General features: G+C 43.8%; 3 protein-coding genes across 3 annotated transcripts; all 3 read right to left on the reverse strand.

The window, feature by feature from the left end:
* Positions 1–44,108: 44,108 nt before the first annotated feature.
* LOC121570437 (C-C chemokine receptor type 3) lies at positions 44,109–45,589 on the reverse strand. Its single transcript, XM_045221607.1, has 2 exons — positions 45,525–45,589; positions 44,109–45,435 (listed from the first exon to the last, which is right to left on the reverse strand). The coding sequence occupies exon 2, from the start codon at positions 45,410–45,412 to the stop codon at positions 44,348–44,350; it is 1,065 nt and encodes a 354-aa protein (XP_045077542.1). The 5' UTR covers positions 45,413–45,435; positions 45,525–45,589; the 3' UTR covers positions 44,109–44,347.
* A 7,436-nt stretch (positions 45,590–53,025) lies between these two features.
* LOC121570436 (C-C chemokine receptor type 3-like) lies at positions 53,026–54,729 on the reverse strand. The gene is made up of 2 exons (XM_045221608.1): positions 54,665–54,729; positions 53,026–54,575 (listed from the first exon to the last, which is right to left on the reverse strand). Exon 2 carries the CDS (start codon positions 54,550–54,552, stop codon positions 53,488–53,490), a length of 1,065 nt encoding a protein of 354 aa, XP_045077543.1. The 5' UTR covers positions 54,553–54,575; positions 54,665–54,729; the 3' UTR covers positions 53,026–53,487.
* Positions 54,730–65,667: 10,938 nt separating this feature from the next.
* LOC121570435 (collagen alpha-1(XXI) chain-like) lies at positions 65,668–116,444 on the reverse strand. Its single transcript, XM_045221018.1, has 28 exons — positions 116,363–116,444; positions 115,837–115,973; positions 113,690–114,113; positions 112,867–113,032; positions 107,019–107,244; positions 104,351–104,527; positions 103,756–103,767; positions 103,579–103,701; positions 102,711–102,764; positions 102,243–102,296; positions 102,086–102,139; positions 101,633–101,686; positions 101,470–101,523; positions 100,486–100,539; positions 79,760–79,813; positions 73,888–73,932; positions 73,484–73,537; positions 71,487–71,540; positions 71,022–71,075; positions 70,434–70,505; positions 69,892–69,927; positions 68,838–68,882; positions 68,356–68,388; positions 67,780–67,926; positions 67,612–67,666; positions 66,950–67,144; positions 66,478–66,555; positions 65,668–66,148 (listed from the first exon to the last, which is right to left on the reverse strand). The coding sequence occupies exons 1-28, from the start codon at positions 116,442–116,444 to the stop codon at positions 65,958–65,960; spliced, it is 2,784 nt and encodes a 927-aa protein (XP_045076953.1). The 3' UTR covers positions 65,668–65,957.
* Between the last annotated feature and the right edge of the window lie 9,725 nt (positions 116,445–126,169).

Here is a 126,169-nt window from a genome sequence, read left to right on the forward strand (position 1 = left end):
TCACGAATAAACGCACAACCAAAACAACAAACGAACGTGACGTCCAAGGTAGACAAATAACATACCTCACACGGAAAAGATCCCACAACTGACTGGTGCCAAAAGGCTGCCTAAGTATGGTCCCCAATCAGAGACAACGAGCTACAGCTGCCTCTGATTGGGAACCAAACCGGCCAACATAGATCTACACATAATAGATATTCACCATAGAAATAAACACAACACAGAAACTACACACCCTGGCTCAACATTTAAGAGTCCCCAGAGCCAGGGCGTGACATTTGTATTGCTTATGCTTAAAAGTATGTGCAGTGGCACTGGAGGATAAATTATTATGCATGCTGCCCTCAGCTCTCTGCCTACCAGCTATCAATATTCACTCAACTCTGTCGCTGCTAAACTTCAGCCTAGGCCATTTCACCCAGTGATAACAGCTTTTCAGACATTGCACCTTCTATTTCCTATTACGGTAAAATAAATACAGAACATTTCGATAAAACATGGTCTTCAGTTCATTCAAGTAAAATGAATATGAATGTTTTTCCATATCATGTTAGCAAAACTGTCTTGGTCATCTTCAACACGAGTCAAGCATTTTAACATGATATATTTTCCCTGTTTTAGCATAACTGGCTCGGTAAACCGCAGTATGTCTACAGTAGCAAGCATCTTAATTTATGTCCTAGCCATACGGTCAAAAACAATTGCACATACAGTTGAAGTCGGAAGTTTACATACACTTAGGTTGGAGCCTTTAAAACTATTTTTTCAACCACTCCACTAATTTCTTGTTAACAAACTATCGTTTTGGCAAGTCGGTTAGGACATCTACTTTGTGCATGACACAAGTAATTTTTCCAACAATTGTTTACAGACAGATTATTTCACTTATAATTCACTGTATCACAATTCCAGTGGGTCAGAAGTTTACATACACTAAGTTGGCTGTGCCTTTAAACAGCTTGGAAAATTCCATAAAATTATGTCATGGCTTTAGAAGCTTCTGATAGGCTAATTGACATCATTTGAGTCAATTGGAGGTGTACCTGTGGATGTATTTCAAGGCCTACCTTCAAACTCAGTGCCTCTTTGCTTGACATCATGGGAAATCAAAAGAAATCAGCCAAGACCTCAGAAAAGAAATTGTAGACCTCCACAAGTCTGGTTCATCCTTGGGAGCAATTTCCAAATGCCTGACGGTACCACGTTCATCTGTACAAACAATAGTACGCAAGTATAAACACCATGGGACTACGCAGCTGTCATATTGCTCAGGAAGGAGACGCGTTCTGTCTCCTAGAGATTAACGTACTTTGGTGCGAAAAGTGCAAATCAATCCCAGAACAACAGCGAAGGACGTTAAGATGCTGGAAGAAACAGGTACAAAAGTATCTATATCCACAGTAAAACGAGTCCTATATCGACATAACCTGAAAGGCCGCTCAGCAAGGAAGAAGCCACAGCTCCAAAACCGCCATAAATAAAGACAGACTATGGTTTGCAACTGCACATTGGGACAAATATTGTACTTTTTGGAGAAATGTCCTCTAGTCTGATGAAACAAAAATAGAACTGTTTGGCCCTAATGACCATCGTTATGTTTGGAGGAAAAAGGTGGATGCTTGCAAGCCGAAGAACACCTTTGCTGCAGGAGGGACTGGTGCACTTCACTAAATAGATGGCATAATGAGGAAGGAAAATTATGTGGATATATTGAAGCAGCATCTCAAGACATCAGTCAGGAGGTTAAAGCTTGGTCGCAAATGGGTCTTCCAAATGGACAATGACCCCAAGCATACTTTAAAAGTTGTGGCAAAATGGCTTAAGGACAACAAAGTCAAGTTATGGAAAATGTATGCACTCACTAACTGTAAGTCGCTCTGGATAAGAGCGTCTGCTAATTGACTAAAATGTAAAATGTAAAAATGTATTGGGGTGGCCATCACAAAGCCCTGACCTCAATCCTATAGAAAATGTGTGGGCAGAACTGAATAAGCGTGTGCGAGCAAGGAGGCCTACAAACCTGATTCAGTTACACCAGCTTTGTCAGGAGGAATGGGCCAAAATTCACCAAACTTATTGTGGGATTAAATGTCAGGAATTGTGATAAACTGAGTTTAAATGTACTTGGCTAAGGTGTATGTAAACTTCTGACTTCAACTGTAGCTACTCATCCATGTACTGTCAATGAATGCTGTATTTTCTGTGTGAGTTCCCATAGTATGATTCAGTTGTCAGGCCTTTTAGAGGCCTTCTCTAGTTCTTCCCCAGTTCAGGATGAGCAGTCTGCTGGTCAGGGAGCTCCCTTTATCCCTCCACAGAAAGGCCTGACATCCCTCCACAGAAAAGCCTGACCCGTCATTATTCAGCTTGCCTGATAGCTTACTACAAAGACATCCTCTCTCTGATGCTACAGAGGTTCACTGCACTTTCTCTGCAGCCAGAACCAAAAATACCCTCCTACGTTTTAATAGCAAGAGGTCCCTTCCTAACCCCCCCCTATGATGAAAGCATTTTGGGACATTTCATCTCGCAGTGCCAAAGGCAAGATAAGGCCAGGATTGGTGCCTCTCTAGCGCGAGAAGGGTGTTTTTATTTTTCTCCAGCCAGCACCAATCTGATGAACCCTCGTCGACACTATAGATCTGTCTGCTTGTTTTTCCGTTCTTTGAGTTGCTCTGTGCATACTCAATTTGAAGGCGCAGAGTTCTTACTTCTTCTGAAAATATCAAGTATAGGATAAAAGGATAAAAGTGATATTGTGCAGTAAATAAAGGATTCATGTGACAGTGATTAAAGGGCACAACAGGTCCCACGCGACATACTATCATCAGTGCTTTATTGATTAATGCCTGTCACTGACCTCACAGTCAAGACATGCCTATGCATGTGTCTTCATCACATTGGCACATATGGAACTGTTACACATTTTTTAATCCTCTGCATTTTGATGATGTAAACACTGATTGTGAGAATTAAAGTCTCGCAAAGTCTCTGTTTACACGTGAATCTGTCCACGAGAGATTATTACAAGCATGACTTACAGGAGTATAATGCTATGTTACAGCACAGAAAGTGCTAATAATTAACTTGTGGTGTTTTGCTCTCTGCTTCTCAGAACACAGACAATGACAGTCTATAACTGATCTATTATCAATAATCACCTATCCTTCCCTATCTCTTATTCTCATTCTTTGAATCCTAGATAAATGGTATGGTAGTTCTGGTCTTTCTTGGAAACCTCCTTCTTGCTCGGGTCCCGGGAAACCTCTTGCTTGTTGTCTGTGGAACGCTGGCAGGGTGGATAACCTTTACAGCTCTGTCATGAATGCCAAAGAGAGAGCCATAAAGGTCAGACAGTATGCCAGATACACTAACCTGCCTGTCTTTTGAATAGACACCAGTACTCCCCCTACACCTTCTGCCTAAGTTCATCCAAGCAGGTCCGGGTAGGATTTGCCGCCTTTAGGCACAGAACAGATCTAGGATCAGCTTACAGGCTCCAAATACAAAGGGGGCGTACAGGGGCAACTTCATCCTCCTCTAGGGGCAACTTCATTCTCCTCCATTCAAGCGCCCAATAATAGGATTCCATTATGACGAAGCTATTACGAGGTCCTCTGAGGAGCAATGCTTTGCTCTTCACCAGTAGCCCATGATAATAAGAGACTGTTAGAGCTGACCATGTACAGTACAATTTTGTAGACACCCGCTACAGTACAGTAGATATCTTAGGCCAGTTGTTTTCAAACCTCTCCTCAGGACCCACAGACGTTTCACAATTGTTGTTGTAGTCCTGAGCTAATTAACCTGATTCACCTAGTCAAGAGCTTGATAATTAGTTGACAAGTTGAATCAGGTGTGCTAGCTCTAAATAGATCAAATACATGGAACGTCTGGGAGTCCCCAAGGAGAGGTTTGAAAACCACTGTCTTAGGCCACACACAAGTACGAGGATTACCATACATATTACTATTACAGTGTGTTACTAGGGATTACTTACTTACAGTAGATGTGGTCCCCTTAGAGCCGTAACTTCACAAAGAGGTATCAAATATTCAACTAAAATGTTTAGCTAGCCCGTCACTTTTATTTAGGGATGTTCACCAGACACGTTTATGTCAAAGGCATAGAATTATGATGATAATGATTGCACAATTCATAGGAAGATCCTTGAAAATATACGTTAGATCCGGGGGGATATTGAACATAGGACATCAAAGGGGTGCTACATTGAAGGTGAATGCGCTCGCCGCATTAAATAATACAGCAATAAAGATCAAACTTTAATGGAATTTCAGTTATCGGAGAATAATTTGTGATTTAAGGCACTTGGTGAGGAGCGAAAACAGGGTAATTTCACTATCAGTTAATGCCCAAAATGCAGGAGAAATGTCCAGATAGGTCTAGATTGTCAAGTGGAAGGGCAAAGTATTATAAGACATTCAAACTCTTTTAATGTCCTCCTCTCTGAGATAAATTAAGCTCATCAAAGCGGAAGTTTTATAGATGCATAACTTTTTACCCTCTAAAATTGAAAGTATTTGATCCTATACATGAAAGACAGAAGAAAGAGTGGGGGGTTGTCTGGTCTCCATACTTATCGGTTACGAGGGAATTCATCAACCTTATGAAGTCATGAAATCCATCCTCTTAACATCCAGAAGACTTCTGCTAATGAGTGACCGTGCATCTAATGCTAAACCCAAATAGATGTGAAACATACTGACTTGTAGAAGGAACAGGAAAACTTGACCATTAATGTAGACTTAATGTAGTAGATCTTAGGGCTATCTTAGACCTGACCAGACATACAGTGCCTTGCAAAAGTATTCATCCCCCTTGGGTTTTTCCTATTTTGTTGCATTACAACCTGTAATTTAAATGGATTTTTATTTGGATTTCATGTAATGGACATACACAAAATAGTCAAAAAAATTACTTGTTTCAAAAAATTATAAAATATCAATAACGGAAAACGGTGCGTGCATATGTAAATAAGATCTGGTGCAACCAATTACCTTCAGAAGTCACATAATTAGTAAAATAAAGTCTACCTGTGTGCAATCAAAGCGTCACATGATCTCAGTAAATATACACCTGTTCTGAAAGGCCCCAGAGTCTGCAACACCACTAAGCAAGGGGCACCACAAAGCAAGCGGCACCATGAAGACCAAGGAGCTCTCCAAACAGGTCAGGGACAAAGTTGTGGAGAAGTACAGATCAGGGTTGGGTTATAAAAAAATATCAGAAACTTTGAACATCCCACGGAGCACCATTAAATCCATTATAAAAAAAATTGAAAGAATATGGCACCACAACAAACCTGCCAAGAGAGGGCCACCCACCAAAACTCACGGACCAGGCAAGGAGGCCATTAATCAGAGAGGCAACAAAGAGGCCAAAGATAACCCTGAAGGAGCTGCAAAGCTCCACAGCGGAGATTGGAGTATCTGTCCATAGGACCACTTTAAGCCGTACACTCCACAGAGCTGGGCTTTATGGAAGAGAGGCCAGAAAAAAGCCATTGCTTAAAGAAAAAAATAGGCAAACACGTTTGGTGTTCGCCAAAAGTGATGTGGGAGAGTCCCCAAACATGTGGAAGAAGGTACTCTGGTCAGATTGAGCTTTTTGGCCATCAAGGAAAATGCTATGTCTGGCGCAAACTCAACACCTCGCATCACCCCAAGAACACCATCCCCACAGTGAAGCATGGTGGTGGCAGCATCATGCTGTGGGGATGTTTTTCATCGGCAGGGACTGGGAAACTGGTCAGAATAGAAGGAATGATGGATGGTGCTAAATACAGGGATATTCTTGAGGGAAACCTGTTTCAGTCTTCCAGAGATTTGAGACTGGGACGGACCCAATGACCCTAAGCATACTGCTAAAGCAACACTTGATTGGTTTAAGTGGAAACATTTAAATGTCTTGGAATGGCCTAGTCAATGGCCTAGTCAAAGCCCAGACCTCAATCCAATTGAGAATCTGTGGTATGACTTAAAGATTGCTGTACACCAGCGGAACCCATCCAACTTGAAGGAGCTGGAGCAGTTTTGCCTTGAAGAATGGGCAAAAATCCCAGTGGCTAGATGTGCCAAGCTTATAGAGACATACCCCAAGAGATTTGCAGCTGTAATTGCTGCAAAAGGTGGCTCTACAAAGTATTTACTTTGGGGGGTGAATAGTTATGCACGCTGAAGTTTTCTGTTTTTTTGTCTTATTTCTTGTTTGTTTCACAATAAAAAATATTTTGCATTTTTCAAAGTGGTAGGCATGTTGTGTAAATCAAATGATACAAACCCCCAAAAAATCAATTTTAATTCCAGGTTGTAAGGCAACAAAATAGAAAAAATGCCAAGGGGGGTGAATACTTTCGCAAGCCACTGTAGCTGCTGGCCCTAAGATTACATTCTAATAAGATATCAAATGTCAATAGCAAAAGTTTAAAAATAAATACATAAAAACATGCATAAATGCCCCAAAAAACTCAGTTGAAATCATGAATTAATCCCCTTGATTGAGCCGAGTCTACCTTTGCCTCAATAAAATGTACAGATACAGGCAAATTCAATATTGGCAATTACAAACTGCTGAAATGATTGACCCACACTTTTGAAATGTCCTCACTGTATTATATCTTGTCAAAGCCTTGAGCATTTATAAATGAATCACAGTGGCTCTCCATGGCTTCCATGTAAGAACAAAATACAAGTATTTTATGGCATTTGTATGAACTACTTGAAGGCTGCTTTTGTCCAATTGTGACATTGCATACACATGACTACAATAGCATCACAGATATAGGCTTTGGTAAAGTCTGCATTTTGAAGTCCTTTGACCAGAATTCAAGGTACAGTTCCACCACACTTATCCTTACATCAATAGTTCCAAAAGTGTTAGTGTATTTTTGTGTCTTTTAAACTATTTTATGTAGCATCCATTGTGAGATATGTTCAACTCAACCAACCCTGTACTCTTTCATTCCAGATTACGTCTATTAATCAGGGTCTGAGTTCAGACCATTTGATCAAATGTATTCCTCTGAGCCTCAAATGGCTCCAGAGCTATAACAATTCAAGCTGAAGTCAAGTTGAGGGAGGGAGCGCTGACAGGTAAGCTGTATATGTAGTTGTTTTAAGATCATATCTGCAGCGAGGCATGGAATGATGGTGCGGTTATCAGGGGATAAGCAGCATACATTTCTTCCATGTTACAGTGGGATTTATGCTCTTGCAACATTCCAAATATGATGATATGTGCCAGAATACATCATGCTGCAATTGATTAATATCTCTGGGCCATGCCTTTTTTGTGATTCACACCTTGTTTCTTATTACATTTCTCTCTCTAGTTTAGCCTGGGCATTTACAATTCATTCATGAGGAGGGTTAGATAATGTGTGCACAAGGAAAAACGCATCCATTTTCCTGTGTTTACTCTGAGCGGTAAAAGGACATATTGAGACTCCTGCTGAGCAAACGCCAGAGCAGAGCATAAATTATGGAAGTGAGGAAGAGAAGAATCCAGGAAATACGCTAAGACTGTCACCTTAAAAGGCCTGCACGGGACGACGTGTGGCGCATACTGATGCAGGGCCCGGTGCTCACTCTGGCAGGAATGATCCATTCCATGCTGCTGGGGCTCACAGGGGCAGAACGAGCGACTGATGAGGTTACCTACTGAGGCAATTATGCTATGGAAATCGGGCTACAGCATTAAGTAGTAAAATATGATCAGGTCTGTTGAAATATGCCACGGCGGTAAGCCCAAGGTCTGTGTTTTGGAGTAATGGGCGAGCAAGAGAAGCGGCTTATTCCCCGGTGAGAGAGAAAAGATAAATGTTTGACCATACAGCGCGGTAGTTCATCCCCCTCCGGCAGCACGTGTTATTAGTCAATGTTATCTACGGCAATGTCTATTCATGTTATTTGTAACCTGTGTTCGCTTTTTCTGCAGGGGTTGCAGCCCTCATCAAAATGTGACCACCAACATACAGTGTATGATTTAATCTTCCCACCTGGTTAGCCTTCTTCCCCTTTTCTCTGTGATTCCCCTCACCACAATGGACGCCTGAAGAAATACCGAAACTGATGCTTTATCAACAGAGGAACATGTGTCCTCAAGTGTCATGTGCACCGACTGGACTATTATATACACACCCATTCAAAAGTTTGGGGTCACTTAGAAATGTCCTTGTTTTCGAAAGAAATTCAATTTTTTATCCATTAAAATAACATCACATTTATCAGAAATACAGTGTAGACATTGTTAATGTTGTAAATGGCTATTGTAGCTGGAAACTGCAGATTTTTTATGGAATATCTATATAGGCGTACAGAGGCCCATTATCAGCAACCATCAGTCCTGTGTTCCAATGGCACGTTGTGTTTGCTAATCCAAGTTTATCATTTTAAAAGGCTAATTGATCATTATAAAACCCTTTTGCAATTATGTTAGCACAGCTGAAAACTGTTGTGCTGATTAAAGAAGCAATAAAACTGGCCTTCTTGAGACTAGTTGAGTATCTGGAGCATCAACAGGTCAATGCTGACCTTCTAGGCAGAGTTGCAAAAAAAGACATATCTCATACTGGCCAATAAAAAGAAAAGATTAAGATGGGCAGTCTGAGATATGGCTTTTTCTTTGCAACTCTGCCTAGAAGGTCAGCATCCCAGAGTCGCCTCTTCACTGTTGACGTTGAGACTGGTGTTTTGCGGGTACTATTTAATGAAACTGCCAGTTGAGGACCTGTGAGGCGCCTGTTTCTCAAACTAGACACTCTAAAGTATTTGTCCTCTTGCTCAGTTGTGCACCGGGGCCTCCCACTCCTTTTTCTATTCTGGTTAGAGCCAGTTTGCGCTGTTCTGTGAAGGGAGTAGTACACAGCGTTGTACGAGATCTTCAGTTTCTTGGCAATTTCTCGCATGGAATATCCTTCATTTCTCAGAACAAGAATAGACTGACGAGTTTCAGAAGAAAGTTATTTGTTTCTGGCCATTTTGAGCCTGTAATCGAACCCACAATTGCTGATGCTCCAGATACTCAAATAGTCTCAAGAAGGCCAGTTTTATTGCTTCATTATGGTTGGTGATAATGGGCCTCTGTACGCCTATGTAGATATTTCATAAAGAATCTGCAGTTTCCAGCTACAATAGCCATTTACAACAATAACAATGTCTACACTGTATTTCTGATCAATTTGATGTTATTTTAATGGATAGAAAAATTGCATTTCTTTCGAAAACAAGGACATTTCTAAGTGACCCCAAACTTTTGAACGGTAGTGTATGTATTCAATGATTTAAAGCTAATCAATGGGTTCTACCATTGACTGACAGCGCATGCTGGCGCTAGTCATAGCAGAGCTTATGAAGTTTGGGTCTCCCTTCACTTCTATGTAGCAGCCTGGACTTGGAAACGCATTGATGCACTGCTTCATCAGGGGCAGCGTATAAATGCTAATGACACTCCCCTCCTGGTGCGCAACTAAAACAGAATCTAATATTCTCTCTATACTCCCTATCATGGCTGTCGGAAGTCTTTTTTCTAATGTTTGCTTTGCCTAACACCTTCCCAAATGCAGAGTATATATCCACTGATGATGGATCACTAATAATTACAGCTTCATGCCACAGTTCAGACCTGATCCCGATGTTTCATCATGTCTATCGCTGTGGGATAAAAGCCCAGTGGAGCCGACACACAAGGCCTACTGAAAGACATGAATTTCATCTCTTTTTTCCCCTGACGCAAAGGGAAAAATGGCACCATCAAGCCTTATGTGCATTGTTTAAATGAGTTGTACTACCTTATCTGAGTAAGCACTCACATGACTAGAATTGAAGAGGGCATATGAAAAGGATTGCTATATATGACACCCAAATGTGGCCTTTTATTTACTATCAAATTGTACAAGGGTCTCTTGTAGCATAGATGGGACACGTATAACTGTATTTATGAGAAGGGTCGAAAAATTGAACTCCAGATCTTCAGATATGCTTCTTGACAACTCCAGGTCTCTCACTGCTGGGATTAATTAAACCTTTTGCCTGGCATCAGGGATAGCATCGCCAATTTTAATGAACTCATATACACAGTGTGTTCTAGCATAAGGACTGCCTCAGACACAGAGGTGTCAGAGAATATTTCTCCCATCAGCATTATCTGAAGTATACTACAGCCTTCAAATGGATGTGGATGCCACACAAACCCAGCCTCTAACTTAGCAAATACCCCATATTTTATCATGTTCCAACATTAATTATGTATTGATCATGGTTAATTGGGCGCTTCGAGCTACGCTCCAGTTCATTACACAGAGGCAAAGGGTCAGTTTCAATGTAATTAAAGTTGTATCAGAGCTAAGAGAACAGAGGCCATGACAAGCTTTCTCTGTCTGTTCTTTCAATGCTGCTCCATATGCACAAGGGTGGGTATTTTCAGTACATTTTTATCATATTCATAACCCCATCATCCCCATGTTTGTATTGTACCTCAAGATGATAATCAGGCTCAAGCCAATGTATCTGGTCTGCTTCATTTACTCACAAGACATCCACACTGTTTTCAGTACACCTCTTTCACCTTTTCTGAACCCAATACTCCTGTACTGGTGTGTAGATGTGGCATACAGGAAGTAGCACCATGCACTCTTAGTATTTGTTGAGTGGTTTCCCTAAGACATTCTCCAGCTCCTCCTATGCATCACTGGCTCTAATGGTGTTTCCCGCAGAGTAGGAGCCCCTTTCGCCAACATTCACTTAAGCCCAAAGGTTTACTTTGACATTTTGGGCTCTACCTTGCACATTAGGGAAATGGCGCCACGGCAGGACTGAGTAAATACATTACCATCGCAGCAGTGGCCCACTGCAGCAGCTTTTACCTTGCACTATCCATGGTCCTTTGTGAATCCATCTTTTCTAAAGTGCCACAAAAGTTAAAGGCATTTTTTCTGTGAAAAACAAGGCCAGGTCTGACAGCAAAAAGCTTTTGAGGGGGAAATTATAAAAGCCAGGTTTTGTCATTTGAATCCTTACAAAAACTTTTGTTATTAGGTTTTTAACAACAGCCCAGAACCTGAAAGAACAGGACGGGTTTCGGCCAATGATATATTTAAACCCTGGATTGCTGATACTATGTATTGGCCAATGAGAGGCTTTGAAGCCACCGGTCGGAGATATTGGCACAAAATTACAGTTATTTAAGTATTTCTTGTTGTAGTGGGGACAATACCATTAGTACTTTCAAAAAACTATACTTTAAACATAAAAATAAAAAATGAAAAAATATATTAAAACATTTCATATATTTGTTCATTTTTTTTTTTTTTTACCTCACATATACTTCAAAATTATTAATTAAGGTGCCTGTAATAGAATAAACGTGACAAAAACAAATGTAGACATTAATAAATGCATTTTCTATAGCTTCCAAAATAAAACATGTTTTACAATGGTGGGGGTTAGCCAATGCCTACGTGTCCCTCAAGTGGCTTTACTCAGAGAGATATAGAAAAATAAATGCCTACATGTCTCTGTTGTGTCTGAAAGAACGGGACGGGTTTCAACCCACATTCATCTTCAACTCCACCTCTCTAGGTTAACCAAGGGCGAAGTGTCCTTCAAGTGGTTTTACTCAGAGAGATTGAAAAAATAAATACCTACATACCTGTGTTGTCTTTGTATTTTTCCAGTGATGTGTTGTCTTTGTATTTTTCCAGTGACATTTTGAAGTTTTCGCCAAACCACTGACAAGTATGCGTTTGTCCGTTCTTGTATCTATTTATCTCAGAGCAGCTTTAATCTCAAACGATTATAGCTGTGGTCCTGGAGGCTTCTAGCTCAAGGGTTTCGAAAGGTTACACCCTTTAATCCACTTTTTGGGTATTGGATTCGCCTTTTCCGTCTTTTGGGGAATGTGCAGCTTGTATCTTCAATTATAGCTGAACAGATAAGCACTTTGCTCTGCCAATAGATCAGTAACTCAATGTGCCCTGTTCCTTTCCCTCCCAGGCTGATGTCAATAACTCCAAATGAGAGCCAAGATCTGAAAGCTTATTCAACATGTATTTGTGTTGTTTCCCTAAATAATAGTATTTGGACTGCCTTCACCACCACCATCACCAACACTTTTACTAATAATGCAAGTAATGAGTAATCACCAGTGGTTTAATGTATGCCTCTAAACTCAATGATATACAGTATTTGCAGTAGACTCTATAATAAATAATATTAAACTGAGTAATTTATATAACCCACCTCTTTGAGGTGAGGCCAGACTTGTATCGTATGTAATATTCATTAAGCCAGGTACTGTACAGTATGTCAGTTACTGAGAATATACCACTTTACCATAAAAACCTGGTTATGTGAGGAAGGAACTGACATCAAAAGATCACACTGAAGAAGTACTCTATGTTCTACTCAGACATTGAGAGAATGATCATAATTTTGAGGTTGATAACCCTATAAACCCTCTGGACAGATAATATTTGAGCAGTTGCAGGTCGCCTTTAGCGTAAGATAATGTTGCGGCACAATCTGGGTAGCGTGACAAAGTTTTTAAAGTGGAACTAATACTGTAATTGCATTATGAATTACGGAACATGAATCTGAGGTTTGCTATGCACTTAACTCATTTTAATGCTCCTGAATCATTGCTTACACTGCTCATTGCCTTCTTACCTCTAGGATATCATTGTTAAATTGATTTCAGGCTAGATGTTCATTGCTTGACTCTGGCTCCTTTCAAAATGTTCTCTCCAAATCGTGTGCAGGAAGTACAATGTAGTAGAAAACAACTTTGTGAATTTGGGTGTCGAGCTTAATGAGGCCAATTGAAAACATTGTGTGATCTAGAGTTGCTTGCTGATTCCACCCTCCGATGATGCATTGGGAGCATTCTCATTGTGTTATGCGAGATAACGATTTGAGCAGTGAGGGAGTTGTGTTGGCATCATTAGCAATGTAGTGATTTATCCTTGAGTTCTTGACAATGTTCAAAACGATCATAGATCATTGGAAATCCAAGCAACACAACCCCATGCCTTGCTCTCTTACTCTAACTTTGAAAATAGCATTTCTCTAATCATAGTCTCAATCATTCCTGGAATGACAAAAGTTGTATACAATGCTGAAACTGAACAAACAACCCCAGGCTTTCTTGATTCAGTTTTTCTATCCCTCTGCTGTGCCCTGCAGTATTGAATACATCATGGCCTGCGATTTGGAAATGCTTCCCCTCAAATCCGGTAATGATATTGGGCAGACTGGCCGGTACCTATGGCCCTCAGGCAGAGATTTTGAACCCTGGTTGGTGAAGGGTTTTGTTCCACGCTTACCATCTGTCTTTTGGGGTTTTTCAGAGAAATTCTGTTTGAATCATTGTGGAGTGGTGACTGCGCTGTGTGTTGAGTCACTAATGCATGCCAAGGTTACTGCTTGGCTGTCCACGACTAAACCATTGTTAATCAAGGTTAACAGTTGTTAAGGGTTATTGATGCAATTATTCACGTAGTGGCAATGCCCAGGCCAAATCGGTACGATTTCCTGCTGTTCGGTGGTCTTTAATGATATACACTCACCAACCCCAGTCCTTAGCTTAACAAACCAAGTTTGGGCTGCTGAAATTACATATTAGGCCTTTAAGGGTCTAGACCAGTGGTTCCCAAACTGTTATTTTTTAAATTATTTTTTTAAGGAACTCAGTCCGACTTTCAACTTACTCTTGAAAGTTGTTTTAGTAGAATGCACAAGGTGCAATTTCGAAATTGGGTAGTGCATCATCAGTTTTCCTCTTGTCATGTTATTCATTGTGTACCTTAGAGATATTTATAACTTGTCAGAAATGTCCAGATCAACTAGCCCATGTCAGCTAACGTTTTTTAGCTAGGTTTTTTTTGAGTCACTCAAATATCACATGAAAACACATTACACATGGCAAAAAGTATAGAATTGCAAGAACATGCAACATTGCAAGAACTGCAACATTTTCTCTCCACCAACAAGAGGGGTGTGAACAGTTTGTGTCATGAACAGTGCTTAGACGTGGCGCACGTGAATGCAAGCAGGGGGGGCGCTGGATGTTCCCCAATGCTGGAAGAGGGGCCTGAGTGAAATAGTTTGGGGACCACTGGCCTAGACGGAACTCAGCTAAAGGGTAGACAACAGTCGTCCATTCATGACTTCAAAAAGCACTAACGCACAATTTAAACAACAATGTTCTTGAACAATGTTCACAAAGGGCCTATTCAAGAGCACTTTAAGATGCTGGAAAAACAAATGCTGTCATTTCAGGAGGACTTGAGAGCATTTGATGCTCTCTGGACCCATTTCCCCGTATGCCACTCACACTGGATGGAATGAGCAAACAACAATGACTGTAGAGCTGCCGCTATAGATAAGCATCCGGAAACGCAGCAGGGAAGCAAAGCACGGCCCAGTTACCCCGAAAGACAAGACAAAGAGGAGTGTCACACGTGTGATACATTACCTAGGGATAGAAACAGTACCTGAAGGAGATCAATCTCAACTTTAATTCAAAGCTGTGTACTTCATCATGGTGACAGAGAGAGCGGCCAGGCAGAATTTCAGCTAAAGGGGACGGCGATAGGTGATCGCTAAGCCAAGCAAAAGTAAAAAGATGATCGATTGGGTGATTCTAGCAATGGTTCTTAGCCTTTGTTAGCACACTAATGGTGACCTTGATTTGTAGTATTGGGTAATGTGGGGATAAGATGTCTTATACATGAAATACAAGGGAACTGCCGAAAATTGTTGGTTTCATTTCATTTCATTACTGTTTTGTTTTGTTTTCCCTTCTGTGCTTAAGTCTCTGCCCCAGTCTCTGCCTAGTCACTTTACCCTGTCTTCATATACATATCCACCTCAAATACCTCGTACCTCCGCACATCGATCTGGTACTGGTACTCCCTGTATGTAGCTCCATTCTTGTGTATTTTATTTTATTTCTCTTGTGTTACTATTTTTAAACTCTGCATCGTTGGGAAGGGCTCGTAAGCAAGCATTTCACTGTAAAGTCTACACCAGTTGTAACTGGCTCATGTGACAAATACTATTATATATTTTTATTTGATTTCAGTTTGCATTTAAATTAACTGAGATTCAGCAGTAACCTTTTGGAAAGTGGAACTTGCCGCAAAGTATCATTTACATTTTTCATCGACGGGATGTATGTTGCCGAAGAGACAGGGCTTACTAGGCTCTATTAGATTTTCTGCTCGGTACACTTGCGAGCGTGAGGAGATAGACTGATCTCGGCTTACTTGGTTACGGCAGTTTCACAAAGCAAAGAGTCTTCCACAACACTCGCTTCAGCTCAGGTCGCCGATGGAAAAGTCAAGATCGTGCATCACGATGTCAATTTCCCCCAGTGCTGCACTCCCTCTATGAATTTGGTGTAATAACTTAGATTTATGGGTGGGGCCATTAACAATATCCTCAGTTACTGCAAGAAGCAAATTAATAAATCAATGTCAGGATGCTTGCCCAGCTCCTAAACCAGCTCACTCACACACACACACACACACACACACACACACACACACACACACACACACACACACACAGTGTGTGTGTCTGTATGTCTGTGTTTGTGGGTTTGCCTGTGTCATGAACGCTGAGTGCAAACTGCTTCAATGTGCTCACACTTGATTTATTCATTCAATTACCCTTCATTTTCATTGGAATGATCACAGCGGTGCAATGCAAGTGCTCATAAAAACTGAATTGCAAAAAGCTAAATGTAATTCAGTTCAGATAAGCATAAAAGTTTTTACTGTACCTTCTTTACTGAGTAAGAAATGGGGTTCACAGTCACAGTCAATGCATCCTTCACGTGTGGGTTTTCATCAACCTCTAGCAATAAGCCTTTAAAGTACTTCCTGTTTCGGTACTGAGTTATGGTGGTTAATTTTTGCTGTTATGACTCTATCAAAGCAGGCAAAGTTCGAAGCAAGTCTGAACACATGGTTACAGTAGCAAAAAAAGTTTTGCAATATGTACAAATGTACAATGGATGACAATATCTACGTGTGAAACCAGCCGTCAATTTGTAAAAAGGACATATCATCTCGCCACCTTCTACTCCGAAGTAATTATACCGCAAATCAATCACATCAGTGGCCATGCAAAACAAACACAAAGCACCTACCATTTCACGAATGCATATATATACATGGCCCATCAAACATGTCTGTCACAGCCTCACAGATAGGCAGAGAGAGGGCTGTATAGGAGAAGCGTGAGTGATGTCTCTGTACTTGCTGAGAACGAATATGTCACAGCCAAGATAAATGCACTCCCTCCTGTTAGAGAGGGATGGGCTAGCATCATAATGTGTGACTTATGAGGAATTACTACGCGGCTACATCTAGCACCCTTATGGACACTGCGATACATCCATTTCCTTGAATCATACTACTAATCAGGGCGTGAAAACAGAGGCAACTGATGTCTTCGGTCATAAAAGTAACAAGGGGGCAGTGTAATTGGTAGTGCATCATAAAGCTTTGGGCTCTACATGTCTTCCTGTGACAGATTCTGCACCTCTCCTCTGAGTCCCTCACCATCCTCCCTTTCTCTGGGAGTTGGACTGGCTACAGAGTGTGTGTGTGTGTGGGGGGGGTCTGGGAGGGAGGTATGGTGCCAGCAGGAGGGTGCAGTATAGCGCATTGCAGCGTGACTGATCTATCCATCAGAAAGGTGCTGTCTGGCAGAGGAAAGGGGTAGTAGGGAAATGTGCTCCCCACAGCCCCACGGTGCACTGCTGAACTGCTCTTAACTGACCTTGAGAAGTTAGCACTTTAAACACTCCACCTGATTTATATGTATTTCTGTTGGATTGGCTTCTATTTTTGTACACAGATGTAATGCTTGTCTAAGGTATCTACCAAAGCAGTTGACAGGACTATTGCCACGTTCAAGATAACTGGGAACTTGGAAATCTCAGACATCTGACTTCAGTGCGTTCAAGACATCAGGTAACTCTGAAAAAACAAGCTCATCCAACTCTGAATTCCAAGTCGGAAACTCCGGCATCATCCATCTGACCTGAAGATCACTGACGGTACGAATTTACCTTGTCTTTTTTTCTCAGAGTTTCCAGTTGTCTTGAAAGCACCATATAGCCTCTACAATGAAGAGTTGCCATAGTGGTGAGGTAATTCATGACAGGTAGCGGATGAGACAATGAAAGACAGGTAGACTAGAACACAGCCAGCTGCATCTGCTGCACACACAACAACGTTCCTAAGGTGCAAGAGAATGATGAGGCTTATACTGTATACAAACTGTAGAAAGAAGTCTCTGCACACTTAAAACAGATCAAACTTTTAATACAGTATTTAATGTGTCATGTTCTTGGTCAGAAATGACCTTCCTAATAGCGAAAGTGCTAAATATCAGCAAAGACTTTTCATCAGCAGATATGTTTTTCTACGGTTTACCAATGGTTATTAGCATGAACTTACAGTATGCTGGAGTGATGAATGGTCAGGAAAAAGCCACACATTAAATCACAGAGCTCATTTTAAAAAGTGCTGGTGATTGACCTTTGACCTCCATGAATCCAACTGCACAACAGTTGTCACGTCATTAAAGCAATGACACTGTCGGAATTTAATTAACAAATGTGCAATGAGACAAAACACCAACCTAACCCACAAAAGCTAATGGCGAACAATAAGAAATCCAGTACGACATCAGGGTAAATTTTACCCAGACATACTGCTAAATCAATATGTCATTAAACATCCGGGGAGAAAAGGGAGTAGTTTCACAGTTTATATTTCACTGTAGCAGTTTGCATAGATTTTTTACTCAACATGTTTAGCCATTCAGTTATTGACGTAGTGAGAATGACAGAGGGACGCTGCCTGGAGCTGTAGAGACTAATTGCAGAATTTGAAATACATTTCCAGAATGTTAATTGGACACAATGGCTTTCAATTTCTGTGAGTGCAAGAACGCTGAATTGTATTGGTATTTTAAGAAACCTTTGACGATTTATGTTTTCTAAGAGACAAACTGTTTTGTTATTTCACAATAAGTTACAAAATGTTCCCACAAGTGCTACACCAAACATATGGGGAGTCTCCCACATGCCTTTTGGCGAACACCAAACGTGTTTGCTCATTTTTTTCTTTAAGCAATGGCTTTTTTCTGGCCACTTTTCCGTAAAGCCCAGCTCTGTGGAGTGTATGGCTTAAAGTTGTCCTATGGACAGATACTCCAATCTCCGCTGAGCTTTTTGGCCATCAAGGAAAACACCTATGTCTGGCGCAAACCCAACACCTCTCATCACCCCAAGAACACCATCCCCACAGTGAAACATGGTGGTGGCAGCATCATGCTGTGGGTATGTTTTTCATCAGCAAGGACTGGGAAACTGGTCAGAATTGAAGGAATGATGGATGGCGCTAAATACAGGGAAATTCTTGAGGGAAACCTGTTTCAGTCTTCCAGAGATTTGAGACTGGGACGGAGGTTCACCTTCCAGCAGGACAATCACCCTAAGCATACTGCTAAAGCAACACTCGAGTGGTTTAAGGGGAAACATTTAAATGTCTTGGAATGGCCTAGTCAAAGCCCAGACCTCAATCCAATTGAGAATCTGTGGTATGACTTAAATATTAATATACACCAGCGGAACCCATGCAACTTGAAGGAGCTGGAGCAGTTTTGCCTTGAAGAATGGGCAAAAATCCCAGTGGCTAGATGTGCCAAGCTTATAGAAACATACCCCAAGAGACTTGCAGCTGTAATTGCTGCAAAAGGTGGCTCTACAAAGTATTGACTTTGGGGGGGTGAATAGTTATGCACGCTCAAGTTTTATTGAACTTTCTTGTTTGTTTCACAATAAAACATATCTTCAAAGTGGTAGGCATGTTGTGTAAATCAAATGATACAAACCCCCCAAAAATCAATTTTAATTCCAGGTTGTAAGGCAACAAAATAGGAAAAATGCCAAGAGGGGTGAATACTTTCGCAAACCACTGTATCACGTTATATAATAGTCCAGATCCTGGACCAGCCCCCAACTATGTTATAGTGTTTGGATTTGGTAGAATAAGGAATTGATGTAAGGCTGTGAGGTGTTACAGGTGATGTAGTGAGCTAGTTGTCAACACACCATTGTTGTATCTAATGGTGGGTGTTATACTTTGCTAGTCTTAGGGAGCGTTATATGGGCATCTTAATCATGAGGCCATGACAACAACAAAAATACAGGAAGTTATGCAACAGATCAACTAATATGGTGTTTCGTTCGTGCCTTTGGTTAAACAAACAAAAGGAAATGTTTCTAATTTATATATATTTTCTTTTCTCATCTGTGCAGAGATTTTATTTTGGGGCCGACACATTTTCATACATAACTATACGCTCACAGTCCCCCTGCTGTGTCCTATCCATACACAACACTATTATATTGATCCATCATTTAGTGTCTCCCACTGACTGCAGTCGAATCTGTCAAGCCCTGACTTCCTCAAATGCAATCAAGCCCGAGTTGCCACTTCTTGTTAAGACCGATGTTTAATGACACAATTATTTCATAAGGGGGTTATATAGACATGGGCGGTAATGACTCGTGTTTAATGACATTTACTGATGAATTCCGGGTGCGTATCACTCGGCGGCTCACACATCGTGTGCTGCACCACATGAGGCATCTGTTGTGGAAGCTTAATTCCCATCAACTCGTGCCATTTTGTACAGAGGTGGGTGATGGTTTCCCCCCCATCACTAGTTGATTGATTAAAAGGGGAATGGAAACACTAGGCTTTAGAACACCAGCTAACTGTAACTGTACATCGGCATTGTTGCATCAATCGGTAGGAGAGTTTTGGAATTCCTGAATTTACTGAGACCATGACCTCTGCGTACATATATGAGTATGCTTTGCTGGTATCAAACCATATATGAAAACATTATACGTATTTTGAAAGTTGAGAAATAGCCCTTTCCAATGGTATGACATGCAATAGCACCACATCAATCAAATCAGTCAAGAAATAACACCTGTGAAAATAAATGTCTTATACATTTTTGTCCCAAACAACTGCCATTAACACAACTTCCTAGTGAAGAAAGAGAAACACTTAGAGCATATTGAGTCTTCCTTATTTGTAAGGAAAGATCATCTGAAATCAGTATAGTAATACCTTTTACTGTGAATGATTTAAAGACATTTTAGTTACCGGTGGTATTTTTCTAGAATTTATGGAATGTTCTGTGATCAGACACTTTCTTATCTGATAGTATATTAAACATATATATGCACCAAAACATATTACAAATGGCATTTAGTCTTACATTTGATAAGGAAAGACATAAACAAGTAATATAATATTAATAAAACGAGAACTTTATTGAAAGGACAAGGATAAGAGAATATGTTGTCTCATTCAAACCTGAAAACAAAGTGCAAGTTACATTATTCTATCATAATCATAACATTATATACAACATATACAACATTCATACATAGTACCTATGTATTCACACCCCTTTACTTTTTTTAAATTGTGTTGTGTTACAGTCTGAATTTGAAATGGATTAAATTTAGATTTTGTGTCACTGGCCTGCACACAATACCCCATAATGTCAAAGTGGATTTCTTTATTGTATTTCATTTTTTACAAATTAATTAAAATTGAAAAGATGAAATGTCTGGAGTCAATAAGTATTGAACACCTTTGTTATGGCAAGCCTAAATAAGTTCAGGAGTAAAAATGTGCTTAACAAGTCACATAATAAGATGCATGTGCAACAATAGTGTTTAACATGATTTTTGAATGACTACCTCATCTCTGCACCCCACATATACAATTATATTTAAGGTCCCTCAGTCGAGCAGTGAAATTCAAACACAGATTCAACCACAAAGACCAGGGAGGTTTTCCAATGCCTCGCAAAGTAGGGCACCTATTGGTAGATGGGTAAAAATAAAAAAGCAGACATTGAATATCCCTTTTAGCATGGTGAAGTTATTAATTACACTTTGGATGGTGTATCAATACATCCAGTCACTACAAAGATACAGGCGTCCTTCCTAACTCAGTTGCTTCCTAACAGTTAAAACAGTTACAGAGTTTAATGGCTGTGATAGGAGAAAACCTAGGATGGACCAACAACATTGTAGTTACTCCACAATACTAACCTACGCTTTATCTGGACATGGTTCGTCAACATCTTCAACAGCCGAAGCTAAGTAGTAACATTAACATGATGTCTTCTAATTGCAGTCGCTGTACTCATAATATACAGGAGAACGATCGCCTTACGGCGAGAATAGCTGTGCTACAAGCCCAGCTTCAGACGCAATCGTTAGGCAAGGGTAATTTCAGTGTAGGAAAGGAAGAAACAGCGTCTGTGCCACCAGTAAGTACAGATAGTAACGTTAGTATAAATCCCCCCGCACAGTCCCCGCAGCCGGACAACTTTCTCATGGCTTCTGGAGGGAAATACTGTTGGAATGCTCAACCGGTGTCGCTCATTCAGCCGACAGAAACTTTCAACCGGTTTTCCCCATTATGTAGCGAGTCGGAGTCTGAGTCTGAGTCTTCTCTTGTCTCTACTCCTCCCGTTACGGGGTCTGAGACGCCGAAGGCTCCCACCATTAGCTCTGACAAATTGAAAACCCTAGTCATTGGCGACTCCATTACCCGCAGTATTAGACTTAAAACGAATCACCCAGCGATCATACACTGTTTACCAGGGGGCAGGGCTACCGACGTTAAGGCTAATCTAAAGATGGTGCTGGCTAAAGCTAAAACTGGCGAGTGTAGAGAGTATAGAGATATTGTTATCCACGTCGGCACCAACGATGTTAGGATGAAACAGTCAGAGGTCACCAAGTGCAACATAGCTTCAGCGTGTAAATCAGCTAGAAAGATGTGTCGGCATCGAGTAATTGTCTCTGGCCCCCTCCCAGAGTGACGAGCTCTACAGCAGAGTCTCAGCACTCAATCGCTGGTTGAAAACTGTTTTCTGCCCCTCCCAAAAGATAGAATTTGTAGATAATTGGCCCTCTTTCTGGGACTCACCCACAAACAGGACCAAGCCTGACCTGCTGAGGAGTGACGGACTCCATCCTAGCTGGAGGGGTGCTCTCATCTTATCTACCAACATAGATAGGGCTCTAACTCCTCTAGCCCCACAGTGAAATAGGGTGCAGGCCAGGCAGCAGGCTGTTAGCCAACCTGCCAGCTTAGTGGAGTCTGCCAATAGCACAGTCAGTGTAGTCAGCTCAGCCATACCCATTGAGACTGTGTCTGTGCCTCGACCTAGGTTGGGCAAAACTAAACATGGCGGTGTTCGCCTTAGCAATCTTATTAGGATAAAGACCTCCTCCATTCCTGCCATTATTGAAAGAGATCGTGATACCTCACATCTCAAAATAGGGTTACTTAATGTTAGATCCCTCACTTCAAAGGCAGTCATAGTCAATTAACTAATCACTGATCATAATCTTGAGGTGATTGGCCTGACTGAAACATGGCTTAAGCCTGATGAATTTGCTGTGTTAAATGAGGCCTCACCTCCTGGTTACACTAGTGACCATATTCCCCGTGCATCCCGCAAAGGCGGAGGTGTTGCTAACATTTACGATAGCAAATTTCAATTTACAAAAAAAAAATGGCGTTTTCGTCTTTTGAGCTTCTAGTCATGAAATCTATGCAGCCTACTCAATCACTTTTTATAGCTACTGTTTACAGGCCTCCTGGGCCATATACAGCGTTCCTCTCTGAGTTTCCTGAATTCCTATCAGACCTTGTAGTCATAGCAGATCATATTCTAATTTTTGGTGATTTTAATATTCACATGGAGAAGTCCACAGACCCACTCCAAAAGTCTTTCGGAGCCATCATCGACTCAGTGGGTTTTGTCCAACATGTCTCTGGACCTACTCACTGCCACAGTCATACTCTGGACCTAGTTTTGTCCCATGGAATAAATGTTGTAGATCTTAATGTTTTTCCACAAAATCCTGGACTATCGGACCACCATTTTATTACGTTTGCAATCGCAACAAATAATCTGCTCAGACCCCAACCAAGGAGCATCAAAAGTCGTGCTATAAATTCTCAGACAACACAAAAATTCCTTGATGCCCTTCCAGACTCCTTCTGCCTACCCAAGGACGTCAGAGGACAAAAATCAGTTAACCACTTAACTGAGGAACTCAATTTAACCTTGCGCAATACCCTAGATGCAGTTGCACCCCTAAAAACGAAAAACATTTGTCATAAGAAACTAGCTCCCTGGTATACAGAAAATACCCGAGCTTTGAAGCAAGCTTCCAGGAAATTGGAACGAAATGGCGCCACACCAAACTGGAAGTCTTCCGACTAGCTTGGAAAGACAGTACCGTGCAGTACCGAAGAGCCCTCACTGCTGCTCGATCATCCTACTTTTCCAACTTAATCGAGGGAAAATAAGAACAATCCAAAATTTCTTTTTGATACTGTTGCAAAGCTAACTAAAAGCAGCATTCCCCAAGAGAGGATGGCTTTCACTTCAGCAGTAATAAATTCATGAACTTCTTTGAGGAAAAGATCATGACCATTAGAAAGCAAATTACGGACTCCTCTTTGAATCTGCGTATTCCTCCAGGGCTTAGCTGTCCTGGATCTGCACAGCTCTGCGAGGGCCTGGGATCGGGAGAGACACTTAAGTGTTTTAGTACTATATCTCTTGACACAATGATGAAAATAATCATGGCCTCTAAACCTTCAAGCTGCATACTGGATCCTATTCCTACTAAACTGCTGAAGGAGCTGCTTCCTGTGCTTGGCCCTCCTATGTTGAACATAATAAACAGCTCTCTATCCACCGGATGTGTACCAAACTCACTAAAAGTGGCAGTGATAAAGCCTCTCTTGAAAAAGCCAAACCTTGACCCGGAAAATATAAAAAACTATCGGCCTATATCGAATCTTCCATTCCTCTCAAAAATTTTAGAAAAAGCTGTTGCGCAGCAACTCACTGCCTTTCTGAAGACAAACAATGTATACGAAATGCTTCAGTCTGGTTTTAGACCCCATCATAGCACTGAGACTGCACTTGTGAAGGTGGTAAATGACCTTTTAATGGCGTCAGACCGAGGCTCTGCATCTGTCCTCGTGCTACTAGACCTTAGTGCTGCCTTTGACACCATCGATCACCACATTCTTTTGGAGAGACTGGAAACCCAAATTGGTCTACACGGACAAGTTCTGGCCTGGTTTAGATCTTACCTGTCGGAAAGATATCAGTTTGTCTCTGTGAATGGTCTGTCCTCCGACAAATCAACTGTACATTTCGGTGTTCCTCAAGGTTCCGTTTTAGGACCACTATTGTTTTCACTATATATTTTACCTCTTGGGGATGTTATTCGAAAACATAATGTTAACTTTCACTGCTATGCGGATGACACACAGCTGTACATTTCAATGAAACATGGTGAAGCCCCAAAATTGCCCTCGCTAGAAGCCTGTGTTTCAGACATAAGGAAGTGGATGGCTGAAAACTTTTCTACTTTTAAACTCGGACAAAACAGAGATGCTTGTTCTAGGTCCCAAGAAACAAAGAGATCTTCTGTTAAATCTGACAATTCATCTTGATGGTTGTAAAGTCGTCTCAAATAAAACTGGAAGGACCTCGGTGTTACTCTTGACCCTGATCTCTCTTTTGTGAACATATCAAGACTGTTTCAAGGACAGCTTTTTTCCATCTACGTAACATTGCAAAAATCAGAAATTTTCTGTCCAAAAATGATGCAGAAAAATTAATCCATGCATTTGTTACTTCTAGGTTAGACTACTGCAATGCTCTACTTTCCGGCTACCGGATAAAGCACTAAATAAACTTCAGTTAGTGCTAAATACGGCTGCTAGAATCCTGACTAGAACCAAGAAATTTGATCATATTACTCCAGTGCTAGCTTCCCTACACTGGCTTCCTGTTAAGGCAAGGGCTGATTTCAAGGTTTTACTGTTAACCTATAAAGCGTTAGATGGGCTTGCTCCTACCTATCTTTCCGAGTTGGTCCTGCCGTACATACCAATACGTACGCTACGGTCACAAGACGCAGGCCTCCTAATTGTCCCTAGAATTTCTAAGCAAACAGCGGGAGGCAGGGCTTTCTCCTATAGATCTCCATTTTTATGGAACAGTCTGCCTACCCATGTGAGAGACGCAGACTCGGTCTCAACCTTTAAGTCTTTACTGAAGACTTATCTCTTCAGTAGATCATATGATTGAGTGTAGTCTGGCCCAGGAGTGTGAAGGTGAACGGAAAGGCTCTGGAGCAACGAACAGCCCTTGCTGTCTCTGCCGGGCCGGTTCCCCTCTCTCCACTGGGGTTCTCTGCCTCTAACCCTGTTACAGGGGCTGAGTCACTGGCTTGCTGGTGCTCTTTCATGCCGTCCCTAGGAGGTGCGTCACTTGAGTGGGTTGAGTTACTGACGTGATCTTCCTGTCTGGGTTGGCGCCCCCCCCTTGGTTTGTGCTGTGGTGGAGACCTCTGTGGGCTATACTCGGCCTTGTCTCAGGATTGTAAGTTGGTGGTTGAGGATATCCCTCTAGTGGTGCGGGGGCTGTGCTTTGGCAGAGTGGGTGGGGTTATATCCTTCCTGTTTGGCCCTGTCCGGGGTTTCTTCGGATGGGGCCACAGTGTCTCCGGACCGCTCCTGTCTCAGCCTCCAGTATTTATGCTGCAGTAGTTTATGTGTCGGGGGGCTGGGGTTAGTTGGTTATACCTGAGTACTTCTCCTGTCTTATCCAGTGTCCTGTGTGAATTTAAGTATGCTCTCTCTAATTCTCTCGTTCTCTCTTCTCTCTGAGAACCTGAGCCCCTAGGACCATACGTCAGGACTACCGGGCATGCTGACACCTTGCTGTCCCCAGTCCGCCTGGCCTTGCTGCTATTCCAGTTTCAACTGTTCTGCCTGCGGTTATGGAACCCCTACCTGTCCCAGACCTGCTGTTTTCAACTCTTAATGATCGGCTATGAAAAGCCAACTGAGATTTATTCCTGATTATTATTTGACCATGCTTGTCACTTATGAACATTTTTGAACATCTTGGTATGGTTCTGTTATAATCTCCACCCGGCACAGCCAGAAGAGGACTGGCCACCCCTCATAGCCTGGTTCCTCTCTAGGTTTCTTCCTAGGTTTTGGCCTTTCTAGGGAGTTTTTCCTAGCCACCGTGCTTCTACACCTGCATTACTAGCTGTTTGGGGTTTTAGGCTGGGTTTCTGTACAGCACTTCGAGATATTAGCTGATGTACGAAGGGCTATATAAAATAAAATTGATTGATTGATTGATTGATTAAATGACAGAGTGAAAAGAAGGAAGACTGTACAGATTAACACATTTTCCAAAACATTAATTCTGTTTACTGTCACGGTTCAGACAGACGCAAGAGGACCACAATTGCGTCACACCACGAAAGTTTATTAAAACTTAAGGGAAAAGGAAGTAGGGAGTGAGTGAAGGCTCCAGGGGTTATCCCGTCCAATGTGCTGGGTCTGTGCCCCCCAGTGGCGCGTCGTCGATGACGCCGGTGGTTGGTGGTCCAGAAGTCCGGGGGTCGAAGAGTAGTCAGAGTGTAATGGCGAGAGCAGGTCTGGTTTTCCTGGGGCAGAAGGGTATCCAAGAATCAGGCAGGTCGGGGTCACAAAACAAGGGTGAGCCGTGAGCGCGAGCACACAGGTTCGGGTGTGAGCTTTGCAGAGCCGATCTGACAAAGGAGAGCTGAAAGACGGGACTTTAAATACTGGGAGAGGTTAGTGGGTAATGCAGCGCAGCTGGCAGAGTAATTGGCCAGCGGAACGTGGAGCTCGTTAGGCTGAGTAGAGAGAGAGAGATGAGCAGAGTGGAAGATAGTGGAAACACATTAAGGTGGTAACCCGGTGGAGTGAGAGGGCTCATGACAGAACCCCCCAAGGCGCCCCAGAAGTCCCAAGAGCAACACCACGCCGGGCGGGGGAGGGGCCGGAGGAGGGCTAGAACTCCTCCCAAGCGGTCCCGAGCGAACGCCCTCATCCTCGGAGGAAGCCGGAGGGCCGTGGTCGGGAGATGGGACGGTCCCGAGACAGGATCAGGCACAGGACAGGCAGCCGGCGGGCAGGACGGTTAGGGATCCCTCTGGGGCGGCCCCTACGGATTGCAGGTTGATCTGGATGCCGTTGGTGGAAGGCGGTGATGAGAGTCCTATCCACAATCCGACTAGCTGGCACCCAGGTCCTTTCCTCAGGTCCATAGCCCTCCCAGTCAATGAGGTACTGGAGACCCCTACCCCTCCGTCTGGACCGAAGCAGGCGGCGGACGGTGTAAACCAGACCACCATCGACGAGCCGTGGAGGAGGAGGACAAGGCGCAGCAGGGACCAGCGGACTCTCATGAATGGGCTTAATCTTAGACACATGGAAAGTGGGGTGCACCCTCATGGAATTAGGCAGTTGGAGCCGGACAGCAGTTGGGCTAATCACTCTTATGATAGGGAATGGGCCAATGAACCGAGGTGCCAACTTCTGCGACTCCACCCTGAGTGGCAGGTTCCTTGATGACAACCACACCCTTTGACCAACATGGTAGGTGGGAGCAGGGATTCTCCGACGGTTGGCCGGTAGTGTAGCTGGCAACGGATCTGAGAAGTGTGGCTCGGGCCTGTGACCAGGTGCGGCGACATCGACGGGCAAACGCAAGTGCAGATGGGCAAGTAACCTCCCCTTCCTGACTGGCAAATAGAGGAGGCTGGTATCCATAAACACATTGGAAAGGGGACATACCGATGGCAGAGCAGGTCGAGAATTGTGTGCGTACTCACCCATGTCAATTGCTGCGACCAGGAGTGAGGGTTGCGTGAAGTCATGCATCGCAGTGCCTTCTCGAGCTCTGATTTGCCCGCTCTGACTGCCCATTGGATTGGGGATGGAATCCGGAAGTCAGACTGACTGTGGCTCCCAGCAGGTGACAGAACTCCTTCCAAAAAGCGGAGGAGAATTGTGGACCACGGTCAGAAACTACATCCTTTGGCAGTCCGTGGATCCGGAAGACGTGTTCCAGGACCACCTGGGCGGTCTCCTTGGCGGTTGGGAGCTTGGGGAGGGAATGAAGTGTGCCATCTTGCTGAATCGGGTCAACTATGGTGAGAATAACGGTCTTGCCCCTTGAAGGGGCAGCCCCGTGACAAAGTCAAGGGCGATGTGAGACCAGGGACGTCTGGGCACAGGCAGGGGCTGCAGCAATCCGGCTGGGGGCTGGCGGACGACTTGTGTTGGTTGCAGATGGGGCAGGCTTGGACGAATTCCCGTACATCCTTTCTCAGAGCGGGCCACCAGAACCTCTGGCGAGCAGGTTGTAAGTGCGGGTGGAGCCCGGGTGACAAGCTAGGCGGGAGTCATGTCCCCACTGAGCGACCTGGGACCTTGAGGTTTTCGGGGACAAAGGCGGTCAGCTGGGGCAAGTGCTGGGACCGGGCTGGTTACGGAGAGCTTCCAGCACCTGTTCCTCAACAGCCCAGGTCAGAGCTGCTACGATGCAGGGACTTGGCAGAATCGACACAGGATCCTTGGAGGGGTTGTCATCCTTCTGGAATTGACGGGAGAGGGAAGCGTCTGGCTTGGTGTTCGTGATCCAGGCCGGTATGACAGAGTGAAATTGAACCTGGTGAAGAACAGGGCCCAGCGGGACTGCCTGGGTTCAACCGTTTGGCCGTGCGGATGTACTCCAAGTTCTTATGATCGGTCCAACGAGAAATGAATGGTGGACCCTCTCCAGCCAGTGACGCCACTCCTCCAAGGCAAGCTTCACAGCCAGCAGCTCTCGGTTCCCTATGTCGTAATTGCACTCAGAGGGGGACAACCGACGTGAGAAAAAAGGCACAGGGATGGGGCTTCCTATCCTCCGCAGCCCACTGAGAAATCACAGCACCAACTCCCACATCCAGGCGTCCACCTCCACAATGATGCCGGTCCCGTCAGGCATCTGGAGGATGGGAGCGGAGGTGAACTCTTACTTGAGGGTACTGAAGGCCTTGTCGGCTGCTGGGGTCCAGGTGAAGGGTTGCTTGGTGCTGGTTAGAGCAGTGAGAGGGGCAGATCGGTACTGTAGTTCCCGGATAAACTTTCTATAGAAGTTAGCAAACCCCAGAAACTGTTGCAGCTTCTTTCTGTTCTCCGGAACTGGCCATGGCGTGACTGCTGATACTTTGGCAGGATCCATTTGGATACTTCCCTCTGCCACTATGTACCCCAGGAAGGCCACTGTCTTGACGTGAAACTCACATTTCTCTGCCTTGGCGTAGGGAATTCTCAGAAGACGATGAAGGACTTGCTGGACATGGCGGGTGTGTTCAGACAGGTTTCTGGAGTAGATTAAGATGTCATCCAGGTAAAACGAAGACAAACTTGTTTAACATGTCCTGCAGTACATCATTCACTAGAGCCTGGAACACAGCAGGAGCATTGGTGAGGCCAAAGGCATAACCAGATACTCGTAGTGGCCTGTTGGTGTATTGAATGCGGTCTTCCATTCATCTCCCTCCCGGATCCGCACTAGGTGGTAGCGTTTCTGAGATCCAACTTGGTAAAAACAGTGGCTCCCTGGAGCAACTCTAAAGCAGAGGTGAGCAGAGGGAGAGGGTCGGTTTTCACTGTGATGTCGTTGAGTCCCCTGTAGTCGATGCAGGGCGAAGAGATCCGTCCTCTTCCCCCACAAAGAAGAAGCCAGCACCAGCCGGAGATGAAGATGAACGGATCAATCCTGTGGACAGAGAGTCATTGATGTAGTCCTCCATGGACCTTCTTTCAGGAGCAGACAACGAATAAAAAGACGTGCCCCTTGGAGGGGCTGTTCCAGGGAGGAGGTCGATGGCACAGTCGATACGGTCGGTGAGGGGGCAGAGATGTGGCTCTTGCTTTGTTAAACACTTCTCTGAGACCATGGTAGCATTCTGGGACATGGGAGAGGTCAGGGCGGAGTTAGTAGGTACTGGCCGAGGGGGTAGTGCGGCAGCAAGCAGGCAGGTTCGGTGGCAGTCCTCTCCCCACTCCCTGATCACCCGGTCACCAGTCGAGCTGAGGGGTTGTGCCGGCGGAGCCATGGGTAACCCAGGATGAGGGGTTGGCCTGGAGAGGGAGCAGGTGAAACTGGATAGTCTCTTGATGGTTTCGGACAGACCCATCAAGACCGGGGCCGTGACATGAGTGACCGATCCGAGTAAGTGTCCGTCCAGTGCCCGGGCAGGAATAGGAGGTGTCAAACGGTGGTTCTCCAGTCCCAGTTGGCGTGCCAGCTTGATGTCCATTATGTTGGCTTCGGCACCAGAATCCACCAGAGCAGCCAGGGTGTGAGTAGAGTCAGAGAGGCGGAGGTGAACTTGCAGCAAGGGTTTGCGGTCGGAGGACTGGATGGTCTTGAGCTCAACCGGACTCCCCCTATGCCCGGTGAGCTTCGGCTTTAAAGGGCATTACCAACGATGTCCATCACCTCCACAATAGAGGCAGAGGTTTGAGGTGAGCGGCGCTGGCCTCTGCAGGAGTGAGAGAGGCTCGCCCAATCTCCATAGGCTCAGACTGATCAAGCTGACTTGGGTGAGTGGCAGTAGCTGACAGAGCCCAGTCGGATCTCTCCGAATGCCGGTAGTTGGTGGACCTTGGCGCCCCCTCTCACGACGCGGGTCTGTATCCTTCTGTGATCCGACAGTCAGTGCGATGGCTTCATCAAGAGTGGAAGGCAGTTCATGGGAGACCAACTCCGTCCTTGATATAGTCAGCCAAGCTATGGAAGAACGCGTCCACCAACGATGGTGTGTTCCAAGAACTTCGTCTTGCCAGGGTTGGAAGTCGATGGAATGGTCTGCGACTGTCGTCTGCCTTGTCGAATACTGAACAGTTCACGAGACGCCTCTGCGGTTGGTGAATCCAGGTCAAACACCTTCAGCATCTCCCTCAGCAAACAGGTCGAAGGTTGCACATGCGGGGGTTTGACGTTCGAACTCTGCTGTTCCCCAGAGTCGAGCTCGGCCCGTCAGGTGGTGATGGCATACCCGACCCTAGCCCCCTCCGTGGCGAAGGTCCTTGGCTGCAAGGAGAACTGAAGTCGGCAGCTAGTCAGGAATGGCCGGACCTGGGTAGAATCGCCGTTGAACCGCTCGGGGTTTCCAATCTTGGGTTCCCGGGGCAGCGGCTGAAATGACCGGGGCAGGTAACTCGGGAGGCAGGGCTGGTGGGCAGACTGGCTGGGGTAAGGTTGGTGAGGAGTTGGATGATCCTGGCGGTTGTTGTTGCTGCTGCTGGGACTGCTGCTGGTGCTGCTGGAACTGCTGATGCTGTTGGTGGCCGACCTGAAGCAGAGAGGTGATGTCGCGCTCTGCGACCTAGCTCTCTCTCAGTGTGTTCCAGGCGTAGCATGGCGGTGGGTTGCTCAGGGTTCTTCGGTTTCCATGTCGGGGGAAGTGTGCGCTGAGGCCATGATGGTCAGATCGTACTGTCACGGTTCAGACAGACGACAAGACACAATGGTCGTCACACCAGAAAGTTTATTAAAACTTAAGGGAAAAGGAAGTAGGGGAGTGAGTGAAGGCTCCAGGGGTTATCCCGTCCAATGTGCTGGGTCTGTGCCCCCAGTGGCAGCGATCGTCCGATGACGCGGTGGTTGGTGGTCCAGAAGTCCGGGGTCGAAGAGTAGTCAGGAGTCGTAATGGCAGAGAGCAGGTCTGGTTTTCCTGGGGCAGAAGGGTATCCAAGAATCAGGCAGGTCGGGGTCACAAAACAAGGGTGAGCCAGAAGCGCGAGCACACAGGTTCGGGTGTGAGCTTTGCAGGCTGATCTGACAAAGGAGAGCTGAAAGACGGGACTTTAAATACTGGGAGGGGTTAGTGGGTAATGCAGCGCAGCTGGCAGAGTAATTAGAGCCGAGCAGAGCAGGAACAGGTGGAGCTCGTTAGGCTGAGTAGAGAGAGAGAGATGAGCAGAGTGGAAGATAGTGAAACACATTAAGGTGTTAACCCGGTGGAGTGAGAGGGCTCATGACAGTTTACAATAAGGCACTAAAGTAAAACTGCAAAAAAATTCACTTCATGTCCTGAATACAAAGCGTTATGTTTGGGGCAAATCCAACACAACACATCCCTGAGTACCACTGTTCATATTTTCAAGCATGATGGTGGCTGCATCATGTTATGTGTATGCTTGTCATCGGCAAGGACACAGTCAAAATCCTAAAAGAAAATCTGGTTCAGTCTGCTTTACAACAGACACTGGGAGACAAATTCACCTTTCAGCAGGACAATAACCTAAAACACAAGGCTAAATATACACTGGAGTTGCTTACCAAGATGACATTGAATGTTCCTGAGTGGCCTATTTACAGTTTTGACCTAAATCGGCTTGGAAATCTATGGCAAGACTTGAAAATGGCTGTCTAGCAATGTTCAACAACCAACTTGAAAGAGCTTGAGTAAATGTTTTAAGAATAATGGACCAAAATTGTACAATCCAGTTGTGTAAAGCTCTTAGAGACTTACCCAGAAAGACTCACAGCTGTAATCGTTGCCAAAGGTGATTCTAACATGTATTAACTCAGGGGGTTGAATACTTGTGTAATCAAGATATATTAGTGTTTTATTTGTCATAAATATTTTACAAATGTTAGAGTATTTTGTTTAGCTTGTCGGACCCCTTTTGCCTTCAGAACAGCCTGAATTCTTTGGGGTTGGATTCTACAAGTCGGAAACATTCCACGGGGATGTTGGTCCATGCTGACGTGATGGCATCACGCAGTTGCTGCAGATTGGATGGCGGTACACCACCGCCACCAGCCTGTACCATTGACACCAGGCAGAATGGGTCCATGATGCAACAGGAACTGGGATTCGTCAGACCAGGCAATGTTTTTCCACTCCTCAATTATCCAGTGTTGCTGATCACGTCCCCAATGAAGCCGCTTCTTCTTGTTTTTAATGTGGAACCCGGTGTGGTCGTCTGCTGCAATAGCCCATCCGTGACAAGGATCGACAAGTTGTGCGTTCCGAGATGCCGTTCTGCACACTACTGTTGTACTGCGCCGTTATTTGTCTGTTTGTGGCCCGCCTGTTAGCTTGCATGATTATTGCTATTCTCCTTTGACCTCTCTCATCAATGAGCTGTTTTCGCCCACATGACTGCCACTAAATGGATGTTTTTTATTTGTCGCACCATTCTTGGTAAACCCTAGACACTGTCGTGCGTGAAAAGCCCAGGAGGGCGGCCGTTTCTGAGATACTGGAACCGGCACGCCTGGCACCAACGATCATACCATGCTCAAAGTCACTTAGGTCACTTGTTTTTCCCATTCTAACGTTCACTCGAAAGAGTAACCGAATGCCTCAATGCCTGTCAGCCTGCTTTATAATGTATGTAGGAGCAATCCATTAATAAACTGGCCGGTGAGTGTATATGTATGTGTCCTGTGAGGTTGAGGGTGTGATTGTCCCTCAGCCCTGTTTGCAGCCTCAGCAGCATGTCCAGTCTCTCCAGCATCCGCCTACCCTTGTCACCATGGGGGCCGCTATTGACTGCCTGGTGCACAGGTGACATGTCTATAATGTCGTCCTCTTCACAAAGGTCTGAGAGCTGACAGTCCACCAGTGTCCTACAGGCAGACAGAAAGAGAGAGAGAGAGAGAGAGAGAGAGAGAGAGAGAGAGAGAGAGAGAGAGAGAGAGAGAAAAATAAAACAAAACATAGACCTAATTTATAAATAGGCCTAATAGTACACAAGAACAATACATCATTGACAGTTACCTTCCAGTCAAAAAGCTGAGGGGCAGCAGCATCACGTGGTGACTCCAACTTCCTCCATTTCAATCTCATCTTCTTTGTCCTCGTCTTTCCCAAGTAGGGATGACCCTTCAGCACAGAATAAAAGGGAATAATGAATGGAAGGGAATTGTATATGTTATCAATTGGCTTGCAAGGTGAAAAAGTTAAATTTTATCATCCAAAGGTTTTCACTCGTAACATCTGAGAAAACATGTAACATAATGTAATATCCGATAGTCCATATCTGAAATAATATGATAATGTTTGCCTGGAAGTTGCAAAGTCATGAATCAGCTCGTTGGTTTAGGCAACACCCTATTGTGCAAGAGTCATTCAAAAGGAAATGAAGAGAGGAGCTGAGAAAATGTGGGTTCTCGCTCTGGCCGTCTAGTAAATTGCTGAGGACAGAGTTTTATAGTAAGTGGGGCCAGGCACTAATACTACCCTATGTACAGTGGGGGAAAAAAGTATTTAGTCAGCCACCAATTGTGCAAGTTTTCCCACTTAAAAAGATGAGAGAGGCCTGTAATTTTCATCATAGGTACACGTCAATTATGACGGACAAAATTAGAAAAAAAATATCAGAAAATCACATTGTAGGATTTGTAATGAATTTATTTGCAAATTATGGTGGAAAATAAGTATTTGGTCAATAACAAAAGTTTCTCAATACTTTGTTATATACCCTTTGTTGGCAATGACACAGGTCAAACGTTTTCTGTAAGTCTTCACAAGGTTTTCACACACTGTTGCTGGTATATCTCTTTTTTTTTTTTTTTTTTTTTTTTTTTTTTAGATCTCCTCTAGAGCAGTGATGTTTTGGGGCTGTCGCTGGGCAACACGGACTTTCAACTCCCTCCAAAGATTTTCTATGGGGTTGAGATCTGGAGACTGGCTAGGCCACTCCAGGACCTTGAAATGCTTCTTACCACTCCTTCGTTGCCCGGGCGGTGTGTTTGGGATCATTGTCATGCTGAAAGACCCAGCCACGTTTCATCTTCAATGCCCTTGCTGATGGAAGGAGGTTTTTACTCAAAATCTCACGATACATGGCCCCATTCATTCTTTCCTTTACACGGATCAGTCATCCTGGTCCCTTTGCAGAAAAACAGCCCCAAAGCATGATGTTTCCACCCCATGCTTCACAGTAGGTATGGTGTTCTTTGGATGCAACTCAGCATTCTTTGTCCTCCAAACACGACGAGTTGAGTTTTTACCAAAAAGTTCTATTTTGGTTTCATCTGACCATATGACATTCTCCCAATCACCTCTTCTGGATCATCCAAATGCACTCTAGCAAACTTCAGACGGGCCTGGACATGTACTGGCTTAAGCAGGGGGACACGTCTGGCAGTGCAGGATTTGAGTCCCTGGCGGCGTAGTGTGTTACTGATGGTAGGCTTTGTTACTTTGGTCCCAGTTCCCTGCAGGTCATTCACTAGGTCCCCCCGTGTGGTTCTGGGATTTTTGCTAACCGTTCTTGTGATCATTTTGACCCCACAGGGTGAGATCTTGCGTGGAGCCCCAGATCGAGGGAGATTATCAGTGGTCTTGTATGTCTTCCATTTCCTAATAATTGCTCCCACAGTTGATTTCTTCAAACCAAGCTGCTTACCTATTGCAGATTCAGTCTTCCCAGCCTGGTGCAGGTCTACAATTTTGTTTCTGGTGTCCTTTGACAGCTCTTTGGTCTTGGCCATTGTGGAGTTTGGAGTGTGACTGTTTGAGGTTGTGGACAGGTGTGTTTTATACTGATAACAAGTTCAAACAGGTTCCATTAATACAGGTAATGAGTGGAGGACAGAGGAGCCTCATAAAGAAGAAGTTACAGGTCTGTGAGAGCCAGAAATCTTGCTTGTTTGTAGGTGACCAAATACTTATTTTCCTCCATAATTTGCAAATAAATTCATTAAAAATCCTACTAGATTTTTTATTCTCAATTTGTCTGTCATAGTTGACGTGTACCTATGATGAAAATTACAGGCCTCTCTCATCTTTTTAAGTGGGAGAACTTGCACAATTGGTGGCTGACTAAATACTTTTTTTCCCCACTGTATGGCACACAGGCGGCTGGTGGCACCTTAATTGGGAAGGACAGGCTCATAGTAATGGCTGGAACGGAATTACATTTACTCCATTCCAGCCATTATTATGAGCCGTCTTCCGCTCGCAGCCTCCTGTGGTACGGCACTATGCTCAGTGAGCTTTGACTGTGGTAGGGCCGGGGGTGGTGGAGGGTGGCTGCAAACAACGTCTTTGCACTATCAGCCCAGACTGTCACCAGAGCAAAAGCCAAAATTAGAGCAAGTGCCATCTGTATTCCAGCAAAGTCTAAATGAACAAGGGAATATTTACTGTGGGACACTCAACATGTCACATCTCAGGCCCAGATTCAGTCAGAAAAGCATTCTGCGCTGGAGAGAAATTGGCCTATATAACCCCTGGGCTGCAAAATGCATCTATTCATCAATGTCTTGTTTCACACAGTAAACACTGGCTATGCACATAACTTCAATTTGCTTTACTATGTCTTTTTTCCACAGTGCAGGTTTCACGCAGTGAATTAATTCTTTGCATAGTCTACAATGAATACGAGCTAAATGATCTGTCTAACAATTCAGTTCTATGATCAGCAAATCCACAACGAAAGGCCAAACAAAATGATCATTAACTTCAATTCACTTGTCAGTCTCAGAATATCTTCTCATCCCCTTTAGCAGAGGTGATTCGGGACAAAGTCAGAACAGCTGGCAAGACATTTCCAAGAACCTTTTTGAAAAAAAGATGTTCCACTCCCTTAGGCCCCAGTCAGCAGCACATTCAACAATAAAACAGCCAGATAATTACTATGCCTGAGGAGCCGGCGCGTCTCCTACCTCCCAGTGGTACCTAGCATTGGCTGCCTGCAGTCTTCATTTGGTTAGGGAGGGAAGAGGCTGCTTGACAAACTAAAGGAATAGCAGTCAACATGGTAGTAATCAAACAGGTGAGGTAATGCACTTTCCAAAGCTTCAAAACTCTTAGAGCATCTTCATGTAAAGCATGAACATACAGAATAATGTGAAGCCCCATGTGTCTGTGTATTGTGTAGAGTGCACAGAGGGGGCTGGTTGGGAGTGTATGTCTTGTTCTCTGTGCCTTTGTATTATAGCAGGCACCATCAATATGATGCCATGCACAGAGATATGCTGCGAATGGTAATACCATTATACTATACTCTGGAGGGATAGAGGACCTCTGTATTTGTATGCTGGGTGAATGGGGTCCTGAGACCAGATCAAAGGGAGAGGCTGTAATGACAGCAGTAGACATTTGATGCCCAATACAAAGAGGATGAAGGTAAAGATGTAGACATCATGGTTTCATGAGGATGTGGAGAAAGAGAGAGAGAGAAGGAGGGAGACTGTCTGTCTGTCTGTCTGTCTGTCTGTCTGTCTGTGTAAATTCACTTGAATGTGGATGTGTACATACAGTGCATTCAGAAAGTATTCAGACCCCTTGACTTTTTCCACATTTTGTTACGTTACAGCCTTACTCTAAAATTGATTGAATAGTTTTTTTCCTTCATCAATCTACACAATCTATGGTCCTCTGTAGCTCAATTGGTAGAGCATGGCGCTTGTAACGCCAGGGTAGTGGGTTCGATCCCCGGGACCACCCATACGTAAAAATGTATGCACACATGACTGTAAGTCGCTTTGGAAAAAAGTGTCTGCTAAATGGCATATTATTATTATTATTATTATTACACACAATACCCCATAACGACAAAGCTTATGCAAATGTATTAAAAATAAAGAACTTTAATATCACATTTACACAAGTATTCAGACCCTTTACTCAGTACTTTGTTGATGCACCTTTGGCAGCGATTACAGCCTCGAGTCTTCTTGGGTATGATGCTACAAGCTTCGCACACCTGTATTTGGGGAGGTTCTCCCATTCTTCTCTGCAGATCCTCTCAAGCTCTGTCAGGTTGGAGGGGAGCGTCTCTGCACAGTTATTTCCAGGTCTCTCCAGAGATGTTCTATCGGGTTAAAGTCTGGGCTCTGGCTGGGCCACTCAAGGATATTCAGAGACTTGTCCCAAAGCCACTCCTTTGTTGTCTTGGCTGTGTGCTTAGAGTCGCTGTCCTGTTGGAAGGTGAACCTTCTCCCCAGTCTGAGGTCCTGAGCGCAGTGGAGTAGGTTTTCATCAAGGATCTCTCTGTACTTTGCTCCGTACATCTTTCCCTCGATTCCGGCTAGTCTCCCATTCCCTGCTGCTGAAAAACATCCCCACAGCATGATGCTGCCACCACCATGCTTCACCGTAGGGATGGTGCCAGGTTTCCTCCAGACATGACGCTTGGTATTCAGGCCAAAGAGTTCAATCTTGGTTTCATCAGACCAGAGAATCTTGTTTAGGTGCCTTTTGGCAAACTCCAAGCAGGCTGTCATGTGCCTTTTACTGAGGAGTGGCTTCCATCGTGTTCTTGATCACCTCCCTGACCAAGGCCTTTCTCCAGGCCTTGACCAGGTGTGTGCCTTTCCAAATAATTTCCAATCAATTGAATTACCATAGGTGGACTCCAATCAAGTTGCAGAACATCTCAAGGATGATAAATGGAAACAGGATGCACCTGAGCTCAATATCGAGTTTCATAGCAAAGGGTCTGAATAGTTATGTAAATAAGGTTTGTCAGTTTTTAACTTTAAACAAATTTGCAAACATTTCTAAAAATCTGTTTTCACTTTGTCATTAAGGGGTATTGCGTGTAGATAGATGGGGGGGGTTATTTAATCAATTTTAGAATACGGCTGTAATGTAACAAAATGTGGAAAAAGTCAAGGGATCTGAATACTTCCAAATGCACTGTACATACTACATACAGTGGAAAATATTTCCGAATAGGAAAGAACAAAGACAAGTATTCCAGACTGTGCAAACCCCCCACACACCGTAAACACAAGGAAATATAAACACTCATTAATATGCAGCAATGCAGCACATCTTATGAAAAAAACATTTGCTTTGATTTTGCTGTCTGCCATATTACTGGAGCAGAAAAGTAAACCATGGCACCAGTCGACGTGGTTGTCGTAGTAGAAAAGCTTATTATGCCCAAGGGAAAATGGGTTTGCATGGTTTTCCTTTGGAGTTTTGGGCTTGTTCTGGTGCAGTCTGATGCATCATCCAGTGATGGTGTAGTTTGAATTTGGTCGGGGGACTAAACAGTGGCAAAGCAAAGTCACCATACTATACTGCTCCGTCAGTGAGAGGTAGTAGTTAGAAAATTGCTTTAACACCCCTTAGGTGCATGCTTATTTCTCAGTCGCCTTGCTTAAAAAGCCAAGCCCAATCTAAAGCCTCAGACCCCAAACAGCTTAGAGGAGAGACACAAAATCTGCAGCCAACCTTCATATACACTGTCTAAAAGATTGGTATTACAGACCCCCAGGGTATCATATGTCAGGGCATTGTACACGGACCCCTAACCCCATAATTAAGTCACATTCCCCACAAGTGTAGCAAACGAGAGAGACGCTTGACAGTTCTATTAAAAAGTCAGGATGAAATACCACATGAACGTGAATCGAGATCTTCTGCGTTTTCACCGGTGAGAAAAGTTATGACCTTGTAGGAAAATGTTATATTCATGGGCAAGAGGAATGGGTTTTAATCAAACTCGATGGATGGGCCTTGTGTTTGCATCTGTTGTTGCTTACACCTCCACTTGTTTACTTATATTCTGTGGGAAGTGTGGTTGAACGGTAGTTCTGTTCCGAAATGTATATTAACAACAATGCAGAGTGATGGACGCTGAGGTCAGAGTGTAAATATCCCTATTGCCATCCTTCTCTAACAGACAACAGACACTGTAACTGTAAGCAATGAACAAAGCAATGCATAGATTTAGCAACGAGATGGCAATATGAATGGTGGAGGCTGCTATCATGTTGCATTAGCAGACCAAAGCTAAAGCAGACTACAATGGCTAGATAGCATAGCACTCGCGGCAAACAAAACACAAGACATAAAGCTCATAGAAGCAAGTAGGCTGGCAGGCAGCAGCAATTGAAGAACATGGCATAAGTTCTAATTGTCATCATTAAAAGGCCCTTTCATGTTAAAACTTCACCACTAGATGTCCTCTTCCTCCCAGACTGAAGACTGCATACAGACTGCAGCAATGTAGACCTGAGATATTACTAAGCCATGTCATGCACACACCTCATGCACATACGCATGAGTTGTCTTTCCACTGAAGAACCACAACAGACAGCATTTTCTCCTCACTGAAAATGCTCTCTGTTATTATATAGAATATGATCTCTGTTATTATATAGAATATGATCTCTGTTATTATATAGAATATGATCTCTGCCTATATGAACTACGCCTGCCAGAAGTAATGTCTTAAAAAAAGGTTCTCTCCCGGGTGGCGCAGTGGTCTAAGGCACTGCGTCGCAGTGCTAGCTGTGCCACTAGAGATCCTGGTTCGAATCCAGGCTCTGTCGTAGCCGACCGCGACCGGGAGACGCATGGGGCGGCGCACAATTGGCCCAGCGTCGTCCAGGGTAAGGGAGGGAATGGTTGGCAGGGATGTAGCTCAGTTGGTAGAGCATGGCGTTTGCAACGCCAGGGTTGTGGGTTCGATTCCCATGGGGGGCCAGTATTTTTAAAAAATGATGTATGCACTCACTAACTGTAAGTCGCTCTGGATAAGAGCGTCTGCTAAATGACTAAAATGTAAATGTAAAACGTTGACCAAATAAATGGTATCTACAGTAAACTTGTGTATGGGAGTATCCTCATGAGGAACTAAAGTATATGGCCTTTATTCACAGCACAATAAGGAAAGAAAGCATTATTTTTTTATTCACCTTTATTTAACCATAATGGTGTGTTGCTTTAACCATGTGTGTGAGGTGTATACTTTTGCTTCAAAGTAGATTTTTTTAAGACTACCATGAAACAATCTGTGACCCTGATTTTGCCCGCTGCAATAAAAGGTTGGTTCTACTTCCTTTTATCTGTATTTCTGGTTAAATTGATGCAATAATCTAAGCCTTAAAAAAAGAAAACAACTGCACCATATCAGATATAATTTGAAATGTATTCCATTTTGAGTTTGCATCCCAATATTGCACTTTATGTACATCACATGATGAAATATTTAAAAAAAAGTTTCACAGAACTAATGTTTATGAATTATGAAATTATAACACATGCAGTATTAATAACATTCCACCCATGAGGACACTAAAGGGCGATTTGGTCAGTTGACTGCAGGAAAGGACTACCTAAAAATTTAGAATGTGCAGGAATGCTTTCTTAACTTGTACAATTCTCATGACAAATGATTAGTCTATATTCTGCTCTGACTTGTCTCCACCCACTGGTTGAATCAACGTTGTTTCCACGTCATTTCAATGAAATTATGTTGAACCAACGTGGAATATACAGTACCAGTCAAAAGTTTGGACACACCTACTCATTCAAGGGTTTTTCTTAATTTCTAAAATTTTTTACATTGTAGAATAATAGTAAAGACATCAAAACTATGAAATAACACATATGGAATCATGTAGTAACCAAAAAAAGTGTTAAACAAATCAAAATATATTTTATATCTGAGATTCTTCAAATAGCCACCCTTTGCCTTGATGACAGCTTTGCACACTCTTGGCATTCTCTCAACCAGCTTCACCTGGAATGATTTTCCAACAGTCTTGAAGGAGTTCCCACATATGCTGAGCACTTGTTGGCTGCTTTTTTCTTCACTCTGCCGTCCGACTCATTACATTTACATTACATTTTAGTCATTTAGCAGACGCTCTTATCCAGAGCGACTTACAGTTAGTGAATACATTTTTTTTTTTGCCATGCTCTATCAACTGAGCTACATCCCTGCCGGCCATTCCCTCCCCTACCCTGGACGACGCTGGGCCAATTGTGCGCCGCCCATGAGTCTCCCGGTCGCGGCCGGCTGCGACAGAGCCTGGATTCGAACCAGGATCTCTAGTAGCACAGTTAGCACTGCGATGCAGTTAGCACTGCGATGCAGTGCCTTAGACCACTGCGCCACTCAGGAGCTCATCCCAAACCATCTCAATTGCGTTGAGGTCGGGGGATTGTGGCGGCCAGGTCATCTGATGCAGCCCTCCATCACTCTCTTTCTTGGTAAAATAGCCCTTACACAGCCTGGAGGTGTGTTGTGTCATTGTCCTGTTGAAAAACAAATGATAGTCCCAATATGCCCAAACCAGATGGGATGGCGTCTCACAAACACACGGTGGTTTGAACCAAAAATCTCCAATTTGGACTCCAGACCAAAGGACAAATTTCCACCGGTCTAATGTCCATTTCTTGTGTTTCTTGTCCCAAGCAGGTCTCTTCTTATTATTGGTGTCCTTTAGTAGTGGTTTCTTTGCAGTAATTCGCCCATGAAGGCCTGATTCACAGTCCCCTCTGAACAGTTGATGTTGAGATGTGTCTGTTACTTGAACTCTGTGAAGCATTTATTTGGGCTGCAATTTCTGAGGCTGGTAACTCTAATGAACTTATCCTCTGCAGCAGAGGTAACTCTGGGTCTTCCTTTCCTGTGGCGACTTATTTGAGCTGTTCTTGCCATAATATGGACTTGGTCTTTTACCAAGTAGGGCAATCTTCGATATACCCCCTCCTAAGAAGGAAAGAAATTTCACAAATTAACTTTTAAGAAGGCACACCTGTTAATTGAAATTAATTCCAGGTGACTACCTCATGAAGCTGGTTGAGAAAATGCCAAGAGTGTGCAAAGCTGTCATCAAGGCAAAGGGTGGCTATTTGAAGAATCTCAAATATATAATACATTTTGATTTGTTCAACACTTTTTTGGTTACTACATGATTCCATGTGTTATTTCATAGTTTTGTTGTCTTCACTATTATTCTACAATGTAGAAATAAAGAAAAACCCTTGAATGTGTAGGTGTGTCCAAACTTTTGACTGGTAGTGTATGTTGAGTTGACTTATGTGCCTAGTGGACAGCTATCTCAAATCAAATACAATTTTATTTGTCACATGCACCAATTACAACTGGTGTAGACTTTACTGTGAAATGCTTGCAACAATGCACAGTTTACAAATAATAATTATTCTCTAGCTTCCTATTTGCTCAACTTCCTCCCTGGTTGTAGAGGGATTTGGTTCTGTAGTTTGAGTGTTCTTTATATGGTGGATTGAAGACTCTCTATAGATAGGTTTCCATCCAAACGGTGACGGATCATGTGAATATTCTAAAGTGTGTATAAAAACAAGATGTGCATTTTTCCACCAGAGATATGTTTCCATCAATATGACTTGTTGCGGTTAGAAGGCGGTGCGTGATGATGTAGTGCACATAAAAATAACCTTTATATTTCCATGTACCAATAAAACATTTTTTTTACATGGGTTTCCATCTCATTTTCAACTGTACTGATGGTTGTCAGAATTATTTTGGCGAATGTGTCCACTCTGGTCTTGGCACAGATACAGTGCGGGTGTAGCCTACATGAGATTAATATGGACAAAAAAGCAAGATTATTTTTATTTGTCAAACGGCAGCCAAGCATTGATCATCATGTCACCAGAATAAGACCCCCAGAAAAAGTTTCCGCTGCCATTTCTCGCATAATTGATTTAGCAGAAAACAAAAAGATCCCACCTTGTCTAGCGTATTTTATTTTGTAGACATTTGGAAAAGTTACCGACAAATTGGCTGTTTTCATCAGGCCTGTCGTGACATTTTTTATCCGACATGTACTTTACTCAGTTGGATGGAAACTTGGTTTGTGTAGACAAACACTGGATGGAGACCAATTACTGTTTTGCAGATTTAATGACGAACTGATCACATCTACAGCCATGCATCAACTCAACTACTTCCTGTTCTCTCCCAACTATTAACCAACATCTGACCAATCAGAATAGAGCAAAGTAGTTAACTAGCAATTGCTAGCTAGATAATCAGAATTACACAACATTCCCTTAGAAAATATTAATATCTTGTTAAATAATTCTACCTTACCATAGAATTCTAAAGCAATCACAATGGAGGACATACAATTTGAAACAAACTGTTCAATTCAAGTCAATACACTTTATTATCATCCAAGGGGCAATTATTTTGGAGGTTAAAAAGTGACAGGGTGACAACACAACCAACAACATACTGTATGTTGCTTTGGCATTCATGGAATAGGCATTTTCAAAACATGCAACGTTTGGTCCCATTGCTAGCTAATGTTAGCCAGAGGCAAAATGTAAACATAGAATGAGTGCCCATTGTTATGACGCATTAAGTTAGGTCTTAATTTGTTGTACTGTCACAACTTTTATAAAGCCCTTTTTACATCAGCAGTTGTCACAAAGTGCTTTGCAGATATCCAGCCTAAAACCCCAAAGAGCAAGCAATGCAGAGGCACAGTGGTGAATAGCCACACACATTTTTCAAGATTCATTAACCAATATGAGACTTCTAGACATTCATTCATGTACATTCCTGCGCCACAGGGCTCCTATATCATACCTGTACATCTGTTTGACTAGTCATACCCACTTGAAGGTTTCTAATATGTGACAGTGTCCGGCTACCATTGATTGAGACATGGTTCTTTAGACACGGCATATGTTTCTGCAGCAGAATCCAGAAGTGGTTCTGGAATTTTCTACCCACAAAGGTGTAGAAGGCAGGATTGATACAGAAGTACAGATATGTGACCATACGAGTAACTTGCAGCGCATAGTCAAGTTTACGGACTTTCACACAGTCGACTTCATCCGCTTGAAGCATCACAACCACATTATAAGGAGTCCAGCATGCAAAGAACAGCAGTACTATGACAAATATGAGTCTCACCGTCCTGTACTTGTTGGTCATCCTGGAGGCGATGACGGTCAGGCAGATCCTAATGTAGCAGTAAAAAACAACAATGAGAGGAAATAGGAAAAACAAACCTAGCTGGAGGTATCGCCCCGACAGTTTCAATACCTCAAAGTCAATCGATTCTGAGGTACCAACCTCCTCACACACCAACCCCTGGGAGTAATGCTCGGCCTGGTCATAGAGTAGAAACGGCTTGATGCACGCCAGGAGGCTGATGCCCCACACAGCGGCGGACGAGGCGAGGGCGTAGCTCCTCCGACGTAGCCTGGTGGATGGCACGGCGTAGACCACCGCCAGGTACCGGTCAAATGTCATGAGGGTGAGGAACAGGATCGAGCTGTAGAAACCAAGGAAGTAGGCGCTGCCCACGATCTTACACCAGGCCCGGCCGAAGACCCAGCTGGACTTGTGGTGGTATACGGCCCAGAAGGGCAGACCGGACATGAAGACCAGGTCCGACACCACCAGGTTGAGGAGGAAGATGTTCCCCACCGTGTTGAGTTTCTCGAACTTGCAGAGGATGTAGAGGACCAAGCTGTTTCCCACCACGCTCAGTGTGAATATCAGCAGGTAGAAGGTGGAGAGTTTGACCCCAAAGTCGTGGTTAGTTTCTCTGTTGCAAAACGGAGCGTCCGTCTCTGAGCTGTAGTCCGGGTAGCCCGCTGTTGTCTCTCCAAAAGAGGAGTTCATTTCCATTTCCATTGCTTGGTGTGTTTACTCAAAACCTGTCAAAACATTGTCAGCTCTTACAGTGAACAACTTATTTAAATCAGCAGAAATTGAGTGAGGAAAATATCAATTTTAGCTGGCTTACCCAAAACTTTTGGCTGGAGTGTTTACTTGCTTGGGGCAAGTAAAGGGAAACGTTTATTTGTCTTCGAGTGAGACTCAGCCTAGGTTAGGAAATACACAGGGGAGGGGTGTGTGTGTGTGTGTGATGCATATCCTCTGAATCAGACCTTTGTCATCTAGCCTTTAGAGTTTCTTTCTATTCTGTCCTAATTTTCACCTTCTAACAATCATTGCACATTGGTGTATTGTACATAGGATGAATTTCAAATCAATCTCTAGCTCCTCCCTTATGCACCTCTGAAGATTTGAAAGGATTAGACAGGTTCATCCAATATGTCAGAGAAATCCATCCAGCCTATCAGAGGGAAGTATGAGGCTATTGCTACTTTGGCATACCCAATTCTAATGTAATGTTTTCAGATCTAGGCCTACATGAAGTGTCTGTATTAGGGGCTAGGGGGTTGCTTTAGTATTCAGAAATCATGTCCTCTACCTCTATTGTAGATAGAATATTTTACATTTGTAACATTTAAGTTCTAATTGTCATCATTTCAAGGCCCTTTCATGTTAAAACTTCACCACTAGATGTCCTCTTCCTCCCAGACTGAAGACTGCATACAGACTGCAGCAATGTAGACCTGAGACATTACAAAGCTATGTAAAATCAAATCATTTTGTATTATGCGCCGAATACAACAGGTGCAGACATTACAGTGAAATGCTTACTTACAGCCCTTAACCAACAGTGCATTTATTTTTAATGAAAAATTTAAATAAAACAACAAAAAAGTGTTGAGCAAAAAAGCAGAAGTAAAATAAAATAACAGTAGGGAGGCTATATATACAGGGGGTACCGGTGCAGAGTCAATGTGCGGGGGCACCGGCTAGTTGAGGTAGTTGAAGTAATATGTACATGTGGGTAGAGTTAAAGTGACTATGCATAAATAATTAACAGAGTAGCAGCAGCGTAAAAAGATGGGGTGGGGGGGCAGTGCAAATAGTCCGGGTAGCCATGATTAGCTGTTCAGGAGTCTTATGGCTTGGGGGTAGAAGCTGTTGAGAAGTCTTTTGGACCTATACTTGGCACTCCGGTACCGCTTGCCGTGCGGTAGCAGAGAGAATAGTCTATGACTAGGGTGGCTGGAGTCTTTGACAATTTTGAGGGCCTTCCTCTGACACCGCCTGGTATAGAGGTCCTGGATGGCAGGAAGCACGTACGTACGCACTACCCTCTGTAGTGCCTTGCGGTCGGAGGCCAAGCAGTTGCCATACCAGGCGGTGATGCAACCAGTCAGCATGCTCTCGATGGTGCAGCTGTATAATTTTTTTGAGGATCTGAGGACCCATGCCGAATCTTTTTCAGTCTCCTGAGGGGGAATAGGCTTTGTCGTGCCCCTCTTCACGACTGTCTTGGTGTGTTTGGACCATGATAGTTCGTTGGTGATGTGGACACCAAGGAACTTGAAGCTCTCAACCTGTTCCACTACAGCCCCGGAGATGAGAATGGGGGCGTGCTCAGTCCTCTTTTTTTTTCCTGTAGTCCACAATCATCTCCTTTGTCTTGGTCACGTTGAGGGAGAGGTTGTTATCCTGGCACCACACGGCCAGGTCTCTGACCTCCTCCCTATAGGCTGTCTCATCGTTGTCGGTGATCAGGCCTACCACTGTTGTGTCGTCGGCAAACTTAATGATGGTGTTGGAGTCGTGCCTGGCCATGCAGTCATGGGTGAACAGGGAGTACAGGAGGGGACTGAGCACGCACCCCTGAGGGGCCCCCGTGTTGAGGATCAGTGTGGCAGATGTGTTGTTACCTACCCTTACCACCTGGGGGCGGCCCGTCAGGAAGTCCAGGATCCAGTTGCAGAGGGAGGTGTTTAGTCCCAGGATCCTTAGCTTAGTGATGAGCTTTGAGGGCACTATGGTGTTGAATGCTGAGCTGTAGTCAATGAATAGCATTCTCACGTAGGTGTTCCTCTTGTCCAGGTGGGAAAGGGCAGTGTGGAGTGCAATAGAGATTGCATCATCTGTGGATCTGTTGGGGCGGTATGCAAATTGGAGTGGGTCTAGGGTTTCTGGGATAATGGTGTTGATGTGAGCCATGACAAGCCTTTCAAAGCACTTCATGGCTACAGACGTCAGTGCTACGGGTCGGTAGTCATTTAGGCAGGTTATCTTAGTGTCCTTGGGCACGGGGACTATGGTGGTCTGCTTGAAACATGTTGGTATTACAGACTCAGTCAGGGACATGTTGAAAATGTCAGTGAAGACACTTGCCAGTTGGTCAGCACATGCTTGGAGCACACGTCCTGGTAATCCGTCTGGCCCTGCGGCCTTGTGAATGTTGACCTGCTTAAAAGTCTTACTCACATCGGCTACGGAGAGCGTGATCACATAGTCATCCGGAACAGCTGGTGCTCTCATGCATGCTTCAGTGTTGCTTGCCTCGAAGCGAGCATAGAAGTGGTTTAGCTCGTCTGGTAGGCTTATGTCACTGGGAAGCTCGCGGCTGTGCTTCCCTTTGTAGTCTGTAACAGTTTTCAAGCCCTGCCACATCCGACGAGCGTCAGAGCCGGTGTAGTACGATTCAATCTTAGTCCTGTATTGACTCTTTGCCTGTTTGATGGTTCGTCGGAGGGCATAGCAGGATTTCTTATAAGCGTCCGGGTTAGAGTCCCGCTCCTTGAAAGTGGCAGCTCTACCCTTTAGCTCAGTGCGGATGTTTCCTGTAATCAATGGCTTCTGGTTGGGGTATGTACGTACGGTCACTGTGGGGACGACATCATCGATGCACTTATTGATGAAGCCAGTGACTGATGTGGTGTACTCCTCAATGCTATCTGAAGAATCCCGAACATGTTCCAGTCTGTGCTAGCAAAACAGTCCTGTAGCTTAGCATCTGCGTCATCTGACCACTTTTTTATTAACCGAGTCACTGGTGCTTCCTGCTTTAGTTTTTGCTTATAAGCAGGAATCAGGAGGATAGAGTTATGGTCAGATTTGCCAAATGGAGGGCGAGGGAGAACTTTGTACGCGTCTCTGTGTGTGGAGTAAAGGTGGTCTAGAGTTTTTTTTCCTCTGGTTGCACATTTAACATGCTGGTAGAAATTAGGTAGAACGGATTTAAGTTTCCCTGCATTAAAGTCCCCGGCCACTAGGAGCGCTGCCTCGGTGAGCGTTTTCCTGTTGACTTATGGCCTTATACAGCTCATTCAGTGCAATCTTAATGCCAGCATTGGTTTGTGGTGGTAAATAGACAGCTATGAAAAATATAGATGAAAACTCTCTTGGTAAATAGTGTGGTCTACAGCTTATCATAAGATACTCTACCTCAGGCGAGCAAAACCTCGAGACTTCCTTAGTATTTGATTTTGTGCACCAGCTGTTGTTTACAAATATACACAGACCGCCCCCCTTGTCTTACCGGAGTCAGCCGTTCTATCCTGCCGATGTAGCGTATAGCCCGCTAGCTGTATGTTATCCATGTCGTCGTTCAGCCACGACTCGGTGAAACATAAGATATTACAGTTTTTAATGTCCCGTTGGTAGGATAACCGTAATCTTAGGTCATCCAATTTATTTTCCAATGATTGAAGATTGGCTAATAGGATTGATGGAAGAGGCAGTTTACTCGCTCGCCGTCGGATCCTTACAAGGCACCCCGACCTACGTCCACGATATCTGTCTCTTCCTCATGCGAATGACGGGGATTTGGGCCTTGTCGGGTGTCTGTAGGATATCCTTTGCGGCCGCCTCGTTGAAGAAAAATTATTAGTCCAATACAAGGTGAGTAATCGCTGTCCTGATATCCAGAAGCTCTTTTTGGTTATAAGAGACGATGGCAGAAACATTATGTACAAAATAAATTCCAAATAACGCGGAAAAACACACATAATAGTACAATTGGTTAGAGGGCTGTAAAACGGCAGCCATCTTCTCCGGCGCCATTAAATGTTGACACACGCCTCATGCACATACGCATGAGTTGTCTTTCCACTGAAGAACCACAACAGACAGCATTATCTCCTCACTGAAAATGCTCTCTGTTATTATATAGAATATGATCTCTGACTATATGAACTACGCCTGCCAGAAGTAATGTCTTAAAAAAAGGTTCCTTCGACTAAAAGTGGCGCAGTGGTCACTCTCCCAAGTGGCGCAGTGGTCTAAGGCACTGCGTCGCAGTGCTAGCTGTGCCACTAGAGATCCTGGTTCGAATCCAGGCTCTGTCGTAGCCGACCGTGACCGGGAGACGCATGGGGCGGCGCACAATTGGCCCAGCGTCGTCCAGGGTAAGGGAGGGAATGGTTGGCAGGGATGTAGCTCAGTTGGTAGAGCATGGCGTTTGCAACGCCAGGGTTGTGGGTTCGATTCCCATGGGGGGCCAGTATAAAAAAAAAATGATGTATGCACTCACTAACTGTAAGTCGCTCTGGATAAGAGCGTCTGCTAAATGACTAAAATGTAAATGTAAAACGTTGACCAAATAAATGGTATCTACAGTAAACTTGTGTATGGGAGTATTCTCATGAGGAACTAAAGTATATGGCCTTTATTCACAGCACAATAAGGAAAGAAAGCATTATTTTTTTATTCACCTTTATTTAACCATAATGGTGTGTTGCTTTAACCATGTGTGTGAGGTGTATACTTTTGCTTCAAAGTAGATTTGTTTAAGACTACCATGAAACAATCTGTGACCCTGATTTTGCCCGCTGCAATAAAAGGTTGGTTCTACTTCCTTTTATCTGTATTTCTGGTTAAATTGATGCAATAATCTAAGCCTTAAAAAAAGAAAACAACTGCACCATATCAGATATAATTTGAAATGTATTCCATTTTGAGTTTGCATCCCAATATTGCACTTTATGTACGTCACATGATGAAATATAAAAAAAAAAGTTTCACAGAACTAATGTTTATGAATTATGAAATTATAACACATGCAGTATTAATAACATTCCACCCATGAGGACACTAAAGGGCGATTTGGTCAGTTGACTGCAGGAAAGGACTACCTAAAAATATAGAATGTGCAGGAATGCTCTTTTAACTTGTACAATTCTCATGACAAATGATTAGTCTATATTCTGCTCTGACTTGTCTCCACCCACTGGTTGAATCAACGTTGTTTCCACGTCATTTCAATGAAATTATGTTGAACCAACGTGGAATATACAGTACCAGTCAAAAGTTTGGACACACCTACTCATTCAAGGGTTTTTCTTAATTTTTACAATTTTTTACATTGTAGAATAATAGTAAAGACATCAAAACTATGAAATAACACATATGGAATCATGTAGTAACCAAAAAAAGTGTTAAACAAATCAAAATATATTTTATATCTGAGATTCTTCAAATAGCCACCCTTTGCCTTGATGACAGCTTTGCACACACTTGGCATTCTCTCAACCAGCTTCACCTTGAATTATTTTCCAACAGTCTTGAAGGAGTTCCCACATATGCTGAGCACTTGTTGGCTGCTTTTTTCTTCACTCTGCCGTCCGACTCATCCCAAACCATCTCAATTGCGTTGAGGTCGGGGGATTGTGGCGGCCAAGTCATCTGATGCAGCCCTCCATCACTCTCTTTCTTGGTAAAATAGCCCTTACACAGCCTGGAGTTGTGTTGTGTCATTGTCCTGTTGAAAAACAAATGATAGTCCCAATATGCCCAAACCAGATGGGATGGCGTCTCACAAAGACACGGTGGTTTGAACCAAAAATCTCCAATTTGGACTCCAGACCAAAGGACAAATTTCCACCGGTCTAATGTCAATTTCTTGTGTTTCTTGTCCCAAGCAGGTCTCTTCTTATTATTGGTGTCCTTTAGTAGTGGTTTCTTTGCAGTAATTCGCCCATGAAGGCCTGATTCACAGTCCCCTCTGAACAGTTGATGTTGAGATGTGTCTGTTACTTGAACTGTGTGAAGCATTTATTTGGGCTGCAATTTCTGAGGCTGGTAACTCTAATGAACTTATCCTCTGCAGCAGAGGTAACTCTGGGTCTTCCTTTCCTGTGGCGATTTATTTGAGCTGTTCTTGCCATAATATGGACTTGGTCTTTTACCAAGTAGGGCAATCTTCGATATACCCCCCTCCTAAGAAGGAAAGAAATTTCACAAATTAACTTTTTAAGAAGGCACACCTGTTAATTGAAATTAATTCCAGGTGACTACCTCATGAAGCTGGTTGAGAAAATGCCAAGAGTGTGCAAAGCTGTCATCAAGGCAAAGGGTGGCTATTTGAAGAATCTCAAATATAAAATACATTTTGATTTGTTCAACACTTTTTTGGTTACTACATGATTCCATGTGTTATTTCATAGTTTTGTTGTCTTCACTATTATTCTACAATGTAGAAATAAAGAAAAACCCTTGAATGTGTAGGTGTGTCCAAACTTTTGACTGGTAGTGTATGTTGAGTTGACTTATGTGCCTAGTGGACAGCTATCTCAAATCAAATACAATTTTATTTGTCACATGCACCAATTACAACTGGTGTAGACTTTACTGTGAAATGCTTGCAACAATGCACAGTTTACAAATAATAATTATTCTCTAGCTTCCTATTTGCTCAACTTCCTCCCTGGTTGTAGAGGGATTTGGTTCTGTAGTTTGAGTGTTCTTTATATGGTGGATTGAAGACTCTCTATAGCTAGGTTTCCATCCAAATGGTGACGGATCATGTGAATATTCTAAAGTGTGTATAAAAACAAGATGTGCATTTTTCCACCAGAGATGTTTCCATCAATATGACTTGTTGCGGTTAGAAGGCGGTGCGTGATGATGTAGTGCACATAAAAATAACCTTTATATTTCCATGTACCAATAAAACATTTTTTTTACATTGGTTTCCATCTCATTTTCAACTGTACTGATGGTTGTCAGAATTATTTTGGCGAATGTGTCCACTCTGGTCTTGGCACAGATACAGTGCGGGTGTAGCCTACATGAGATTATTATGGACAAAAAATCAAGATTATTTTTATTTGTCAAACGGCAGCCAAGCATTGATCATCATGTCACCAGAATAAGACCCCCAGAAAAAGTTTCCGCTGCCATTTCTCGCATAATTGATTTAGCAGAAAACAAAAAGATCCCACCTTGTCTAGCGTATTTTATTTTGTAGACATTTGGAAAAGTTACCGACAAATTGGCTGTTTTCATCAGGCCTGTCGTGACATTTTTTATCCGACATGTACTTTACTCAGTTGGATGGAAACTTGGTTTGTGTAGACAAACACTGGATGGAGACCAATTACTGTTTTGCAGATTTAATGACGAACTGATCACATCTACAGCCATGCATCAACTCAACTACTTCCTGTTCTCTCCCAACTATTAACCAATATCTGACCAATCAGAATAGAGCAAAGTAGTTAACTAGCAATTGCTAGCTAGATAATCAGAATTACACAACATTCCCTTAGAAAATATTAATATCTTGTTAAATAATTCTACCTTACCATAGAATTCTAAAGCAATCACAATGGAGGACATACAATTTGAAACAAACTGTTCAATTCAAGTCAATACACTTTATTATCATCCAAGGGGCAATTATTTTGGGGGTTAAAAAGTGACAGGGTGACAACACAACCAACAACATACTGTATGTTGCTTTGGCATTCATGGAATAGGCATTTTCAAAGCATGCAACGTTTGGTCCCATTGCTAGCTAATGTTAGCCAGAGGCAAAATGTAAACATGTTACTGAAACTAAATGTAGAAAAAGAATGAGTGCCCATTGTTATGACGCATTAAGTTAGGTCTTAATTTGTTGTACTGTCACAACTTTTATAAAGCCCTTTTTACATCAGCAGTTGTCACAAAGTGCTTTGCAGATATCCAGCCTAAAACCCCAAAGAGCAAGCAATGCAGAGGCACAGTGGTGAATAGCCACACACATTTTTCAAGATTCATTAACCAATATGAGACTTCTAGACATTCATTCATGTACATTCCTGCGCCACAGGGCTCCTATATCATACCTGTACATCTGTTTGACTAGTCATACCCACTTGAAGGTTTCTAATATGTGACAGTGTCCGGCTACCATTGATTGAGACATGGTTCTTTAGACACGGCATATGTTTCTGCAGCAGAATCCAGAAGTGGTTCTGGAATTTTCTACCCACAAAGGTGTAGAAGGCAGGATTGATACAGAAGTACAGATATGTGACCATACGAGTAACTTGCAGCGCATAGTCAAGTTTACGGACTTTCACACAGTCGACTTCATCCGCTTGAAGCATCACAACCACATTATAAGGAGTCCAGCATGCAAAGAACAGCAGTACTATGACAAATATGAGTCTCACCGTCCTGTACTTGTTGGTCATCCTGGAGGCGATGACGGTCAGGCAGATCCTAATGTAGCAGTAAAAAACAACAATGAGAGGAAATAGGAAAAACAAACCTAGCTGGAGGTATCGCCCCGACAGTTTCAATACCTCAAAGTCAATCGATTCTGAGGTACCAACCTCCTCACACACCAACCCCTGGGAGTAATGCTCGGCCTGGTCATAGAGTAGAAACGGCTTGATGCACGCCAGGAGGCTGATGCCCCACACAGCGGCGGACGAGGCGAGGGCGTAGCTCCTCCGACGTAGCCTGGTGGATGGCACGGCGTAGACCACCGCCAGGTACCGGTCAAATGTCATGAGGGTGAGGAACAGGATCGAGCTGTAGAAACCAAGGAAGTAGGCGCTGCCCACGATCTTACACCAGGCCCGGCCGAAGACCCAGCTGGACTTGTGGTGGTATACGGCCCAGAAGGGCAGACCGGACATGAAGACCAGGTCCGACACCACCAGGTTGAGGAGGAAGATGTTCCCCACCGTGTTGAGTTTCTCGAACTTGCAGAGGATGTAGAGGACCAAGCTGTTTCCCACCACGCTCAGTGTGAATATCAGCAGGTAGAAGGTGGAGAGTTTGACCCCAAAGTCGTGGTTAGTTTCTCTGTTGCAAAACGGAGCGTCCGTCTCTGAGCTGTAGTCCGGGTAGCCCGCTGTTGTCTCTCCAAAAGAGGAGTTCATTTCCATTTCCATTGCTTGGTGTGTTTACTCAAAACCTGTCAAAACATTGTCAGCTCTTACAGTGAACAACTTATTTAAATCAGCAGAAATTGAGTGAGGAAAATATCAATTTTAGCTGGCTTACCCAAAACTTTTGGCTGGAGTGTTTACTTGCTTGGGGCAAGTAAAGGGAAACGTTTATTTGTCTTCGAGTGAGACTCAGCCTAGGTTAGGAAATACACAGGGGAGGGGTGTGTGTGTGTGTGTGATGCATATCCTCTGAATCAGACCTTTGTCATCTAGCCTTTAGAGTTTCTTTCTATTCTGTCCTAATTTTCACCTTCTAACAATCATTGCACATTGGTGTATTGTACATAGGATGAATTTCAAATCAATCTCTAGCTCCTCCCTTATGCACCTCTGAAGATTTGAAAGGATTAGACAGGTTCATCCAATATGTCAGAGAAATCCATCCAGCCTATCAGAGGGAAGTATGAGGCTATTGCTACTTTGGCATACCCAATTCTAATGTAATGTTTTCAGATCTAGGCCTACATGAAGTGTCTGTATTAGGGGCTAGGGGTTGCTTTAGTATTCAGAAATCATGTCCTCTACCTCTATTGTAGATAGAATATTTTACATTTGTAACATTTAAGTTCTAATTGTCATCATTTCAAGGCCCTTTCATGTTAAAACTTCACCACTAGATGTCCTCTTCCTCCCAGACTGAAGACTGCATACAGACTGCAGCAATGTAGACCTGAGACATTACAAAGCTATGTAAAATCAAATCATTTTGTATTATGCGCCGAATACAACAGGTGCAGACATTACAGTGAAATGCTTACTTACAGCCCTTAACCAACAGTGCATTTATTTTTAATGAAAAATTTAAATAAAACAACAAAAAAGTGTTGAGCAAAAAAGCAGAAGTAAAATAAAATAACAGTAGGGAGGCTATATATACAGGGGGGTACCGGTGCAGAGTCAATGTGCGGGGGCACCGGCTAGTTGAGGTAGTTGAAGTAATATGTACATGTGGGTAGAGTTAAAGTGACTATGCATAAATAATTAACAGAGTAGCAGCAGCGTAAAAAGATGGGGTGGGGGGGGCAGTGCAAATAGTCCGGGTAGCCATGATTAGCTGTTCAGGAGTCTTATGGCTTGGGGGTAGAAGCTGTTGAGAAGTCTTTTGGACCTAGACTTGGCACTCCGGTACCGCTTGCCGTGCGGTAGCAGAGAGAATAGTCTATGACTAGGGTGGCTGGAGTCTTTGACAATTTTGAGGGCCTTCCTCTGACACCGCCTGGTATAGAGGTCCTGGATGGCAGGAAGCACGTACGTACGCACTACCCTCTGTAGTGCCTTGCGGTCGGAGGCCAAGCAGTTGCCATACCAGGCGGTGATGCAACCAGTCAGCATGCTCTCGATGGTGCAGCTGTATAATTTTTTGAGGATCTGAGGACCCATGCCGAATCTTTTCAGTCTCCTGAGGGGGAATAGGCTTTGTCGTGCCCTCTTCACGACTGTCTTGGTGTGTTTGGACCATGATAGTTCGTTGGTGATGTGGACACCAAGGAACTTGAAGCTCTCAACCTGTTCCACTACAGCCCCGGAGATGAGAATGGGGGCGTGCTCAGTCCTCTTTTTTTTTCCTGTAGTCCACAATCATCTCCTTTGTCTTGGTCACGTTGAGGGAGAGGTTGTTATCCTGGCACCACACGGCCAGGTCTCTGACCTCCTCCCTATAGGCTGTCTCATCGTTGTCGGTGATCAGGCCTACCACTGTTGTGTCGTCGGCAAACTTAATGATGGTGTTGGAGTCGTGCCTGGCCATGCAGTCATGGGTGAACAGGGAGTACAGGAGGGGACTGAGCACGCACCCCTGAGGGGCCCCCGTGTTGAGGATCAGTGTGGCAGATGTGTTGTTACCTACCCTTACCACCTGGGGGCGGCCCGTCAGGAAGTCCAGGATCCAGTTGCAGAGGGAGGTGTTTAGTCCCAGGATCCTTAGCTTAGTGATGAGCTTTGAGGGCACTATGGTGTTGAATGCTGAGCTGTAGTCAATGAATAGCATTCTCACGTAGGTGTTCCTCTTGTCCAGGTGGGAAAGGGCAGTGTGGAGTGCAATAGAGATTGCATCATCTGTGGATCTGTTGGGGCGGTATGCAAATTGGTGTGGGTCTAGGGTTTCTGGGATAATGGTGTTGATGTGAGCCATGACAAGCCTTTCAAAGCACTTCATGGCTACAGACGTCAGTGCTACGGGTCGGTAGTCATTTAGGCAGGTTATCTTAGTGTCCTTGGGCACGGGGACTATGGTGGTCTGCTTGAAACATGTTGGTATTACAGACTCAGTCAGGGACATGTTGAAAATGTCAGTGAAGACACTTGCCAGTTGGTCAGCACATGCTTGGAGCACACGTCCTGGTAATCCGTCTGGCCCTGCGGCCTTGTGAATGTTGACCTGCTTAAAAGTCTTACTCACATCGGCTACGGAGAGCGTGATCACAGTCATCCGGAACAGCTGGTGCTCTCATGCATGCTTCAGTGTTGCTTGCCTCGAAGCGAGCATAGAAGTGGTTTAGCTCGTCTGGTAGGCTTATGTCACTGGGAAGCTCGCGGCTGTGCTTCCCTTTGTAGTCTGTAACAGTTTTCAAGCCCTGCCACATCCGACGAGCGTCAGAGCCGGTGTAGTACGATTCAATCTTAGTCCTGTATTGACTCTTTGCCTGTTTGATGGTTCGTCGGAGGGCATAGCAGGATTTCTTATAAGCGTCCGGGTTAGAGTCCCGCTCCTTGAAAGTGGCAGCTCTACCCTTTAGCTCAGTGCGGATGTTTCCTGTAATCAATGGCTTCTTGTTGGGGTATGTACGTACGGTCACTGTGGGGACGACATCATCGATGCACTTATTGATGAAGCCAGTGACTGATGTGGTGTACTCCTCAATGCTATCTGAAGAATCCCGGAACATGTTCCAGTCTGTGCTAGCAAAACAGTCCTGTAGCTTAGCATCTGCGTCATCTGACCACTTTTTTATTAACCGAGTCACTGGTGCTTCCTGCTTTAGTTTTTGCTTATAAGCAGGAATCAGGAGGATAGAGTTATGGTCAGATTTGCCAAATGGAGGGCGAGGGAGAGCTTTGTACGCGTCTCTGTGTGTGGGGTAAAGGTGGTCTAGAGTTTTTTTTCCTCTGGTTGCACATTTAACATGCTGGTAGAAATTAGGTAGAACGGATTTAAGTTTCCCTGCATTAAAGTCCCCGGCCACTAGGAGCGCTGCCTCGGTGAGCGTTTTCCTGTTGACTTATGGCCTTATACAGCTCATTCAGTGCAATCTTAATGCCAGCATTGGTTTGTGGTGGTAAATAGACAGCTATGAAAAATATAGATGAAAACTCTCTTGGTAAATAGTGTGGTCTACAGCTTATCATAAGATACTCTACCTCAGGCGAGCAAAACCTCGAGACTTCCTTAGTATTTGATTTTGTGCACCAGCTGTTGTTTACAAATATACACAGACCGCCCCCCTTGTCTTACCGGAGTCAGCCGTTCTATCCTGCCGATGTAGCGTATAGCCCGCTAGCTGTATGTTATCCATGTCGTCGTTCAGCCACGCACTCGGTGAAACATAAGATATTACAGTTTTTAATGTCCCGTTGGTAGGATAACCGTAATCTTAGGTCATCCAATTTATTTTCCAATGATTGAAGATTGGCTAATAGGATTGATGGAAGAGGCAGTTTACTCGCTCGCCGTCGGATCCTTACAAGGCACCCCGACCTACGTCCACGATATCTCTGTCTCTTCCTCATGCGAATGACGGGGATTTGGGCCTTGTCGGGTGTCTGTAGGATATCCTTTGCGGCCGCCTCGTTGAAGAAAAATTATTAGTCCAATACAAGGTGAGTAATCGCTGTCCTGATATCCAGAAGCTCTTTTTGGTTATAAGAGACGATGGCAGAAACATTATGTACAAAATAAATTCCAAATAACGCGGAAAAACACACATAATAGTACAATTGGTTAGAGGGCTGTAAAACGGCAGCCATCTTCTCCGGCGCCATTAAATGTTGACACACGCCTCATGCACATACGCATGAGTTGTCTTTCCACTGAAGAACCACAACAGACAGCATTATCTCCTCACTGAAAATGCTCTCTGTTATTATATAGAATATGATCTCTGACTATATGAACTACGCCTGCCAGAAGTAATGTCTTAAAAAAAGGTTCCTTCGACTAAAATGTTGACCAAATAAATGGTATTTATGCAGTGGGCTGAATCAGGGTCACACAGGGTGTTTCTTGGTAGTCTTAAAGAAATCTACTTTGAAACAAAAGTATACACCTCACACACATGGTTATGGGCTTAAAAAAAAGAAGACAACTTTACCATGTCAGATATAGAGTTGAAATGTATTCCATTTTGAGTTTGCATCCCAATATTGCACTTTATGTACATCAAATACGTTTTTATTTTTTTTGACTTTACTGTGAAATGCTTGCAACAATGCACAGTTTACAAATAATAATTATTCTCTAGCTTCCTCTTTGCTCAACTCCCTCCCTGGTTGTAGAGGGATTTGGTTCTGTAGTTTGAGGGTTCTTTATATGGTGGATTGAAGACTCTCTATAGCTAGGTTTCCATCCAAATGGTGACAGATCATGTGAATATTCTAAAGTGTGCATAAAAACAAGATGTGCATTTTCCCACCAGAGATGTGTTTCCATCAATATGACTTGTTGCGGTTAGAAGGCGGTGCGTGATGATGTAGTCCCGAGTGGCGCAGTGGTCTAAGGCACTGCATCGCAGTACTAGCTGTGCCACTAGAGATCCTGGTTCGAATCCAGGCTCTGTCGTAGCCGGCCGTGACCGGGAGACCCATAATTGGTCCAGCGTCATCCAGGGTAGGGGAGGGAATGGCCGGCAGGGATGTAGCTCAGTTGGTAGAGCATGGCGTTTGCAACGCCAGGGTTGTGGGTTTGATTCCCACAGGAGGCCAGTATGGAAAAAATATATTTTTTAAATGTATGCATTCACTAACTGTAAGTCGCTCTGGATAAGACCGTCTGCTAAATGACTAAAATGTTAAATTAAAATAACCTTTATATTTCCATGTACCAAAAAACAAAAAAGTCAAATGGGTTTCCATCGCATTTTCAGCTCTACTGATGGTTGTCAGAATTCTTTTGGCGAATGTGTCCACTCTGGTCTTGCACCTGCACAGATACAGTGCGGGTGTAGCCTACATTACATTATTATGAACATACTGTATGTTGCTTTGGCATTCATGGAATAGGCATTTTCAAAGCATGCAACGTTTGGTCCCATTGCTAGCTAATGTTAGCCAGAGGCTAAATGTAAAAAATAATGAGTGCCCATTGTTATGACGCATTAAGTTAGGTCTTAATTTGTTGTACTGTCACAACTTTTATGAAGCCCTTTTTACATCAGCAGTTGTCACAAAGTGCTTTGCAGATATCCAGCCTAAAACCCCAAAGAGCAAGCAATGCAGAGGCAGAGGCACAGTGGTGAATAGCCACACACATTTTTCAAGATTCATTAACCAATATGAGACTTCTAGACATTCATTCATGTACATTCCTGCGCCACAGGGCTCCTATATCATACCTGTACATCTGTTTGACTAGTCATACCCACTTGAAGGTTTCTAATATGTGACAGTGTCCGGCTACCATTGATTGAGACATGGTTCTTTAGACACGGCATATGTTTCTGCAGCAGAATCCAGAAGTGGTTCTGGAATTTTCTACCCACAAAGGTGTAGAAGGCAGGATTGATACAGAAGTACAGATATGTGACCATACGATTAACTTGCAGCGCATAGTCAAGTTTACAGTCTTTCACACAGTCGACTTCATCCGCTTGAAGCATCACAACCACATTATAAGCATGCAAAGAACAGCAGTACTATGACAAATATGAGTCTCACCGTCCTGTACTTGTTGGTCATCCTGGAGGCGATGACGGTCAGGCAGATCCTAATGTAGCAGTAAAAAACAACAATGAGAGGAAATAGGAAAAACAAACCTAACTGGAGGTATCGCCCCGACAGTTTCAATACCTCAGTCAATCGATTCTGAGGTACCAACCTCTTCACACACCAACCCCTGGGAGTAATGCTCGGCCTGGTTGTAGAGTAGAAACGGCTTGATGCACGCCATGAGACTGATGCCCCATACGGCGGCGGACGAGGGCGTAGCTCCTTCGACGTAGCCTGACAACTTGCAGAGGATGTAGAGGACCAAGCTGTTTCCCACCACGCTCAGTGTGAAGATCAGCAGGTAGAAGGTGGAGAGTTTGAGCCCAAAGTCGTGGTTAGTTTCTCTGTTGCAGAACGTGCATCCGTCTCCGAGCTGTAGTCCGGGTAGCCCGCTGTTGTCTCCCCAAAAGAGGAGTTCATTTCCATTGCTTGGTGTGTTTACTTAAAACATTGTCAGCTCTTACACTAAACAACTTATTTAAATCAGCAGAAATTGACTGAGGAAAATATCAATTTTAGCTGACTTTGGCTGGAGTGTTTACTTGCGGCAAGTAAAGGGAAAAGTTACTTTGTCTTTGAGTGGGACTCAGCCTAGGTTAGGAAATACACAGGGGAGGTGTGTGTGTGATGCATATCATCTGAATCAGACCTTTGTCATCTAGCCTTTAGAGTTTCTATTCTGTCCTAATTTTTACCTTCTATCAATCATTGCACAATCTCCCCAAAAGGTTGAAACTAACTGTAGCATCAGATGAATGCAACCTACAGTGTAGAGGTTCTCTTCAGCTCAGTTGTTAGAGCAAGACGCTTGCAATGCCAAGATGGTGAGTTCAGTTCCCGGGACAACCCATTTGTAAAAAATGTATGCACACATGACTAAATCGCTTGGGATAAAAGCGTCTGTTAACTGGCTTATATAATTAGTGAAATGGTATGCACTCTCCATTTTTCAAACATGTAGGCATGAATGGAAGGAGGAAGTTAGCTACACACCCTGCATATTTGAGTCAGGAGTAGTGTTTATTTCCAAACGGCAACGTTTTACAGTAATCAAACGCTGGTAGAGCAACCCACATGATCATAATGGGTCATTCTACAGAAGGGGTGCAAATTGGGGGTTGAAAAAAAAATCACATGGTATGTGTCTTATGTATCCTACTTTCAGCACACGTCTTCCAACATATGTCAGGTAGATATATACACTACTAAAACACTTTGTTTGTATTGCCTATAAGTTAAAATTGAAGAAAACCTTTGGTTTCCACACCATTTCATTGAATTTAACATTGCAGAACCAATGTTATTTTTGTCAACTTAAGTTCCCAATTTTTATTTTGAAAATAAAAGACAAATGGCATGGACAAAATCATTGCCACCCTTTGGCCAAGATAACTCCAATTGCTGCACCTTTCTAGATAGTAATTTGCCCACTTTTCAGCAGCAAACTGCTCTAATTATTCAATGTTTGAGGGGTGCCCTCCAACTGCTGTTGTCAGTTCTCGCCATAGGTTTTGGATGTGATTCAGATCCGGGCTCTTCACTGGTCACTCCAGAACAGTCCAGTGCTTCTTCTTGAACCATTCCGGGGTGCTTCTGATGTGTGTTTGGGGTTGTTGTCCTGCTGGAAGACCAACAACCTTCAACAGAGACCCAGTTTTTGGACCCTGGGTTGAACATTGCATTCCAAAAACCCTTGATAATCTGCTGATTTCATGATGTCTTGCACACGTTCAAAGCCCCCAGTACCAGAGACAGCAAAGCAACCCCACAGCATTACCGATGACCAAACTAAGCATTCAATGAAAAGAACACCCTACAATCTAACATGGGGAGGTTTGTAATGCTGTGGGGTTTCTTTAGCTGCCTCTGGTACTTGAACATGTGGAACACAATGAAATCAGCGGATTATCAAGGTGTTTTGAAGTCTATGTTCAACCTAGTGTCCAAAAACTGGGTCTCCATCACAGGAGGTTGGTGGCACCTTAATTTGGAAGAACGGCTCGTGGTAATGACTGGAGCGGAATCAGTGGAATGGTATCAAATACAAATACATGGTTTCCAGGTGTTTGATGCCATTCCATTTGCTCCATTCTGGCCATTATGAGCCGTTCCCCCCTCAACAGCCTCCACTGGTCTCCATTGAAGGTTGTGTGTCTTCCAGCAAGAAAACGACCCCAAACACAAATCAAAAAGCACCCAGGAATGGTTTAAGAAGAAACGCTGGACTGTTCTGGAGTGGCCAAAGAAGAGTCCAGATCTGACTCACATCTACCCCTCAAAGAGCTTGCTGCTGAAGAGTGGGTCAAATTGCCAGTGGAAAGGTGCAGAAAGCTCATTAATGCTACACAAAGCATTTGTCAGCAGTTATCTTGGCCAAAGGCTCTGCAACCAAGTACTAGTTCTAGGGTGGCCAAAAAATATTTTCCATGTCATTTGTCTTTTTTTTCTAAATTAAAATAGTAAACTTAAGTTTACAAAAATACATTTGGTTCTGCAATGTTGAAAATCCAATAACATGGTGTGGAGACAAACTTCTCAATTTCAATTTATTTTAGAAGAAATTGGGAATGATTTAAGAAAAGTGTAACTGTATTTACCTGAATTCCTTACCACCCCACTAAATCTTTCACTACCGAAACATAATGAAAAAAGTTGCAATAAAGGGAGAACCATTCACAGTAGTGATGATTGATTAACCTTCTTTTAATTAATTAATTTTAGAATTGTAAGTTGCTTACCAAATTAACAAAAACTGTACCTTTTAATTGAATTTAGATCATTATAATCTCTATACATGAAGATTTACCAACTTGCTCACTAATTTTCTCCAAAATGTTTGCAGACAGACTACTCACCATGTGGCCATGCTGGAGAAGGGTGCAATCCCATCACCTGGTGATATTTATAGGGTTGTGGCTTAAGGCAGTGTTTCCCAAACTCGGTCCTGGGGCACCCCCTGGGTGCAAGTATAGTTTTTTTCCCTAGCACTACACAGCTGATTCAAATAACCAACTCATCATCAAGCTTTGATTATTTGAATCAGCTGTGTAGTGCTAGGGCAAAAAACTAAATGTGCACCCAGGGGGGGCCCTAGGACCGAGTTTGGGAAACCCTGGCTTAAGGCACATTCATTCTACAGTCTTTTAATGTGAGTGTTTCAGTAGTGACATCAAAAGGTGGGACAGCATTTCTTTTTTGAAAGACATTTAAAAATAAACACAACTACTAATTAGATCAGTATATTTGAATGTAATAATAGAACAACTCAAGATGTTCTATTGAAATAAGTGTTAAATTTTTTTTGCTTTATTTTCAAACATGAAGTTTAGGAGTCAGGGTTTGGGACAGCCACTTCTCGATAGAAATAGCTGTATAAACAGTGACTTTGTACTATATTAATTTAACTATATGTTTGTTATTACCTTGGATTGAATGAGAGCATATCAGGAAGTAAATAAATGTCCTTAGTTTGGATACTTAACTGTTTTTTGCACCACTCATGCAGAATCACCCATATACAGTACAGTACAACCATATAACCACATAACAGTTGATGTAAAAGATGGAATCTTGGATATCATAAAATACATAAAAGCATATGAAAATATATTACAATATCTTAAATGTAAAAAAACAACAACACCAAAACAGCATAACCATTCATACACATGTCAGCGTCTGTCATATCCCATGGCACATCATGTAGCCCCTGTAGTTAAATCAGGAGGTATAGCACATTATGTAGCCCCTGTAGTTAAATCAGGAGGTATAGCACATCATGTAGCCCTTGTAGTTAAATCAGGAGGTATAGCACATAATGTAGCCCCTGTAGTTAAATCAGGAGGTATAACACATAATGTAGCCCCTGTAGTTAAATCAGGAGGTATAACACATAATGTAGCCCCTGTAGTTAAATCAGGAGGTATAACACATCATGTAGCCCCTGTAGTTAAATTAGGAGGTATAACACATAATGTAGCCCCTGTAGTTAAATCAGGAGGTATAACACATAATGTAGCCCCTGTAGTTAAATTAGGAGGTATAACACATCATGTAGCCCCTGTAGTTAAATCAGGAGGTATAACACATAATGTATCCCCTGTAGTTAAATCAGGAGGTATAACACATAATGTAGCCCCTGTAGTTAAATCAGGAGGTATAACACATCATGTAGCCCTTGTAGTTAAATCAGGAGGTATAACACATAATGTAGCCCCTGTAGTTAAATCAGGAGGTATAACACATCATGTAGCCCCTGTAGTTAAATCAGGAGGTATAACACATCATGTAGCCCCTGTAGTTAAATCAGGAGGTATAGTATGTTATGGTACATAAAGTATGGACAATGCAATATGAATCGTTTGGCTGTATCAAACAAATAACATGTTTTAACAAAGATTTGCAAAACACATTTGAGTTGTTCCTGAGGTTTAATTTCATTTATGGTATGGGTTTATAAAGGCACACGGTGAATTAATATATTATCTACAGTACAGTTTTCATAGTTGGGATACATTTTAAGCTGAAATACTCACAATGTTGTCTTGTAAGACGGGAAAATGCATAAGGCACTTACTGTATTAGCATATTCCGTGGTTGAATCCAGCTAGCCTGTTATTGTACTAATTAGCATTTACTCTGTGTTTACCTCAGCCCACAACATATTTACATTTTGGTATGCTGTAAAATATTTACATATGGAGGGCTTGACAACAACAACTTATGGTATGACATTTTTTAAATATGTTTCACACCCTGGTTTTACAAAACATGTTTCACTGGTGTACTGTAATGCCTCGTGTCCAGCAAGGAGGTAGCATTACAGTACCAAGGCAGTGCAATGTGTACAGGAGATAACATTTGCTCTTTATCAACAGTAAGACTCTGATGATTCTCATTGGATAATCACCATTAAAAGTCCAAAACATATGGTTTCTATCATTTATTCTGAAACCTACAAACATACAGTATATGAAGCCACGCATGTCTCAATATAGACCTAGCTTCAGTTAATCAGGACAAATATTTCCACTGAACAGCTGGGTGGACTCCCATATGCCTTAAAACAGGGTTTCCCAACCCTCTCCTCAGGGACCACCAGACTTTTCAGATATTTGTTGTAGCCCTAAATTGGTACACCTGATTCAGTTAGTCCTTGACTAATGGAATCAGGTGTGCCAGTTCAGGGCTAGAACAAATATGTGGAACGTCTGCTGGTCCCCGTGGAGAAGGCCTTAAAGCATGTGTGTCCAATCATATCTGCAAAGAGCAAGTGTGGGTGCAGACCTTTATTCCATATTCAGGTGTGTTAGCCTGCAGCTAAACACTGCCCTTTGCCGATAAGATTGGACATCCCTGTCTTATAAGTATGACGATGCATCTTGACCCCCACATTGAAGCCTGTCCTCCCTTCTAGGGGCCCCTTCCTCTCAGAAATTGGGCCCTTTGCTGTAGGGGTCGTTCCTGAGGTTGTAGGTCTGGTAGCAAGAAGACATGTCACACACTCCTGGTAGTCCTGATGACCCTTGTTTCCCTGGCATTCCGGGACTTCCTGACTTCCCAGGCATCCCCTGAGGGCCCGGGCGTCCGATGCCATCCGATCCGCGAGGCCCCTGAACTCCTGCCCGCCATTAAGGAGAAATACGGTAAGGGGATATGACTCCACAGAACGAGCAGTGTGTTTTCATGTTTCAGAAGAATCAATGGTGATGGTTTCGTATGGAGCTATGGGATATGAGGCTCTAGAATAACATTTGTGTCAGTATAGCAGGCTAGCTAGCATTTTATGCTCTCTGGAGGATACCTATTTAAAAGGCTCCAATCCCTGATAGAAGGGGTTTTAGCCTGTTCAAGGTCTGAATCCTTAAGTGCTAGTGCATGATGTATGGCTAATCAACAGCTAACATGTAGTTAGCGCCCAACGGTTGATTCACCGTTGTGTTAGCTTACCTGACTGTCCAGTAGGCCCTGGCGACCCTAGACGACCCTCTCCTTTGGTGCCTTTGAGTCCTCTTGGTCCAGTGTCACCTAAGGATGATTTATAATCATTATACTGTGTATCGAACCAACATGGCTCTAGCTCACCTGTTAACATAACATACTCCACTGTTACTTCAAGTGGATAACACTTTCTATGAAGCCCCTGTTGAACTGCAATGTATTTACAGTTGTGTATTGTATTACCAGCAAAGTGCTTTACAAGACTAGCTATAGTGTTCAGCTAATGGCTCCTTATAACCAATTATATAAATGCAGTCATCTCTATAATTCCGTACACATACGTGGTTCATAGGTGAATTATAGGGGAGTCATGTTTTACTTCCATATGTGTTACCATGTTATAATTACTTTATCCTAACCTGTAGCGTAATGCGCTACCAAACACTCAGTAGAGTCTTTGGGGTTTCTGTGCGGGTGTTACCTTTGACTCCCTGGGGCCCCTGCATGCCGGGGGGTCCTGTGTATCCTGGTGAGCCGATTCTACCGGGATAGCCCGGGGTTCCTGAGGAACCTTTGAGTCCTGGTGCTCCAGGCTGTCCCGGGGGTCCCTTCACCGTCTCACACGGCTCACATCTGCTGAGAGGGGCTAGTGTCTGCAGCAGCTGGGGGAGCTGATCTGGGAGGGCCCAAACACAATTTGGTTAATCAAATCAAAATTAATCAGTCAATCAATCAAGTTACTAAGGGAACCATTGTTTACAGTCATTAATATGTCTCATGATTTAAACTTCTTTATTTGAGTACACTTGGAAAAATAGCCCACATATTACTGGGGCAAAAATATTAATAGCACCGAATTCTGTTACCAGATAAACATATTGCTATTAACTGTAATATGATGCTGTAAGGATGTTACCGTTTTACCTTCCTGCCCTAACCAATACATATTCATATTGAACATGAATTTAAGGCGTAGTAGGATCGCTACACTCATTTTACATTTCAATATGTGTATTGTTTAATCCCTACAGTCTTAAGCTGCTGAGTCAACAACGAGCCGCACGCTTTCCAGCTTACTTCAATTTGCACTTTAGTTATTGACACTGCAGAGCTACCGCTGGGCGGGCAGTGACAGGTACTTACTCCGCAACACATCGCCGCAGAGCTTCATCAAGTGGTCATCGGAGGGAGGCTTCCCCTGTAAGACACAGATAAGGCCAAATGGGTAAGACGGTTGGCGTCTCGATGGCGAAGGTATGGAGAAACGGACAGGGCGCTTTTAGAGAAAGGTCAGGATTCAGGAAAACTCACAGGCTTCCCAGGGTAGCCCGTCATTCCCGGTTGCCCAGGCAACCCGTCCTCGCCGGGAGATCCCCGTGGGCCGGCGGCCCCCACGTGTCCCATGTCCCCTTTCTTCCCATCGGTGCCTCTGACACCGATGTCCCCCGTGATGCCTTTCTGATGATCGTGGGGAGAAATATGGTCACAAACTCTATAGAACTAAACAGAGTATAGGACCTTTGCATACAGAGCTCGGTTGCATTTAAAATGTCTGTCATAGCCTACAATATATTTGCCCTGAGAGTAGAAAATGAAGAACCGTTCCAGAATAGGTGTGCAAAGAAATCATAGTGGAAATATGCCGACATGTATCTTTTAAAATGTGAATGTTGAACTTCGTGTTCATGGGCCTTATGTGATATGGATTTCACAGTAGGTGTACTGTCATGTCTATTTATCTAGACCCTGCGGGTGTGATGTCGGAGGCTTCATCGTATGGCATGTTCAGTAGTATTCCTCAGCTCAGATGGCATGAGAGGATCTGGTCTCTGGTGTAGAATGAGGCAGAATGGATTATATCTAACGCAGCAGTGTAATTCTACAAACCTGTCCTTTGCCTCCCCTGAGCCCAGCTTCACCCTGGCAGAGAAGGAGGAAAATGAGGGAAAGAGCCTGTTAAAAAAGTTCTGCTTGAATATCAAAGAAATGCTCTCTTTCAGAAGCTCTTCATTCACTCTGCTCTGATAAAAGTATAAATATTTTTTCCTTGCTGAAGTCTTACTTACTACAGTTGATGCAGAGGTAAAAAAATTAATAAAATCGACATACTGTCGGCCTAATGCTGTTGTATATCAAATACGAGTCACAGCCAGTGCAATGGCCACAGGGAAAGTTATGACTTCAAATTGTTTACCCATAAATAGTGTTATGTAAAAGTGACAGGCTAATCCAGTGTGCCTGATATTGGCCGAGGCGCCATCTTTTTCTTTGGGGGGCTCTGTGAAGACCAAGGCATAAAAACGTATTGTGGTTGAAGTAGATATGATATCCACTGCCACCCAGTGGCCTGGTTATGTAACTGCACTCACCGGTATGCCGGGGTTCCCAGGGGCTCCATCGGTGCCTCGTTCGCCCTGGAACAAGATACAGGGATGGGGGGATGGATGATGGGAGTGGGGAGGAAGATAGGAGGCATCAGAGGAGGGTATAGGAGAGCACTCGCTACTAAAAGGTCATCATTAGCATTCACAGCCAAGGAGAGACGCAAGGGTCTCATTGACCTTTAAAAAACACATCACCTGAGTTTCCCCTACCTCCCCTCTCTTCCCTCTGCTCTGCTGTCTGCCTCTATCACGGTCGCCCCGCTGTGATCGTAAGGCTATAGGAAGCACAAATCAAAGCACAGAGCCAAAGAAACGACACTCTGTAGTCACAGCACAGGGTCCTTAAGGGAGGACTGACTGCGGTGCGAGAAAAGCTTTGTTCCTCGTGATTAAGACATGACTAACACTCATTGTTTTCTTGTCAGTGTCCTGGAGAGATATGAGTATGTACAGTGCAGTGTTCTAAATATAGTGTAGGACTGTACGTGCAGTATAGGGTTCTAAGGAGCCTACAGGGTAAATAAATTAGCCTTGCCTAAAAGCTCATAGGGCAGGAGCCTTTCTCCTGTTTCTGTAGCGTGAGGCAGCTTGATGTAGTAGACCACCTGGACAGGACGCTAGTCTATCGCAGGGCCTTACCCCCAATCTACTTTATCTCCTTAATGTGGAGTGCCAAGCAGAGACATTTTTGTCTTTGGTATGACTCGGCCGGGGATTGAACTCCCAACCTTCCAATCTCAGGGCGGACAGTCTAACCACAAGGCCACTAAGGGGTGTTCTAAGTGCAGTATCGGGTTCTAAGTACAGTACAGGGTTCTAAGTACAGTAGAGTACAGGGTTCTAAGTATGAACTTGATTGTTTGGATAATAAGCCATTCACTAGTCCTTGTTTTATGTGCTGTGGCATGCGAGCTCTACAGGTCACTGCAAACAACCATCCACCAACCCAATAACTAAATGTCACTATGACAAGAATAAATGACAATGAACTGAACCATCCCCCTGTTTCTGAGACAGACGAGACAGAAGATGACAATACCTGACTTCCTCGGGGACCCGCCTCTCCAGTTTCACCCTGTAAAACAGTGTATAGCGAATGGCTGTAATAACCAATGAGCAGGTGTCTGGGCGTGCCTGCATACATTCTGAAGGACAAGCTCTCAGTGCGTGTGAATGACAACACGTAAGAGGAATGAAATATGCATTATGCAAAAAGACATCAACGCTTACTACAAAACAGGCAAATGAACAAGCTCCCTGATACCGAGAACCATAAATCATTCATAAATCATGTCTTTAGAGCCGCACGCTGCCTCATTAAGCCAAAAGGCCCCCCCTACAGGCAATAACACAGTTATGTTATCTGAGATTTGGGCTCTGTCTCAATTCGTCTTTCCGTGATTCTTTGCATTCTATCTCCTTGTCTCCTTCTCAACTGTATTGGAGAAGGTCAAAGGCCCCTCCCCTCAGACCTTCTTGTCTAATGCTTTCTGAGAAAGAAACAAGGAAAGAGGATGCAAGGAATCAAGGAAAGATTAATTGAGACCTAAAGTCTATGGTGGTGCATGCTGATGTCCTTACCTTGTGACCTTTGAACCCAGGTAGGCCATTAGTGCCCGGGGACCCAAGGAATCCTGCCTCTCCTGGTGTGCCCTAAAGAGTGAAAATATCATGATAAATAGCTGGGCTAAGTCTTCTTAATGCAGGCTCTGTGTGTAAGTAGTCTGTAGGCAGAGAGCTAGGGTCAGCTTACCCTGCCCCAATACTAATTTTAACCGTTAAAGGTGCAATCTGCAGTTGCTACATACATTTTTGTACTTATAACTAAATGATATGTACCTATTGATTCTTGAAGAATACAACTTATAAATGCCTTATGAGCTTAGTTCAACAGTCATACCCCATCAGAACCCAAAATATAAGCTTGTTTTACTCCAATGTTTGTAAACAATGTAAATGTAAACAAACACTATATAGCGTCAAAACAAGGTTAAAACTATAATTTTGATATCATGGCTGGTCAGTCCTTGCATCCATAGCTCTGTCAATTAATTTGAGAGTGGTTATATTTCTCCAGCCCCATCCCTCCATTTTTTACTGAACCAGGGATGTATGTTGTCTGTCCATAGTCTAATCGATCATGGAGTGTGTACCCGGTGCCTTTCTCACCTTTTGGCCTGGCATTCCTGGAGAGCCATCGGCACCTCGCTCCCCCTCGCTGCCCTGAATATAGACACATAGGAATTAGCATGCAAAAAACTGACACACACGTTCGCACGCACACATTCACACACACACACACAAACACATGCACGCACTCAAACACACATGCACAAACATGTGCATGCAGGCAAGTACACACACAGCATTACCAACAAACACAGAGCTGATGAAGCTTCCTTTGTAAAACAGAAGGCTATTTTAAATTCAAGACAATAGTCCATTTACTCAACAATGAAAGACTATAATTACTTTTACACCCCAAATGCACTTTGGTAAAGAATATATCACATTGGGAGAGATAATTCTAGTATTATCAGTAGGCCATTCGGAGAGTGGAGAAGAGCCCACACAGTGGGGATGAAAAGCTGCAGCATTAGCATAATCGCTAATTAAAATGGGTGATGGACAAACCTTTGGGCCATCGTGTCCACTGGCTCCGGGGTCTCCCTGGGGGCCTTGAATCCCCTGGGCATAGAAAAACACAGACAGTTGGCCTGCAGGCAGTGTGACAGGATGCGTGACAGCTTAGTCACCAACCACTGAGAGGGAATTAGATGGCAGATGCCCCATTCTGGTTCATTTTAGAAAAGAGGATATGCAATGAGGCTTTAACCCTACCCATCTGAAAATACACTTAGCTACTGTTCCTGTTTGTTCATGTTAGGATGACTACTGTTATTAATCACTGCAACTAGTCTATTTGGATGTTAATCACTGATATACAGTACTGTAATGTGTTCAAAACAATATCCCAGACCACAAGTGTGTGTGAGTAATTGTACAAGGGAGATTCATCAGAAGTTAAAAACGACACTGAACAAAAATATAAACGCGACATGTAAAGTGTTGGTCCCCTGTTTCATGAGCTGAAATAAAAGATCCCCGAAATGTTCTCGCAAATGTTGTGCACAAATTTGTTTACATCCCTGTTAGTTAGCATTTCTCCTTTGCCAAGATAATCCATCCACCTGACAGTTGTGGCATATCAAGAAGCTGATTAAACAGCATGATCATTACACAGGTGCACCTTGTGCTGGGGACAATAAAAGGCCACTCTAAAATGTGCAGTTTTGTCACAAAACACAATGCCACATATGTCTCAAGTTTTGAGGGAGTGTGTAATTAGCATGCTGACTGCAGAAATGTTCACCAGAGCTGTTGCCAGATAATTGAATGTTCATTTCTCTACCATAAGCACCCTCCAAACGTTGTTTTAGAGAATTTGGCAGTACGTTCAACTGGCCTCACAACCACACACCACGTGCAACCATGTCAGCCCAGGACCTCCACATCCAGCTTCTTCACCTGCGGGATGGTCTGAGACCAGCCACCCAGACAGCTGCTAATACTGTCTGTTTGCACAACTGAAGAATTTCTACACAAACTGTCAGAAACCGTCTCAGGGAAGCTCATCTGCGTGCTCGTCGCCCTCACCAGGGTCTTGACCTGACTGCAGTTCGGCGTCGTAACCGACATCAGTGGGCAAATGCTCACCTTCGATGGCCACTGGCACGTTGGAGAAGTGTGCACTTCACAGATTAATCCCGGTTTCAAACGTACCAGGCAGATGGCAGACAGCATGTAAGGCATCGTGTGGGCAAGCGGTTTGCTGATGTGTGGGGGGTTCTGGGACCAGCATGCATATCTGTATTCCCAGTCATGTGAAATCCATAGATTAAGGCTTAATTCATTTATTTCAATTGACTGATTTCCTTATATGAACTGTAACTCAGTAAATGTTTAAAATTGTTGCATGTTGCAATTATATTTTTGCTCAGTGTATATACCATGTATTTACTAAACAGTACAATTCACTCAAATTTGAGGGAAGAAAAGCTTCAATTCAAATGTAGATGATTGCTCTAACTTAGTAACAAGCTTAGTTATGCAGCTTCACTGAACCAGAAGAGGGCAGCAATGGAACACCATATGATGCATAGCTCGATGGCTCTGCCTGAATAGGCACTAGCTGTCACTTACACACCAGTGGAGGGTGCCCAATCACCTCGTCTAATCATAGTCCCTTTATGGAACACTGTCAGAGCTCTCTTAATGCATAATGGATAATTCATTATGAGAGAATGACATTTCAGAGACAATTAAATAGACCTGCTACAGTACGTGATGTGTATTGTAATTCCTCCAGTGGAGAAGATGACAGCAATTGGAATAAAGTCATAAACATGGCTTGATACTCGTTCATTACTACATTTACATTTGAGTCATTTAGCAGACATGGGCACAGCGTCAGATTCTTCACCTTGTCAGCTCAGGGATTCGAAGCGGAGACCTTTCGGCTACTGGCCCAACGCTCTTAACCACTAGGCTACCTGCCGCCCTAGTATGTGTGCAATCAGTTAAATCATTGAACTGGGGTTGCTTGTCATTGTGGAGATGTTGACACCCACCTGTGGACCTTTTGGCCCTGTTGATCCCTTCTGCCCGAGTGCTCCTCTCTCTCCCTGTTGGATGAGAAGAGATGAATGCACTGCCTCCCACTGCAAGGTAGTCAATCTAATAACTTCTGTGCCTCCGAAAACCTCCTTGTATTGACTTGAGACCGGGGACTTGTCTTACACTAATCTCTGATCTCCTGTTAATACAGTTATTGACTGGATATTAGTAGCAGAGTAATTGTTTATTATGTTCTTACATGTAGCTTAAAGACTGTCCTTGTATCCATAGCTCTGTCTATGAATTTAAGTGTTTACATTTCTCCAGCCCCATCCATCAGCTTACCAAACAAAGTGACAGTGCCTGGCTGCCTTTAAATACTTTCCTATTTACTCGCATGCAAATAGGAAAGTCTTACCTGAGATCCTGTTGGCCCCGCCTCTCCAGGAAACCCCCGGATCCCCTGGAGATGACACAAACAGCAGGTCAGCTGACACAGCAGTGGCACAGTGAGTGACAAGAAAAGTGGCCGCAGTAGGGCTCCCATCTACCACAGAACTGATAATGGGCCCCAGTTTAATTGCATAGTAGTCAATTCATAATTTCCTCCTCCTCTAGTTACAGTACTGCCATTAAGGCATTTCTACAATGGCACAGTGGAGAGGATGAATAAAACGATCTGACATGGCAATCCACTTGTTGCAGTGTGGAGTGCTTGGCTTGCATACAGTACATGCCAGTCATCCATTCCAAGGAGGCCATGATGAGCCACAGTCGAGGGCATTGGGAGAACTTTGGAACACATGCCCAGATGCGCTGTGATGATTGTTTTCCTTGCATTCTAAATTGGTTTAATAGATCCCATGTCCCTTCCCCCTGGTTTCCGCTGGGGGTCTGATACGCTGTATTCACCTCATTTACAGCCAGCAGGGCCTTCCTGCACTTTGCTAAGTAATTACACACAGGAGAGGAGAACAGAGTGCCAATATACCACGTGCTTAGAATTTCAGAGAGGGCCATTGTAAAGACATGCCCTCGCCACCCCCTGGCTTAGATGGAATCAACCTAACCACTGCGGTAGTAGAGGTGGTAGACTGTATTTTCACCTGTTTAAATAGTCATATGGTGTTAAACTCTATTCTAATACTGCTAAAATAAATAAGCAGGGGTGAAAGTAAGGCGGTTCGGCACGGTGTCCCGGCAAAAGCAATAGTGGGGGTACGCCGTACCGGTAAAACATGAGCCTATCAAAATAATTACAACAAAATGTCAAGAAAAATGTTGGCTATTACATCACTTTTTATCATTACCGTAGAGGCATGAAAAATGAGCGAATGGACTTGAAAATGGGTGGTATAGCCTACGCTCCAAAATGCGATGTGGTTGAACGAGAACACAGAAATCTTGCCAAGGCAGAGATGAGTGGCCGACACTGAGACGCATGCGGACAGCAGTGGACGCATACTTTCTGGCCTAATGACAATCGTCATTACACTTTTTGGTGTTTTGTGTAACAGATGTCTCTTTCCTTTCACCACTGTTTGGAGGCTGGAAATACCCTGAGTATACAAAACATTAAGAACACCTGCTCTTTCCATGACATAGACTGACCAGGTGAAAGCTATGATCCCTAATTGATGTCACCTGTTAAATCCACTTCAATCAGTGTAGATGATGGGGAGGAGACAGGTTAAAGAAGGATGTTTAAGCCTTGAGACATGGATTCAGACGATAAATGGGCAAGACAAAATATTTAAGTTCTTTTGAATGGGGTATGGTAATAGGTGGCAGGCGCACCAGTTTGTGTCAACAACTGCAACGCTGCTGGGTTTTTCACGCTCAACAGTTTCCCGTGTATATCAAGAATGGTCCACCACCCAAAAGACAGCCAGCCAACTTGACACAACTGTGGGAAGCACTGGAGTCAACACGGGCCAGCATCCCTGTGGAACGCTTTCGACATCTTGTAGAGTCCATGCCCCGATGAATGGAAAAAGGGGGGGAAGGTGCAACTCAATATTAGGAAGGTGTTCCTAATGTTTGGTATACTCAGTGTATGTTGTGAGTGGACAAACATGCGCAGGTAACCTAGTAAAGGAGCCCTTTGAAGTGATTGTTTGACAATCAGATGAAAACATCATGACTGGTTGTGTTTATGCCATAATAAAAGGTAATACATTTCAAAAGTTAAAGAAGAAATCTTTACGACTAGGTCCACAGAGATCCTACTGAATGAATGGGGAATCTATATGTAATTCTATGCTTACACCCATAACATTTTTTGGTAGGTCCCATTCTGGGGAATACATTAATTATACTTTCACCCATTGAAATAAATAATGTTCTTAGTACTGCAAAGTCACAGCGCAAAAGTGATAAACAATGTAGAGGGGCTGAGGCTAGAACTTTCAAATTATACCACGTGGAAAGATAATAAGCTGAGCTCTGACCACATTCTCCATTTTCCCTGCAGGACTTTACAATTATACCACATGGAAAGATAAAAAGCTGATCTCTGACCACTTTCTAAAGTACTCAAGCAGGTAAAATCGATAGTTTGCAGAGTTTTAAAAGCTTTCATAGCAAACACAATAAACAGAGGGGTGTAGCCGTTGTTTGCATTAATGAAAACATACCTGGGTAAATATGAGCAATATAATTCTGAAAGGAAACCAGCATCTGTTATGATATCAAACCTTTCCCAAAACAACCCTAAGAAAACACCTATAAGATATGGCCCCGTCCCAACTGAAGGTGTGTTTTTGTATTTTGAAGCGGGTCCTGCATTGAGCGGTTCTATCACTCTGCAATCTCTCAGCACAACACCTGCGCGAGCGCACACAACACACAGCCTCCAAAGTTTAAAGAACCTGCTTCCGCAGCACAGTAAATAAAATCCCAGTGAATGGTGTTTGAAAAAAACACTATCTGATACTGCTGGACTTCTCCCTGCCCCTAGTGTCTTCTGTCTATCTCCATTGTAATTAACCTGCTAGAGCACAACCACTTCCACCCACAGTGGAATGCATCCAGATCATCAAGGGGTTGGCTTTATCTGCGGGAGGATGCCCACACTCTTAGGAAAAGGTGACGGAGAGGAGGAGAGAGGGATAAGAGAGGGAGAAGAAAGGAGAAGAGGAAAAGAGAGGAAACAGGAACATGACATCCCCCACTGCTGCATGCTGTTTGGCGTTAATGACAAATTTGATCAGAAGAGGCCCACATTGATGCCAGTGGAAAAGGCCATTCATTCTCTATGAGGTGTCACTTTGGATCTGAAGCGAGGATTGTTGAGCAGGCTCGCTCGGCTCAAAACCAGCAGCGGAGGACTTTTATGATGGTTGAAAAAGTGCTTCCGTTTTTTTATTTTTATGCCCTGGCATGCAAAGAGAAAGCTTGATGAGAAAAGCTTGGGACGAGCTGACTACTTTGTTTTCGAGGTGCGGAGAACGCCTCGGCATGCGAGGGCGTATGCTTTGACGGATTTAAAGGCAATGGGGCCCCTGCCAATCTCCCTTCCAAAACGGCAATCTAGACCTACTGCTGTATGTTTTAGCGAGTCTGGGGAGCTAGCAAGCTAATTTTGTCAGACAAGCAGAACATACTACACTCTTAGAAAAAAGGGTTCCAAAAGGGTTCTTCGACTGTCCCCATTTTTGGTTCCAATTAAAACCCTGTTTGGTTCCAGGTAGAACCCTTTTGGGTTCCATCTAGAACCCTCTGTGAAAGGATTCTACATGGGACCCAAAAGAGTTCTACCTGGAACCAACTTTGGTTATCCAAAGGGTTCTCCTATGGGGACAGCCGAATAACTATTTTAGGATCTAGATAGCACCTTTTTTTTCTAAGAGTGTACAGTCCATAAAGTGTGTGGGTGACAATGATGACCAAACCAGACTCTGACACTTTTATCCTGGTTTATTGAATGTAGGCCTATAGCTGGAAGCGTTAGCACCAAATAAATGGAGACCACAGCAGCAGTGTGACTTAACATTTTAGGGTAGCATACAGGCCTTCTCCTATCCCCGCAAAACTAGAATAGTGTAGGCTGGCAGATGGTGATATTGAGTCATTTCATCTTAGTGTCCAAACGCTAAGCTGGCAATACACTCGTATCCCCCATGGACCGGTTCGTTCTTAAAACATTCTCCATTCAGGTTGCATAGGCATACATTTCCTCCTTAACTAGATTTAGTGGTGAGAAGGCGGGAAAATATGCATACTTTCTTTATGAAACACAATTTTCCACCACCATGCTAGAGTGGCTAATGCTACTTCCTGATGTTATGCCCTGCTTTCAGCCAGGGGTAAACAACAGACTGCTGCAACCTGATTGGCTGAATGCGATACGCAACATCCGGGACTAGCATTCCTAGGCATTAGCCACTCTAGTAGCATGGTGGTGGAAAATGGTGTTTCGTAAGGAAAGTACGCATATTTTCAAAAAAAAAATTACGCCTTCTCACCCTTAAATTTAGTTAGGGAGGAAATCAATGCCTTTGCAGCCTGAATAGAGAATGTTTTAGGTACGAACCGGTCCACGGAGGATACGAGTGTATTGCTGGCTGCATACAATGCGTTTGGACGGTAAGATTAAATTACTCAATATCGGCATCTGCCGGCCTTTGGCCTAATCAATGTCGTACCATTTGTAATACAGGCAGTTGCATTGGATTTATTAGCCTAGTCCTGATTTCTGACCAAGGTTTAAGACTAATCATTTTGGATCTCCATATCAGCTATCCAAATGTATAATGAGTTATTTTGAGCCTTTTTGAAATGAGAATCAATGTGTTTACACAGTAGGTATTTCTTCTTCGCTATGATCAGCTCGTCAAAAATGTACGAATAGGCCTACAATTGAAATCACTGATTCATGACAATTTAGCTCACAGAGTGAAACTCCCGGAACGCAGTCGCGAGTAGCCTAATTTCATTCTATATTATCCATTTTTATTTTGACCTGTTTTTTCGATTTGCGGTACTTGACAAAGGATTCAATTGTGTGCTCAGAAAGCATAAACACTACAATGTTGTTGATTTTCTTTCTTGGAAGCAGTGATAAAACAAGTCTGAGCACCAGTGGTAAGACTGCAGTGTATCCCCCAGGATGATTTTGATGCTGCAATCCAGCCCCAGCATCAACAAGACTCATTACATGCAAAAGGGAAGCCTGTTAGGCTGTTATATTCTACTGTGTTGTTATGGCAACTCCTCTCAAGAGGTACACAAGTTGGAGAACTCTGTGGTGTGGTGGGCGGAGCTATATTGCATGCATTGAGGTTAGTAAACATTATGGCCAAGCGCTTGGTGTGGCACCAATATGAGGTTGCGTGCCTATTTCCTAATTTCCTTTTTTCATGAATCTTTACGAAGTCACTTGTAAAGCAGCTGCTGATTATAGGTTTTTCTGCTGAGTTGACGGGAAATGTGTTTGTTTGCAGGCACTACATTTGCTGCTACATTCAGTTTGGGTGACAACCACCATTGCCATTGGTTATAACTATAATACATGTGTGTATTATACAGTACATGAGACATAGCCAATGGATATACAGGTAAAATAATGGAAACACTTGAGTACATGAGGAATACAAAGTATATTGAAAGCAGGTGCATCCACACAGGTGTGGTTCCTGAGTAAAGCGATTAACATTCCATCATGCTTAGGGTTATGTATAAAAATACCATGGCCGTCTCAGTCACCAGATCTCAACCCAATTGAACACTTATTGGAGATTCTGGAGTGGCGCCTGAGACAGCGTTTTCCACCACCATCAACAAAACACCAAATGATGGAACTTCTTGTGGAAGAATGGTGTCTCATCCTTCCAAAATAATTCCAGTCACTTACCAAGGTGTATTGAAGCTGTTCTGGCTCGTGGTGGCTCAATGCCCTATTAAGACACTTTATGTTGGTGTTTCTTTCTTTATTTTTGGCAGTTACCTGTATCTATACTGTATGTGCCTAAAACTTTGCTAATAGCCAATAGTTATAGTATCTACTGTATATGTGCATTCAACATTATGAATCACCAAATGGTAATGTGTGCATTACAAATTCTGCCCAAAAAGTCCCTTTTTTTTTTTATGAATTGATGAAAGTAGTGTCCAGCAGATGTAATGAATAATGTAGGGACTTCTACTCTGTGAGAGTTAGAGAAGTGCATCTGTAAGCAGCAAAGGCACAGCCCCTGATCTCTTTGGTCTCCTGCAGAGAGGAGGTTACAGTGCAGCGCACACACACACACACACACACACTACAGCTACTAAAGGACTGACTGACTCACCGGTACCCCCTGTTGTCCATCAGCACCAGACACTCCAATATCTCCTTTGTCTCCCTGTGAAAGAAAGGAAGAGAGAGATTGAAAGAAAGATTGAAACAGCGTTCTATCACCTTCATTGTTCGGCACCTTTGTATACAGCTCACATGCACACCTAGTAATCAGAATGCTTATACAGTTACAGCACGCAAACGTCAGTGTAAAATAGTGACATGTTGCCAATTCATTTGGATCCCACATGCAGCTCAAACGGAATGGGAGTTAGTGAGTCGCATTGACTAAATCAGTGGGAGGTGAGGTCAATCATTAGAATAATATCAGTATTCCTGTGGCCTCTGTTGTCCGGCAGTTAAAGCCACAGACCTGGGCACACATGTACAGCCTAGGCTACTCTGAGTCATACCCACGCCCTTCTGACTCGTAAACTCTTCTACCTTTCCTGTCTCCTCTTCACTGTCCTATCTCAGTAAAAACTCAAAACCTTTAAAAAAAAAAAAAGGTTTCTTTATGTAAATATATATAAAGAATAATATAAGTAGTCCTTCCTTATTATTTCTTATTTCTGAGCCTGAGGTGGATCTGGTTTAGACTGTAGGTGGTAAGGTGAGACTGAAATACATGAACCTTGAATCCCCTCTTGGTAAGTTACAAATGTTAGCAGTTGTGGTGGGGACCTTCTATTCTTGTTCCCTTGTTCAGTCTCAATATGGTTCCACTGTACAAAGGCAGTGGGCATCCGAAGTGCATGTCCCAGACAGCCGGTGGGCTGACCACAGCTCATGCTTCTATCTTACCTGTGTTTATTTTATCTGGAAAGAAAGAGAAGAGCCCTTACTGTCGTCTAAGTGGAAGAGCAGTCCTTGTGGTCCTATATTTATCTTTCGCTCAAATAGAGAGCTAGCCAGGTGTTTGGTTATAGAAATACTGGTGTGTACATTGTTACAGAAGTATTGTAGGCATACAATGTCTATCATAAATATGACTGTGCACTAAGCATACAGGCTGATGGAACATGTATTTAAACAATACTGGTAGGGTGGTGAGGGTGAGGAAAGTGGTGAATAAGCTTTGCCTCTGTAATTTGTTTTCTTTTGAAGTGTCCTGCCACGCTGCGCACATAAAAACATACATGCCACCAAACCCTGTAATTACAACAAGAAGACGCCCTGATGTACCAATAAACGGGGTTAGAGACATATATATTTGTATGCTATAACTGTTAGAAAATAGACAAGTGCAGAGTTTCTGGTTCAAAAGACTAGGAGGACCCCATGTAGACCTCTAGTGACCAGACATGTTTTGACAAAGGGGGACATAAATAGTGGCTAGGTTTTGTGAATTGAGAATTGTAAAGAACTAATGTTTTACTGACATTCAGTTCAAATGAGGATACAGTTGATCTGAACAACTAAGCTTACTGTGCTCCCTGTTTTACAAATGAAACAATTGAAAATGAACGCAACCTTCTGTTATGGCACAATAGGCATCTGGAATATGTTGGATCCATTGTTGGATCCTTCTTGGAGGCCAATTGTACTTGTTATTGTTGTTTTCTGAATAGTATCTGATAGCAACCAGATCTAAAATATCAGAGAACATTTCAAACCAGCAATTTGTCAACAAGCGCCACTTGGGAAAAATGCAATGTGACACAAATTACACAGAAATCTGTCAAACATACAGTAGTACACTGTATGTAGTCTATTCTAAACTTACCATAGGCAGAGGGCATAAAAATATCAAAGAATTGGAAGCGAGAGAACAGAAAAAAAGGTCAAAATTGGTTGAAAAATATACAGTAGTCACTGGAAATGGGAAAATATGAATTGGGAAAGTGAGTTCCATAGAAAGTAAGCCTAAATATAGCGCTGTAAATGTAAGTGATATGTACTTTTCAATGGAAGTCGTTTTTTCCTTTCAGCGAAAACTGCATAGACTTGTTCTGCATCCTCTCCAAAGTAATGGAGGGAACCAGAATGACTGTACTCATTAAAAAGTTGCATTCATAAGCAAGGGTGAGAAGCTTTGAAGTGATAACCTTGAATACCCTCCCCATTCAAACAGCACAGCACTTAAATGGCTAAGCTGGAAAATCAAACCCACAGAGGGCCTTGATTTACAATGAAATCAGGATGAAATTTGGGTTCGTATTTGCTAGTTGTGTTTGTGTTTTCACTGAGCACCCTGATGGTAAACACTGTTTTGCACTGCAATTATTGATGGAAGGTATTATTCCAGAAGTTCCTACAGAAAGTCTATCTCGTTAAGCCTGCTGTTTGTTTACCTAATCCCAAGCAGCTACACTGTTTGACTGCGCAGTGTGTTCATTGGTGGCTACGGCGGGAAGCCAGTTTCCCATTATTAGGCTTCTGCTTGTCAGTGCCTTTTAATTGAGGGCTCAAACATTGATTTTGGCAGCTAAATGCTTAATCACAATCGTATTAGGGTGGCATTACAAAACAAGGCATTAGAAAGGGCTCTCTGTGTAGCGACTAGATAGCCTCTTCATGGGGTTTTTGACGCACTGGACCTGGAACGTGGTTTATATGGGAAATTTGTCCAAAATGTCTGCCTCCTACTGTCGCCTGAATGTGCGGTAAGGAGACTGGACAGACATCGTAAGAGCTAAAACTGCATGTGTTGTCTCGACCCTCAACCGCCGAGCAACAACACAAAAAGTGCTTTATATCCCAGTGTAGGTGTGTGACGACTTCACTCAACACAAACCAACCAAAGCTGGGACTAGGAGTGACAGCACCACTCCCCGGAGCACGCGGCTACACACATGACAGGACTTTTTCCTAATTGCTGAGGGTCAGGAAACTGAGGCTAGTTGCCAATTTGTGGAAAGGTAAACAGTTTTGAGTAAGCAGGTGGATAACAAGAATGGGAGATGAGTATTCCATTTTAGAAAAGTGCTGTGTATGTATGCCAATAGTTATTAGACAAACATTTCCTGATTTAAAAACAGCATTTCCTTTCTTCCAGAACCTCTTCCACAAGTCTTCTATGTGAATAGGGCAACAACCACAACGATCCTATAACCAATAACACTAGCAAATCCTCAAAATCATGTAAAGAGATCGTGCTTAGGGATAATACCCTATAAATAAAAATCTAAATTACATTCAGCAGATATGTATTGTGATCTGCAACTGGAATCTCAACATAGGACTTAAATAGGGAGTTACCAAATTACAAGCCTGTTTTTAGAGACTATGTATCATATTGCCAAAGTAATTAACACCCTCAGTTTTGTTGAGGTATCATGCGGTAACACTTTTTATAACATTTACATTTTAATAATTTAGCAGACACTTATCCAGAGCAACATACAGTTAGTGCAGTCATCTGAAGGTAGCTAGGTTAGACAACCACCTAAGCCATTATACAATGCCTTGCAAAAGTATTCATCCCCCTTGGCGTTTTTCCTATTTTGGTGCATTACAACCTGTAATTTAAATTGATTTTTATTTGTATTTCATGTAATGGACATACACAAAATAGTCCAAATTGGTGAAGTGACATGAAAAAATTAACTTGTTTCAAAAATAAATAACGGAAAAGTGGTGCGTGCATATGTATTCACCCCCTTTGCTATGAAGCCCCTAAATAAGATCTGGTGCAACCAATTACCTTCAGAAGTCACATAATTAGTTAAATAAAGTCCACCTGTGTGCAATCTAAGTGTCACATGATCTCAGTCTATATACACCTGTTCTGAAAGGCCCCAGAGTCTGCAACACCACTAAGCAAAGGGCACCACCAAGCAAGCGGCACCATGAAGACCAAGGAGCTCTCCAAACAGGTCAGGGACAAAGTTGTGGAGAAGTACAGATCAGGGTTGGGTTATAAAAAAATATCTGAAACTTTGAACATCCCACGGAGCACCATTAAATCCATTATTAAAAAATTGAAAGAATATGGCACCCCAACAAACCTGCAAAGAGAGGGCCGCCCACCAAAACTCACGGACCAGGCAATGAGGGCATTAATCAGAGAGGCAACAAAGAGACTAAAGACAACCCTGAAGGAGCTGCAAAGCTCCACAGCGGAGATTGGAGTCTGTCCATAGGACCACTTTGAGCCGTACACTCCACAGAGCTGGGCTTTACGGAAGACTGGCCAGAAAAAAGCCATTGCTTAAAGAATAAAATAAGCAAACACGTTTGGTGTTCGCCAAAAGGCATGTGGGAGACTCCCCAAACATATGGAAGAAGGTACTCTGGTCAGATGAGACTAAAATTGAGCTTTTTGGCCATCAAGGAAAACATTATGTCTGGCGCAAACCCAACACCTCTCATCACCCCAAGAACACCATCCCCACAGTGAAGCATGGTGGTGGCAGCATCATGCTGCAGGGATGTTTTTCATCGGCAGGGACTGGGAAAGTGGTCAGAATTGAAGGAATGATGGATGGCACTAAATACAGGGAACTTCTTGAGGGAAACCTCAGTCTTCCAGAGATTTGAGACAGGGACGGAGGTTCACCTTCCAGCAGGACAATGACCCTAAGCATACTGCTAAAGTAACTCTCGAGTGGTTTAAGGGGAAACATTTAAATGTCTTGGAATGGCCTAGTCAAAGCCCAGACCTCAATCCAATTGAGAATCTGTGGTATGACTTAAAGATTGCTGTACACCAGCGGAACCCATCCAAATTGAAGGGGCTGGAGCAGTTTTGCCATGAAGAATGGGCAAAAATCCCAGTGGCTAGATGTGCCAAGCTTATAGAGACATACCCCAAGAGACTTGCAGCTGTAATTGCTGCAAAAGGTGGCTCTACAAAGTATTGACTTTGGGGGGGTGAATAGTTATGCACGCTCAAGTTTTCTATTTCTTTGTCTTATATCTTGTTTGTTTCACAATAAAAAATATTTTGCATCTTCAGAGTAGTAGGCATGTTGTGTAAATCAAATGATACAAACCCCCCAAAAATCAATTTTAATTCCAGGTTGTAAGGCATAAAATAGGAAAAATGTCAAGGGGGTGAATACTTTCGCAAGCCACAGTACAGAGAGGGAAAAAAGTATTTGATCCCCTGCTGATTTTGTACGTTTGCCCACTGACAAAGACATGATAAGTCTATCATTTTAATGGTAGGTTTATTTGAACAGTGAGAGACAGAATAACAACAAATAAATCCAGAAAAACGCATGTAAAAAATGTTATGAATTGATTTGCATTTTAATGAGGGAAATAAGTATTTGACCCCTCTGCAAAACATGACTTAGTACTTGGTGGCAAAACCCTTGTTGGCAATCACAGAGGTCAGATGTTTCTTGTAGTTGGCCACCAGGTTTGCACACATCTCAGGAGGGATTTTGTCCCACTCCTCTTTGCAGATCTTCTCCAAGTCATTAAGGTTTCGAGGCTGACGTTTGGCAACTCGAACCTTCAGCTTCCTCCAAATATTTTCTATGGGATTAAGGTCTGGAGACTGACTAGGCCACTCCAGGACCTTAATGTGCTTATTCTTGAGCCACTCCTTTGTTGCCTTGGCCGTGTGTTTTGGGTCATTGTCATGCTGGAATACCCATCCACGACCCATTTTCAATGCCCTGGCTGAGGGAAGGAGGATCTCACCCAAGATTTGACGGTACATGGCCCCGTCCATCGTCCCTTTGATGCGGTGAAGTTGTCCTATCCCCTTAGCAGAAAAACACCCCCAAAGCATAATTTTTCCACCTCCATGTTTGACGGTGGGGATGGTGTTCTTGGGGTCAAAGGCAGCATTCCTCCTCCTCCAAACACAGCGAGTTGAGTTGATGCCAAAGAGCTTGATTTTGGTCTCATCTGACCACAAAACTTTCACCCAGTTCTCCTCTGAATCATTCAGATGTTCATTGGCAAACTTCAGACGGGCCTGTATATGTGCTTTCTTGAGCAGGGTGACCTTGCAGGATTTCAGTCCTTCACGGCGTAGTGTGTTACCAATTGTATTCTTGGTGACTATAGTCCCAGCTGCCTTGAGATCAATGACAAGACCCTCCCATGTAGTTCTGGGCTGATTCCTCACCGTTCTCATGATCATTGCAACTCCACGAGGTGAGATCTTGCATGGAGCCCCAGGCCGAGGGAGTTTGACAGTTCTTTTGTGTTTCTTCCATTTGCGAATAATCGCACCAACTGTTGTCACCTTCTCACCAAGCTGCTTGGCGATGGTCTTGTAGCCCATTCCAGCCTTGTGTAGGTCTACAATCTTGTCCCTGACATCCTTGGAGAGCTCTTTGGTCTTGGCCATGGTGGAGAGTTTGGAATCTGATTGATTGATTGCTTCTGTGGACAGGTGTCTTTTATACAGGTAACAAACTGAGATTAGGAGCACTCCCTTTAAGAGTGTGCTCCTAATCTCAGCTCGTTACCTGTATAAAAAGACACCTGGGAGCCAGAAATATTTCTGATTGAGAGGGGGTCAAATACTTATTTCCCTCATTAAAATGCAAATCAATTTATAACATTTTTGACATGCGTTTCTCTGGATTTTTTTGTTGTTATTCTGTCTCTCACTGTTCAAATAAACCTACCATTAAAATTATAGACTGATCATTTCTTTGTCAGTGGGCAAACATACAAAATCAGCAGGGGATCAAATACTTTTTTCCCTCACTGTATATAGGCCATCCATTTATAGTTATAATGCCCTCCATTGCCTGCCAAGAGCATTAGTAAGAGCTCATGGTTCCACATAACAAACTCATAGATACATAAACATCTGTAAATGCATTCAAAGCAATGATCATAGAATGTCCTCCTTCAGTTATCAACAATGAACAATAGAATTTCATTTGAGAGGCACCTTTTCCCTGAATGACGTCAGAATCCCATTGTAGTGCTACTGAGCTTCCTCGAGGGCTAATCTAATTTGCACTAGTCCTGTAGGGAGGCTTAGCCTAAAACAGAGTGGGCTACAGTTTGGCTTACATTCTGCTAACTGGTTTAATTCAAGGGTCAAATCCAGGGTCTTGTTATTGTACGTGTGGGTTACTGAAGCAGCGGAGGAAGGAATCTTGAGCCAGTGATGGTGTGTGTGTGTGTGTGTGTGTGTGTGTGTGTGTGTGTGTGTGTGTGTGTGTGTGTGTGTGTGTGTGTGGTGCTGAGAGTAGACATACACACATGTATTACCCATCTACTACACTACACATCCTCTGGTTAAAGACCCTAACAGATTCATCCCCTGGTTAAAGACCGTAACAGATTCATCCCCTGGTTAAAGGGATACTTCAGAATTTTGGATTATGAAGCCCTTTATCTACTTCCCCAGAGTGAGATGAACTCATGGATACTATTTTTATGTCTCTGCATCCAGTATGAAGGAAGTTAGAGGTACTGTAGTTTTGTGAGCCAATGCTAACTAGCATGGTAGCAGTTACCATAGACTTCCAGTCATTGTGCTAACACTAATTAGCAATTGCGCTAAAGCTAGTTAGCAACTTCCTTCATACTGCACGCAGAGACATAAAAATGGTAACCACTGTTAGGCCTACTGCTGCTAGGTAGCTCTCTCTCTGCTCTCCCCCTCCCCTCTGTCTGTCCTTGATTGCAGGAGTGAAGTCTGGTGTGCGGGAGTCAGGGTTCCAGCTGCAGCTCATTCACCATAATCACCTCAGCCTTTAAGACCCGGTCAAACTTTCCACTCATCGTCAGATCATAGTCAAGACAACCATGTTAGTCTCGCTGCCGACTCAACCTGTCTGTTTTCGCTCTTGTGTTTTTTGGACTGTTTATTTACTTTTTCTCCTGTGCCACAGATATTTGGAACCTGACTCCTGCCTCCGCTTCACTCCTGCCACCACCATCCTGCTCTCCACTATCGGGCCTCTCCTTTGGACTCACCACGGACACTAGGACATTACGGTACCACACCTGCCCTGACCTGGATCTGTACCCTCCCTGTAACCTGGACTTGCTCTTCCCCATTTATTGGAAACCTGGACTATTGAACATTATAATAAACCTGTTAAAACTTCTCTGGCTTGGTGTACTTGTCTGCATTTGGGTTCTATCCAGTTAAATCATAACAGTATGATCTGACCAACATGAACCCAGCAGACAGTAGCTCGGATACCACCCCAGAGTGCACTCAAATTTGGACTGCCATAGCCAATCAGGGCATTCTACTTGGCCAACATGATACCCTGTTTAAGACGATTGCTGAGGACAGTCAGGTGCTGCTTAATCAGGTTCAATTACTCACCAATCAAGTGTCTGCCCTTACTACCCCTTCAGCCCAGATCAGAGAGCCTTTTGTTCCTGCTCCAGAGCGCTATGACGGGAACATGGGAACCTGTGGCGATTTTTTGACTCAATGCTCGTTAGTGTTTGAACAACAGCCCCTCACCTACGCCTCAGAAAGAGCCCGTGTTGCCTACCTTATCAACTCTACTAGCGGTTCCGCTCGTGCCTGGGGATCCGCGGTCTGGGAGAGTCAGTCGGACATTTGCAACGCTTACGTGGCCTTCACCACGGAGATGAGGAAGGTTTTTGACCACCCCGTACGAGGCAAGGAGGCTGCGAACCGGTTGTTTTCTCTTCGGCAGGGGGCTCGTAGTGTGGCGGAGATGGCAGTGGAGTTTCGGACTTTAGCAGCAGTGAGTGGTTGGAATGACGAGGCATTACAAGGAGTGTTCATCAATGCTTTGTCGGAGACTTTAAAAGATGAATTGGTGTCATATGATGAATCGCCTACGCTGGATAATCTTATTTCACTCACTATCAGGTTGGATAATCGGATTCGGGAGCGCCGCCCGGGAGAGGAGTGTTAGTTCCAAGCAACCTGTCTGTCATCAACAAACTCCTCCCTGCATCGTCCCCTACGGAGAGAGCCGTGTCTTCCCGAAGTCGATACGAGGGAGCACTGGAACCCGAAGCCATGGAGGGTGGGTCGCGCACGGTTGTCCTCAGAGGAGCGTGCACGTCGTATTCAGGCTCGGGTCTGCCTGTATTGTGGAGAAGCTGGTCATTTCGTTCCTTCCTGCCCAGTTCGTCCGGGAAAAGGGCGGCTCATCATTTATGGGAGAAGTTTTGGTGAGCCGAGCAGCGGATTCTTCCTCTTCTCCCCGCATTCTGCTCCAGGCATCCCTCCAGTGGCAGTCCCAGAATTTCTCTGTTAGTGCGCTGATTGACTCTGGTGCCGACTAAAGCTTTTTGGATAGAGAGTGGGCTCAACAAATGGATTTGGAGACTGTTCCTATGGACTGTCCGCTGCAGGCTAAGGGGTCTAAATGGACAATTGTTGACCCGCATTACCCATCAGACTGTTCCTGTTTGTCTTAGAGTGTCGGGAAATCATCAGGAGAACATTCAATTCCATATTATCGACTGCCCACAGACTCCCCTGGTCCTTGGTATCCCCTGGCTCATAAAACACAATCCACATTGATTGGGTGACAGGTAGCATTGTTTCATGGAGCACATTTTGTCATGTGAATTGTTTGTGTTCTGCTCAGACTCCTGCCAGTACTGTGCCTCAACCTCCACTGGAGTCCATGGATCTTTCTGCTGTTCCTGACGTGTATCATGACCTGGCATCCGTTTTCTGCAAACACAGAGCTACTTCTCTTCCTCCTCACCGGCCTTACGACTGCGCCATTGACCTCCAGCCAGGAGCCCGCTCCCCCAGCAGTCGCCTGTACAATCTCCCCGGCCGGAGACGGAGGCTATGGAGAACTACATTCGGGACTCCTTGGCGGCAGGTATTGCGTCCTTCCTCGTCACCTGTAGGAGCGGGATTCTTTTTGTTGCTAAAAAGGATAAGACCCTCAGACCCTGTATTGATTACCGTGGACTTAACAACATCACCATTAAGAACAAGTATTCTCTGCCTTTGATTAATTCTGCTTTTCCCCTCCTTCATGGTGCTACCATCTTTACGAAACTGGATCTACGAAATGCGTATCACCTGAGTGCGCATTCGTAAGGGTGATGAATGGAAGACTGCCTTCAACACACCCCTTGGGACATTTTGAGTATCGGGTTATGCCTTTTGGGTTGTCTAATGCCCCTGCTGTTTTTCAGGCACTAGTCAATGATGTCCTTCGGGACATGTTGAATCGGTTTGTTTTTGTCTATCTGGATGATATCTTGATTTTCTCAGAGTCCTCCCAGGAACATGAACTGCATGTGCGCCAGGTGTTGCAAAGGTTGTTGGAGAACAAACTGTTTGTGAAGATGGAGAAATGTGAATTTCATGTGTCTGAGACCTCTTTTTTGGGTTACATCATAGCTCAGGGGGAGCTGCGGATGGACCCAGCTAAGATCTCTGCTGTCACGGACTGGCCAGCTCCCTCTACCCGCAAACAACTTCAACGATTCCTGGGGTTTGCGAACTTCTATAGGAGGTTCATCAAGGACTACAGCCGCATTGCGGCGCCACTCACCGCTCTCACCTCCATCTCACGACCGTTCGCTTGGAATGAAGGGGCCGAATCAGCGTTCGAAGAACTGAAACATCGCTTCGCCTCGGCTCCCATTCTGATGCAGCCGGACCCCGACCGCCAGTTTGTCGTGGAGGTGGATGCATCCGACACTGGGTAGGTGCAGTGTTGTCACAACGTTCTCCTGAAGATAACAAACTGCATCCCTGTGCTTTTCTCTCAAGGAAACTTTCTCAGGCAGAGAGGAATTATGATGTTGGAAATCGTGAACTGCTCGCCGTTAAGCTGGCTCTCGAGGAGTGGCGACATTGGTTGGAGGGCGGAACAACCCTTCATCGTTTGGACGGATCATAAGAATCTGGCTTACCTCCAGTCAGCGAAGCAGCTCAACCCCCGTCCAAGCCAGGTGGGCACTATTTTTTTGGGAGATTCAATTTTTCTCTGTCTTACCGTCCTGGGTCACGCAGCGTCAAGCCTGACGCCCTGTCTCGTGTTCATTCGGCTGTTGATACTGGTAGTAACCCTGAACCCATTTTGCCTCCTACCTGCAGTATTGCAGTCATCACATGTGACATCGAGGGGGATTGTTAGACAGGCTCAACATCATCAAGCTGACCCTGGGAGGGGTCCTCCCTAACCGGATGTTTGTCCCTGAGTCTGCTCGCTCCCAGGTACTTCAGTGGGCTCACTCGTCTCCCCTTACCTGTCACCCTGGAGTTTCGCGGACCCTTGACTTTGTGCGACGGAAGTTCTGGTGGGCCACGATGGAGGCGGACACTCGAGCCTTCATTGCTGCTTGTACGGTATGTGCACGAAGTAAAAACTCCACCCAGGCCAGCGCTGGTCATCTACGACCTCTACCTATACCCAGCCGGCCCTGGTCGCATATCGCTATGGATTTTGTCACTGGACTTCCCCCCTCATCTGGTAAGACTGTCATTCTTACGGTGATTGATCGTTTTTCTAAGTTCGCTCATTTTTGGCCCTACCTAAACTGCCCACTGCCAGAGACGGCTGATATTTTGGTTGAACATGTGTTCCGCTCTCATGGTCTACCCACGGATATTGTCTCTGACAGGGGTCCCCAGTTTGTCTCCCAGGTGTGGAAAGCTTTCTGTAAAGCTTTGGGCATTACATCCAGCCTGTCCTCTGGATATCACCCCCAGACCAACGGGCAAGCCGAGAGAGCGAACCAGGAGATGGAGACCGCACTTCGCTGTGTCACTGGGTCTAACCCTGGGTCATGGAGCTCCATGCTCCCCTGGGTGGAATATGCTCATAACACCTTGACTAACGCTTCCTCTGGTTTGTCTCCTTTTCTGTGTGCTCTGGGTTATCAACCTCCCCTGTTCCCTTCCCAAGAGAGGGAACTTGCGGTACCCTCGGTGCAGTCCCACATGCGCCGCTGCTGCAAGGTCTGGAGGAAGGCCAGGGTAGCTCTGTCCCGAGCCGGCGTACATGCAGAGGCAAGCCAACCGTCACCGGTCCCAGGCTCCGGTTACTCTCCTGGTCAAGAGGTATGGCTGAAGTCACGGGACCTTCCATTGAAGGTGGAGTCGAAGAAGATGGCGCCTCGTTTTATAGGACCGTTCAAGATACTGTCTATTGTTAACCCCTCGCGCGGTTAAGCTACAGCTTCCTGCCTCCCCTACGGGTTCATTCCACCTTTCATGTTTCCCAGATTAAGCCTGTGTCGGTTAGCCCTTTGTGCCCGCCCTCTCGTCCCCCCTCCTCCGCCCAAGATCGTGGGTGGGGGTCCGGGTCTACACTGTCCGGCGACTTCTGGATGTTCGCCGCCGGGGTCGTGGTTTCCAGTACCTGGTGGATTGGGAGGGTTATGGTCCTGAGGAACGTTCCTGGGTGCCCAGGAGCTTCATTGTGGATCCTGCTCTGGTTCGTGAGTTTCATAGGTTACATCCTGATAAACCCTGTCGGCCGCCAGGTGGCGTCCCGTAGAGGGGGGTACTGTTAGGCCTACTGCTGCTAGGTAGCTCTCTCTCTGCTCTCCCCCTCCCCTCTGTCTGTCCTTGATTGCAGGAGTGAAGTCTGGTGTGCGGGAGTCAGGGTTCCAGCTGCAGCTCATTCACCATAATCACCTCAGCCTTTAAGACCCGGTCAAACTTTCCACTCATCGTCAGATCATAGTCAAGACAACCATGTTAGTCTCGCTGCCGACTCAACCTGTCTGTTTTCGCTCTTGTGTTTTTTGGACTGTTTATTTACTTTTTCTCCTGTGCCACAGATATTTGGAACCTGACTCCTGCCTCCGCTTCCACTCCTGCCACCACCATCCTGCTCTCCACTATCGGGCCTCTCCTTTGGACTCACCACGGACACTAGGACATTACGGTACCACACCTGCCCTGACCTGGATCTGTACCCTCCCTGTAACCTGGACTTGCTCTTCCCCATTTATTGGAAACCTGGACTATTGAACATTATAATAAACCTGTTAAAACTTCTCTGGCTTGGTGTACTTGTCTGCATTTGGGTTCTATCCAGTTAAATCATAACAACCACGAGTTCATCCGACTCTGGGTAAGTAGATAAAAGGGCTTAATTGCCAAAATCCTGAAGTATCCCTTTAAGGACCCTAACAGATTCATCCAATACGTGCACACAGACAGACAATCCTTCATGAAGTACTCGAGTCTGCCTTTAGGCATTGAGCATGCATACATATAAGTACAAAAAAACATGCTCAATGGCTTCGACATGAGGGCCTCAATAAGACACTGTTGGAATTAGACCAGGGATAGTGTAATTGTATATTTTATCCCCAACTATGAAATTGTTTTTGTGGGAGGAATTGCCCCGGTCTATACTTCTGTAAAGTCTTATATGTCTACGGTATAGGCCTCATTGACATTAATTGGAAAAGGCAGCCCGGGTTTCAGTATTGTTTAAAGGACAACTCAGTGTATATCAACGATCTTTACAGCAAATTTGAGTTTTATATGTCTGTGAAAGTGTGGATAGTGTCAAGTTTTACATTTGCTTGTCTAATTGTGTGTGCGTGCGTATGTGCGTGTGTGTGTGTGTGCATGCGTTTTCCTAGGGCAAAAACCTCACAAATAAAACTGACAGGCCACGTCACAACAGCTAATCACGCACCCTTATCTAATGAGCCAGTTGGATGAAAGAAATTGGCCGAAGGATTTGGCCTGGAATCTATGTTTTACTGCTTCTGTGGCATTGTGATATTTTTACTGTCCTCTAATCCCAATAGGCATGCATGGGTCATCTTTCTCAGGGATTTGAGGTATATTTGTGATACACTGCCAAAATGTTTTGAATGAGATGGAAGAAGATAAAGAGGGGAGAGAGAGAGAGGAGTCCCTTTCTGCTGTTACCAGATGGAGAGATAGATGTAAATAGAGTGTATTCGGAAAGTATTCAGACCCCTTGATATTTTCCACATTTTGTTACGTTACAGCCTTATTCTAAAATTGATTTTTTTTTTATCCCTCATCAATTTACACACAATACCATAACGACAAAGCGAAAACAGGTTATTTTTTTATTTTTTTTATCTGCAAAAAAAATGAAAACAGAAATACCTTATTTACATAAGTATTCAGACCCTTTGCTATGAGACTCGAAATTGAGCTCAAGTTCATCCTGTTTCCATTGATCATCCTTGAGATGTTTCTACAACTTGATTGGAGTCCACCTTTGGTAAATTCAATTGATTAGACATGATTTGGAAAGGAACACACCTGTCTATATAAGGTCCCACAGTTGACAGTGCATGTCAGAACAAAAACCAAGCCATGAGGTCGAAGGAATTGTCCATAAAGCTCCGAGACAGGATTGCCCGGCCAAACTGAGCAACAGGGGGAGAAGGGCCTTGGTCAGGGAGGTGACCATGAACCCGATGTTCACTCTGACAGAGCTCCAGAGTTCCTCTGTGGAGATGGGAGAACTTTCCAGAGGGACAACCATCTCTGCAGCACTCCACCAATCAGGCCTTTATGGTAGAGTGGCCAGACGGAAGCCACTCCTCAATAAAAGGCACATGACAGCCTGCTTGGAGATTGCCAAAAGGCACCTAAAGGACTCTCAGACCATGAGAAACAAGATTATCTGATTTGATTAAGATTGAACTATTTGGCCTGAATGCCAAGCGTCACATCTGGAGGAAACCTGGCACCATCCCTACGGTGAAACATGGTGGTGGCAGCATCACGCTGTGGGGATGTTTTTCAACGGCATGGACTGGGAGACTAGTCAGGATCAAGGGAAAGATGAACGGAGCAAAGTACAGAGAGATCCTTGATGAAAACCTGCTCCAGAGTGCTCAGGACCTCAGACTGGGGCGAAGGTTCATCTTCCAACAGGCAGGGACGGCCTGTTCAATAGGGCGATATGGGCGACGCACTGCCAAACGGGAAAAGGAAGGGATTTTTTTTTCTAATCAATTATATCACGGCAACAGTAGTTATCAGTGTTCACGTCTGATCTGCCAGCCACTAAATGTCAAATCAGGCTAAAGTCGTGCTTCAAATGGCCCCCCGTTTTTGGGGCGATTTCAGTCAAGTTGAAAATCGCCCAGAAGTCTCTCATAGCCTGTCATGTAAAATCTATTTTTTCAAATTTCAAAGCTTTCAATACATTCTCTATTGGGTGTCTGTGGGCTTGCACTTACGCGCTTTCGTCATGCGTGACGTAACCATGAAACGTAACTAAGACAATGGCGGCTAGCAGCGTCTCTGTTGCGACCTGCAGTGTGGCGTTATTTTATGTTTTTAATTTGTAGACTTAGTTTACAAACATTCTGCCAACCATGGATTTCCAGTGGTTGGTTTTGGACTGATCTTGTTGATCGTGTACATACCCGCTACTGAACGGACTAAATAATGAAAACACTGCTGGCAGCGGAATCCCAATACAGCTGGGAGACTTGGCTGGATGACAGAGTCCCGGACAGAGAAGTGGAGCCGGCCGGCTTCACCCTGGTCAGAGCGGACCGCGATCCTGGTAAGAGAGCGACTCTGTACCCCGACATTGAACTGCTTTCTGTGTCATTGCGACCTTACTATCTGCCCCGTGAGTTCCCCAATTGTTTGTTACCGTTGTGTACTGTTGATAATCACAAGTTTACTGGAGAACTGAGACCAAGTAGAGACTTTGGACAGGGTGGATATGGTATAATAAAGGCAGTTTATTCAGAGGTAAAGATATCTGGAATCGCGTGCACGGACTCGTTCGTCAAACTCTTAGGGAGAAGAGAGCCCCGAAAACATTGTGTGCAGACATTTTATACAATAAATGATGTAGGTTGAATCTAGTAGTTCTGATCTTCTGATTGGTCCTGATGAGTTGGGCGAGGTCCCCTCCACTGTTGCATTGGCTCTGAGTCGGGTTCTCTGTCTTCAAATGTTCAGCCCTAAAGAGAGGGGATTTGTGTGTGTGTGTGTGTGTGTGTTTAACAGTGATGATGTGTGTGTGTGTGTGTGTTATCAGTGATGATGTGTGTGTGTGTGTGTGTGTGTGTGTGTGTGTGCCTCAGAGCAAGAACTCGTGAGTTGGAAGAACTGAGAGACCTATGGCGTGGGTGTTGTCCTTGGCCACCTGCTGACAAGGCTGACAAGATAGGACTCTTTTGTCCATTGTTATAGGATAGGAACAGCATTGATTGAAAACAAACGCCCAACACAAAATGGGTCATGCACAAGATTTTAGTCAGACCAAGCTATAACATTATATATTTACTACGACAGTACATTCAACCAAAGCTAATATAACAAAGGCATCAGAGATTATTTATAATCTGTCACAGAAACTGGAATCCATCTCCCCAGATCAGTCAATAAATGCTTCTGGTATTGACTTATATGCTGCCCCCTGTCTTCATGTTGTTGCTGGACATATCTTTTTTAAAATGTGTGTAGGTCACCTAAATCATCAGAAAAATTGCCCCTCCTGAGAATTTTTTCAGGAGCCGCCACTGCCAACAGGACAACGACCCTAACCACACAGCCAAGACAACACAGGAGTGGCTTCAGGACAAGTCTCTGAATGTCCTTGAGTGTCCCAGCCAGAGCCTGGACTTGAACCCGATCGAACATCTCTGGAGAGACCTGAAAATATCTGTGCAGCGACAGTCCCCATCCAACCTGACAGAGCTTGAGAGCATCTGCAGAGAAGAATGGGAGAAACTCCCCAAATACAGGTGTGCCAAGCTTGTTAGAGTAGCTAGCTTGTCTAACTATCTTAGCTGGCATGCCTGCTGGCAAGGTTGGTAGAGAAGCAAGCAATTACTAAGTGTAGTGAATAAGACTCATTCATTTCAATCTTTTACCCAGATTTTAGCAGAGATGCATATTAAGTTCATTTTTTTATAACCACCAGTCAGGAGGATACAGGCAGCTCAAGAGGTATCCTTAGATATGCAGAAAAATAAACATATTTGTTTTCATAATGATTATGGCTCTACTTTGTAGGAAAAAGCTGTTTCAGGTGTTTAAAAAATTCAAAAATCTCCACCCCCAAGCCATACTCACGTACTTTGTTCCCCCACAGATTTTTTAGGTGCATTACACCCCTGTGACATGGTGTTCAAGGAATGGAATGTTAGCTAAACATACTGGTGCCCAGGCTAGGGCACTTCAATGCAGCAGGGTAAACTGTTTGCTGGAATTCAGACTCTCAATTGAGAAGGGATGGGACAAAAGAGGGAGTAAATCTGCCATCCTGGTCGATAAGGGGAAGTTGTATGACTGTCCGCTGAAGCTAGGTTTAGAGGTGCCCTCTGTAAACATTGGTCTAGCGAAAACCTCCAATAAAAAGGAGAAGATAGTAAAAACTAAGCTAATAGCATGAATGTCTTCTACTGTAGTCCTCCTGAGGTATGTTGGTGTAGCAGCGGTAGTTCAGTGAACCATGATTGTTCGATTAGTAACCTTGCCTGAGGTCTTGTTTTAACTCCCAGATGGGATGCAGAGGCTTTCGCTCAGAGGGTTAACACGCTGTTAAAGCACAAAGACAACCCAGGTTCAAAACCAAGTTGTCACATTGGCATACATTTAGTTTTGCTATCAGGTGAAGACTAACACATCCTTTGCCAACGCCTAGGTACCCTTCAACAAAGATGTGTTATGGAATTAGGCATAACGACAGGTTGGCTCCTGAGTGGCGCAGTGGTCTAAGGCACTGCATCGCAGTGCTAACTGTGCCACTAGAGATCCTGGTTCGAATCCAGGCTCTGTCGCAGCCGGCCGCGACCGGGAGACTCATGGGCGGCGCACAATTGGCCCAGCGTTGTCCAGGGTAGGGGAGGGAATGGCCGGCAGGGATGTAGCTCAGTTGATAGAGCATGGCGTTTGCAACGCCAGGGTTGTGGGTTCGATTCCCACGGGGGGCCAGTATAAAAAAAAAATATGTATTCACTAACTGTAAGTCGCTCTGGATAAGAGCGTCTGCTAAATGACTAAAATGTTAAATATAAATGTTGTCCAGTCAAGTCAGTTTGCGTGATGCTCCAATGCTGTGGCACCAGTGTCCCTTGATCTCACCTGGCCCTGCTAGTGTCTCTTCTGTCTCTTACCTCAATGATAATCACACCATAACCTAAATCAATACACACCCTGCCTCCAGGATACTGTATAGCTAACTCACCCACCTTGGTATATTTTGACTGCAGAGAAGAAAATGGCCTTGTCAAAGTTTGAGAAAAAGTCTTGCTCTTTACCAAAAGAACACAACACAGTGTAACACACAGCAAACACACTCCCAATGTGTGCTACCAGAACAAATATTTTTGCTAGGTTTGTGCGTCTACTGGAAAAATGGTTGGAGTGAAAAAATGTCACCTTGTCCTGCATGATTCATAACATTCTCACTCGAGGAAAAACCTTGAGAACGAGCCAGCCATCATGAGACATATCACATAATGCAACCCAAGCAGACTCCTCATCTGAAAGTGTATGTTTTCGTGGATATATCCTATTCATTCCATTTTTGTGGTGATTGATTTCACTTCCCTCTTGTGGGTATAATTGTAGTACAATTTCAGGATTGGGTATAATTTCAGTCCAATTTCAGTCAAATCCCTAATATCATCAGAAAATATAGATTTGGGCTAATAGTAAAATGAATAACCCATGGAGGTTCTTAAAAACATAACCTCTCTAATAAATGTCTAATAATGGTTGTATTTATACTTATTGTATATACATCGATATTGACTTTATACATTCATTTAGAAGGTATGCGTGCTCTCTGTCAGTGAGCGAGCAGGTCTTTGGATAAAAGCCAGGCTAATGGTGAAGCCATGACCTCACAGGCATGCAGTGTGTTACAGTGCCGAAGTTAGACATGTTGTTAACAGGAGGTTGTGAGTATAGGTACAGGCCTATAGCTTGGCATGGACTGGGCGCTGAGTGGGGGGTGGCCCTCTGCCAGTAATGTGAAACACCCCCAAGACAGGACCCAGGACCCAGCCACCTGAACTGTCAACGGGGGTGAGTGCATGTTTCATTCAAACTGCCTGAGACTGGAAAGACACGCACACACGCTATTCTATATGCACCATCAGTGTTTCAAATTCACCAGTGGATCTCAGTGTAAAGCAACATTAAGTGCTTGAATCACGCATTTGGTTTGTTACAATAGTTTTCCACCATGTGTCACAACAAATTACACACACTGTTATACATAAATAATTACACTGACTTCCATGATCACAAAATTATCATTTCAATGTGATGACTTACTGCAAGTCAAGATTGTGCACTGATCGTGTCCAGATGGGTTGAATCTGTTCAACAAGTGAATTAATCAATCTGTACAACCCAGTTCAACAATGGCTCTCTCTTTCATTAGAAAAGCTGACTATATAAGATCCGGTAGCACAACTAACATTAAATAGATTTGTCTCACTGAATCTGCACTGTCTTGTGATTCATTAATTTCCCAACTATTACAATCAGGCTGAAAGGTAGAGGGGAAACACTCTTTCTGACTATTCCATCCAAACACAATCTTTGTCAGGACTCACTAATCCAATAAACAGAGTTGAATTTCCATGTTTAAGTCAACTGTATGAGAATAGCCCTGTCTGTCCGTCTGTGTATACAGATGGGTTGATTCCTGTAAATCATTAGGCTGTGCAATGCTTCCTGCAACAGTATCAAGGGAAATGCACTTTATTTATTTTCCTTGCGGTATCTGAGAAAGTACCACACGTGAACGTTCGCTTGGTCCCAGGACCAGTGCAATCACAGGCTTCTAGCTTGTTGGTTATACATCCTTCACCACTTGACTGTACTAAGTAAGCAGATCAGAGATGATGGATACAGGATCATGTTGTGGTTTACATGGCTTACAACTGGTCCCCACATGTACCAGTCCAGATAGATGAATGTACAGTATAATGAATCCAATGAATCCCTAAACAGTATGATGAGCGCTTGAACAGATGAAGCCGATTCAGGTGACATGACCCTATCAGACACTTCTTTTCAAGGTGCTTTTCAGGATGAAACGCATCCCTGACATGGTCTTTAACCACTGTGTTTTGGTCCTGTAGTTCTGATGAAAGGCCTCGTTTTGGTCTAATAGGACGTGTTTAACTACATGACTGGACTGCAATTCTGTTTTGTGTCAATGGAACTGTGCAGTAGCACTGTGCATGTGGTTCACATTAGAAACTCAAAGTGTGAACACAACCTCTTGTTATTACTGAGGCAGTGCTCAACCCACACACAGAGACCGATGGGCCTGTTGGAATTACAGTTCAAGTGCTTCTTGGGTCGCAAATGCATTATAATAACAGGAAAACTGCCAAATTGCTTTGTGGCTGGAATTCAATTGGTATAACATGCACATAACTTAATTTCCTAGAAGGGTCGAAAGCGAATCTGCACAGCTAGCCTTCATGCTTTCTTGTTTGCAAATTCACAGTGTTATATTTAACTTATTTCACAACTTGACGTGCTTCAGATGTGGTCAATCCTGTGTCCTTCGCTTAATTCAATCAAAAGATGCCAAGAGAGGATTGATGGGATTGAACTTCAATCAAAGTAGCAGCATGCCCAGCCATCCATCTAAGGCCAAAGAAGGCATTAGAATATGATTCACTTGGCAGCTGGTGCAGAGCACATTATGTTCCTATATTATCCTACTGTACCTCATATTTTCACACTGTACATCATAGATAAAGCACAATGTCGTCAATGTAGTTGCTTGGATAGCATGTTGTTTCATGTAATTACACAGTAACTACACTGTTAACTAATTAGAAACAGAATGAGTCTAGCTTCCTTTCATTACTGCCTATGCCTCTATAAACAAAAATCGAGTTACGATCCTCTCATTGTTAATGGAGCAGGAAGTTTAGGAAAGGACTCACCTTTGGTCCCACCGGCCCGATCGGTCCAGCTCTGCCCTGCACTCCCGGTCCCCCCTGTAAGGAAAATAAAGACCTCTTTAGAACAAAATGGAGTAGAACAGGTCAATGCCAAATTCCCCCTCTTCACGTCCCAAATCAAACACAATTACAGAAATTAGCCCCTCCACTCCAACTTCAAACAGGCTGTCTGGTGTATAGACATACAGAGAGGACTGAGGAAGCAGCAAACCCACTCCGCTGTAGCCTACACTTTCTCCTAATCTTAGAGAATTACCAAATAACTGTGATGTCTCCACTATGAAGGTAATAATGGCTAACCTGGGAATCTAAACTGTTTCACAAATGTAGTGTGGATTTAGTTTGGATTCCCAGGCTAAATGAAAGCCCAAATGAGGATTCAAGTCAAAGACCTGTTGTGGGTTATGCAGTCAGTTATATCTCATAATCACTGTAGTGAGATAATTAGAATTACTGAGACTTGGATGACAGTTTGCTAGCCCACTTAAACTTGTATCTACATTTTACATTTTAGTCATTTAGCAGACGCTCTTATCCAGAGCGACTTACAGTTAGTGAGTGCACACATTTTTCATACTGGCCCCCCGTGGGAATCGAACCCACAACCCTGGCGTTGCAAGCGCCATGCTCTACCATGCAGTGCCTGGTAGTTATTAGTTCTGTCAGTTTGAGCATCTTATGAGATGAGACGTACACTGGAAGCCCTCACCTGTTAGTAATGGGCATTGAGTTGAAGGTTTGCAGTTTTTTGTGAAGGACTTAAATTAGAATCATTGTAGTCATCTAGGGTGTAGAAGCTGGCAACACATACTATTTTATCAGCAGCTATGTAGACATGGGAGCTTTTAACAAGATCAAACTAAGAAGCCAGGTTCCGAAACTGACAGACTGCCAAAGAATATGACAAACGACCATATTGGTCAGATGATGATCATAGATAAACAAAGAACCAAAACCAGATCGTACCATTGGTCCAATCTCTCCCGGAGGTCCGGCTTCTCCCCTCTCACCTGGAAGTCCCTATATGGACAATGGCGAAGACATGTTGTTACAGGCACAGTTTCACTTCATCAAATATTAGAGCTCTATTGTCAGGAAAAGGTCTGGAAACCAAGGCCCAAACCCTTACCATTTTCCCTGGCATTCCAACAGAGCCAAGGTTTAATTGTGAGGTGGCAGGACCCTAGAATACAAAAGACAATATTTTAACAACGCACAGAGAGGCATTGATGAAAAATCTAACTACTCTTGGCCTCTGTAGTGCTTTACAGTGTTGACTCTTTTTTTCTCTGTCCATTTTCTGAAGGTTTTGATATGCTACATGTGAAAATAAATCCCTCCATTTCCTCCCCATCTGGTCTCAAAGGGCCTGCACTTCAACGCAGTTAGACTGTGTTGTTTCCATTGAACCTGACCATATGTTTAAACCCTCTTAAAACACTAGTCCAGAACAGACAGAACATGACTGGTATACAGAGCACCATTGTGGTGCTTCAGACAGGGCTGTGGTGTTGGTGGTGTGGGCTGGTTGGCTCCTCTCGTCCCCTGGCACAGTTGGTGGAAGTCGGGTTGGGAGTCTCACCTTTGGTCCTGGCGGGCCCGGTTTCCCCGGCAGTCCTGGATCCCCTCTCTCGCCCTTCATGGACACAGAGTTGGAGCATGTTAGAGTGTTATGCAAAACTCAAACCCTAATATATCAATCCAAACCATGCACATCCACACAGAGGAGGGGAGCTTACTTTACCACCCGTCAGACCCGGAGCCCCGCTGGGTCCTAGTGGGCCCAATTCACCCTGTGTGGGTCAGGAAGAAAGAAGAAACAAACACTTCTATTGTATGTCTCTCAGATTTAATAGATGTATCATGCTATTAAACATATATTAATGGCACTGCAGTGGTTGCTAAAAAAAAGAGACAGCCGCACACTGCTCTTGCTAGTATAATTTATTTTATTTAAGTTTAGGTGGTGGCCTCTTGGCCTTCGTCAGAGCAGTGGTTGCTGCCATGGTGTTGGTAATACTGGCTACTATTGTGGTGGGTTTGATTCCTGCACAGTCCACATTAAACTGAATGGATATGCTAACTGTTAGCTTAACAACCATAACAGTTTGCTTTAAAAATGGTACTATTCATATTTAATAATACATTATTCCTGAGTGTTAAAAGTGTTACAGTAAACAGAGTGTTAGACTGTCTAGAAAGCTCACCCTCTCGCCAGGAAACCCAGGTTCTCCAGACCTACCAGGCTCACCCTGGTTTCCCTAGTCAAAAACAAAAGGCAAGCATGGAGGAAAACAAGCAATCATAGGGTCAGTATAATGTAGTCTATGTGTTGCCTAAGTGGGAAGGCTATCTGTGATTCTCTCTTCCGTTATGTCAAATTATATGTTAAAAAGTCCCCCAAAACTTCTCCCAACATCTGTAGGAGGTAGGTGTGATGGGAGATGGATACTGTTGTTATCATGCAATATGACGATGATATGAGACATTGATGTGTACTCACAGGCTTACCGTCAGGGCCTGGGTGGCCCTGCTCTTCCTATCTCACCTTGGAGACCCTGTACAGCCAGTCACAAAGGCATTAAAATATGTTACGGGCTTTTCAACAAATGTGAATGTGTGATTGATCATGTTACACAAGTGGCATATACTCAGGAGAATCAGGAAAAAAAACATTGTTGGAGTGATTGCTCCCTTTCTTTTTTAACTTGTATTGTTTTGAATGAAAGATTGTCCAAATAAATACTGCATTAATAACGGATGGTCTATCTAATGATTGATGATCTACAGTGATTCCTGCCGACACACACTTCTAAAATGGACTCAATGTAATAAATCACACAGGATGTGGTTGCAGGGCCTGTCACTGAAACGTTTTAAGCTCCGGTGTCAAAGCTACCTGAGGGGAAGAGACTAACCAATCTATCAGATGTCCATTTCTTTTACAACGAAGCCCAGGAAGCAGACCGAGACAGACAGAATGAGATGGAGAGAGGGGCAGAGAGAGTGTGGGTTTTGGGATACTGTATGTGTGTGGGAGAGGGTAACACCAGAGTGGGTGATGCTGTACTGTACCATAGGTCCAGGAAGTCCAGGTGGTCCTGAGCTGCCATTAGCACAGTCACACTCCACTTCCTCCACTGTGGGCTCACGGTCCAGGGGACACTGGGACAGATACACACTGAAGTCAGTGACACTCTGATGCAGACAATAAATGGTTAAAAAGAGCAGAGAAAACAAGCTCTCACTTACCCTCTCATCATCCTGTGAAAGAAAAAAGAGAGAAAAATATATATTCCACTATACCCATATACACAGTTTATGTAAACTGCACTTCAAACTACACTTTACAACTTCTTTGTCAAGATGCTATCACATTTTCTCCATTTGTCATAACAACATTAAATGTGTAAGGGGTTGAGAGGGGTTGGGGAAGTTAACCGATTTTCCCCACAATGGAATGTGTGCCTCACCACAGAGTATATTTCACAGGCTGTCTCTCTCTCGCTTTGATGAGGGTCACAATAAAGGCGCAGTTTCTGTATCTCCACCTAAAAAAAGGGTTTAAAAAAGAAAGGGAAACACAGAAATCATGAAAGAGACTACATCCAACAATTTCACCCATTGTTCATCCAAATGCAATGGTCCTATTTCACTTTAGTCCAACATAGAAAACCACATCTGCTAAATGCTTTCGTCAAATGCTTTGTGAGAGCCATACACGCCCCACGTAAGGCCCCAGTAAATATACAGTGCCAACCTAAGTAATTATACTGGATCAGTAGTAAGCCTATAGTCACATCCCTTGCCAATTTGCCCTACAACAAACACTGTTCCTTCTACTCACAGGGACTGTGGTCTCCGCCCCGAACTTCTTGGCGACCTGCGTCTTGCCGTTGATGTAGATTGGCTCCACCGGTTCCAGTAGCGCCACTTCCTGGATCTGCTCGTCGTCCAGGAAACCGGTGACTTGCCGGGGCCACACGAGCAGCTTCAGCTGGTGCCAGCCTTCATCAAAGAGGCTCTGTAACGGATGGTGGCCCAAAAGGGTCAATCAGAACGGTAGGGACACTGAGTGGATGTGACGTCCATAATACCATAGGGCTCTAATTCACTTGCGGTTGCATCCATACCTATCTGTGTCCACAATGCCAGTGTAAATGTCAAAGTGTACTCTTAGTTATAATGACCATTCAGCTAAATCTAGGAGTGGGAGTACTTGTGGCACCCAGGCTTCTAGACAGGTTGCCAATGCTACCAATCAGAGTGGTGAGCAGTGCCATGGAGGTACTTATGGCACCATCCCGCTTTTCCGCTGCACACTCTCTTTGAACACAAAGCTCCCAAAAGGAAAACAGAAAATCAACTGTTCCGTGGCCTTTAGCCATGGCGTCCACATGAATTAACGTTGTGAGAGGTTGCATGTTGTTCTGAATGGAGAACGCGTTGGAGTCTAAACTGCAATCCAGTCCACTGAAAGTATCAGAAATGGGAGGGTGATGTTCATGATCATTGCCAGACTAGTTAGGATCAGGTGTGTTTCCTGATAATGTCACCTGACCAGGAATAAGTCCTGGCTTTGAAAAGTCTGATATTGTGTTTTCAGTATACTGTGGTATCAGTGGAGGCCGCTGAGAGGAGAACGGCTCATAATAAAGGCCGGAACGGAGCAAATGGAAGGGCATCAAACACCTGGAAACTACAGTTGAAGTTTACATATGCCTTAGCCAAATACATTTAAAAACTCAGTTTTTCACAATTTAATCCTAGTAGAAATTCCCTGTCTTAGGTCAATTAGGATTACCACTTTATATTAAGAATGTGAAATGTCAGAATAGTAGTGGAGAGAATTATTTCTTTCAGCTTTTATTTCTTTCATCACATTCCCAGTGGGTCAGAATTTTACATACACTCAATTAGTATTTGGTAGCATTGCCTTTAAATTGTTTAACTTGGGTCAAATGTTTCGGGTAGCCTTCCACAAGCTTCCCACAATAAGTTGGGTGAATTTTGGCCCATTCCTCCTGACAGAGCTGGTGTAACTGAGTCAGGTTTGTAGGCCTCCTTGCTCGCACACGCTTTTTCAGTTCTGCCCACAAATTTTCTATATGATTGAGGTCAGGGCTTTGTGATGGCCACTCCAATACCTTGACTTTGTTGTCCTTAAGCCATTTTGCCACAACTTTGGAAGTATGCTTGGGGTCATTGTCCATTTGGAAGACCCATTTGCGACCAAGCTTTAACTTCCTGACTGATGTCTTCAATGTTGCTTCAATATATCCACATAATTTTCCTTCCTCATGATGCCATCTATTTTGTGAAGTGCACCAGTCCCTCCTGCAGCAAAGCACCCCCACAGCATGATGCTGCCACCCCCGTGCTTCACGGATGGGATGGTGTTCTTTGACTTGCAAGCATCCCCCTTTTTTCTCCAAACATAACGATGGTCATTATGGCCAAACAGTTCTATTTTTGTTTCATCAGAACAGGGGACATTTCTCCAAAAAGTACCATCTTTGTCCCCATGTGCAGTTGCAAACCGTAGTCTGGCTTTTTTATGGCGGTTTTGGAGCAGTGGCTTCTTCCTTGCTGAGCGGCCTTTCAGGTTATGTCGATATAGGACTTGTTTTACTGTGGATATAGATACTTTTGTACCTGTTTCTTCCAGCATCTTCACAAGGTCCTTTGCTGTTGTTCTGGGATTGATTTGCACTTTTCGCACCAAAGTACATTCATCTCTAGGAGACAGAATGCATCTCCTTCCTGAGCGGTATGACGGCTGTGTGGTCCCATGGTGTTTATACTTGTGTACTATTGTTTGTACAGATGAACGTGGTACCTTCAGGCGTTTGGAAATTGCTCCCAAGGATGAACCAGACTTGTGGAGGTCTACAGTTTTTTTTCTGAGGTCTTGGATGATTTCTTTTGATTTTCCCATGATGTCAAGCAAAGAGGCACTGAGTTTGAAGGTAGGCCTTGAAATACATCCACAGGTACACCTCCAATTGACTCAAATGATGTCAATTATCCTATCAGAAGCTTCTAAAGCCATGACATCATTTTCAGGAATTTTCCAAGCTGTTTAAAGGCACAGTCAACTTAGTGTATGTAAACTTCTGACCCACTGGAATTATGATACAGTGAATTCTAAGTTAAATAATCTCTCTGTAAACAATTGTTGGAAAAATTACTTGTGTCATGCACAAAGTAGATGTCCTAACCGACTTGCCAAAAGTGGTTGAAAAACGAGTTTTAATGACTCCAACCTAAGTGTATGTAAAATTCCGACTTCAACTGTATGTGTTTGATGTATTTGATACCACTCCAATGATTCCGCTCCAGTCATTACCACGAGCCTGTCCTCCCTAATTAAGGTGCCACCAACCTCCTGTGTGTGGTATATAGCATGCTCTTTAAAAAACATATTTCATGACAGTGGTTGAGGTCTACATTGTTCATGTGCAAATAAGTATACAAGTAAACAAAAATGTACACAAGTACACAAAGATACCAACCCCAATACCCTGCACATTAAAGGTGACCAGCTGCTCCTCGTTGGTGGTGCTGGTGGTTGTGAAGGTGACACACTTGTCCACTCCGTTCAGTGTCACTGCTGCCTGTGTGACGCCATCTTTAGAAAGGATCCTCAACAGGTCAAACTTGTCCCTTTTGGCTGAACCCTTGAGACGGACCGTGGCCACAAACACATAGGACGGAGGCAGACCCTCAGGGAAGATCTCCCTGAGAAAAGAGTCAAATAACGAATAGATAACTGAATCATGAATACAGTACTTGTAAACGTCTCTATGGTAACTTGTAAGTAACCTTTTAAAGATGAGAGGAAATCATAAGCCTGCAAGGTATGATGAGTACAGAAAGTTGTATTATCATGTGACAAGTCTAGGAAAAACTATGGGTCCAGAGATTTTCCTGGTCAGTTCATATGGTCAAGAAACATTATTGGCCCTAGTTATGAGTAATAAGCAAAAACAAATACATTAAGATGTTTAGCAAATGTTTTCTAAGATGTGGTACTTCACTGTTGACATTATAAAAAATATATAGCTACCAGAATATAATTGCTCACACATAAAACACCTACAATTTAAGGTTTATTTTAGGTGCTATGAATGCTTGTTCACCTTTCACTGTTTTCCTTCAGGCTGCCAAGAAAATATTTAGAATATTCCACTATTGGCGATGATGTTGTGTGCTTTTTACGACCCACAAACATGTGTCAAATAGGTTTGAAGTGCTACTGGCTGAAAAAATAATTGGAATGTTTTCAAACTCTCCCTTGCTTCTAGTGTCTGAGGCTGAAGGTAGTCGAAGTGACTCACCCAGGTGTAGACGTTAACCAGATTTCGAATTCAAGCTTGTGAATACCTTTCACTTGTCACAGTCAGTTGCCTCTTTAGCAGAAATAACAATACCTCATAACTGAGTCGATATTATTATTATTACTATAATTCTTTGTTGATTTTATTCGGATCCCCCATTAGCCAATAGCAACAGCTAGTCTTACTGGGGTCCGAATTTACGAAAAAGACATTACAAACAAAATACTTTACAATTATCATACATTTAAAAACATTAACATGTAGTGTGTGTGTGTTTGCATCTATCAGTTACACATACATGTCAGTACATACACACAACAAGTAGGTCCCATGGGGGAGAGGCGTTGTGCCGTGTGGTGTTTATTTGTTTTTTGAAACCAGGTTTGCTGTTCACTTGCGTTATATGAGATGGAAGGGAGTTCCATACAATTATGGCTCTGTATGATACTGTACATTTCCTTTAATTTGTTATTGAGCTGGGGACTATGAAAAGACCCTTGGTGGCATGTCTGGTGGGTTAAGTGTGTGTGTCAGTGCTGTGTGTAAATTGACTACGCAAACAATTTGGAATTTCCAAGACATTTAATGTTTCTTTTAAAACAAGAAGCGATGCAGTCAGTCTTTCCTTAACTCTTAGCATGCATATTATTGATATTGGCCCTCTGATTAAAATGGCGAGCAAGACGTGCCACTCTGTTCTGGGCCAGCTGCAGCTTAACCTCTTAAGGATCGGACCCTTTTTTTCAATTTTCGCCTAAAATGATATACCCAAATCTAACTGCCTGTAGCTCAGGACCTGAAGCAAGGATATGCATATTCTTGATACCATTTGAAAGGAAACACTATGAAGTTTGTGAAAAAGTGAAATTGATATAGGATAATATAACACATTAGATCTGGTAAAAGATAATACAAACAAAAAAACATGTGTTTTCTATTTGTTCCATCATCTTTGAAATGCAAGAGAAAGGCCATAATATAATATTGCAGTTTAGGCGCAATTTAGATTTTGGCCACTAGATGGCAGCAGCGTATGTGAAAAGTTTCAGATTGATCCAGTGAAGCGTTGCATTGCTGGACTACTTTGTATCAAGTCTGCCCAAATGTGCCGAATTGGTCAATCGATAAATTTTCAAGTACATAAGTATAGAGAACATACAAAAATGATATAGTAAAACAAAATGTCAGTTTACACACTCCCAGGAATGTCATTCATGATGGATCATTAGCTTATACACTAACTTTCTCACATCTAGAAGGCCGGGCGGGGTGGGTGTGGAGACAGAGACAGCAGGGGTTCAGACTGTAGAACCCAGTTGATTTTATCAAACAAAACTATGCTACATTTTATCTCTGGGACCCTTAGGATGACAAATCAGAGCAAGATTACTGAATGTACACTACCATTCAAAAGTTTGGGGTCACATAGAAATGTCCTTGTTTTCGAAAGAAAAGCAATTTTTGCTAAGAGCTCGCAGCTAGCTGATAGGTCGGCTGTTAGAACCAGTAAAGGCCACTTTACCATTCTTGGGTAGCGGAATGACTTTGGCTTCCCACCAGGCCTGAGGACAAACACTTTGCTCTAGGCTCAGATTAAAGATATGGCATATATAGTTGAAGTCGTAAGTTTACATACAGTGGGGAAAAAAAGTATTTAGTCAGCCACCTATTGTGCAAGTTCTCCCACTTAAAAAGATGAGAGAGGCCTGTAATTTTCATCATAGGTACACGTCAACTATGACAGACAAATTGAGAAAAAAATCCAGAAAATCACATTGTAGGATTTTTTTATGAATTTATTTGCAAATTATGGTGGAAAATAAGTATTTGGTCACCTACAAACAAGCAAGATTTCTGGCTCTCACAGACCTGTAACTTCTTCTTTAAGAGGCTCCTCTGTCCTCCACTTGTTACCTGTATTAATGGCACCTGTTTGAACTTGTTATCAGTATAAAATACACCTGTTCACAACCTCAAACAGTCACACTCCAAACTCCACTATGGCCAAGACCAAAGAGCTGTCAAAGGACACCAGAAACAAAATTGTAGACCTGCACCAGGCTGGGAAGACTGAATCTGCAATAGGTAAGCAGCTTGGTTTGAAGAAATCAACTGTGGGAGCAATTATTAGGAAATGGAAGACATACAAGACCACTGATAATCTCCCTCGATCTGGGGGCTCCACGCAAGATCTCACCCCATGGGGTCAAAATGATCACAAGAACGGTGAGCAAAAATCCCAGAACCACACGGGGGGGACCTAGTGAATGACCTGCAGAGAGCTGGGACCAAAGTAACAAAGCCTACCATCAGTAACACACTACGCCGCCAGGGACTCAAATCCTGCAGTGCAAGACGTGTCCCCCTGCTTAAGCCAGTACATGTCCAGGCCCGTCTGAAGTTTGCTAGAGTGCATTTGGATGATCCAGAAGAGGATTGGGAGAATGTCATATGAAACCAAAATATAACTTTTTGGTAAAAACTCAACTCGTCGTGTTTGGAGGACAAAGAATGCTGAGTTGCATCCAAAGAACACCATACCTACTGTGAAGCATGGGGGTGGAAACATCATGCTTTGGGGCTGTTTTTCTGCAAAGGGACCAGGACGACTGATCCGTGTAAAGGAAAGAATGAATGGGGCCATATATCGTGAGATTTTGAGTGAAAACCTCCTTCCGTCAGCAAGGGCATTGAAGATGAAACGTGGCTGGGTCTTTCAGCATGACAATGATCCCAAACACACCACCCGGGCAACGAAGGAGTGGCTTCGTGACGAAGCATTTCAAGGTCCTGGAGTGGCCTAGCCAGTCTCCAGATCTCAACCCCATAGAAAATCTTTGGAGGGGAGTTGAAAGTCTGTGTTTGCCCAGCGACAGCCCCAAAACATCACTGCTCTAGAGGAGATCTGCATGGAGGAATGGGCCAAAATACCAGCAACAGTGTGTGACAACCTTGTGAAGACTTACAGAAAACGTTTGACCTGTGTCATTGCCAACAAAGGGTATATAACAAAGTATTGAGAAACTTTTGTTATTGACCAAATACTTATTTTCCACCATAATTTGCAAATAAATTCATAGAAAATCCTACAATGTGATTTTCAGGATTTTTTTTTCATTTTGTCTGTCATAGTTGACGTGTACCTATGATGAAAATTACAGGCCTCTCTCATCTTTTTAAGTGGGAGAACTTGCACAATTGGTGGCTGACTAAATACATTTTTTCCCACTGTACACCTTAGCCAAATACATTTAAACTCAGTTTTTCACAATTCCTGACATTTAATCCTAGTAAGAATTCCCTGTCTTAGGTCAGTTAGGATCACCACTTTATTTTAAGAATGTGAAATGTCACAATAATAGTAGAGAGAATGATTTATTTCAGCTTTTATTTCATTCATCACATTCCCAGTGGGTCAAAAGTTTACATACACTCAATTAGTATTTGGTAGCATTGCCTTTAAATTGTTTAACTTGGGTCAACTGTTTTGGGTAGCCTTCCACAAGCTTCCCACAATAAGTTGGGTGAATTTTGGCCCATTCCTCCTGACAGAGCTGGTGCAACTGAGTCAGGTTTGTAGGCCTCCTTGCTCGCACACGCCTTTTCAGTTCTGCCCACACATTTTCTATAGGATTGAGGTCAGGGCTTTGTGATGGCCACTCCAATACCTTGACTTTGTTGTCCTTAAGCCATTTTGCCACAACTTTGGAAGTATGCTTGGGGTCATTGTCAATTTGGAAGACCCATTTGCGACCAAGCTTTAACTTCCTGACTGATGTCTTCAGATGTTACTTCAATATATCCACATAATTTTCCTTCCTCATGATGCCATCTATTTTGTGAAGTGCACCAGTCCCTCCTGCAGCAAAGCACCCCCACAGCATGATGCTGCCACCCCCGTGCTTCACGGTTGGGATGGTGTTCTCGGCTTGCAAGCATCCCCCTTTTTCCTCCAAACATAACGATGGTCATTATGGCCAAACAGTTCTATTTTTGTTTCATCAGACCAGAGGACATTTCTCCAAAAAGTACAATCTTTGTCCCCATGTGCAGTTGCAAACCGTAGTCTGGCTTTTTTATGGCAGTTTTGGAGCAGTGGCTTCTTCCTTGTTGAGCGGCCTTTCAGGTTATGTTGATATAGGACTCGTTTTACTGTGGATATAGATACTTTTGTACCTGTTTCCTCCAGCATCTTCACAAGGTCTTTGCTGTTGTTCTGGGATTGATTTGCACTTTTCGCACCAAAGTACGTTCATCTCTAGGAGACGGAACACGTCTCCTTCCTGAGTGGTATGACGGCTGCATGGTCCCATGGTGTTTATACTTGCGTACTATTGTATGTACAGATGAACGTGGTACCTTCAGGCATTTGGAAATTGCTCCCAAGGATGAACCAGACTTGTGGAGGTCTACAAGTTTTTTTTCTGAGGTCTTGGCTGATTTCTTTTGATTTTCCCATGATATCAAGCAAAGAGACACTGAGTTTGAAGGAAGTCCTTGAAATACATCCACAGGTACACCTCCAATTGACTCAAATGATGTCAATTAGCCTATCAGAAGCTTCTAAAGCCGTGACATCATTTTCTGGAATTTTCCAAGCTGTTTAAAGGCACAGTCAACTTAGTGTATGTAAACTTCTGACCCACTGGAATTGTGATATCGTGAATTATAAGTTAAATAATCTGTCTGTAAACAATTGTTGGAAAAATTACTTGTGTCATGCACAAAGTAGATGTCCTAACCGACTTGCCAAAACGATAGTTTGTTAACAAGATATTTGTGGAGTGGTTGAAAAATGAGTTTTAATGACTCCAACCTAAGTGTATGTAAACTTCTGACTTCAACTGTAGAAGTGGCAAAAGAGCCATGTACCATCCTCAGTAGTTTTCCATCTAAGTTGTCAATGCCAGGAGGTTTGTCATTATTGATCGATAACAATAATATGAGATAAGTATGAGTTCACAATAGCTCAGCAAAGGAATTGAGGACCATGGTTGGTGTGGAGGTTGAAGGGGAGACCCACCTTGTGTTCTCTGTGATGTCTGTTGAGGTGGTCAGGGAGAAGGCTGCCTCAGACACCAGAGAGCCTTGGATCTTCTTGGCCTTCTGGTGGATCTTCATGCCCAGCATCAACTCAAAGCCCTTCTCATCCCTGGAAGCCACCGGGATACGCGTAGGACACACTGACTCTTTGGACAAGAAATGACATTACATACGTTTCAGTGTGTTGTGGCATATCTACCGTAGATACTATCTAGATTGAATTTATCTTTATTGTCGTATTTGAACATGCATACCAAACATTATAATTAACACATTTTGACTAGCTTTTCTTTGCACGTAGTGAATGGGCTCCTATGGCTTCATAACTGTTGTTGACAAATTTCCCTGCAATTTATGGTCAAACAATGCCTCCAGCTGCAGTGTGGTTGGCAATAGTCAGCATATCACATCTGTTTCCTGTCACTATTTTCTTAATGCCCTTTCTTGTCACTGCCACATGTCCCTGGTTTGGCTCCAGTGCCTGCGGCTTCCCCCTTCATAGGGCGTGAGCGGAGTGCGGCCTGCTTTCAGGGCAACCCTCCTGCCTCATAAATAGGCATAGGAGTTGGGGGCACCGCGTTAGCTCAGTGGTTCCCCAAATGTTCTCTTTGAGCTGTGACCCAATTAATGCTTTCTGTACTCTTCCAATCCAAAACGTGAACGAAGTCAAGGTGAAAGAAAAAGTGAATGAAATCAAGGAAAAGGAATAGCAGTGACCCACCCATGGGTCCTAAACCCACTGGGGAACTCTATCCTAGCACACCTCCAGGTAGCAGTACACCTCCTGCCTTACACTCACTCACCCTCACACAGCCTCTGCTCCATGGAGTCTCGGATTCGGTCTATGTTGGCGTAGTCCTCGGCATACAGCACGTAGGTCCCCGCCGGCTTGTTGGCAATGGAAACCAGCTCTGAGGTGGTGATCTCGGTGCCCACTCCCACGGCAAACACAATGACGCCTTGCGCCTGCGCCTCCACGCTAGCGTCCACCACGTCGTCCTGGGACTTCCCGTCCGTCACAACCACCGCAATGCGGTTCTTGACGGTGCTGGCGCGCTGCGAGGACGGGAACACGTGATCCACTGCGAACTTGATGGCTCGGCCCGTCTGGGTGTTCCCGCCCAGATAGCTGATGCCCTCGATGGCCTGGATGAGGTCCGGGCCACCGTGGTGCTTCCCCAGGGGGATCTCCAGACGAGGGGTGTCACTGTACTGCACCACAGCAACCTAGTTCAACATGGTCTCATTAGAATATGTCGCAACAGTTACATTTAACCATTGTAGTTATATGTCAACTATGCTGGCATATACAGTGGGGAAAAAAGTATTTAGTCAGCCACCAATTGTGCAAGTTCTCCCACTTAAAAAGATGAGAGAGGCCTGTAATTTTCATCATAGGTACACGTCAACTATGACAGACAAAATGAGGAAAAAATCACATTGTAGGATTTTTTATGAATTTATTTGCAAATTATGGTGGAAAATAAGTATTTGGTCAATAACAAAAGTTTCTCAATACTTTGTTATATACCCTTTGTTGGCAATGACACAGGTCAAACGTTTTCTGTAAGTCTTCACAAGGTTTTCACACACTGTTGCTGGTATTTTGGCCCATTCCTCCATGCAGATCTCCTCTGCATGGAGGAACTTTCAACTCCCTCCAAAGATTTTCTATGGGGTTGAGATCTGGAGACTGGCTAGGCCACTCCAGGACCTTGAAATGCTTCTTACGAAGCCACTCCTTCGTTGCCCGGGCGGTGTGTTTGGGATCATTGTCATGCTGAAAGACCCAGCCACGTTTCATCTTCAATGCCCTTGCTGATGGAAGGAGGTTTTCACTCAAAATCTCACGATACATGGCCCCATTCATTCTTTCCTTTACACGGATCAGTCGTCCTGGTCCCTTTGCAGAAAAACAGCCCCAAAGCATGATGTTTCCACCCCCATGCTTCACAGTAGGTATGGTGTTCTTTGGATGCAACTCAGCATTCTTTGTCCTCCAAACACGACTGAGTTGAGTTTTTACCAAAAAGTTATATTTTGGTTTCATCTGACCATATGACATTCTCCCAAACCTCTTCTGGATCATCCAAATGCACTCTAGCAAACTTCAGACGGGCCTGGACATGTACTGGCTTAAGCAGGGGGACACGTCTGGCACTGCAGGATTTGAGTCCCTGGCGGCGTAGTGTGTTACTGATGGTAGGCTTTGTTACTTTGGTCCCAGCTCTCTGCAGGTCATTCACTAGGTCCCCCTGTGTGGTTCTGGGATTTTTGCTCACCGTTCTTGTGATCATTTTGACCCCACGGGGTGAGAGCCCCAGATCGAGGGAGATTATCAGTGGTCTTTGTATGTCTTCCATTTCCTAATAATTGCTCCCACAGTTGATTTCTTCAAACCAAGCTGCTTACCTATTGCAGATTCAGTCTTCCCAGCCTGGTGCAGGTCTACAATTTTGTTTCTGGTGTCCTTTGACAGCTCTTTGGTCTTGGCCATAGTGGAGTTTGGAATGTGACTGTTTGAGGTTGTGGACAGGTGTCTTTAATACTGATAACAAGTTCAAACAGGTGCCATTAATACAGGTAACGAGTGGAGGACAGAGGAGCCTCTTAAAGAAGAAGATACAGGTCTGTGAGAGCCAGAAATCTTGCTTGTTTGTAGGTGACCAAATACTTATTTTCCACCATAATTTGCAAATAAATTCATTAAAAATCCTACAATGTGATTTTCTGGAGAAAAAAAATCTCAATTTGTCTGTCATAGTTGACGTGTACCTATGATGAAAATTACAGGCCTCTCTCATCTTTTTAAGTGGGAGAACTTGCACAATTGGTGGCTGACTAAATACTTTTTTTCCCCACTGTATGTCACTTTCGGTGACATATTACGGTAACACTGTACTGGGGCAACTTAAGGTGCAGTGTTACCCATATTGGTTATACGTCTGACCTGTGAGTAGTGGGAGCTGATGTCAAAGCCGCTGGTGATGTTGACGAGCCAGCTCTTGGCCTTTTTGAAGTCGCTGTGGCCCACGCTCCACGAGCCATCTATGATGTAGACTAGGTCATTCACCGCCGTGCTGCAGCCTGGGAGGGGTGGTCACAGGTGTACACACACATACACACACACACACACACAGTCATAGATACATGCATGTATGTGCACACACACACACACACACACCTCAAAAAGAAGATATGATCATGTACAATGTGAAGGCTTTCCATATTTAGCTCCAAACATGTCCTTTGTAATTTGAGATGTAAGGTTTAACCTGCATGTTTTCTACATTTACATTTACATTACATTTTAGTCATTTAGCAGACACTCTTATCCAGAGCGACCTACAGTTAGTGAGTGCATACATGATTCATTTTTTTGTTGTATTTTTTTATTTATTTATTTATTTTCCATACTGGCCCCCCCTGGGAACAGAACAGACATACCATACCATATGTAGACATACTGTACATACCAGCTCGGATATCCTCCTCCTCTATTGCCTGTAGATATGCCAGGAACAGCAGCATAGTCAGTGACCTTAACGTCCACACCATTGTTCTTTAAGAGGTGTCCCAGTCCAGTCTACACAGTCTGAAATGAAAACTTTCACAGTTAAGAAATGCATGTTTATCATTTATAGTATGTAAATTAAAAGATTGGATTTCGGATCAGAGAATGTCAGGGGGATGTGAAACGTCAAGAACGAACAGCAGTTTTATATATGCAGGTGTTGAAGCTGTTTTGAGATTTCATGTCAACTCTCTCTCATTTCAGACCTGAATATGTCACATTTTCCAACGGTAATCATACAGTGTATGTAAAAACCCACTATATGCTGTCAAAACATAAAACAGCATTCACAACGTATAGTAGCCTATGAATTTAATTGGACTGTCACTGAAATGCCTAACACCATTACTGTCTCGAATGAGCCTGCGGTACACCCACTCATTCATATGCCTGTTCTACCAAGAGAGTGCTGTCTCTTTTTACAAGAGAGCATGTAATGCTTCTCAGCTCCGTTTTGTTTCATGCAATGTGTGGGACACATGCGTCAGATGAGCAACCAGGCAAACTCTAAATAATGTACATAAAAAGGACATGAGTAAAACAGCATGTGTCAGGAAATTGTACTTGTACGCCCATGGGCTGAAAACAAGAACCTCTCTCCCTCTCCCCCTAAAATCTCTGTTTTTTTCTTCCCCGACCCTTAAAAAATGTTATTGGTAAGGGAGACATTTTGCATTATGCCATAAGACGTGTGGTCTGTTTTTTTGTGGGGGCCAGCACACTTTCATTTAGCCTAAAAACATTGCCCCACCTACCACAGGCCTCGGCCAAAGACAATAACAATGTAGGCAGAACGCTAGAGAACACAACACGAAAATAAACATGGCATGCTGCAGTGTGTTGGCAGGCGGTTTGAGGACAGGGGCGGGACGGCATACAGACACACGTCTCTCTATGCGGCGGATGTCAGTCGTGGCCAGAATGCTTCCTCCCTCCCTCCACTTCAAATCCCTCTCCACTACGATGTCATTTGAATGTCAATAGACATTCTCTTCTTTTTTAAGTCTGATCAAACAAGCATTGAGTTGTTCTGCTTCAAGTCATGGTATTGAGCCATGTATTTCAGCAAACAGCCTTGAGACCATGTAAAATAACATGTTTGTTAACATGGGGGTTCTGAGTCACAGCGATATGTAGCTCTCAGGCTGTCAAGACGGTAAGTTATTTTGAGGTGAAGGATTGGCCTGAGTTCAAGTATCAGGCACAGGGGTAAAGCTGAGTAGAGGAGGAAAGAGGCAAATGTGTCCAATGCTGGCCTCCATTCACTGCTTCTCCAAGCGTTCTTGTAAAATGGTAGTACAGGTAGTAAAATGTTACAGCCTGGCTGTAACTGCAGGTCCTAGGAGAGGGCACTCAGGACATTCCCAGGGACATGGGAACAGAATTCCCTCGTAAATCATCTGTGTGCAGTGTTTCCCTCCATTTTCTACAGTGATGGTTCCACTAAACCTGCAAATCATCCATCAGTGATAAACAGAGCACCAGAACTGTAAATCAGGCATAAAAACAAAACATATCAATACATTGTGGCCTGTTTATGAATGAATCACTGAGAAGCGACGTCACATCCATCACCAAGAATACTTAATAATCTCCCTGGCTTTATGTCCTACACAGCAAATTTGTGGGTGTTAAAATCTCGGTGTTGAGGTAAAAAGTGTTGTGAGTGTTATATCTGAGTGTTGATTCTAGTGGGGTTAACACCAGTGGGACTGAAATTGACGACACCTGCAGTGAAAAAATGAAGTGTTGTTGTTACTCATCTGTGTTGAGTTAATTTACATTAATCCTCTTGGAATGAAAAAGATGTGGGAGGGGCCTCCTTATCATATTTCCCACCATGCTTTGTTGTAGGTAGATTTTTAGAACAGTTTGTTTTAATATATATGTTTCTGTATGCACATTGATTGATTCATTGATCTAAGATAAATAACTTTTCTAAACTAATACAATCTATAAGTGGTTGGAATTATTGCTCCCGTTACTGAGATGGTTGTTCCAATTTAGATGGTTTAGGTAGTCTTTTATGCTAAGCTCATCACCATAGCAGTCATTCTGAATGCAAATTGTGGGTGATAAAAGTTATACTTGTGGAATATCCTCCCTATGGCTGGATTCTAATATGAATACCAGCATATTGTGATTTGCAGGTCTGATATAAATTCTCAGGCCACAATGGTGGTGGTGGTGGTGGTGGTGGTGGGGTACTAGGCCATAACTAAAGATTGGAGTCATTAAAACTCGTTTTTCAAGCACTCCACAAATTTCTTGTTAACAAACTATCATTTTGGCAAGTCAGTTAGGACATCTACTTTGTGCATGACACAAGTAATTTTTCCAACAATTGTTTACAGACAGATTATTTCACTTATAATTCACTGTATCACAATTCCAGTGGGTCAGAAGTTTACATACACTAAGTTGACTGTGCCTTTAAACAGCTTGGAAAATTCCAGAAAATGATGGCTTTAGAAGCTTCTGCTGGGCTAAATACATTTACATTTTAGTCATTTAGCAGACTCTCTTATCCAGAGCGACTTACAGTTTAGTGAGTGCATACATTTTTCATAATTGACATAATTTGAGTCAATTGGAGGTGTACCTGTGGATGTATTTCAAGGCCTACCTTCAAACTCAGTGCCTCTTTGCTTGACATCATGGGAAAATCAAAAGAAATCAGCCAAGACTTTAGAAAAATAATTGTAGACCTCCACAAGTCTGGTTCATTCTTGGGAGCAATTTCCAAACGCCTGAAGGTACCACGTTCATCTGTACAAACAATAGTACGCAAGTATAAACACCATGGGTGTCACGACTTCGGCTGAGGCTGCCTCCCCTCCTTGTTCGGGCAGGCTTTGGCATTCGTCATCACCGGCTTACTAACCACTGCCGCCCCAATCATCATCACATTTGTCTTGTCTTGTCAATCACACACACCTGGTTCTAATCCCCTCATTAGTCTGTGTATAAGTGTTCCCTCTGCCCCCTTGTCCTTGTGGGTGATTGTTAGTTGTGAGAGTAGTATAGCTCGGTGGAGCTACTCGTACGTTTTGTTGCCAGGGTAGAGAAGTGTATGTTTTTCCAGCAGTCTGTCTCCTTCCTCGGATACCGCATTACCACCTCAGGTGTGGAGATGGAGGGAGATCGCATTTCAGCCGTGAGTAATTGGCCGACTCCAACCACGGTTAAGGAGGTGCAGCGCTTCCTTGGCTTTGCCAACTACTATCTGAGGTTTATCCGGGGCTTTGGCAAGGTTGCAGCTCCCATTACATCCCTGTTGAAGGGTGGGCCGTCCCGGCTCCGCTGGTCTGCTGAGGCTGACCTGGCCTTCAGGAGACTGCGGGGTCTGTTCACCTCAGATCCGGTACTGGCCCACCCTGATCCATCACTACCGTTCGTAGTGGAGGTGGATGCGTCCGAGGCAGGAATAGGCGCTGTCCTGTCCCAACGCTCGGGCACGCCACCCAAGCTCCGCCCCTGTGCCTTCTTCTCTAAGAAGCTCAGCCCGGCGGAGCAGAACTACGACGTTGGTGATCGGGAGCTGTTGGCTGTTGTCCGAGCTTTGACCGTGTGGAGGCATTGGCTTGAAGGGGCAAAACACCCTTTCCTCGTCTGGACGGACCACCGTAACCTGGAGTACATCAGGGCAGCGAGGAGGCTGAATCCTCGCCAGGCCAGGTGGGCCCTATTCTTCACCCGGTTTGATTTTACACTGTCATACATTCCGGGTACGAAGAACGTGAAGGCAGACGCACTGTCCCGGCTGTATGACAGAGGAGAGGCCCAGAGACAACACCCCCATACTCCCGGCCTCCTGCATTGTGGCGCCGGTAGTATGGGCGATGGACGCGGATATAGAGTAGGCATTACGCACAGATCCATCTCCACCGCAGTGTCCAGCTGGGCTGCAGTACGTGCCTGCTCTTATCCGTGATCGTCTGATCTTCTGGGCACACATCACTCTCCTCTGGTCACCCAGGTATCGGTCGTACAGTGTGCTGCTTGATCGGAAAGTACTGGTGGCCTACCTTGGCTAAGGACGTGAGGGTGTACGTCTCCTCCTGCTCGGTGTGTGCCCAGACTAAGGCACCTAGGCAACTCCCAGCGGGTAAGCTACAACCTTTACCAGTTCCACAATGACCATGGTCTCACCTTAGTATTGATTTTTTGACTGATCTTCCCCTCTCCCAAGGTCACACCACCATCCTGTTCGTTGTGGACCACTTCTCCAAGTCCTGCCGCCTCCTTCCTCTGCCCGGTCTCCCCACGGCCCTGCAGACTGCGGAGGCCCTGTTTACTCACGTCTTCCGGCACTACGGGGTGCCAGAGGATATAGTGTCCGACCGAGGTCCCCAGTTCACGTCCAAGGTTTGGAAGGCATTCACGGAACGTCTGGGGGTCTCGGTCAGCCTGACCTCTGGGTTCCACCCCGAGTCAAATGGACAGGTGGAACGGGTAAATCAGGATGTGGTTAGGTTCCTGCGGTCCTACTGCCAGCACCGGCCGGGGGAGTGGTTGGTGTTCTTGCCATGGGCAGAATATGCCCAGAACTCTCTCCGCCACTCCTCTACTAACCTAACACCATTCCAATGTGTTTTAGGTTACTAACTGGTTCTGGCACGTGGCACCAGAGCCAGACAGAGGCTCCTGCGGTGGATGACAGGTTTTGGCGCACGGAGGAGACGTGGGACGCTGCCCACGTTCACCTCCAGCACGCCGTGCATCGTCAGAAGGCCAACGCTGACCGTCACCGCAGTGAGGCCCCGGTCTTCGTACCGGGGAATCAGGTCTGGCTCTCGACCCGGAATCTGCCCCTCCGCCTGCCCTGCCGGAAGCTGAGCCCGCGGTTTGTGGGGCGGTTCAAAGTCCTGAGGAGAATCAACGAGGTCACGTATAAGTTATTACTTCCCCCTGATTACCGTATTAACCCCTCGTTTCATGTGTCTTTCCACAGGCCGGTGGTGGTTGGTCCGCTCCAGGAGTCTGAGGTGCGGGAGGTTCCTCCACCTCCTCTGGACATCGAGGGGGCCCGGCGTACTCTGTCCGCTCCATCCTGGATTCGAGACGTCGGGTGGGGGGCATTCAGTACCTCGTGGAGTGGGAGGGGTATGGTCCGGAGGAATGGTGCTGGGTCCAGGTGAGGGATATCCTCGATCCCTCCCTGTTACGGGATTTCCACCGTCGCCATCCGGCGTGCCCTGCTCCACATCCTCCTGGCACGCTGCTGGAGCTGTGCGTCAAGGGGGGGGTACTGTCACGACTTCGGCCGAGGCTGCCTCCACTCCTTGTTCAGGCAGGCTTCGGCGTTCGTCGTCACTGGCTTACTAAGCACTGCCGCCCCAATCATCATCACATTTGTTTTGTCTTGTCAATCACACACACCTGGTTCTAATCTCCTCATTAGTCCGTGTATAAGTGTTCCCTCTGCCCCCTTGTCCTTGTGGGTGATTGTTAGTTGCGAGAGTAGTATAGCTTGGTGGAGCTACTCGTACATTTTGTTTCGAGAGTAGATTTTCCCCTGTGCCTGTTTCGTTGAGCGCATTTGTGTGTCAATGAAGGAATAAACTCTGTATTCGATGATTACCCTCCTGCACCTGACTCCTTTCATCACAATGGGACCACACAGCCGTCATACCGCTCAGGAAGGAGACGCGTTCTGTCTCCTAGAGATGAACGTACTTTGGTGCAAATCAATCCCAGGTAGGGAGGAAACAGGTACAAAAGTATCTATATCCACAGTAAAACGAGTCCTATATCGACATAACCTGAAAGTTCGCTCAGCAAAAAAGAAGCCTCTGCTCCAAAACCGCCATAAAAAAGCCAGACTACGGTTTGCAACTGCACATGGGGACAAAGATCGTACTTTTTGGAGAAATGTCCTCTGGTCTGATGAAACAAAAATAGAACTGTTTGGCCATAATGTAAATCGTTATGTTTGGAGAGAAAAGGGGGGCGCTTGCAAGCCGAAAAGAACACCATCCCAACTGTGAAGCACGGGGGAGGCAGCATCATGCTGTGGGGGTGCTTTGCTGCAGAAGGGACTGGTGCACTTCACAAAATAGAAGACATCATGAGGAAGAAAAATTATGTGGATATATTGAAGCAACATCAGTCAGCAAACACTCCCACCTTCTGGGGCTTCTCTATCAGGGAGAGGGGGACACCAGGGTCAGTGAGAGCCTTGTACTCATTTTAATTCCTCAGCCAGACAGTCCAGTAGTTAAAGCTTGGTCGCAAATTGGTCTTCCAAATGGACAATGACCCAAAGCATACTTCCAAAGTTGTGGCAAAATGGCTTAAGGACAACAAAGTCAAGGTATTGGAGTGGCCATCACAAAGCCCTGACCTCAATCCTATAGAAAATGTGTGGGCAGAACTGAAAAAGCGTGTGCGAGCAAGGAGGCCTACAAACCTGACTCAGTTACACCAGCTCACTCAGGAATGGGCCAAAATTCACCCAACTTATTGTGGGAAGCTTGTGGAAGGCTACCCAAAACGTTTGACCCAAGTTAATCAATTTAAAGGCAATGGTACCAAATACTAATTGAGTGTATGTAAACTTCTGACCCACTGGGAATGTGATGAAAGAAATAAAAGCTGAAAGAAATAATTCTGTCTACTATTATTCTGACGTTTCACATTCTTAAAATAAAGTGGTGATCCTAACTGACCTAAGACAGGGAATTTTTACTAGGATTAAATGTCAGGAATTGTGAAAAACTGAGTTTAAATGTATTTGGCTAAGGTCTATGTAAACATCCGACTTTTAATATGCCATTTAGCAGACGCTTAGGCTGTCACTTGGTGAAGGCTTCAGGGCTGAAAATTAATGTATACAACAAACAATGTCTCTGTAACTAACAAACACAGTAATGGGTGGGTAACTCTAATGTTCACTCGAAAGACACCCTGGGAAATATGCAAATAAGGCTTTACACCCTACAGTGTTAAAGCAACCCCCCCCCCCCCACACACACACACACACACACACAAAATATATATATATACTGTAACACTACATGTGTTATTCCCTAACACTGAGAAAGTGTAACAGCATCAGCTCTAATAAAGTGTTAATTTAAGTTGGAATTTGCAACGCCCACGGTGTTAGGGACCCAGCACTCTGGGGATGTCAGTTTATCAGCACTTTGAAAAGTGTTAGTTTAACACTATTTGAGATGGTCATATATAATTTAGAAGTAAGTGTTACATTTAACACTGTGGGTGTTAAAAATTCTGATCGCAAATTTCCTTTGTAGATGCATCTCCTGTCTTAACCAATTGTCTTCTAACTGACATCCTAATCTTTGCACTTGATTATAAAACTTTCCACCTTAGTCCTGTTTTGCAAGGACGATGAACAATGCTAGTGATTATGCACACTCACTGTTGATCAATCCTCACTTCACTGGCACAGTATACATGACATACCGCCATGCCACCTCTCTCTCCACAGCCACATGCGTCTGTTTGCTTGCATTGCATGATGTAATACGCTCCAAATAGCCATCCGGTTCCAATGGTGGGAGCAGCTGATAGGTTTCTCCAGTGAGTGTGAGGGTGTTGGATAGTTGGCTGGCTAAATAGTGGGGAACACTGAGATTTCCCTCCAGATGTGTAGTGGTTGTGGTATAATGGTGCTTTTCAACCGATGGCCATCTGTGTGTTTTCCTATGTACCAAATCCACATGTTCCCTACCATAGCTTGTGGAAATTCCTCATCACACATAGAAATGTAAAAATGTGTCCATCGACTGAGGTTTCCTGTTTTCTCTGAGCTTACACATCTTGTGCCAAAAGCCATCAATAAAAGAAAGCTAGACAGGTCAATGGTAAAAGCGTTAACATCTCAGCATTCATCTGTTATGAACAAATATGCATTTTGTTCAGGCTCCATAACATTGGTTGAATGTGGCAAGATGGCCTCAAGATGGTCACAGTTATGCATGGGCCTCCATTATGGCTTAAGAAATAATGTTGTGTTTGAGTGATGTTGTAACCAGTCAAACTCTTCTTGTCTTCTTCCCTTCATTTACACTGATGTGAAAGGCCTGAACTGGTGAAATTGCATTCCTTGTAGGCACCCATAATATTGAGAGGAGATGAGGAGAAGAAGCTGAGATACTCCCATTGAGATGCTCCCCATTCAATGAGAACTAACTGTAACATATCCTATGAATACCTTTTTCATAATACATTAAATGCATGTTTATAATGCTATGCATAAGAAACTTCCCTCTGAGACAGGTCTAAGCATAGAGCAGACTATTTTTCTTTCCTTGCTGTGTCCATCCAGGCGGGCACAACAACATCAGGAGCTATAAATTCCCCAAGGGCCTCTCCTAGTGAAACGCATCAGTCATTACACAGATGATTTACACATGCATGGCATGGCGGCAAGCCTTGAACCTGAATTCCTTGGAGCCTCACGGAACATTTGGGAATCACTGGTGCGGTCAGTGCAACCACTCCAATTACAATCAATCACATCATCTTATTACAGTTTTTTCCAACTGCTTACACACAAAATCTTTTCATGTCACACGATTTTTGAAACCTCTCACTCAAAGTGCAAAACTACACACCAAATCTCCAAAACCATAAGCTATTTCTCAGCCTTTGACTCAGTTGTCAATTGCATAAAACACTTTTTTCAAAACACTACACACAATTCTCTACCTAAAACACAAAATCTAACAGGAAGTGACTTGCTTTCCTTTTCCAAACACAACCAATCAAAATGCTACACTTATTCACCAGGTCAAACACACTCTCCTCGAATGTTCAAACACTAATTGCTTTACTGATCACTAACCAATCACTGCTTTACTGTAGTATAGGACTGTTTTGAACAATGGATGCCAACAATGGACAGAGAGCAAGAGGAGTAGGAGGGAGAGGCAGGGGACAACAACGAGGACAAATTCAAAGATGAAGAGTTGGAGGAGGAGGAGGAGGAGGAGGAGGAGGAAGAGGAAGAGGATGAGAGCAAAGAAGAGAAGGAAGGAGAGCCATCTCTGATGAGATTAGGGCAACACTTGTTGATCTGTGATCAACCACGGTTTGACCATGAGAGAGGCTGGACTGAGAGTCCAGCCCAACTTGAGTCGATTTACAGTGGCGTCCATAATTTGAACCTTCAGAAATGAGAACAGGTATGCAACTATCTAATGACTATTTTAGCATTAGAGTAATGTACTGTAAAATACGTATGACTGCATAAGTATTGCATAAACATTTGTAACTCTAAGCCATCCATTTACTGCACTGCATTGAATGAATGAGGTTGGTTATCATGCTGTACTACATTTTTGTGTACATTGTTTACAGTTCCTATGCTGAACACATACTGTGTTTGAATTCTGTACAGAGTGGAAAGGCAAAGACATCATGGAGGACGAGGACGTTTGTTTACAGATGTACAAGAGACTGCAATTATAAATATGGTTTTGGCCAACAATGCAATTAGGGATTTGAGAGATAAGAGCATATCTTGAATAATGACACCATATTTAACAACATCAATGCTGTAAGCCTGTCGACCATACAACGCATCCTCCAATGGCACCAAGTGACGATGAAACAACTTTACAAGGTGCCATTTGAGAGAAACTCTGACAGAGTCAAGAATCTGCGACATGACTTTGTAGAGGTATGTATGCAACACTACTTCCAGTACTTCAGACATACCATATTTACTCATCTGTAT

The sequence above is a fragment of the Coregonus clupeaformis genome, chromosome 7, assembly GCF_020615455.1.
Source record: "Coregonus clupeaformis isolate EN_2021a chromosome 7, ASM2061545v1, whole genome shotgun sequence".
In the NCBI taxonomy this organism is placed as follows: domain Eukaryota; kingdom Metazoa; phylum Chordata; class Actinopteri; order Salmoniformes; family Salmonidae; genus Coregonus; species Coregonus clupeaformis.

Excerpts from the sequence above, each read along its gene's own strand:
- LOC121570437 (XM_045221607.1), bottom strand. The coding sequence starts at position 45,412 with ATGGAAATGGAAATGAACTCCTCTTTTGGAGAGACAACAGCGGGCTAC.
- LOC121570436 (XM_045221608.1), bottom strand. The coding sequence starts at position 54,552 with ATGGAAATGGAAATGAACTCCTCTTTTGGAGAGACAACAGCGGGCTAC.
- LOC121570435 (XM_045221018.1), bottom strand. The coding sequence starts at position 116,444 with ATGGTGTGGACGTTAAGGTCACTGACTATGCTGCTGTTCCTGGCATAT. Across the intron at positions 113,033-113,689 it reads GGAGCAGAGGCTGTGTGAGG|AGTCAGTGTGTCCTACGCGT; the intron begins GTGAGTGAGTGT and ends TCTTGTCCAAAG. Across the intron at positions 102,297-102,710 it reads CTGGGTTTCCTGGCGAGAGG|GGTGAATTGGGCCCACTAGG; the intron begins GTGAGCTTTCTA and ends TGACCCACACAG.